This window comes from Anguilla anguilla, chromosome 16 (assembly GCF_013347855.1).
Source record: "Anguilla anguilla isolate fAngAng1 chromosome 16, fAngAng1.pri, whole genome shotgun sequence".
NCBI classification, from domain to species: domain Eukaryota; kingdom Metazoa; phylum Chordata; class Actinopteri; order Anguilliformes; family Anguillidae; genus Anguilla; species Anguilla anguilla.
In genome coordinates, this window is record NC_049216.1 from 21,174,706 (window position 1) to 21,318,884 (window position 144,179).

The window sequence follows — 144,179 nt, forward strand, 5'->3', positions numbered from 1 at the left end:
TCTTAATTTTTTTCTTCTTTAAAGGCATCAAATTCTACTCTAATCCACAAATGTGATAGTTTGTGGCTGTCTGAGAGAAATTGACAATAAAGTGACAGATAAGGGGATGCTCAAGGTATGTAGGGTGCGATTAACATGCTAAACGCTGTAACAGGCTTTCGGGTAGAGCTACTCATTTTTCATTCTAAGAAAAGATGAAAATAGTCTGATTTGTATTATGACTCTATGGCAAAGAGTATATTTCTATGTTTAGAGTAACATGCCTCTAGCGTGTTCACCTCAAAACAAAGAATCAATTTAGTGGTCCCAACAACAGAAGGATCCTGAAAGGTCGAGAAGGTTAGAGAAAAGCTTAGATCAGGTTAGATCAGGCTAGAGAAAAGCAGTCTTATTGTATCTTCATCACACAAAAGCCTCCATGGGAACATATTTCCCTGTGTTTTACACAATGTGTTATTGTTTTATACCACATGAAGCCTGCATTGTGAATTACCTAGCAATTGATTGAGCTCACAATGAAATACCAGTGTGCTCGTTGCTCCTTTTATTTATGTATTTATTTATTTATTTAGGAACGGATGTTCTGAATCTTTTAGCACAGGCTTTGTATGATGAGTCATTTATGAATAATTGAAGAAGTTGTTTAGCAGTTTTAAATCATTCCTATTTCTTGGAATCCAAGCTATTTAAGGGATCTTGTTTTCTCAAGAAATAATGAAACTTGATTGTACTGTAAATCTCAATGATGAGAATTTAGCAGGTAGTGTCACTCATATTCTTTCAGCTAATTACATTTTGTTTTCATTTTTAATTTCAAGAAATATCACAACTGTTTCATTATACAATATAATTGGTTTTACAATGTGGTCAATTTAATGTGTAGTGCGTTCTAACCTCTGAATTAATTCACTTCATGCAGTACACATTTTTAGGTACCTCCTATTATGAACAATGTGTTTTCCCACTCAGTCCATTCAAGGATGGCATTAGTCGTAACTTGCAACAAATTTCTATTTTCTGCACACAAGACCAGATATGTACCTCCGCTTTTGTTCCTTCTTGTGAGAGCAAAAGGCCTCTATATATCTGAGAAATTTTTCAATCCTTTAATATTCAAAAACCATGAGAATTGTCACACTGAATGCATAGAAAAAAAGGAAATAAACAATGCACTCAAGACTGGAGGAATAAATTACTTGTATTTTAAAAGGCACTTCTATACAACTTCCAATGCAGTATCTGCAGGGCTTGTGCAGTACTGACTGACCCAAGGGCAAAATTATTTTTTTCTGACTAAAACCTGTGGGACCACACATGGCTGTGACCGATGCTTTCTGTTTGGGTGGGGTATGGTAATGTACTTTGACGTGATGCATTTTTCACAAAATAATAACAAAAAGACCACTGATGCTCAAGACCTTCGTTATATTTAAAATTTTGAATGTCCAGACTGTCCTGCAATATAGCATCATTATAGAAGAATAGTTTCAAGAGAAAGAAAATTCACCTAAATTTGCTTAAGAGTGAATGTCCAGACTGTCCTGCAATATAGCATCATTATAGAAAAATAGTTTCAAGAGAAAGAAAATTCACCTAAATTTGCTTAAGAGTGAAAATGAGAGCCACATTTCAAAAACATGCAAAAAAAGGACATCAACAAAGAAAATGTTTTGAATTATATTTATAACCTTTCCTATACAAACTGAAATGTTTTTTTTTTTTTTTTTTTGAAGTCACACTAATTATCATTAATTATAATTAATTCTATTTTTGTGGTTGACAGCATCTAGAACTGAATTACATGTTCAGTGTCACAGCTAATTACCAAAGACCAAAACATGGCCAAAAGAATATGTGCTGTGGCAGAACTTCAGGAATTGCTTTGACAAGGACAGGACTCAAAATTAAGCGAAGGGTAGAGAATGAGGTTAAAATGTGTGCATAAACCTTTATAGCATAACTCTGTAAACAATATTTAGCCTTCTGAAAGGATAATTGTCATGGCCAACATTTTTTCTTGCCTGTCATATTATAATTTTTGACAGAAAGTCTTTTTTTAATAATGAGTAATGCAATTATTAAATGATTCTTAATATAAACAGACCCTTAAAATGCAGTCTCCATGCGTCCATATTTACAGTCTTTAAACCACCAGCCTGACTTCAGTCCTAATATTCTGTGCTTATTCCATGTATCCCCCAGTGTACTGGTCCTGGTAACACCTTTCAATGTTAATTTTGCTCAGAAGCTTCAGGGAGGCCAGGAAAGTAATAGAACCTCTTGTAATTTGATAGTCATTCTGATACATGAATGAGTTTAAGGCTAGCCTCACCATAGTTTAACACTGGCTTCTGGGGTCAGGACACAAGGAGTCCCAACAGCATCCCCAATTGCCTTGTCTTTTGAATATGAGTTGAGAACTAAAATTATCACGTGGAGTGTTTGCTGGTGAAAAAATGCATATACTCACATATGTGGTTGTTAGCTACACTTATGCTACTTAGCTAGATGTGCATATCTGATATATTCACATGTTTTTACTCAATATGTGCTTGCATCTCTGTAATTAGGAATGTTACAGGGAGCTGCATTGTGAAAATTTCAATACATGTTACATTATTTCATTTATGTGGCCTTATGTCTAGATCTTGAGGGAGAAAGAATGACTAACATGTTCATCAATGTTCATGGATTTATCTAGCAGAGGTAACTATGTGAATGCAACTGGTAAAAACTAAGTCAATTAGAAGATTCATCAGTGTCTGTAAATTAATTGTGTTGAGTGTGGTCTACAGGTTTACAACTGACTTGCAGCGGGGGATCTCGCTGTTGGATTCATCCTGCCAGGCGCCATTTTTTTGCAGCATGAGAATGCTCCAGAGATCTCACTCTGAGGCTCGCCTTCATATACATCTGCTCTTATCAATCATTTGTATCTCTGGCTGAGTAGCTTTCATTACCGTATTTAAGTGGTCCAAAACAATGAGCACGAGTCACTCTTACATACCTTTAAATAATTTAAATTATGAATTGTTAACTGAAATGGGCCTAAATTGCATTGGATATAAAAATGAGTTTTAATATACATTACATAACCTTACGTTCCATTAAATAACAATAACTCAACAGATGATCTTATCTAGAGTGACTTACAGAAGTACAAAAAAGGCTGCGTGTCATTCGTGCAGCAATGATAAGACAGGTCATGGGAGGAGATGACGGAATCAAGAAACTTAGTGCAGAGCGAGGACAGCCCCCCTACAACCCCATACAGCCTTAGAAGGAGGGGCAATTTAGGGAGGAAGCAAACTAGTTGAAAGCCTTGGTACAGATCCCTGCGGTTGTCACTGAAGACAGCAGGAGGTGGTGGCCAACTGTCAAATGCTTCTGAAAGGACAAAGAGGAAATGAATGGAGGAAAGGGAAGCTGATTTTTCAGGGGGAACGTTCGGTACTTCTGTGGGTGAGATCTTTCAAAAGAGAAAATGAGAGAGTTGGGTAAAAATATCATGTTCAAGAGTTTTGGAGTGAGAGGGAAGAAAGGAGCTGAGGCTGTAGTTCTGGATGACAGAGGGGTCAAGAGTGGGTTTCTTGAACAAGCAGTACAGGCAGTACAGTTTTAGTGCTTTCTTTTTGGCTGGACCGCAACAGCGAGGCCACCCCTATAAACGCAAATGTCTGTGACTGAGTGACTGAGTGAGTGATGAAGTTACACCGCGCATGTCTGTGACTGAGTGACTGACTGATGAAGTTACACCATTCCTTGAGTTTCATTGGCACAACTCTGGTCATCATGTTGACAAATGCCAATAAGAGTCTCCAAGGGCAATCAAAAGCCTAGAATCGAAAGTAGATCCTGAAAGCTCTCTTACATCTGTTCTTAAGAAGCAACTGAACACACCTCACAAATCAGAAACACCTGTGAAGCCATTTGGTCCTAGCATTATGGTACCCTGAAATGGGTGAACTATTTATAAAAAGGGCTGTAGTTTCTACATGGTGAAATCAAAATGTATGAAATACACTTAAATAAAAGCTAAAGATGTGCACTTTTCCTTTTTTGCTTGTTTAAAATCTAGAACTGTGGAATACACAGCTAATTCAAGAAAATATGTCTTTGTCCCAAAAATTATGGAGCACACAAAAGTCTCTTCATCTGGCTTGCTTGCAGTGGGATGAATGCTTGATGCCCTGATGGTTTATTGTTTGCGTCTGAATTCTGCATTCTTCATTTCACAAAGCTGTTGTTATTTGAAGACTGCTGCTTAAATGCACTGACCAAATAATTAAGTGTTTAAAAATTCTGTCAAACTGTTGTTGTATGGTGTGTAGTCAGCACATCATGTAGAAATGTCTGTCTTCTTTGAGTCATAGTTGGTGCTGATCCTCAGAACTTAGCTGCATCAATACTGCCATCTGCTGGTTAAATATATTTGTCATCAATTTCTATGTAGTTACTGTCATCAAAGGGGAAGGTCTTCCAAGGTGATCCACTACATTTTCAAGAAGGAACATCTTGAGGTGAAAAACATCTCCATATTGCTTGTTTTCAACAGCAGACTTCTGCACATTTACATTTGATTTACATTGCCATGCTGAATCTTCTTTGAAGAAAATACATGAAAATTGTTTGAACAGTTCCTCTGAGGGAAACACCGTGATACAGATGATAAATCATTGCATGATTTCTTGTCAGATTACAAATAATAATAATAATAATAATAATAATAATAATAATAATAATCATTCCTTATACTTAACTTTGCATTGCACTCATGTCATGTGCAAATTAGCATAATTTTATCACAGGCAAAGTAAATGCAGTAGGTTAAAAATCATTATAATCATTATACAGAATACAAAAGTGGATAATGACTGTAAAAAAATAAAAGTACTGTCTTTTAAGAGACAGAAAGTGTGCATGGGTGAGTAGAGAACATATACAGATATTCAAACTGGAAGTACTATAGATCAAAGCTCAAGTTTTCAAGTGTGTACTGTTTTCATATAAAGCAGGACCAAATGAAAACTTTGTTAAGTTATTGAAACCTTTGTAAATGATACTGATGCCATTAAAATGCCTTGTTTGTGGCCATGCTTGTTGCTATCATGTTAAAAATTGTAATGTGAAAAAAAAAAAAATGTTGTATGATGCGGGAATGATGCATTTGAGCAGAATAGAGAAGGTAGAAAGTCTAAGCTGGGACTCAGTGAAAGATTAGGAAAGACTTCTGGCAGAAAAGTATATTTGAAGTGAAGAAATACACTTTTTTCTCATGCTTTAATTGATTGAGCTGAATTTAGTACAGACTCAAAATGGGTTAATCAGGATGCTTCAAGGTTTGTACTTGCTAAAATGGACTTACATCATGCAGTAGTCTTGAGTAGTCTAGATGTTTTATGCATCCTGACAACACTGTTTGGAAGAATGGGCAGAAATGCCTTCTTGTTCATTTATAACATCCATATTCACACACCATTCTGTGTGTTGAAAAATTGAAATATAAAATTAAAAATCTTCCTTTTTAATTGTCATTTCCATTTTCATTTTTAAGCTGCGTGTAAACGAGGGGGTGTGGTCCTTCAGTTTTGAACTGGCCAAGACAGTCACCTGATTGAATTCAAATCGAGGACGTGTTAGCTTTTGATTGAACCAAAAGCACATTTTTTTCTTTATTTCCATGAAAAGCTGCACATTACATTTTCTCTCAAATAAACGTTTATTTTGCATTATTTTCAGGATTTTGACATGCCAGTTTTAAGTTCCTGATATCTGATGTTCTTATCAGTGGGCTGAGAGTTACTTAGGGTGTGGCAGCACAGGCTGATTTAGAAAGTAGACACACCTGAATTTAATTATGGGTGGGGTTTGTGGCCAGGAAGAGTATAAATTGGGACATGTGGCAGGAATCATTTTTATGTTGCTTTGGTGAGGCAGTATGCTCTCCAGCAGCATTGGGCAAACAGAAATAGTCAAACTAGGGTTGTGTGATACCAATAACCAACATTTCATTGGCGATATGGGCCAATACTGATAATTCCCAGTTTTAAATTCCAGCATAAATGCAAATTGCAACCACATTTACAAATTAATGTAAGAAGTAGTTCAGCACAGATGCAACCAATCATGATACGTTTTGTTCCATGGTCTATTCGAACAGGATTTATTTTCCTTTTCTCCAAGACACTATCAAAGATATCCATAGTATTGGAAATGCACAGTAATTTCTTCAATTTTCTAAAATAATTTTCATGTTATTTAAACCTGACAATGATCTGAAAAACCAATTGTTTTATCATTAGGTATTCCAGTTAATAGTTTTTTTTTTCTTCATTTATTTATTTATTTTTATCTCGCTCACTGCAAGACCATTTCCTCACACTCAATAGCAAGATTGGTTAGTCGGTATCATGCCAAACAGGAACAAGTGCAATTTGGCCAAAGTATAAAGAAAATGTGTTGTTCTGCTCCTTTATGCAAGTAACAACATGATGGGTTCAATATCACTGTAATCTGTTAGGCACGCTCCTCCTTATCTCTTAATTAAACCTATTCATGCTGCCTGCCCTCAGAATTGGCTGAAATCGTCTGATCAACATATAATTTCACAATATTGCAAGCAGAAATTTGAATGTAGAAGTTCCCCTGGGTAGCCTCCTTTGGATTTCTTTTAAACCACATTTTTAAAATTTTATATAGAAGTGTGTGAAGGAACGCATTGCCACACGCCAGTGCAAACTACCCACATATGCCAGGTATTTAAGCTCAGAGAACACCTGGGGAGGTGAAGGAGCAGAGCAGCATGATGCATTACTGCTCAGTAAAAACACTGGAGCTCTGACATAGGAGAAATGGTAATGTATCTCAATTCCTTCTGTGAAGCCAGCACATAAATACTGATTATTAAATCAGTAATTACAGCTCGCCACTTCAGAGTTCCAGGTCTGTTTTGCATGGTGCTTGCTCACATCGAAAGATTTGCATGTCTTTGTGGCTATAATCAATATGCTTCCATTCAAATCTGTGTATTGAAAGAATATTAATAGTGAATCCATGCTTGAAAGTAAACTGTAGGCCTCTATGTAAACTAATGACAGTATTTATTTATTTATTTATTTATTTATTCAGGAAACACTTATTCCTTTTAAAACAAGACACAGTATAGTCTTGTTTGGTATATGAGCTATTCATTTTTATTAAATATTGCTGATCCCAGGCCAGCATTGTTTGATTTCAATCTGTGTGGCAAAAGACACATTTTGGGGGGAAAATAAAAAAGGATTTGGAAATATATCAACAAAGCATTAGCATACCTTGCAGAATTTCATTAAAGCTAATATAGGAAGTATTGCATTAAGATTAATTCTGGGTTAATGGAATAAGTAACAAAAAAATAAAGTGAACTATCCTTAAATGCATGTCAATTCCTAGTACACTTTGTGTCTTTAAGCATAATTTGTCTAAATGCTGAAAATTGTTATTTTGAATTAAATGCATGTCACAGGTGCCTTTACACAGTATATGCTTCTTTCAGTAATGGCCACTAATACATATGCTTTAAATACCATAAATTATATCATACATAGCTGTTATAAATTCTAATACATTTGCATGTATTTTTATCTTATCTTATCTTATCTCAGTTGAACAGCATTTCAACTTTTTGAAAACGTTTTGAAAATTACCCTTTTCACTATTTCTATGGTGTCATTTTCAGAAAGACAGTGTCATTTTTTAGGGCAATCACTAGATGTCACTATGAGAACTAAGGATTCCATCTTGTAGCCTGCTAACACTTTAACTGGAAACAAGAACAGAAATTGTATTTAAAGGGATATACAGAAATTATTATTATTATTTTTATTTTTTATTTTTATTTTTTAATTAACCAGAACAAAAAGTTGAATTTTTTGTAAAAACAGCACAGAAATGTGTCACTAGTATCATTTATGAATATTGTATTTTTAAACAGGCTGACACACAATTGTGACAATCAGGCATGCATGTATATCATCACATGGACATCCATTATATTGAGCAACCAAGCAGTAACACACCCAGATCTACTAATCAATGTCTGCAGCAAAGACTATGGTGGTTGATTAGTAGAATCAGGATTGAATCTGCTTGGTTGGAACGAAAGCCTGCACCCACATCAACCCTTTCAGGATAAGATTGAGGACCACTGGTGTGTACAGTATTTAATAATGATGATAAATAACAATAATATATGTTTTTACAAACAAGCATACATTCTTGAAGGTTGTAGATTCCATTATTTGCTCAAAGACTATTGTGATAAAGAAATAAACGGGGAAAGCAAAAGGTGGTGTGTTACAAAGAGGAAGTTTAGGAACCAGAGGTGGAAAATCCAGGTTCAGAAAGTCCTCCCCAGTCTTTTGATTTGTTAATTTGCACAATACTTCAGCCAGGAGGTAGAACTAATTAGTGAAATCGACTGGCTGGGTTCATGATTGGAAAAACACAAAGACTTTTACTTTCTAACCCCTGGACTTTCCACCTCTGTTAGGAACCGGAGCATTTTTCCACTTGTGTGCACATGCCCAGATATACAGGCTGTCTCTATATGTGCACACAGGGCTAGGACAGTAGGCTAGCAGACTAGGTTCTGGTTTCTCATTTTCCAGGCCACTCTTACACAATCTTTATGTGTTCAATATTAGAAGTTTGCAAGAATGAAAACACAGATCACAATTTAACATTCGTAGCAGGGGTGTTTAACATATACAGCAAAGTGAATCTAGTTAGCTGTAGCTAGAAGGCTGCATGGTACTGAAGTTCAAACATGAATTCAATCAATAATAGAACCAATAACAAACATAAGTTCACTAAATTAAAGCCTGGCTTTCTGCCGCTCTTGGATGTGATCCTTCCATTTGAGTCCTTCCAGGTGGTGGGCCAGTTTTGGTATGACAAATGGGAGGCATCAAGGTATTGTGACTGTGTAGCTCCAGCATAGGTTATGTTCTCATACCATACTCCATCTCCTACATCAGCTAGCTCGTTATTTAGGTACTGTAGCTACGTACTGTATTATGTACTGTAGCTAGTCAATTGTAGGTTATGTTAACCAAATCAACAAAATTAGGCTAGAATTGAACTAGATTTCTTAAATTTAAATTATATCATTCATCATTTTGCAACAATTATATTATTGTTATAATTTTATTTCTGAATTTTATGGATCAGCACACGTCAATAAATATAGTCTGTAATAAAAATGCATTTGTTTGCAGTCAATCAACTCAAATTTGCATGAAAACACAACATGAAGCAATACTATCAAATTAATTATGTTATTGTTGAAATAGTATAATTAATTGGATAATATTGCTTCATGTTGTGTTTTCATGCTAATTTGACTTGATTAATCACAAACAAATGCATTTTTATTACAGACTATATTCATGACGTGCTGATCCATAAAATTATTTCCGACAAAAATGTTTATCTCTTCTCTCTCTCCATGAAATATCCATCAATGTTGGTCTTCGTTGAGAATGAGCAATTCTTTCTCCATCACGGAAAATTTACATTTAAAAGTATATTTGCAAATAACGGTAAAACTTACACTAAGGATACATTAATTGATATATATTATATATAACTTTCAGAGGTATCAAATGGAGTGTTGCAGGTCATGATGGTACTCTGGGCTTTGAAGTATTTGCAGGTTCTAACCTGAGGAGGTCACTGTGATCCTGTGAAAGGCACTTGACCTGAATTGTCTAAGTGACTATGTAGCCTTGTCATTTGATAATATTTCAGAATTACTTTCAAGTGCAGGCCCTTTAGTCACAGGCTTGAGCCTTGGCTATGTCCTTTATAGACTGTGACCAGGAGCAGTGCTCACAGTCCTGGACTCAGCAATGAGAGCAACGTTGGTTTGTATCCTTGTTGGAATCAACCCTAAAATGATCCTCTGTTGATGAAGGCAAGCCTTGTTCTGGCACACACAGTTTAGGCCGTGGTCCTGTTTCAGAGGAAACAAACACTGGAAATACTCCTCTGGGTGAACCCCATGGAGCTGGGTGGGGTGGAGCCAGTTCCCACATCCCACATCCCACACACTGACACTGCCCTGGATTTGTATAGAACGGCAACAAAGGGGTCAGTTCCTTTGACTCCTCTTGGTAGACATGCAGGGATATCAGCACTGCTCATACTTGATGGTTACTATGTTTTTTTAGAATTACTTAGTTAAAAAAAAAAAAACTTGTTACTTCACCATGTTGACTTTAGGCAGGGGTTCTCAAGTTCAGTCCTAGAGGACCCCTGTGAATGATGGTTTTGACCGCAACCACAATTTCAATCCCAGAATTTTAACAAGCTGTTCATTTTTAATTACACGTTTCACTTTTTTGACGGATTATTTACTTTCTTAAAGCACATTGTCAGAAATTGTGCTCTTGAATTAATGAAAATATGCTATGTTAGTGTAGAAATTGTTCAAGGTTCATGCAGGCGTAATGAGTTTATGTTGATTGAGAAGGGAGATCAAACTCCATTAATTGTTTCCTCAGTATGGTCAATGACATATGATGCCAGTGTAGAAGACATCTCTTCCCTCACATGCAGTGTGGTTGAAAACAAACAAATGCAGTCTCAGGAAGCGTACAGGAGTTTAAAAATCTGTCTGTACCAGTGCTGGATTCTCTGAAAAGCAATCAGTGGACTCTTTAATCTTCCATAAGAGGGGCTTCAGAGTCTGCATAATGAAATGCCCTCTTCCTCTCCAGCTCTGCTCAGAGGTGGAGATGTAGGACGGCTGTATGTCTGATCCACTCTGAATTATTCTGATTGGGTATCTCTGTGTGGCTCTTGCTCTTCTCTCTGTACAGCTTGTACTTGGGCTCATTAGCTGGGTAATAGTCTTTCCATCATTTACACCATTGTTATTTTAGCTACCTGTCTGCCCAGCTCTTTTCTGTTTAATTGAAAGTGCTGATCATGGAAGGGAAATGTGTTAACCATGCTTTGTAAAGGGAGATATCACTGTGGAGGAGGGGCATAGGTACAGAGTCAGCTGCAGGTAGAGGGCAGGTGAGTGGCTAAGTCTCCAGAGGCGGTCTGCCTGGGGGAATTACTCTAGCACATCTAAGCTGCAGTGGTGTGTTCTTTCCGAAAGTATTCTGATTTAAAAGGAGGAGAAAAATAGAAAGTTAATGGTGATGGCTTACAAGTGCTCATTTATTTGAAGTGGGTGAAGCTCAACTTCACTCTGTCTGAGCGATGAGAGGGGGAAGGCTAGATTAATGGCTTTTTAGCTTTTCCATTTAGCATCAACTGATCCTTTTCATATTTAATGCATTTTTAATGAGCATATCTTTCATGGTAAATCTAAAGCTAATTTCATAAGTTATACATTTTGAGCAATGCTTGGTCTGTACATGTAGACTCTTGATTACATGCCACAGATGGTTATGTTCTTTCAAGGCAATCTGGGATTTTTCTAAAGCCTTGTTCCATTGACTTAGTTATTTCTTTTTTTTTTTTTTTAAATAATGATATTATTATTGTGATTATTATTATTATTATTGTTATTATTATTATCAAATAGCTGGGTCATTTGTACTTTAAGAAACACCAGTGGAGATGCATCATGAACTTGCAAACGTATTCCTGTTTCTCCTAGCAAATTCAGGGTCCTTGGGACCTGTTTTGATCAAGCAATTGCAAAATATTGCACTTGATTCTGGATTATCTTTCATGAACATACAAATGTGCAGTTCAGTGCCATGTTTTATACATTTTGAAAAATGTACTGAATAATATCATCTGGATTAGAATGAGAAAATGACTCAGGGTAGGTCAGACATGAAGTCAGCTGGTGGGATTAGATATTAGAATCCAGCACTGAATTTGACTGCATTTCTCTCTCGAGGCTTGTTTAGGCTGATAGCTTTGTAATTGGTTTATGGTATTAAAATAAGTAAGCCTGCAGGCTATTTGAATTATGATTTCTTTATCCTCATGACTCTAACTACGCCACACAGATAGACATGGTATGCCACTGCTTTATATAAAATGCTCTCAATATATTTTATTTGTAGGACTGTGTTTTATATGGCTGTAACTGTATCTGCATTATCTGCTCGCTGATTCATCTTAATGTGATAGATTAGTGTAGATCCGTCCAAAAATCATTTAATTTAATTTCATATCTCCACAATTTATATAATAAATAAATTCCATTTAATAAAAGGAAGAGGATATTTATTTGCCTAATGCAGTGTAGGAAAAATTGAGAATCATAGCCGATTCATATAAAAGATTGTGATTTTTATTTCCATTTATTTTATGTGAACATATAATATATTAAAATGTAATTTTCTAAAGAAGAGCAACCTGACAGGTTAATTTTGAAGGAGACAAAAGAACCCTGCAGCTAGAACTCAAAACTTAGCAATTTAATTTGACATTTTAATTTGCATTACATATTTTAAAAAACGTTGGTCATTTTAATGAAGGCTCAGTTGTGCATTACAAAATTAATTACTCTTATGATTATTAAGTGCTGCTGTAGTTCTTATGGAATTTTGTGGGAACACTATAAACTGCACCTTCAGAGCAATATTTTAAAAGTAGAAGTCATCTATGCTTTTCAAACTTGTGAATTTTAACCTGAATTATCATCTCTAAATGATGGACTCTTCAAAATTACCACAATGCTCTGTCAGTATTGTTTTAGTTAAAAACAAATTAATCCCTGGAGTTAATTGTGTTGAACTTTGTTAAGGGCAAATAGCAATCCAATCTATTAAATCTGACTTTAAGTAATACCGTAACATTAAGTATTAGGTTGGAACGGATTTATATTCCAAATTCAAACAGAATACAGTGAATTAAATTGTGTGTGTGTGTCTGCATGAAATACCATTTTTGTGAATATTTCATGTGCATTCCATGGATGGCCTGCATGTGAGATTAATGGTTAAATCTAATGATGGCCTGTACATATTCTCTGCTCTGCTCTGCTCTGCTCTGTACATATTCTAGAGATACGGTGGAGATAAGTCAGTTCACTCCATTCAAAGTGAAAAAGAAAACGCAGACCTTGTTTGGAAAGGTGCAGACCAAGACCGAAACTGAAAAAGAAAGGTCACACACTCTTTTTCGTCCGATGCAGTTTTTAGTAGCCAAAGTTTTGGCAGCAAGCTGTCTTTGTCAGGACTTTTTTTCAATCCTCTCTATTTCCTGTCTCATAGGTGTGTGTTCAGCACATGATAAAACATGAAGACTGATAATCAGAGTCAAAACAATACATGGATCATCTCAACTTAAATCATTCTCACTGGCATCCTTTGCTGCAAATGGCACTGCCCCTTCCTGTCTTCAGAAACCAACTTCTCCATATCAACCAGACCTCTCCGTTTAGCACCTTCTCACCTGGCTGTCCCATCTCACTGACCACTATCACCTGTGGCCGTGCCTTCTGTGCTCTTGTCCCCTGATGGTGGAATGATCTTCCCCAATTAATCAGAAAGGCAGACGTCTTGCTCTTGCAACAAGGAAAACAATTGCACTGTGTTGATTACATAGCAAGAAAATATCTAAAAAAGCTCATGAGTAAGCATCATGATGAACAAGAAGAGCGCTGAACAAGACACGCAGGTGATGATATCATTACATAGTCTGTCCCAGTGTGGAATAAATGTGCACTGAAGCCCCAGCAGATTTGGAAAAATATCCAGAAATCTCCATCTGATTGGTTATTTAAGTTTCCACATTGATTCCCCAGGAAAAGTGAACTGAGTTATCCAATAACCTCCCAGGTTAAAAGCTGAATAAATTATTGTCTACTCATGCAATCAGCGTGTATGCATTCAGATGTAAATTTTACTGAGAGATTTGGAAGATAGAAATGCACCAAATGCCCACTTTTAACTTTAAAATGCATGTAAATAATGATACACTACTTATTCTGTGAATGAAAAAAAAACAATATTTCATCTGTGAATGGAAGCATATTAAGTTTAATTTCTAAGAATGTTTTTAATCACCTTTTGATTAACATGATTTTTAAAAGCATCTACTGTATTTATTTCATATAGAATGCATATAGTAATTTAAATGTACTCCTATGATCTTCTGACTGCAATACTTAATTTAGATCAATTATATGTATCTTCTGACAGGTCACAAAAAGCAATTAGTTCCAACCAGAAGAATCTAAGATAAGGTGTCTACTGATATATTATTAATTAGCTTCCTTTCAATCAAAAGCAAAGAGGAGACATGTTGATTTCTGTCAGAATATTGATTCATTTATTACAGTATATTCATCATTTGTCAACGATTGATTCAATATACAAGTATGTGGAGCTATTGGATACATATAAAATGTATGTATTTAATATCAACAAAGATGTTTATTTATTTATTTAGTTCATTTTCCTGATACTGTCTCCCAAAAATGTGTTTTCTCCAAACGAAGCACCGAGTCTCTGAACCACTTCCCATTTTGAAAAAAATGACCTTAATCTTTTTTTTATTTTTTAATTCTGAATCCATATGTCCTCTGAAAAACAGTGTCTTAAGTATCTTGGGATTGGGGCAAAGGGAGGTGTAAAAGTGCATCAGGATGAAAGTATCTTGCCTACTGAGATCTGACAGTGCCTCTGAGCCAGACAATAATGGTACAAGCACCACTGCGGTACAAAGGCAACCTGAGTCTTTTCTTTTCCAGATTTATCTGCTGGATGAAAGGATAATGCAAAATGTCAAATTGGTATTCATGTATATGTGTGTATGAAGATGATATGCATCAACTGTAACTTTTAATACAGCGGCAGAAACCCTTGAGATGTTTAAATCCAGGCAGACCTACCTCACTGCTAGACAATGTCTAGTCTGAACTGCTGGCGCAATGTCAAGCCTAGATGAACTTATTGCGTTCCTATACTATTTTCACTACATAAAAAGGTGCATTTACAGGGTGGGCACAAATCAGAAAATGGACACATTTCCTGCCATGTGCGGCATGTGTCAATGTCAGAAACTGACATTATTTTGTGCACGGAGGTGTTCTTCTCCAGACACTTGCCGTAAATTACCAAACATGGCTGTCCACATCTTAGGGCATGTCGTGAAATTTCAGGGCGAGCAGATTCTCATGAATTAATCAGGAATATTCAACTCTAAAAATTCCCAATCACAGTGTGGCACAGGAGTGTGCAGAAGTTTCCGTAAATGTGTTGACACAGGGAAATTATCGCTCATGACCAGCATATCCAAAATTTCACTGAAATTTAACAAGTCAGATGTCTTCCTGAAAATCATGCTCACGCTTTCCTGCAGTGTTTCGTTATTGGGTTTCTAATGTGTTCATGGCTACGAAAAACTGTCACAACTATGAGTATTGTACCTAATCAGACCTGTGGTTTGTAGTTGTTCCAATGACCTTTGGTATGAACTCCAAGGAAACAGGACTTGGTCCCTAATTTGACTACACATTTTAAAAATCATTCAGCATCACAATAATGCACGACATACACTGCTAATATAATGTTGATAGGAAGAAAGCTTTGGTGCTCTTCCTATACTTCACTATTTAAACCTCCTCATTGAAAATTTAACGAGGTAGTCTGTAGTTTCCTGGAATTAAAATGAAATTAGTCAAATAATGTGGACACCCTTTTAACCACCACCTTTCACAGATGCTTTCATGAGTGCCTTGCTGCAGTGGAAACAACAGTGTTTATACTGCTAACGGCAGGGCCATTACAAAAGCTTTCTAGAGACAAGAGAAAGCTCTCATTTATAAACAGTCAACTCACACATTTATCTCGGGTTCAAATTACCATCATCTGTTTGTTAAATCCTGTCTTCTTTGCAAGCTGTGGAAAACTAAATGGACTATTCAATCCTTCCACATTGGGCTTTGTCTCTCATCAGGAGAAAGAATGCTGAGCAAATGTGACTTTTTACATTACTTTGTTTCATTCAGCCCCTGCAAACATAAAATGCAAGAAGCTATAGTTCGTGACACGATGGTCCATCTGAGTTATACATTCACTTTTTTTCTCTCTCTTTTCTTAGCGACAAGCATGGCTTGGAAGTTATTTTATCCACGTTATTGTAGCCTATTTATTGGATATAATCTATTAAGAGGTTGGATATCAGACAAGTGACCTGAAAAAGTTCTATGGCAGCACAGAAGTCACTGCAAAAACCTACTGAAAAGGACCTTTATTGCTCCATTCTACCTTTAGGCAGTTGAGTTTCAGTTGGCATGCTTCAGCCCTCTGGTCTGCATTTATTCTATAAAAGTGTTTTTGTGTGCCAGGTTCTTGATCATTTATTTCTTCTTGTCTCAATGTAATGGATGCCGCATGCTTTGCATTAGTCAACAGTGAGAACAAAAAAAAAATGATATGATGAAAACAGACAGCAGTTGACTTGGAAAAATAACAGGTCAGTACCACATTCTCAGCAGAAGAGAAGTAATATCAGTGGATTTCTTGGGTCATTAGAAGATAAAATGAAAGGATATTGGTTTCAACTGAGAATAGTCTCTGTGTGCCATCTCTCCTTTTGTCTGGATTAGTTATAATTGAACTGCCATGCACATGGTAACGCACTTTGAGGCCATGAAAAATTCATATGAACTTTTTTTTGCTTTGTCAACTTATTCTTATTTATTTTTTACTTTTTGTTTCTGTCAGGAAATAGACTATCACTGGGTAATTGCACTGTAGAGAGCATTTTAATTGCACTCCTGTTGTTTTCTGCCTGATAAGGCATTTCAAGAGTATAACACAAATCAGATTATAAAGTATAATTAGGGGCGCCATTTTTCTCCAAATCAATTTTCTCACCTGCATTTCAGTCATCCCTCAGCATGAGGTCAGTAGAGCCTTTTTTGATTGCACATCTCATATGTCCCCAGTCACTCATATTGATAAATCAATTACCACTTAACAGTGACTGACATCAATATTGTCATATGTCGCTTTCACTGTGACGACTAGAACAATACACATTGGCATTAGGATATTTTCATCTGTGCAAAATATGAATAAATAAAAGTGGATGGTTTATATATAATATAATATAATATAATGTGCAGGAGTTTGAAAAAGCAGCGGTACTTATTGTCTAATTTACGTCAAATAATTGCAAGATTGAATCTGGCCGCTTCTGCAATCCAGAAATGTATCATTCAGCTCTTGAATCTGTTCCCACCAGCTAGTTTGCCAACTTGGAATCAAGAAATATACTATAATATAGTGACTAATATTTTTATTATTTTTGTTTAGCACTCAAAAGCTAATTTGATTAGTTATCTTGCCAATCAGATGTTTTTTTCACTGCCATAAATATAGTTTATATATATATAATTTAGTAAGCTATGTGATATCAAAAATTATATTAGGAATATGCCTCACATTCTATGCTGTCTTCCCCACACCTACAGGTAATTGAACAAGAGCCAGTCTTCTTATTACACCACTGCCATAATAAACTACTACTCGGGAGTCACAATACTTGCAATACTTGATTTTGACATTTTACTGCTGATGCTTTATCATACACTGCCAAGACTGCATAATGGCCATAAGTAGCCCATTGTGTATTTTATTGAATCCCACCTGCTGCTTTGGAAAGGCAACTGTACAATGAGCTTCTCCCATTTTACTCCTCCTTACATGCAAGTGATGAATGACTGCGCCTTGTCATAGAAATACATTGAGAGGATTATTTGGGTTTGGATGTGCAGTAAGGGCCAGTACCAATCCAGTTAGACCCAAACGTAACTCAGGCTCTAACCACTGTCCTCCTGGCTTACAGATGTGGTGTCTGCATGAAGGGACACAAAGTACTACTGAGGTGAAATTGGGAGAAAGGTTGCACATACAGAATCACCCACGAGAGGAATGCTTCAGCTGTGGGTTCCCTGCACCTTGTATTGCTCTAAAGACCCCTTTGGTACATTGGGCAGTTGTATTCTGCCTGCTTGTCTGTTAAAGAAGTGCAGTCCTCCAGGGTAGTTGCTTCACTGCACAGTTGGTCTATAGACAAAAAAGAAGCTGCGAATGTCTGCATGTGACTTGGACGATGCAGATGAACATCTTTGCGGTTCTGGTCTGACAAAAGATTCTGAAGTAATGAGACAGGTTTACATCTGTTCCTGGTCAATCTAAATTTGGAAGAAAAGAAAACCAAATGGGAGTAAGCAGGACACTCTTTCCAAAAACAATCTTTCCAATCTTGACAAGTGAAATCTGGAAAGCTTTTTTGAAATATTCAATTTTTCCTAACATTGCAAATCAACAAATAATTAGTCATGTCAGTGGAGGAGGGAAGTGTGAGGGAAGATCTTCTGGTCATCTGCAGTAAGAAGACTGTTTGACCCCATGGGGTGACTCACTGATTACAACCCGTTATCTAGAGGAAGGCGCATGCACCACTTTGACACAGGAATGATATCCCTGCTGTAAACAGAAGTTACTTCTCCACCCCCATGAGTCCTCTTCCTCCAAAGCAAAGCACCCCCATGCAACACTTGAGGGGGATGTTGATGGCAATGAACTGCATGTCTTCTAACCCAGAACAAACATGCTGGGAGATGGAAATGGCTTCCTGAATGCTTCATCGGCTTGCTGTGGGGGACACATTAAAGCACTTTTTTTCTTCCCCGGGAAAAAAAAAAAACATTGTATAGTAGCATAACTAATGGCAAACGCTCTCTAAGTGAAACAGCCAACAACAGCTTTTACTCTAATGATCTAATTGTGTTCATTTAAACAAATTCACAGATGACCCATTTACGTCCTGAACAGCACAATCCCCAGTGGATACAATTATCACTGACAGTTCTAGGATAATATATTTTAAGGCACACTTTTTAAAGTACAACAAGAAACAAGGAAGATAAGTGCTGACAAAATACTGTACATTCTGTTACAGTACTCGCAGTGTTTTGCTAATTCTGTAGTTAAATTTCTTGGCCACTTCTTCAGCTCTTTACAAGGTGACATGAGCCATACACCATACTAACATTGTTAAAAACACCCTCTGTGGCTGGATGGCTCATTTGGTTAAGGTACCATGCTTTAGTGCATGAATAATTCTCACAGTCTCAGAACAAATCTGGACCTTGCCACTGCCAACTGTGCTGGTAGCTCCATAGGGCGACACGCAATTGTCGGTTGCATTGCCCAGAGAATGGGAGTGTTCAGTTGGATAGGGTTTTGAATTCATCGCTATCTAGTGACAACTGCTGGTCGATCAGGCACCCTTGGATTGCAGTCAAAGCTGCATATGAGAGGTCTTCTTCTGACTCCACTCGATGCAAGCTTAGATCTAGTCTGCGTTGTAAAGAAGCAGCCGGGGACACCAATTCTTTTGGAGAACTATAGATGTCTACACACTCAAATCAGCAGTGGGGTTTGCAGCATAAATGTGGTTGCTGTTGCAGACAGTTAGCCATTCCAAATTTGTTTGGGAAATGGATATACTCAGCCCCACATTGACCATCAAAAAAAACAAACCCAGCCTCTTTAAGGGCTTTACGCTTGGATATAGCAGGGAGGGGAAGGACAGTAAAAATGATTGCTTGCTTCACTATAATTGCAGGAGAGGAAAAATGAAATGATAGTTCATGTTTTATGTGCAGATACAGTCACTTAAGGAAGTGGGCAGGTTTAATCACTTCGCACAAGCACATAGATACTTTAGAGCACTAAGCTATATTCTATTAATAATTCACTGAAGCTCATGTATCCACTGTGCTTATGGCAGCAAATGCACTACCCAACAAGAGAGTCATAAGGGTTCTTCTCCTAGTACATTTCACCAGTTCAATGTACTCTGAGTCTAAAATTGAATATGGTCAGTTCTGATTAGTCTGAAAGCTCAATTGGACTCTTTTAGCCAATCACGGTCTAATATCCAGATATGATAAATGCATTTAATGGAGATGAGTCATGAGCACTGGAACAAAAATGGATAATCGGTAAGGACAAAGGATGATGTATGAGGTAATTTCAAATGAGAATGTGGCCATTTCAAATGAGGATAAAAAGCTTTCAAATGAGGTGGAAGAGTTTCAAATGAAGATGAGAGGAAATGCTAACCCAGGAGGAGAAATATCCAAAGATGGATACAATGTTATAGGACATTGGGTATCAGCCATCAGCCTTTAAGCATCAGCCAAATAGATATCAACTCACGGCAATCTCCAAACGTCTCATATGCATGTGCTGCTTTTGCTTGATGACCTCCATCCTACTACCTGTACAGGCCTGAAAGTAATACCCAACCTGGGTGCAAACATTTGCTTTATAACAAATGTTATAAAGCAAATACCCTGCCATTTGCATATGCACTCATTCTCTTCTGTTACTTCAGTTTCATCAATGCAATTGCCTGCTTCTTTGCACATTTCAGGAAATATCTCACCAACAGCCCCAACACCCTCAAGGAGCAATAACAAATCACTAAATAAAGCTATGGTTAATTGTTGATATCAGAGGAAACTAGGCATTTCTTCAAATAGGAAATAATGACAACTACAAGAATCGATGAGAAGCTGACATGTGATGCCAATGGGAGCTGCTTTATCCATTGCTCATGTTTTTAATTGTAAGTGGACAGTGAAATTCTGACTGTTCTAACCAAAATGCACCTGTTTCTCTTCACTTTTGTCTTTAATAATTCCACTGCCCACACACTGGTTGAGTCATAAATATCACAGGCTGTAACCGACGGCTCAAAAAAAAATAACAGGGCCACAGCGATCTCCAGGCCATGGGACAGTCTCACAACCTTTTTTTTTTTTATGCCACTCATAGCCTGGAGGAACAAGAATAAACAGATGGCCAGGACAACCACAGGCATCCCTGGGTCACCTATACCCACATTATGAACTTGAAGAAAGCCTTACATGTATGTGCATGTAAATAACTTGGGATGAAATGCAGGAGATACGGGGTACATAGACAATCATAAGATCACACACTGCTGTACAAAGCATCTAATTACTGTCACTAGATTATGGAGGAGTATACTATGCAGTTTCTCGTCCTGGAGGTCTCTTGTTGGTCAGTGTTTCAGGCCTGTTCCTGTGTAGACCTTATTTTGAAAAAGGAAAGGAATCAGTTTGTTATTTTCTTCCTGTGAAAAAATTCAAATCCATACATAAGCAATTGTTAAAAGGTAATTGTTAAAATTAGAAGGGACCTTATTTATGCCAGGATGCACAGGAGTTGTGCAAATACAAAATTTATAATGCAGTATGGAGACATCTTACCATGATGTGTTCTGCATTTCTTTCTACACCAAACATATACCCTGTGTTATGTACATATACCACATTTTGCATTAACTGTTTAGAAATGCTGAAAGTTAATATGACACAAACCCACTGTAGCATCTTTCAGACTGTTGATGCTCTGGTATTAGTTTGTAAATCTGTCGGTGAGCTCCTTAGTAAAGTCATCTGTTGTCTTCTGTTGAAATTCCCATTAATCATTAAGATTAGGAATCTGATTATGACAAATGAGCAGCAATTCACTTAGCTGCCTGCAATTATGTCATTACTATTCAACTGATTATGAAGATGGTGATGTAGTGGGTGGGGATATTAATTATAGAAACATACTCAATCCAGTTAGAGTAATGCATTGTCAGAGGATTGTTTACTCATGCAAATTAGTTTCATTTGTTAAGCCTTCTCTGGCTCCATAAATTCCTTAATATAAAGGGGATTATGTTAGCCAGCATTAGTAAGCTCCTGTCATTAGTACAACTTTGTTTCTGTTTTTCTGTAATGTAATGTAATGTTTTACCTAACATCTTATCTGTGTTTCAGTTTGCAGTGAAGTCAATTATCCGTTATCGGACATTTCCCCATGTATGCACAACCACATAAACTTTCAAATCTTTAGCTAGTTAAACTGTTAGTATAGAGAAATTTTCATTGTAAAACTTCCATTGTCAGCCATGTGGCCAGCTACTGAGTTTTGAGCTTTACAAGTGTACCTATCTAAGCAGTTTGTGCTTTATTTTATTGTGAAGATTAATGTGTGGATTCATGTGTGCTTACCTCAATGTCTGATCGCTTTCTTCTAGATTCTGTAGATGAGAGGAAAATTTGTGCTGTCACTTCAGATGCAATTCTTGTGAGACTGCCATCAATGGAAATGGCGTACTACTGCACATGGCAGTTGAGTTCTAATTATTTGTGTCTTGTACGTTGGTAAGATGTACAACACTGCTACTGTCAGCCAAATGTATTGTATAATTGGAACTGTTAAATGCACATACTTTACCAAGACTCTACAGTAGGAATCCAAATGCATGTTTTATTGAAGTTAATGGGGGAAATATTTTCTTCCACCAACTAAATGGCATTAAAGGGGCGCTCAGACTGTCACTGGGGTTTGTTGGATGTAAGAGCAGGTGATAAGAGCCAGGTCACAGCAAATTCAGAAAGTCAGTTATATTTGCTATGTTATTTTTGTTTAGGTGTTTTTGATTTTTTTTCTGGTCTCATCTGGAAACACTGAGCACCTTCCCTGGGAACAATAAAGAGCACATGATAGCATCAGTCTGTTGTTAGTCGCATCTTCGTCTTTTGGCCTTACAACATGACTACCTGGCCAGTCCTCTCACACAGTTGATGTCAGATAGCAGCACTCTATGCAATTTTCCAAAATAATTGCAAAAATAAATACAATGATAACATGACAGGTAATCTGAACGGATATACTGAATGGTGACTGGACAGCTGTGAATATTCTCCAGTCACATAAGCTATGGAGAGTATGCTTGAAAGTTACAATTGTTGTATTTTGTAGCTTGAAATCAACATGTTGAAATTCCTTCATTTGTGTCAACAAATTTCTAAAGGGAATGTGGGGAAAATGTGTCATGTTAGGTGTTCCGAAAGTGAATCTCACTGTGATTTTGTTTTGCAGGGAAAACGCCTCCAGAGATTGTTGGAGAGAATGACAAGAACGGCATATGAATATTGAGGGTCATAACATTAAAAATAAAAAAGCAATTTCATAAAGCTAGTACACTCATAATACAGCTGTACATGAACCTAATATAACAATTGAGGGAATGAGGCAATTAACTGAATTTTTCATGATAAGAGGAAAGTTATCCAGAAATTGTATTCTTTGCTTTTACTTTTCTACTTTTTCCAAAATGACAAGTCCTGCCAGGAATGTTTAAACATGTTTCATCTCACACAACTCAACAAAGTAATTTTATTGACAACAAAATAAAGTAGCGTGAATAAAAATATTTATATTAAAAGAACAATGGCTGCTGTGCTCCATTAAGTGGTGGTGGCAATCCATTCCTTAATTAAATTCAGAATACACTTTCTGAAAATAAAAATAAAAATCTGAAACCATTTGAAATGAAGTAAGGAGTATACCAACATTGTTATTTCCAGTAGCAGGGAGAAATCCACCCCATATGGATAATGATGCAGAGGTCTCTGCAGACAGGTTTTAAAAATATATTCCTGCATTAGGTCTCCACAAAATTTCTGTTGTTTTGTGCGTGCCACAGCTGAAGAACGAATTGAAATGAGGAAAGCAGCAAAGAGATTCCACTTTAGTGAAGAAGCTAATGAAGTACAGAATTCCCCATTAAAACATTTCAATTACAAGGAGGACCTAACTAATGATTTTCCTGACTGGCATGGAAAATGAATAAAAAGAGGGTTGATGTGTGGGGCACGTGTGCATGTCTGTGTATAATGATTGTTTGATTAAGAAGAGTCTGGATCCATTTCCAGGAGGCAAAAGCAGTGTAATTTGTGTACCCTCACTAATCAGTCATCCCCAAGTTGAGGGGAGGCCATGCATTTAAAAAAAAAATGTTTTATTTTACTTCACTTTACTATTTTGCTTGGAGAGGTGTACAGATTCAATGTTATTAGGCTTTGAGTATGTTTTGCAATTGTTACTTTATCCCTAAGGTGTCTGAATATGTTCAACATCTTTGTAAGGCATGTCATATCTTATGTGTGAAATAACCAGGGATAGAAATAGACCAACTGCTCATTATACGAAAGTACTAACAGGAGCCGATTCCTTTGACATTTTAATAGTACATCATACAGCATTTTTTGTAATATATCAGTGAGACATCAGCTTTTAAAAATAGTAAAAGCTGCAAGGCTTCTGGCTTGCCCTCAAAGAGGTGCAGGGAAGTGTGTGTTAGTATATGTGCATTCTAAAAAAGTTAATCCCCATGGAAATAGATGGGGATTAAGGTTAAAGATGTTCTACAGTAAGAATAAATAGTAACCCACAATGGGGAAAAATAAACAAAAATAAAAATATACTTTACTCTGTGGGGTACTGTAACCACAGATGAAGGAGTAAAAAGTATTTCTAAAAGGATTCTGGTTTCAAAACCTTCCTACCTGCAGGCAACTCAAAATGATCCTTGGGCAGAAGCTTGAGCACCTTTTATAGCATACTCAGAGCTGGCTGCTGGCATAAACAGTTGTTTAAGGCCACAACTATCCCTGGGCCACACAAGTCAAGTCTTTCTTTTTATTTTTTATTTTTTGGAGCACTTTGGGGCCACCGAATCCCTACAGCCAGCTCTGGGCTCACTAAAATACCCAATGTTGTTTGAAGTCTTCTTGTTCTTAAACAAAATGCTTTGAGGGTAACATGATTCATGTCAAATGAGTGACAAGATTTTGGTTTCCAAGATTTCATATTTTAAATTTTGAGATGGCTATGGCTCTGAATGGAGGATTTACCATTGCTACTTGCCTCCAAGGAACATTTGTTCTTAGTACATCCGTATTTGTGTCATAAACATACAAACTCAAACTGAAATATTTCTGATAAGAAAATGAATGAGATATTATGGTTCTATCCATTCATTTTTATTATGTAATATAAAGTATCAAATGATTTTGGGTATTCATGGCATTTAAAATGGTGCCAATTGCCAGAATACTATGTAACGTATCACATTCATGACATTGTCCATGTAATAAAGTCCAGAAAAAAACATGACAGAAACTTATGGTGGGTCTTTGGAAGCCTGCCTTAAAATCCCAGACCAAACATTTTTAGACTCCCTTCAACCTTCCCTACTCTCCCTACACAGAGGGACAGTTTAATCGATAGTACATTCTGTGACTTATTACACAATGACATCTACGGGAAATAAATTCTGATCAAGTCAGCCTGTATATTTAACTATCACCTGAAGTCAACCAAGTTCAAATCGTTCTTCCTCTTCGATCACAACAGGTTGTAAAGGTGAACTCGGCAAGAATAGGTTGCTTCTGTCTGCATCCATTCCTTTCTCTGTCCACTTCATACATCAAGGCGTGCAACCTCATGCAAAGGGTGGCACTGTTGTAGGGAAATAGACCATAACTGAAAGGTCATGGGTTTCATTCCCAGCTGGAGCACTGCTAGTGTACCCTTAAACAAGACACTTAGCATAAATTGCCTCAGTACATGTCCAGCTGTATAAATGGCCTGCATGTAAATAAATAAATAAAAATAAGAAAGTATTCTGTGCAAAATCACTCAGGATAATAGTGCCTGCTAAATACCAAAGCAATGAAGATGCTAATTATGAGTCCACATTTAGATTCTGGGACTCCTGCTGGTTTTCACTCTGGCTGAGTTTAAGTGATTGGCCATTAAGGCATAGCTGTTAATTGTTTTCAAATATGAAATTAGCATTTTTCTTTCGGTTGAAATCACTTGTAAAATAATTAGGTCATTGTTGGTGTGTAAATCTAATAAGTGATTTCAACTTTTGTCATTCTTTAACAACCTAACATGTATAAAGTTCATGATTGATTAATTCTTCAATAAATTAGAACAATGTGGCAATCATAACATTATTCAAATTTTGAAAGAAAAAAAAAAATGCTTCAGGAGTACTTCTGTCCCAGAGTTGGAAAAACAGAATAACCTCTAGAGTAGTTTGTCATATGACTGAATATGTGTCATATGACTCATATGAGAAATTTGTGAGTTGCCTCTCTTCCGATGGGATTTTACCTCGTCATTTCCCTATACCAAAGCTGACTTGGTTATTTTGTCATGTTGCTGTATTAGCCATGCTAAGTTATTCAGTGCTACCACAGCGTGATATTGTCTGCCCATTGTGTTTTTCATCATCCATTAAATGCGTTTTTCTTTTTGTTTGTTTTTTTTCCTGTACCGGGGTGGGTGGCGGTGGGGTAGGGGGCTTCATGTAGGTAGTCATGATTAATAAAACAGTCAAAAGCCATGTGCAATGTTTTCAAGGTGGGAAAAAAGGAACAAAATTAACAGGTTTTTTTATTTCATTCTAACCAGTCCATAAATATTACGATACAGAAGGAACACAACAACAGAAGCGTTGAAATTCAGATTCTGTTTGGAACGAAAGGATAGGAAAAAATAGTTTTCAAGCCCTGGTTATACTTAGCACCGTATCCAATAAGGGGTCGATATGTCAAATGACAACTGAACCGTAAATGTATGGATGTCACCAGTGTCCTAGCTGCAGCCAGCACAGATGTGTTGCGGTGTCTGTGCTGTCTGTCTGTAATAGTGAAGTCTCATCGCAGCGCTAGTCCATGACAGGGTCATAGCGAGTTGCTTCAGTTTTTTGTGCATTGAAGTTTTTCATTTTGCTGTATTTTTTTAACTCATTCTTTTACTGTATTGTTTGTGGCATTTTTTTTCTTAAATGCACATGAGTGAGTTGATGTTTTCAATGGTCATTTTATTTATATTCCTTTTGTTTTCATGCGAAACAAGTGATTTATTAAAGAAAGACAATACTTTCATTTCGAGCAGAAACGTGTACTTGAAATTCAGCGTTCATACCTCAACAGATGGGGACTCCTGAAACTGGCATCTTTCACTTTATTTACAATGGCTTTTCTGTTTCCTGCAGATTGTTACTATGGCAAGACAATTTAATGTAATCACGGTGGTGATAATGAGACGAAATATGATGATAAATCCTAATATAAACTTCATGATCAGGTCTTTGCAGAAGGAAGTTTACACAAAACAAAGAAAGGGCCAAAACCAAGCATACCTGAATGGATGGTGTCACTCTTATCAATGTATTATTATTATTATTATTATTATTATTATTATTACAACTATAATGATGTGCCATAGCACCCATGTGTATTCATGGGCTGTATAAAGACAATTGCATGGTGTTAATTTCAGCTGATTCCTGAATGCTTAGTGATGGCTTCAGTAGACTGGTGTAGATCCAGACTGCTTGCTGATTTTTTAAACCCTGCAGATCTGGCTAAAAATTCTAAGAGCAAGGAGCACAGCCTCATTCATCAAATCTGGCACTCTATGACTAAGAACATGCGATCTCCTGCACTGTAAGGCAGGCCAAAATCAATTTACATTCAAAGCCATCAGATGAAAATGTGTCTTTGTCCTTCCATACCACCACCTGTGAAAAGTTCAGCACAATCATTCCTCATCACAGCCTGCCCTGATGCCCAGAGCCACCAGCAAAGAGACTTATCACTGAAAAGTTACCCTGGCAGACTCTGGGTGACAGTGAATTATTTTGTTTTTGTGAGAGGACCCATTGATTTCCAATGGCAGCTTTACTCCACCAAAGTACTTGCAAGATACCCACATTTAGCATCTATTCATTTTCAGTCAGATATATATTTAATCGAGTTAGTTTGATTAATTCATTAGATGATCATAAATAAAGTGTTTTTTTCCAGGGTTTGCAGTAATACTAGTTTAGTTAAGATCTTTACTTCAGATCCTGTAAAGTCTTCATGCGGAGGTAGATAAGAGAAACAAAGTGCACATTTCATTTTATACTCCAGAAGATGGATGCTTTCCTTTTCGTTTTTGTTATTTGGTTTGTTCAGCCTTTACAAAACCATCATCTTCTGGTTCTGCACAGTATAGGATTATGGTGAAGCAGGGAACAAAATCTGCAGTATCCTGATTAACATGCACTAATTGCTGACTGGAGGCATTGTAGACTTGAATAGCTTATGTGCAAATACTATTTATGGGGTGAGTAGATCATTCATAAAAGCCACTGAACAAATGCAATTACAAAATGGGAAAGTAAAAGGTACAAAGTTATGTTTGGCTACATCTGTGGTATAATGAGACCTCTAAAACTACACCAATAATTGTGAAAACACAATGTGATTATATAGTCCAAAGGTGGGCAATGAGTGCCAAATCTGTTTCTGGTTTTCATGCCAACTTCTGAACTTCATTACATAATCAGCCCTAAAATGATGTATTTACCAACATTTCTTGGTAACCACATGAATGACAACCAAAGACTGTTCTTGTGTCCCTTTAAAAAATGTTTTTTCTGTGATCTAATTTCAGAGTGAACCAGTTCCCCTGACTACAGTGAATGACGATATATATATATATATATGCACACACACATACACACACACACAGAGTGCCATAATGTTTGGGACAAAGACGTATTTGTTTTTTCTAGATTTGGCTCGGTACTCCATAATTGTAAAGTTGTAATCAACAATCCACAAGTGGTCAAAGTGCACATTCTCAGCTTATATTTAATGGCATGTGTGTTCAAATGCTTCCTTAGTGTAGGTATAAGAGCTTACAGTATTCCAGCCTGTGTATCTATATACACACAGTTGTGTGTGACGGCACCGCAAGCCGTCACACACAATTGTAAGTTCCCCCGACCCCCACACTCACTCCACACAGTTCTCATTCTCTGACCCTCTCCGGGGTCTGCCCGCGCGGCACAGACCGGCCCCCACTTGGCCACCCCAGGGAGGGTCAACACACACAAGGAGAGGGAGGTCACACACTCATGCACACCAACTGAACAAAAAGGGTGGGACATGACTCGGCCAGTGCCAAGAAATGGCAGGCCTCCTCCACATCCCAAAATAAAAAAAACAAAACCCAAAGAAAAACAGGCAGGGACTGCCCCCACTTCAGCTCCCTGGAACCGCTGCGGCTGGACGTCATCGTTCTCCCGGGTTACAGAATCCTCCGGACGGGGGAACGGGGCCGTACTAGAGAGAGGAGAAGGCGCAGCACCAGTTACCCCACTGTGGACTGGGCAGGACAGAGCACACTCACGCTTCACAGCGTTCCTCGGTGCACGTCCCTCACTCGGCCGGGCTCTGCCCCCGCTCGCCTCCTGCCCAGTCCGGGGCTCATGGCTCCACTTCAGGTTGCCTTCTCCTCCCGCTCGTGTTTTCCCCTATCCGCCACCACCGTTCCTCTCCTCACTCAGCCGCCAACATGGTTCCAGGTCCGCAGTCCCCGCTGCCACGTACGCACCACACACACCTAAAAAGAAATCCCCCCCACGGGATTTCTCCCAAAAGAAAATAACAAAAGAAAAACGAAAGTCAAAAAAAGCAAATCCAAAATCCTCAACGGAAAACCGGCCACAATAACTAAAGGAAAAAGAAAAAGAAAATCAAAAAAAAAAAAAAAACCCCATGTTAAAAAGGCTGCACAGAGCCTGTTCCTTCCTGGTCGCCTGAACACAAACTGCCGCAATCCCCGCTCTTTTATCCCTCTCCCTGCGTCCGAGGAAACAAGCGGAAGCTGTGTGAGCTTGTTCACTGGCGAAGCGGAGGAAACCAATTAACCCCAGTCCACATACACACGCGTGCTCCCAATTATCAATTAAAGGAGTGCTCTTACCAAGCAGCCTCACCTCCTGACGTGTGTGTGTGTGTGTGTGTGTTTATTCACTATGCACTGTACTATGTAGAAAAGATTGGTAAGGTCTAGTTGATTTAATACTGCTACTGAGTATAAGAATATCTCATTATTGGTATATATGGTTCATCTGTGAATTTTTTGAAAGCTAAATAAAACAATTTCTCTGTCATTTTTGGGTAGTTGATTGGCCAGGGGGTGGGGCTAGTGATATACTGTAGAGTTCCCCTCCTGTCATGTGACATCTATCCTCCATGCCTGGTTCAGCTATCTCCTTCATCGGTGTCTGGGCTATAAGCACTGCGCGAGCGGGGAAAAAGATATTCGTACACTATTGAATTCATATGATACAAACAGGTAGAATTCAATTATGTTGCTATCTTCCAGTATCAATACTGTTAAAAAGTATTGTAAGAAACTGTCTCATAGAAGTAACTGTCTGTTTCTCAAAACACAACCAACATTCGTTCAGGATTCTACACGGGGTGAAAGATAATACATATGTGCATCTGAAAACATCTAAGTAATGAAAGGATTCACTAAACAACTCCATCCACCCCTACACTCACTCAATCCACACACAGTGGGAGACCAGCTTCTGCAACCATGGGAAGCATGTATTTAGGCCAAGACTGCCATTCAATGTACTGTAATAGGCCATGACTTCATTCACTGGTACAATCATATCGGATTTTAGAAACACAGGAATGCAATGTTTCCATTATCCTCAGCAATCAGTGCTGATACATCATTGAACATAAAAGGATTTGTAGACCATGTTGAGATCTTAATGAATATTGACAGGGTCAGGGGACAATGGAACCTTTAGGTTCTTAATTGATTTTGAAAGCTTTCACATCACTGTGCACTGTGAAAACACCTGCAGGCTTTGCAGTTTGCGTTCATTCATCATCATGGATTGCCCCCGTAAAGCCTTATGAAATATAAGACCTGGCGATCAATACCTTTCAATGATAATAAAAACAAAGAAAAAGAGAACATGGATAAAACACTAATATTTTTTTCACCCTCTCCGACAAGATAACATTATAATTATAATTAGAATAGCATTTAATCACAAACCCTGCAACCCCAATACCGTAAGTGAATGATCATTTTAGATTATCTCATCCACAAGTCATACATACGGAATGATTTATAAGGAGCAGGTTCATACCCCCACCCTTTCCTCTCTCTGCCTGCACACCAAGCCATCCCATCACTCTTCACATTAAGTTCCTTTTGCTATTTTTCAACCACAGCGACAACACCATCTTATCCTTCCCACCAACTACACAGACTCTTTTCACTATATATCAATCTTCATTGATGTCAACCACACAAAAGGGAAAGTCTTAACAAGAAAGTGTATCATGAAAATCTTTATTATTTCATTCAGCTGAGGCCAATTACCAGCTCATTAATATGACTTGTGGCTGCCACGCTGAATTGTAATCTTTCCCTCAACTGCAGCACATTGTGTGATATTTCTATGGATCTCTTTGAAACTTTAGATATTTATCTTCTTTATAGACTTTGGTTTATTAGACAAGACCCTTAGAAATCAGTACAGTCACCATACTTTATATTTTCCACCGGGTCAACATCTTCAAACTAAGCACTAAATGATGAAGTAATTGCATTTTCTTTTGAATCACTGACTGAGGACTGACGAACAGCATCCCCACAGTCAGCAGTCACTTCCTTGCACGCTTGTGTAAATTAAAAGCACAACAAAATATTTAAGGAAATAGAGTGGGGATATGAATATTGGAAATATTTGAAATTAACCGGTTGAAATATTCAAGGTGATCATACCATTTATTTTAGTTTTAATTTGTTTATAATTAATCAGTCATGGCATAGACATAATGCACAGACTTTTCACCTTGCCTAATGGTTTGTGAATTCCAACTATACTGAATGCTTTATTAAGTTACCATGTGCATGATGATCAAGTAATTCCAATACTTTTCTATAACTACCATCAAAAGTTGACATGAATAAAAGTACATAGGTGGGAACATGCCACAACATAATTAAAGAAAGAATCTAACAAATCCCTCTGCAGTCTGAACAGTCTGGGATAACTATATAAAGATATGGCAAACTATAATGACATATGGGAACATCTGTACTAATCTAGTTAATTAATTAATTCCCTTCACTCTAGACTGACAGAGATGCAATGAAAATTGTAACTCATAGGCACAGGTGTACATTCACAGTGACAAAACAGGGCACGTCATATCGACGTGCTCAAGCAATTCATGTAGTGTGCTCGGCATCACAAACTGATGCACCTGTTCATGAATTGTTGGGCCTGGGAAGCTGCAGTCATGCAGCTGCAGTACCTACTGTAGAACAAGGCAGAGCTTTAAAAATATTTATATAAAAATAATAAAAATTAATATTCATGTTTCCCAGCTTGCTATTATCTTAGGGTGGCTTGAAAAGAAGATGAATGCTAGCAGGATAGCTGCATCAATCATTTTGTGTTCTTTTACATAATTTAAATAAAATATATACAGATTTATCAATGATGAATGCCTGGACACCCAAAAGTATTTTCCTTTTGGCCTCATTTTTTAGTCTGAATAAATGCCACAAATGCAAAATGTAGGTGAGACAATGGCAATGATGTCAATGTCTACTGTCTTAAATACTTTGGTTTGCAGTAATAGTAAAAAATCAAGCCTGTAGTAAATTTAGATTAAAAGTTTTGGTCTCTTCTCCAATTATTATTTTTATTATTTTTGTTGTTTCATTTTGGCTGGAGGACTGCAAATGTTGAGGTTGTTTGCACAACAGAAGATAATTCAGCCTCATTAAACTTCAAAGCTACACAGTAAGATTTGAGTTTGCAACAAACACAAGGCTTTGATTTCAGGTATTACTTTGTATAAATAAAAGATGAAACATATGATTTGTGACTTCAAACATGACTAGAATAAACTAAATTTCCCTACTCTACACTTCCCCTTTCCCACCCACAAGCATGCTCAAAGCCAGCTAGACAAGATCTGAACATATGGCATAGAGAACTACTAACAAGAGGGATGGCCTGAACCCAGTGCCTAATTGCATCTTCAAAGGAATTTGCACCAGTTTGGAAGGAATATTTACCACAATCAATGTCACAAACGTCACCCTTTAAAACCAATATATTAGTGCTTGTTCTTCAAGAGAATAGCAAGTTCACTTATGTTAAAACTAAAATAAACAAGAGTAGACATATTTAATACAAAGACCTAAAGTTGAGCTAAAATGTAGTTATTGTTTACATGTTAGTTAGTTAGTTACAGAACACAGTCAGTTACTCTTAAGTTAAGATGTTTCCTCATCATTGCTTTGTGAGAAGGGAGGATGTTTGAATCAGATCTGTTGGAAAATTGCAGGGCTGTGCAATATCATTTTAAACAATATATTCCCCTATTGCTGGTGGACGAGGGTAAAGATTTAGTGCTAGATTGAGGTGACCCCCTTGTCATTTATTTCTTCATTATTTCACTAAAACATTTCAAATCTCATCTTAACAATGGTCAGTATAAATAAATAAATAAATAAATAAACTTCTCAGACAACCGATTCATCAAAAGGTTTAATATTACCCAACCTGAGCTGAAATCAATAACAACTCTCAATAAGAGCTTTTAAATTGACTGATGATACTAAGTGATGGGGACATTCTGATAGAGGAACAAAATTGATTTGTTTCTCTTCTGTTATAGATTGTTGAAAACAAATGGCCAGTGCCTTAGGCTATGATGCTGACCACTGATTCAAACTGCATGTATTTCTGCTGATGAAATGAGCTTTTCACAAAATAAGAACATGTTAAGCACCTGGAGGTATAATGTAGTGTTTATACAAAAAAGAGGCAATGCAAGATTAATTTTTAAAACAGGACAGCTCAATGACTGAAGGGATGTTCCAAATGAACTTAAGGCAGTTCTGAGCAATCAGCAATCTCTATCTGGACTCAGCAGCTACTATCAAATCTTAGTGATTGTTGCCATATTGTTTATTTGCAGACTATTTCACATGCAAATTCTGGGCATCAGCTTCACTCAGCTTCACTCCTTGCAGTTTGTGGTTGTTAGTTTAATGTGACAGTGGACATTAGGGAATTTGTATGAGACAAATTGCATATGAGACCTTGCACACATACATCATTTCCTGTTATATTTGTTGCTTTAGATATTTACAGTTGAAGTATTTATAAGCTGGAGGCTCTTGAAGTTAAGTGGTCTCAGTTGACAGGTTAGAGAGATATGAAGATCGGATTATTCATGTGGTGAAGTGGGATAGGGGTTTACAGTACCACAGACATGCATGGATTGACTGGATTATAAATGATCCCCTATTGTTCTTTCTTTCTTTTGAGAAAGTAATAAATCACCTTCCACTATACATTACGGAGGTTGTGTTATTGGCTGAAATAATAATTTGTAATGGAATAGGAGTAGTTTGTGCCTGTAGATGCCATCTGACCAGTTGTATTATCTTACAGAAGTCTTTATGGTCGTGAATGTGTTCAGGAAAATGTTAGATGTTGCCTTGCTCTCTTTAACTTAATTGTCTTCAACCTTTTCCCCCTTTTAAATAAAAAGGACCTCTGGTGTTTCAAAACAAACTATAATTGTAAATGAGAATGCTATCATTCATTTATTTATGTGAACACAACACTTAGCAATACAAATCATGGTAATTTAGTCTTTTAGAAATGTATAATTTCACTTGTTGTTGTCCAATCATAAGGAGACATTTTCAGCGTGTTAGGAGAGTAGGGGAAAGTTGCCATAAATGTACCAGTTTTAAGCTTTTGGTATTGTATTCTGAAAATATTTATCCTACTATGAAATTTTACTTAAAACAGCTTTGACATATCAGTAGTAATTAGCCATTTCAATTGCATTCATAACACAATGGAGTCGGATACAATGAATACCAAGGTTCACACAGTCTGATGTTACATTCGTATCACATAGTCGATATTGTATCAGAGGTGTAGAATAATTTCAACAGTAAATGAAAATGCCTCATAATGTGGGTACGCAGGTTTTTTTCTTTTTTTTTTTTCTTTCCAGCACATACTAATGTTAATCAAGGAAACACATTTGCAATTGTAACATGCGACCAGCCTCATCCACAGAAGCATCGGGCTTAATTCATGAGAAAGACTGCACATAAATATTGGTGCACAAACAACTCCATAACGTACCGTGAGAGTTGGTAATGTCCAAATAGATAAAGAAAGCTGCTTTTGTTTGCAGAAGAGCCTTTAAAAAGAAAATAGCCGACCATACAGACCAATCTGGTGTATGCTTATCATAAATGTCTGTGACCAGCTGTTTCTTAATCACTTGGAGCATCCAGAAGATGAGGCTATGTTAATACGCAAAGCAAATTAGCTGAACACATTAAGCTTTAACATTAAGCACTGAACTAACTTAAGTCAAACACATTGATGTAATTTCTTTAATAGATATTAAATATAATTTTGGGTACCAACCCTCTTGAAAGGAGAGAATCTTTTTAAAGTTGTTTTAAAACATGACTCCTTCATCATTTGTAACATTTGCCTGTTAGAGCAGTTGAGAGATGGTCACTCTGGAGATGGACAGCTATTCTCCACAGAATTAAACTTGAAATATTAAAACTGTGTTCTTAAGTTTTTTTACTAATGAGACTTGTCAGCATTTAAAGGTGGCAATGCCCATTGCGTTCATGGATCCTGACACCTGTCCAAAACCCAGCTCAACCAGAGATAGAGTGGTAGAGCAATGTTGCATTCCTGCAATGCGTAAGATGCATTTTAAATACCGACAGTGCATTTCAATGAACTAGATGTGTCTGTGCTCGTACACAACCAGTCTTAGTAAATGCCCCTCTAAATTTAGCGACACAAAATTTTGCTGCACTGACGGCGATTTTTCAGAATGCTTAATAAATACGGCCCATTGTCTTCAAATTCTCCATGGTAACAGCTTGCAGACAGAAGAATGTTAGTTTTATGCTGTGCCAGTCAGATGTAAGTACAGCCCTCTGGAGATCCTTAATGATTCACAATGTGCATATGGGTCACCTTATCTAAGAGTAAGAAAAGGTTAACCCAGCAAATGTAGTGGCTGTGATTATCAAATTCATTGCCCCCTAATTTCTACTTGGAGTGGTACACACTTAATTAGCTGTTTAGATTTGACATTTTCATTAGTATGCCAATTTCTACTGCAAATAACCACAAAATTGCATTATGTTCTTGACTGCCACACATTAGTTATAGTCCAGGACTTTATTATGTGTAATAACTGAGATATAATTAAGCTTTCGATTTCTTTGGGCTCTCAAATTTGGAAAAGATTTTGTGCCATGTTAGTATGCAAAGTGTTGTTTTTCCTTAAATGCAAAATGGCTCATTTGTTTTACCATACCAACTTTTTGTTGGCTTCTGCAGTTCATGTGGAGAACTGCAGAAATGAATGATCTGGCATAACCAAATTGGGTAGTAAAAAGGGTACAGTTCTCTTGCACAACCCCACTGATCATAACTGTTCAGATCAGTTGGATAGCACTGCAGAGATTAGACTGAGAGCGTGCAGGCCAGCTGGATAGTTATTTGTTACAGACCAGAAACAGCACCTACAAAGGCACTGTTTGAAGTGAAAGTGAAACGCAAGTATTTGCTCTTGCTACACAAGCAGTGTAGTGATGTCTCTCAGTAAAGCACCACTGCATCCTTTTTTATCACATCCACTATTCCCTATTTTTTTCCACAACCATCCATGCATACACATTTCTCGTTAGCTTGTTTGACCTTCTAACCAACACAGAGGTACAGTATATCCAAAAAAAAGGTTGATGTCCATGGAGATTGCTGCATCTATTTTTTACCAAACAAAATAAACCTATTACATGAGCTGACTGCACTAGCTGTTTACACAAGTTTTACACAAGTATATATACGTATATTATTTACACCTCATTTACATTCTGGGTTATTTACACCTCAGCACGGTATTTCGTCATGTTTCTGTTTCATTCTGTCTCATTGTGCCCACAGTAAATTTAATTTGGGAACAAAACTGAGACTCGTTGCAACTGCTGCCCAAACGAAAATATATCAAATACAATTGCTTGCACAGGTGCTTATTTATTGGTTAAGTTACTTGTTTGATCACTAGGTTGCTGTGACACAGTTAATTCATTGGAAAAAGAGTGGAATTTGGGTTGGGAGCTGCTGTCTCTTTGGCTCTAGGGGAATGATGTCCTTGAAATGAAAATAAGGTGATTAGTGGTCTGGGTCATCCATGGGAATACCTGTCTTCATTATTGCTACTTTTTTGCGACCACTTTATAGAAATATACGATGTCTAATAGTTGGTAGTGTTTTTTAACGTTTACATTACTCAATGGACTGATCCACTTTTACCCTCCATACTCAAACACAAAAATGTTTGCTATGTGCTGTGCTGTAAATTCTTTATTATCATAGATGACCATGACCATATGTCAAAGAAACTTAGGCAGGCATATACATGCACAAATAGCATGACTTAACTGATGTGAATGTAATTTCCATTGACACTCAGGGCACTGTATGTTACTTAAAGGACTTGGGTCACTGCTACTTTGTTTGATGACAAACCTAAAATTGTTAAGCCAAATCAAGAAAAAAAACATGACTTTATCCCAAACATTACGGAGCTTACTGTATGTATTCAGGCCACTGCTTTGCCAGTGGAAAACATGCAGAATTTAATACTGTAAGTTGTGTATCAGTGGTGAACTATGAGAAATGATTGTATCTGTGTATGTATAAGAGTCTTTACATTACATTACATTTATTTAGTAGACGCTTTTATCCAGTCTTACAGACTGAATTCAAATACATCAGTAAATCTGAAAAAATAGTATATTGAATGATATGCATACATTTTAACTGTCACCCGCATCAGTGCCAATTACTGCATTTGTTATAAAATGTAATTTTCACCACTGATTTTCACCTCCGATTATTCATTTTCATGCTAAAAATATGGATGTACCATATAATTGTACCATGAGTCCTGGAAAAAATACCATCGGCACTGAAACAATAAATTACACAAAATTACATCAGAATAACCTCAGCATATGAAAAACCACAGAGATTTATTTTAAGGGCTTGAAAATGTAGATGTAGAGTTAAGTGAAAGCCACCATGACCAGGGTTCTCTGATTTTTGCATGGTAACATCAAATTAGACTTAAATATGCATGGAACAGCATCTGTCAGTTATTACAGAGCTTCCAAAGTTCCCAAAACGGTTGTCTGTATTCAGGTTCCAGAAGTTAAAAGCATGTCAATTTTACAGCATTAAATTCGGCCCTCATACACAGATCTGCATAAAAGACTTAGCTCATTGGTAATCTCCACTTCTTTCACAATTCATGCCCTCCCTGTACCAAATATTGTGTGTGTGTGTGTGTGTGTGTGTGTGTGTGTGTTTGTGTGCGCGCGTGTGTGTGTGTGCACGTGTACACATTCTTTTGTTATTTTATTTATTTATTTATTTATTTGTAGTTGTGTGTGATATAGCCAGGATATGGTTGTGTTGGTTGGAGATAAATGCTGCTTTTCGTATTGAGCAAGTCCCAATAAGGGCTGATTCTGTATTAAGTCCCATCTGTTTTATTTTAAAGCTGGGCTGGTGCTCTTATATGCAGCCAAATCCAGGGAAGCACCCTACCCATTTTGTTTTGGCATGTGGGACACTCAGGCTTGGCAGTCTTCACTGGCAGAACTCTGGGCAGTATATGGAAGAAAAAAAAAATCTGCTTTTCAATTTTTTTGTATTTTACCAGGGAAGTCACATTGAGATTTACATCTCTTTTACAAGCCCTGGCTAAGACAGCAGCATATATAACGTTACCAAACCAAATTAACATAAAATACAATCAGAAGACTTCAAAGAGCAAAATGACTGGATAAAAACCTAATTAAAAGCATATACGTTCTGTTTTCAACAAATCTAATATTGACTTGAAATGACCAACATCTGCAAAATAGTCTAGTTTCAAATCTGTTTGCAAAGTATTCCATGTTAATTATTCCGTGCATTAATTGGAAAGGAAAAGTAACAGAAAATCCAATTCATCAGAATAGAAGTCACAAAAACTATCCTATTTTTTTTTTTTTACTTTTGTGATTTTAAAGTGTAAGTGCAGTGACACATGAATTGGGCTGATGCTTTAAAAAAGCTTTGGAACTGAGCTTTATGAGTAATTTGAAAAATATGAATATTCCTGTTTAGTATTATGATGACATTGTATTATGAATGCTAATGTTATCTTCAAAGAAGCGTAATGAAATATTCCATTATAGGGTTGACATGTATTCTCTGCAAGAGAATTGGTCTGAAAGGCCAAATAATTTAATCATATCTAAAACTATTTTGCATCTCCTTCGAAGCAGGCTGGGGAGAGAAAGCAAAGACACTTTCTGTTTAAGGAAAGATTTCAGGGACTTTTGATAATCAGCAGTACAAGCAAATTGCATGGAACTGATCAGATGAGGGTTACCTTTGGACTTTCATTAGACTTACCTTCACCTCTAACATGATACTCCACACTTGCTGTTATAGCCACCCAAACAGTGAAATCATTAGCTTTATATTAATTTTTAAAGGCCTATTTTATTAAAACCTTCTCATATACACAGTACCTGTTCCTTTTTTTCCAGTTTGATCTGTAGGATTTCAATGAACAAATAAGGAATAAATGGCTGGATTCAAATTTAAAATAACATCAAAGAACTGTGTAATACTGTGCTTCAACACTGGATTCATGATTACAAATCACTTTGTTACCCGTGAGGAGAATGCTTAGCGGCACGAATATAGACATGAGGTCACAGAACCTCGTAATGGGAAACGCCGTCCACATACAGTATTCAATTTATCTGGTATCAGAAAAGAGAGGGATTGTCACACCGGTCAATTTGTTTGCATCCAGCATCGTGCTATACACACCGTTCAAGCAGCTGTCAATATTTCTTGGCTTTGTCTGTGCTCAGGCTCTCAAGTTCTGTGGACAAAGTTTGATTACCTGTACTAGCATTTAATAGTTATTTCATTTGTTTGGGGTGGCTAAGAAAATCTATGCTGGCAGATGCCTCCATTGAGTTCAGGTGTTTGATTTTTTTCTTCATGATTTTTTGTGTCTGAACTGAACCATACATTATATATAGAACTATACACTCATTGGCCACTTTTGGGTACACCTAAATAGTACTGTATAGACCACCATTTCCCACCCGAGCAGCCTGCATTCTTCACAGCATGGATTCAGCATGGTACTGCAAACATTCTTTAGGGATTTTGGTCCATGCTGGTTCGATAGCATCATGAAGTTTCTGCTGATTTTTTGGCCACACATTCATGCTGTGAATTTCCTGTTCCACCTTTCAGAAGTCGCTCTTTTGGATTGAGATCTGAGGACTGTGCAGGCCATTGGAGTAAAATGAAGTCACTGTCATGTTTGTGGAACCAACTTGAGAATAATGTGTGCTTTGTGAAACGGCACATTATCCTGCTGTAAGTATCCATTTGAAAAAGGCCATAAAGTAATGTATATGTTTAGTAACAATGCTTAGATATGTGGCATTCAAGTGATGCTCATATATCCAAAGCTCCGCTGCAAAGATGGAAATAAAAATCATAAAAAAAGAAATTTAGTAGCACCTCTAACCAGTTAGATAGCTGGGCAAACTGAAAAAATTTTAAATCACAAAGAAACAGTTTACCTTAACAACAGCGATCGAAGAGGAACATCGGATGCAGTTTTCATTTCATGGTACTTTGACAGATACAAATCAAAACATATGAAAGACATTTTATCCACATAAAATAGTTTTTTTTAGAGCAGAGGGTTATTTTTGCCATTAAGCTGCAATATATGTAAAAACAGAGGATGTTTAGAACCATGTCTAGGCAGGGACTTCATTTAGCAAAGCTAAAAGTGAAATATTTTACCCTCCTTTCCATAACAGCTAGATATATCCTCTAGCCTCATGTGGATATGACTTCTGGCTATAAATTGTGCCGGGTATTAAACTCAGAAGTTCCGTTATAAATGTATAAATTATTGATAGTCTGGGGGAAGGTACTCAGCAGCATTGTCCTGACCTTCAAAAAGCTAAAAGTGGGTTTTTAAAAAGACCTTCTCCTTTCTCTTAGCTTATTCTGTCTGATGAGATTCACCATCACTTAAACCATACAATTACTAGAATAGACTGCCCTTGCCAAAGCCTTCCCTGTAATGTTAGTTTTGATGCAAGGCTATTCATTTTGCTTTCACTTATCTTCCAACATTGTGATATATATCCTCAGGATTCCATGACATATTGTGAGCACAAAAGGAGTTACATTTCTGTCAAAAACATGCACTGTATGTGCATATGTCCTAAATACAAATTAAATAATATCTATTGTTGAAAATCTACCCCATGCACTATTGGAATACTGGAATATCTTACTGTGACTAGGTAAGACAAGAAATGCATGAAAACATTATTATGAAAGTGAGTAGTATTATAGTATTATTATTGTGAGTGCACAAAGCTTTGTACAACAAATAGTCTATGAAAAGTACAAATGGCACCAAACAACATCTACCAGTTTTCAAACAAGAAAAACAAACAATCACACTCACACACTCATACGTGATGAGGTCGTTTTCTCCTTTTGAGTGTTGTCAGGAAAAGGCAGGTCTTCAAGTCAGGAAGCATGGAATACAGATCCAAGGGAAACCAAAGTATTGCTGTTTTTACGTTTACAAAGGGGGCAATGTTGTCAATGCACTGAATGACAAAGAGGTCCTTGTTGGGATGGCAGGTATGCCATCTGCCAAGTTATGCCATACCTATACTGCACCAAGAATTTGGTCATTTTCAGGGTTAACCACACTGACTATAGACTCTGGGCTCTTTAAGAACATTAATTTCTGTAACTTCTGACCTATGTAAACACACAAAATTCAGATACAACTTCACATGTCCATACAATAAAGCCCCAAACATGCGTTGTTTTGAATTTTCTTCTTTTTTTCCTGAGTTCATCAAAAATGCTCCAGTCCCACATCAATAATTCTGCCCATTCAACATCTGCCAATAACAATATCTGATCAAAGTCATCTGATGAAGTTGAACTTTAGCAAATTATGATTAACACTGCAGTTCACTAATCTCTGCTTAGAAACGGTTGCTATGAATGACGTCCTCTGACATCCAGCTGACACTGAAACGTAACTGATCGCACAAAAACTGTCTCCCCTCTTTCTGTCGCTGCTCCCTGCTATCCTAAAATAGGGGTCATTATCAGCTAGCTTTGGGTTTAGCACAGTTGTATTGAGCAGAACAAAAGAGGCCTATAAGGGAAAGCATGTGCCTCTGGGATCCTAAACATTTCCCAAATCCTAAATAATGCATAGGACCTTCTGGACTTCTAGTTACACAGCTGCCCCTGATTGTGCATCACTAGACAAAGACTAGTGACCAGCAGGCAAATAAAAAAAGACCACCCTCCTACTTCTATCTCACATTCAAAGGTTGGTTCTGATTACAAAAGAACTTAAGAGGTAAAATAATGCATAGAAATCTGAAAGCAAAAAGGGGGTTGTTAACCACTAAGAGATTTTCCCCCTGGCTCCTTATTATCGTATGAGTCCTTCATCAGCTCCTGTCAGCGGTCCTCAATGCAGAACACAATTGGCCTGGGTGGAACAGGCCCAGGTATATTCCAAGTTTTATGCAAGTATTTAATTAGCTTGCTGCTGATATGGGTTCTTGAAAGCAAGAAGAGTAAATGACTTAAGTAAAATGTATCATGTGAGTAGTGAAGGGTGTTAAACTAAATTTCCAGGGGGGTGCAGTGTCTGTGCTTTTTCTGGGTTTCCTTTCAATCAGCTGCCAGTTATGGGGTTGAGAATAAGGTGTGTGGATTGTTAGCCAATCAATGAATCAAATAAACCACTACTGCCAAGAACACCCCGGAAACCAGCAGACACTGCGGACCTCTAAGACTGCATTTTGACACCTGTGGTTTGATCACTTAAAAATAATTTACCTTTTTATGTAATCGTATGCAATGTTGCACAATAAGCACAATCGTTTATTCTTCATGGCATGGCAGTTATTTCTGACATAATGTGGTTTTAGAGGGTAAATAATCCCTCTAAATATGAAAAGCACCTAATAAATAAAAATTAACTTGTTGACAACTTGTTAAAATTCTTGGATTGTAATTGTGGTTGGAATGAAAACCAGCATACACAGTGGTACTCCAGGACTGAGGTTGGGAACCACTTCACTAGAGAAGTGGCAGGTAACAACATAAATAAAGGAAATTCTCGGGCAGGGATACTCAAATCTGGACCTCAAATTGAAATCCGACCCTGGTTTTCTTCCCCCCCCAGGTAATTAACTGAACAATTGGTGCTGATTGGCCAGACTGTATTCACACCTGACTCCCAGGTCAAGGGAGGGTGGAAAACCAGCAGTTCTTGGACCTCGAGAGCTGTGATTTGAGTAACAGGGCTCTGGGGATTAAATGCATAATGAAAGCTGTTGCTTACACACAGGTGTGGTCCTTGAGTTAATTAAGCAATTAACATTCCAGCATCTTCACAGTTGTGCATAAAAATTCTGGGCTGGGCCAGTTTGCCATTATTTTGGCTACTGTTGGTGCTGTGACTTTGAAAGAGGGGGGTGGTTATGAGATTTTTCATTTTTATTATTATTATAAATGCATTCTTCAGTTTTTAAGACTTGAACTTGCTCAAAGTAATCCAACAACCAACAGGGCAATTGGGCTAAAAGTAGAAACACCTCAACCATAATGTCTGCACATTAGTTTGAGATCCGAGGTAAAACAGACAATGAACCCTGAATCTTAACTGCAAAATCAATCTAGAGGATGAGCAGGCCGTTTAATCAAGAACAATGTTTTGCAGAGTGTGATGAAATTTTTTGTATTTCCTTTATTTTGGTAGTTGCCTGCATTTTACACAAGGCTCCGATTTTCAGGAATAGAATTTCAAAACGAAAAAATGTTATGAAAGATTTGACAATGATGCGTATAAATGTTGAATGAAGGACAATGCCACTCTGTAGAGGACCTGTTACACACCTTATTTTTGTCATTTTACTGGACAAATACAAAAATCTATTTAAAATGAAACTATGTAATAGACTTTATAAATGTAGTTCAATGCTCATTAGGGTAGTTTGTTTCCTGTTAATATGACTTGTTCAATTGAGTAGATGACACATTGCCAATGAAGTCTGCACCTCTTGTGCTTGCAAGAAGAAAATTCACCACCCTACACACACCTGCACTGTACTTTGATCACTGATCTTTGCATTTGGAAAAGAGGGTGTGTTAAATGCTAGTAAAGCAAGATACAATGCTCCTTGTGTTTTATGTAGTGTATCTCTTCCTTGTGTACTCCTGTTAAGTTGATGTACTCAAATGAGTTTCTGATGTGAATCATAGCATGAAAATTGGGATGCTGGATGGGTCTTTCTGCTAAGATCCTGTGCCAGAGAATAGATGTGCCCAATAGCCTAGTCGTGCCAGAACTGACCATGGGAAGCATTTGTGTGTAATCATAATTTTCTTCACAAATCAGCTTTACGTTATCACAATTTTATCATAGACGTGCTAAGACAATGAACAAAAAAGAACATTCATTGTGATTAAACAAAGGAAATCCAATGTGCAGTGTTCATTTAAGAGAAGGATCTTGTGATTTGATCATAAATAGGAATTAATTGACCACTGCTACTATTTATAGTTATGTTCATGACTGGAAACCTAATTGAAATTTAGGATACAATTAAATATTGCTGCAGGAAGGCTATTGGGAGGCTAATGGGAATTGTGAAAGTTCTGGTAAGACCATGAACCCATAAAGATAGAGAAGGGACCTGTCTTGAGTTTTCATTTCTTCATGGTATTCTTAGGCAGCACAAAGGTAACTGTGAGACCTGGAAAGAAATCATCTGCATGTAAAATGAGGAGAGAAATATGCTGGTTCTCATAAACTCCCCATAAGTATGCATTCTGACTCTGTGCAGGTGGTCAGCCAAATGCACGACGGAAGGAACAAGATGAGCATAGCCTAGGACATAGTAAAGACTACCAGTTCAAGGTATATTTAATTGTAATTTTAGTAGTTTTCATACAGAATTAGCAGAATACTTTCTCATACAAAAGGGAATTTGTTTCTATATGCATATACCCTAAATTAATTTAACTACATAACAGCTTATGCTCCAGAAGTTTACATACAATGTTCTACATCTGATTGTTTAAAGGGGTTCCATTTCATCAATATTTCTGGAATTACAAAAACCTCCTCATTAGAATCATCCATTATAACCATCCTTATTTAATGCTATTTTATTTCGTTCCTTTTTATTTGGGCTGGTGTTTTTCTGTAAGCCCATATCTGCTAAAACCAAAATAAGTGTTAGGAGTTTGTAGGAAGTGCAATGAAGCAACATGTTAACAGCTTGTTCTCATGTCCAACATGGAGAGGGTTTTAGTTTAATTTGGGGAGTTACAAAGAAAACCCAAACCACTGCAACAGGAGTTTTATTTCTGAGTGTAATTTTTCACCAGTGTCACAGACTGTTATATTCACACTTAGGTGGTTGTAAAATAATAATAAAAAAACAGTAGCAATTACTGTGAGCATCCAAGAGTACAGTTCATTTTTAATGGGACAGTGAAGCAAGGCTGTAAAATGCAAGGTGTGTAAGCAGTGGCATGGCTTGCAATGCTTATACTACAAAATAATGTGTACACCTGTTCTCACTCAGCACATACAACGTCTTATTATTTTTATTCTTATTGTACATAAGCACCAGTAATAACAAAGCCCTGACGGATCAGGGAAAGTAACTTTGACAGCCATTCAAAAATCATCTGGCACAGTTAATATTGTCCCCCTGATTCTTTCAGCCAATACCTTTAATCCATGGCTGGCTGATGCCTTTTGTAATGGCAAATCAATTTACCACTGTTACCACTAAGGTACTACTGCATTTTTACAGTCAATAATGTTGCTTTGCTGCTCTACTTATGGGATCTTCACATCCCAGTCATGAATACTCATATTATAAGTTGCAACAAATTGAAATGTTCCTCAGAGCTTTCAGTGCTAATTCATATGTTTAAGTCCTGTGTCAATTTTTTATTTTTATTTTTCCTGACGAAAAAGCATGTTGTATTTGCTAGGGTAGATGTGTTGCAGGCCATATTCATGACTATCTCTGGTGAAATGATGTCTAGCAGATAAAGTTAGTCAGGATGCCTCAAATTCATCTGGCTAGCTACCTTAACAAGCAGCCAGCTAGAATTTGTGTTTGCCATAATTGTATGTTGTCGTAATGTTGGCTAGCTACATCTCTGAATATTTTCATTTGTCATTCCTCCTCACTTCAAGTTCTAACATTGTACTGGGGTTTAACATCAATATCTGCCACACTAGGAACCTCTTCTCCATGTTCTGTTGTAGGCCTACTTGTTCTCTTCAAATAGCACAACACGTTGCATGAGAAATTATTTATACACAAGGAAGTTCTTCGGAATAAATTGTGTTGACATTATTTTCATGCCTCATGTTTACTGTCTGTCAGTGTCAACTAGAGTGTCGGCTATTGGCCAGTGAAGCGGAGGTGGGTGCTCCATTTGGTTCAATCTGAGTAATCTTACAAATGAGGATGGTGGGGGAAAGAAAAAAACAAAACTTTTTTCCCTTTTCATTCCAAAGGTGTCCCATGGGTTTCTGTTTAAATGTTTTTTATTTTATTTATTTTGTATCACCCCCGGGATGTCAGGACACTGTTAGTCTCAAGCCCTGAGGTTATGCCTCTAAATTTCTACTGTAGTTGTTGGTGAAGTTTGAATGTGCAAGGAATTCACATTTAAGACCCATCATACAGGCTCACACTCCTTTTAGGCTGTACATTTTATTTGCTCATGACACATCTTGCCTGCAGCACTCACAAGGAAGACATTCCAGCTGGCAATGGTTGCTGCACGTTGAGCTTGTGGGTCAATGTGATTCTAGATTAGACTTCCTGACTCTGCTGTGTAAGAATGCTTGAGAAAATACTGGTCTGGTGGGCAGCATACCATGTCCTTTCCTCTTTTGTCAACATATGTCCTGCTGGATGTCTACCACTGTCCTCTTTACTCATTGGTTTAGAAAAGGCTGTCTGCACATAAAGGGGGGAGCGACTCAGAAACGATTTCTTGGGCCATGAAAGGCTACCAGATTTCAGTGTTTACTCAGCTGGTTTTCCCATAGTGAATGGTTGCTATTGCTGTTTTAAACTATGCTTTCTTTCCTCCGGAAGTCGAGAGGCTGTAATTTTCCCTGTCTCCAAAGTTAGCCCAAACAGCCTGTTGCCAGTACTTGTGGGCTTTTAACTTAAATGCATAGCCCTAGTAGAGATGTGAGGTCTGAAGTGCCTTTAACAAATTTATTTAATGGTCTGGGGAAACCCTATATATTGTGGAATTGTACCTTTTTAAACTACAGGTATTTTTGAAAACAACACCATCCCAAAATCATAATTGTCTTTATGGACAGCGAGGTCTGATCATAATATATTCAGTTTATAGTTGTGTCAAATGATTTGGATCTGATTTACTCAAACTTACTTACATTTAAAATGAACTAGTATATTCAATATTTGTCCATTTGTTTAAGGTCAACAATTATGCTACTTTTAAAAACAAATTGTTTTAATACCTCTTGAAATTCAAAGTTAAATACATTAATGTATTGGTCATGGCTGAATTCCTATTGCCCAGCTTTATATAAAATGTGGATAAAAACATAGAAATAAAAAATAGCACTTGAACATATTTAAATGTGTATTTCCACGAATACATATCTGTGTTAATACTTCTGTTTTGAGGAACCTATTTATGTGTAAATGTGCAAATATGCAACTATGCAAACCAATGCAAGCAAAAACTGATAAAAATGTAATAGAAATGTACCACTGCATAATTTTTTGTTTTTATTTAGTGATTTTTAAAGTGCACAGGAATATCATGGGCACACAGACAAATAAATAAACATGTATGGACCTGTCAATTAATCCCTAAATGCCAATTTAATGATTTTCTTTTTTTTCCATTTGCTTTTCAAGCAATACATTTTGTGTTTTTTTGGCAGAAGGCTTACTGTAAGAGCTAAGTCCATATGGACAACATTGTACTTTTTCCAAACTAATGAAAAAAAAAACAAAAAAAGAATAAATACCATTTGAAGATTGAAAATACAATGAAGAATTATATAATCTTGTAAGGGTCCATGTTAGACCATCTGGAGATACTGTATGTTACTGAGGAGTGTTGGGATAATGGAGAATTACACAGAAATGTTTTTTCTATGAAAATGGACTACAGAATTCATCCATCAATGGCAGTACTGAGTCTCACTGAAAATACTGTAATTCCTGAAGATGTGACCAAACTGCGGCTGATGCCCTAAAAAATGCATGCATCACTCAAAGGACAAAATAACAAAAAGATTTTCTTACTGGAATTGTACACACAAAGTATCACTTGTATCAAAGCTGAAGGTATTCTAAAATCTCCTGATGTAGATCTTATGTATATAGTAAATTCTTTATACATGTACATGTCATATAAACCACATTGGTTTAAAATACAATGTGTATGTGGGTGCATGCATGTCTATCAATAGATGCATTTACAGTAGAGTATAGCTGTTTTCCTTTATCATGTTCACAAGATCCTTAAGCTTAATTTGCTTAAAGTACATTTCATTAAAAAAAAGTATGGGGACAAAGCACATGGTGATTCCTTTCAAAACATCCAGGATGTATTGCTACCTCTCGCCCAAATGAATACTGGTATAGATAGAAGGTTAGATAATGGATGGATGATCATAAACCATCCACATTTTTGTTTGAGCTGTGCCCCTCAAAAGTTTTCGGTGCACTAAGCCCCTGATGATGCTAACACACAGAATAAGCTAACTGGCTATGTAGCTGTTTCGGCTATCTAACACTTGGACCTGGATATTTACCCAGTTAGCCAGTGTTAATTAGTATAATGGGTGAGTGAATATTTAAAATGTCTAAATATCTAAAATCTGAAAAATAATGTTCATCCCCAGTTACTATCAGTACACTGTGTGTGCCACATCTTATTGAAAATACAATACATTTTTCATGAGAACCTAACTATACCAATGTGTTGGAATTAATTGCTCAATTATTTTATATTATATTTATTTATCTACCTTTCATCACTGTAGTATAGCCCTTGAGCAGTGCCTTTTCATTTATTGTTTAATTAATTAATTTTGCTCAAAAGATAATAATAAATTAATAAATAAATAAATAAAACTGGTCCGCATTGGAAAATCAGTAACATGCATCACAAGGATATACCAGGTTCTCTTATTCCAGCAAGTATCTTCTAACCAGCAAAACTATTATAAATTTAATCAGATACCATTAGCATGCAGAACTGTCCTCCTGAAGTTACACCTTGTTATTAAGAGCTACAAGGGTATATGTTTTAATTAGCAATACCTCTAGTGAATTGGACTTGTGAGACACTGAAATTAAGTAAAGTTTCAATTAAACTGACAAAAGGCCTAATTGTTTCCTCACAAGCTCTCCTGTGTGGGTCTAAAAATAATCATGTTAAGCTTTCCTTAACCTTACATATCTGGATGTCCTACATAGGAAACCTTTTATCATCCATCGGCCACTGCATATAGGAAAACTTTCTGTATAGTAAATGTTCTGTTGCAGCAGTGTGATCCATGTATGCCACAAACATACATTTTAGAATTTCACCTGCTTGATCATTAGATGTACAGTACATCTGATTATTGAAGAAGGTTAAGTTAACATTGATGGCATCTGTATATCCAAGTGAACAGGCACAAGGTTTTTCTTCTTTTGGAGTTGCTGTAGTGCTATAGTGCCAGCAATATGGGTTTAATGTTAAATTAGCTAAGATGTGTATATATAATTTAAATCAAGAACAAAAATCTTGGCTGTCAGAGTAGACTGTTAAAGTGACAATCTCGAAGATTTCAGTTTTGTTCTCTATGGCGGTGCCAATGGCGAGAAGCGGTAATTGCAGGTGTGTTTTTGGACCTCACTTCCCATAGATCCAACCGGATCCAACCAGTGTCGCCTGTGTGACGTCAGTCAGTTGGCACGCCAACTATAACACTTACTATTTACTGAATAAAAAACGGTTGTTATAAAAGTAATGTTATGTACATACTCATTCGTTGTCTAACATTAGGCTAACTCAAGATGTCTTTACACTGCCGAGCCGGGTTAAAATGCCATAGCAAACCTGGGGTAGAATTAGTGATGATCAATTTCTGCAAACGTTCTTTATCCACCTTTTGCCCAGTATGAACATCTTTACACTGTAGAGAAGAATTTGTGGGATTCGCTGTGGCTCGTGCAATTATGTATCTCGTGCACAACAAGCAGTCTTTTTCGTGAATGATTTTTGTGTGGTATTTTTGAAACAACTGCCTTGCAAAATGTTACCCCTGGTGTTTCTGGTTTTGCTAGCTAAACTGTTCGAGAATAAAGCTGAGCTGGGTGTTAAATTAGCAATCAGAACAAGAAGAATAAAACAAAAACAAAGGAGATTTCATCAAAAAGGGCATAAAGGCTGAAGGAACATATGAGGAAGCGTAATAAAATAATAACAATGCTAATCCATACTGCCGTATTCTTTTATTTAGTTTTCTCCTGCATGACGTCTTCAGAAATCAGACCCGGCTCTGCTCCACATACCCCGGATTTGTTCCGATCATTATAATATATTGATGAACACGATGGCAATGTAAATAACGATAACGTTAAGGCCAGTTCAGATCAATGATTCGCAATGAGGCGAAGCAGTTTTAGAATGTTGCAGAGAAAATTGCAGCGGTGTGAACTGGCTAGTAGCAGAGCCGTTGCCTGCCCTGAGGTTTTAAAAGACCGTCCTTGTCAAATCGCTAATTGCAGTTTTAGAACGTTTACAATCAGACGTCTTGGAATTTTGCAAGTTGCATCCAGTCTTGTTGTGAATCATTGATCTGAACTGGCCTTAAGTTAGCTACACTGCAACGCTGCAACAAGGTAGCATTGCATTCGAGAGACGGTTTGCGAGGTTGGTACCGGTCGGTAGCGTTAGCTAGCGTTTTTTTTCTAATTGTTAGCCGACATTAGATTGTGTTAATTACATTAGCTAGCTAGCTAACGCAACGTTACCTGATATGAGAGATGGATACTGTGCGCAACGTTGTCTAAACTAATGTTGTCTTTCTTGACATGGTCCGGTAGCTAGCGTTAGCTGTGCAAATAGCTATGTAATTTAGTAAAGTTCGTCATTAAATGTAATACGAAAGCTACATTAACAAATAATATGATCTCTCATGTTACACAAAAACTTTTTAGGGTTCCATAACTCCCCCAACCCCCCCTTTCTCTGTTATTGTAACGCATGCAGACACCGGAAAAAAAGGTACGGCGCTCACACACAAGTGAGTTGAAGAGCGAGCCTGTTGCGTTAGTTCCGCCTACCCTCTCTGGCGGACCAACCACTGATGGGTGATGAAAAACGCGTCACTAACTGTGCGCCACTTGTGATTTTTTCCCGGGAATGTCACCACAGACACCAAGTTTTTTAATCATGAATTATGATAATAATAATAGTATAAATTAATATAAAAATAGGCTCAATCACCATTGTGTTACCCAATTCAGCGATAGATAGTGACTTAAAAGACATTTATTTTAATGAAAATCTTCGAGATTATTACTTTAAAGAACAGGAAACATCAATTCATTTTAGGAATTTGTAGCTGCTACTTATTTTCCTACATTGCTCTAGATATTATGTTAGGATGATTATTAAGTGATCGTTCAGTAAATGGACCTAGATCGCAAAACCAAGAAATGTCCAAAATGGCAGAAATGATACAGAAAAAGTAATATTATTGCTTAAAAATAAAAGAAAATGACAGGATATGACCACCAACTGTTGAAGCAATGAGTAGTAGGTACTGTACCTCTGGTTGAGGAAGAAAGATACCCTTTTAGGTCACAGAGTGTAACAGTATGAAAACAGAAAGACAAAAGGATAGTAAAGGCAGCAACAGTTCCTCCAGCATGATGATTATTTTTATTTTTAAAGGCTCCATTACCATTGTTGATTGTCTAATATACTGCTGAATTTTTTGTGTGTTTAGTGGGGATGCACCGATTGATCTGCCACCGGCCGATAATACTGAAATCGGCCATTGACCGATAGTTTGAAAACAACCCACGGACAGATTTGATTATGTCCTATCAATCAAAAGAAAACAGTCTATTGTTTATGTATGATTCAAGATTTGGTTTTCATTTTCCTGTCAGATACAAAATTATTGCATTTTGTTTTCCATATTCAGTGTTTCCCCCTCGGACCTAATTGGCTGCCAGGCATAAAACCTTTTCAGAATGCCGAAAATTACACCAAATTTCTTTTCATTGGGATTATTGGGATCATCAATAATCATTTGGCATTTGAAATGTGAATCAACCTCTGTGTTGTTGCCTGGGAAATTTGACGAGTGATAGCAAGAGTGCTGACTAGATAAATGTATAATGTGGTGTGCTGTTTTCCTTATGTGGTTTCACATAGTTGCCAGGTCCCTTCCAAACCGAAACTCCAGCAAATGGTAAGGAGAAGAAATGGGTGTTTCTACAATTTCAGAAATGATTCCCCTGATGTAATGCACAGTATAAATTCCATCCGCATTGCCTTAGAAGAATACAATGAGGAGAATACATCTCATATTTACATGCATGTGCGCACACACACACACACACACAGGTATCAAAACCAGCAACACAGAAATAGGAATTAGTATGTCACACAGTGGCTCTCTTCAGAGCCTTTTCTTTCTTCTTCCTGCCTCAGATGCAATGCAGACACCACAGTAAATGTCTGCAGAAAGATACTATTGATTTATGGTTCCCTGGGAAAATTCTGACACTTTTTATGGATCAGAGAGATAAGAAACAGCCAAAAGACTGCTGGAGTGCATCACCTGTTTCTCCGTGTGGAGGAGATGCAGAGGTCAGGAGCACTGTAGGAGCCAAAGGAAGAATGTGAGAACTAACCTGGGGGGGGGGGGGGTGCCGGGATAGGATACTCACAGGCATGCCTCCGCTAATAGAAATAAGGTTCAGCAAAGAGTGTTCCCTGTTGAATTGAAAACATAGACAGGGGGCCCAGGAAAGGTGCCACCAAAACGCCTGTGCTAGGAGACTGTGAGTAAGGCTTGCATTAGCTGACACCTCATTTATTTTGATGGGTCTAACAAAATGATGGATATATTCAGTTCTGCATGTGGTAGAGCGGGAGTCTATACCCTTGTCCCGGGGACCTGCAGGGTCTGCCAGTTTTTATTGCTGCTCCTATCTGATCAGTTAAAGTAGTTCATTACCTAGTGAACTTGTTGACTCACCTCCCTGCTTTTGTGTATGGAAAATGGTTGATGATTTTAAGATTAAGTCAAAAACTAGCACATCTTGTGACTCTCCTGGACCTGGAGTGATGTTTGGAGCCTTCAATTGGAACATTATTTGTATCCATAGTACTAAGTATCCCCACAAAGGGACCTTACCGACTGGTCAAAACCAGGACTGGCATTAATTTCTTAACAAGGTGCAGCCAGAGACCACCTGTTCCTGCTGAAATTATGCATTATTTTTCATTGCATCTAAATAGATAAGTCTGCAGGGACTCTAATGTTGATTAGAAATAGCAGTAAACTCTGAGGCTATTCTACAAAATTAAATCCTCATGTTAAAAACCTCATCAATCCTTTTCTTGGTAAGAAAGGGCTTTGCAGGGATTAGCAGAAGAACAGGATTGTAATGCATCAAAAGCAACGGCCAGAAGCACAAGCCTTTTCATTCCGGGAGATATCGCCGATCTGTACGCATTACAGAGGTTTGCTCCGCCTTCACTTCAGATTGTTTTCCTGTTATCGGTCATTTTGACATTGTTACAATGCTTTATGGCTTAAAACAAGCACAGCACAAGCAATATCGCTCTGACTAAATGTTTGTGCTGCTATTTTAAATGTGGATATGTTTGATTTATATTGCTATTCTTTGGTAGATAAAATGAGTCAAAGACAACATACTCTTGCACTGAATATTATCACTTATTGCCAAATGCTTAATGATAAAACAAGATATATTTATCCTAAATGACTCAGGTATTTGTGGACCTTTACAAAGGCATTGCATTGTCTTCAGGGTTAATAAAAGTGTTTGGTACAGAATATACCTGTATAGGACAGCTAACAGCTGCTAGCATTTACTGCAGGCAGGATTACATGTAAAGTTGCTCAGGACAATTTCAGTTGCATCATGTGACACATGCATATATTAACACATGTTACAAAACATCATCCAATTCTTGACTGCACATTATTATTCATGGAAAGTGTGAAAGACATGCAAGACAAGTAAGATGGATGGAAGAATCTGTGTATGTGTAAGTGAGTGTCACACTTAAGGTGTATTTTAATAGCATGACATGAGAACATGAGATGAGATGCACTGATAAGAGGAGCCAGTAGAATGTGACCAAAACCTTACGAGTACCCAAAGGGATAGCCCCACTATCCTTTTAATTAATTGTGGATTAAAATACCTATTGTACCTTTAGGGCATACCTACATGCAGGCAATAAGCCATCGCAAATTACACAAAGAAGGAGTAAAGCTGATGTGGTGGCCATTCTCACCGTGTGAAATTATGCTTTTGGGAAACATCACCCCAGTTATATGACATTAAATGCAGAAAAAGGTCCTGGTTTTCTTTTTCTTCAATAATAAAATGTATATTTTTGTGCTTTTGATCTTTAATACAGCACCATGGCTGGGACAGATTGAGAGGGAGGGAAGTATGCCCTCCCTGTTTACCTCTGCTTTCCCAAGGGAAATTGGTTGCAAGCCTCATTCAGGTGCAGTGAAGCTCAATTTTATTCTCTTCTTCTTCCCATTTTTTTCCCCAAAGTGCATTGTGACCTTTAGCATACCTTGGAGACTGAGGTTGAAAAGCTCATATATATATATATATATATATATATATATACAGTATACATGCACAGTGAGCTCCACAATGTTTTGGACAGCGCCATTTTGATTTCTTGATTTGGCTCTGTACTGCATTTTAAACTTGTAATCAAACTATTCTTGTGTAGTTAAAGTGCAGATCTCAGCTTTGATTAAAGGGTAATGTAATATATTTTGGTTTCACCATGTAAAAATAACAACACTTTATACATAGCAAACATCATTGACATGTAGTTAAATACAAAAGTACTGGGTCAGTTGTATCAAATGCATTGTTTTCCCTCCGTACTAATAAAATTTGTACTTCAGATCAAACAATGACTATGAAGCAAAACGTGTTTGCTTTTATTTATGGTGTTTTTTTTGTTGTTTGTTTTTTTTTTTTTTGTTTTTAACAGACAAACTAATAATTACATCAGTGCAATTCACTGTGTCAAGTCAGCATAAGTATTGGGACAAATGACCATCGGCTGTTTCAAATTTAATTGATTTACCATATTGCTCTATTTATAAATGCAAAGCTGTGAGTGTCAGGGCATGGGTTATATCCTTATAAAGTAGATTCTTCAAATGCTTCTAAGGTAAAAGGTAAAAGACAAGAGAACTGAATGTGCAAGCCAGAGAACTGTGTATGGCAACCAAGAAAGCTATTGTGCGGATGAAAGAAAAGATAAAAATCTAGTGCAGAATATTTATGTATTTCAACGTGAACAGTATGGAATGTCCTTAAGTAGAAACTGAAGAACCTGGGAATCACCAGCGATCAGGCTGTCTGTGGAAGACATCAGATGACAGGGTGATTATAAGAGCTGTGAAAAAAAAAATCATAAATTGTCTCCATTGGATTGGATTATTTTCCTATCTTAGTGATACATTTTTATTGTAGCAAATTAAGTCTAGCTAGATCTTCTAATTTTCTCATTTTAGATAAGATAGCTAGCATAGGTCAGAGCACCACCAAGTTATTCACAAAATGACATTAGATGGTAATGTAGCTGACGTGGTTATTTACCAAGGGATTAAATAAGATAGGAGATATCACGGAATGATCTCTGAGGCCATTGAGTTTGACCATTTTTCCATCATTTGCTCCTTGTTTCTCCTGTTTTATTTAACAGCTTTTAGGACACACCATACAACAGAATTATATAGTTTACTGCTAAAATATTGGCCTTGTTTTACAGATTTGTTAACCCCATTGATAATTTTATAAAAAGCATTTATTTAAAAGTATTCCGCTTCTTAGACTGAAGCACATATTAAAGCAACAGTACAATGTTCTTAAAATATAAATTTGATGTAACATTTTCTTACATGTTGAAATACTGGTATTTGTATGGTTAACAAAAAAAACTTAAGCATTTGTACCAATAGGTACCATCAAATTGACAGAAATTAGGCATTTGCTGAAACAAGACAAAACAAAATTTTTGCATGAGGGAGATTAACATACTGTAATAATGAAGAAAGACAATTAAACAACAATGATAATCAGTAATAGCATTATCACAAAAAAAGAATCAATGGGCACAGATCTGATCCCCAAGGGACACTGTTTTGTACATGTTATATGGATTTTACCTTGCTTTAAGATATTTTCAAGTTACAAAAAATGTACCGCGCAGCAACAGTGTCCATTATTTAAGGCGATTTGAGCTCACAGCTTGTTACTTGTGATCTGTACTTCATTTGGCGGAAGTGGGGATTTCTTTTGAATTTGACAGAAGACTGAGAAGAGTCTTCATTTTCGTTAAATCCATCATTTTGTGGTTGTTAAAAAAACTTTGTCAAAAACTGCACTGTTTGCAAGTTGGACGTGCTATACAAGTGACCATTCTGTTTACTTTTCCATTTTTTTTCATATAAGGCAACCATTTTCCCACTGTTTCAACAATTCCAAGTCATTCCATGAGCAAACCACCACTCTGCACACATTTTTGTAAAATCAGACCTGTAGCAACAAAAAATAAAAGAAAATGCTGAGCATTAAAAAAAAAAAAATCTTTCCGTAAAAACTTTCTTATCTGTCAGATTTCCACTTGCCACTCCAGACCTCAAAAGTGTCTTTATGTCTTTTGGCTTCCTCTCATCACCTGGTCAAAATTCAGTCCCCTCATAAAAATATAGTATACTATAAGTATACATAATACAAAAAAAATGAAAAGTTTACTATAAATAGATGAAATTGTGGTATACTTATAGTAAACTTCACACACTACATGTTACAGGGGCACTGAATGATATATCTGAGGTGTTAAGAGTTGTCATCATTAGAGTCTTTGGTGCCATAGAGATCTGCCAGCTTCTTGAAGCGTGGGCCCCAGCTTTGGAGGTAGTCGTAGTCCAGGTCCGAGTCTGTGGTGACTGACTCCAGTGAGCTGAGCGAGCCGGCAACAGAGCCACGCCCTTCATAACCGTAGATCTGGATCGAATCGTAAGGCGGAGCAGTGGGGTCGTCGTCCGCATCTGAGATGCGGGTCTTTATGAAGTCGTCTACGTCCACACTGCTGGCCACTGCTGGCCCTTCTAGCCGGAGAGGGTACTGCATCTCAGGCTTGATGTCCTTCCTGGGTAGGAAGCCGTTGGCACCATCAGGGTTCTGCAGTGTGGCGATGTCAAAGGCCTCCGTGTCCTCCTCGCCACCACCCTCATCATCGTAGGTGATAATGTTCTCCCGGATGTCCTCCTCCTCAAACACGATCAGGGGCTCCTTTTTCTGACGGCGCAGAGCCACAAACAGCACCACGATAGCTGCCACGGGACAGAGAGAATAAAGGTCAATTTCACACCTTTATTTATTGAAACTATTTGCAAAAAATGTACCACCAGAGGGAAAACAATCAGGTGTGAGTTGGGTGAGGTTGAAGAGGAAATACTGTTTTATTTTACAATATCAAGATCTCTGCACATATTACATTTTTTTAAGTAGGTATCCCTGTCTATTTGAGCAAGAAGATCACTAAAAGCTCCAGTGAACTTTTTTAAGGAATGTTTTTTTTTACATTATTTTTATATAGCAATATTACCTATTTACAATTTTGTACATTTAATGGTCAGCTTGTTTCCATGACTATATGTATGCACAATGCGCCTGGTGAAAGTTTTACTGGTATTTTGATGATTTGTGAATATGGAAATAAGTGTGTTTGAGTGTAGTAGCCCACATACTCCTAATAAAATACTAGCAAATGTATTTGGCAGTTTAAAAATTCTACTATTTTAGTTCAATCCCTGTTGAATTGTATTCATTTACCACTGAGTAATGTATCTGAATTAGTTCCATAAATGCTCATCTGTGTTTAATGCAAATGCATCAAGCTTGCAGTCACTCTGGAAAAGGGTGTATGGCAAACAAAGTTTATTCAGTTATACTGTAAAGCAATGAAACATCCGTCATGTAAATGCTTCATTTACCTTTACCCATAAGAATACTATCTAATGATGTGAATTGTCTAAGAAAATGAAAATATATATTGAGACAAATAAATACCAAGTCCAACTACAAAAAGTGGCCTCCTGGGCTTTTTTCTGATGTTCATCAACTGGTGTTCTTGGAGGGCTGTCATGTAAGATGATGTTTCTTATTGTATCGCAGGACACCATGAATCACATGCATATTCTATGCAGGGGTCAAACCCACTGGACCCTTATTCCAAGTTGTTTAAGTAGTAGTGCTCACCCAGAAGTATGACAATGCAGGCCAGTATGGCGATGAGGGCTCCCGTGCTGAGGCCCGCTGGCAGAATGTAGGGCTCCACGTTGCAGGAGAGCATAGTTTCCCTGCTGTCGCAGCTGCACACGCGGATGGTCAGCGTGTTGGTGCTGCTCATGGGAGGGCTTCCGCCATCGTCAATCTCTATCGGCAGCAAGTAGATGTCCTGGGCCATTCGGCTGAAACCTTTCCGAGTCACATAGATACCGGCAGTGTTGTCTGTTGAGAGTGGGGAAAATGTGTGGATTGTAATTATGTATTCAAACAGGTGAAAAACACAGTAATTATCTGTAGACTACAAGACAAAGGAGCTGTTATTTCTAGTTCGTATGGGTATAAGAGAGACAAATAAGCATATATAATGGGTGAAAAACATTAAGATTTGAATATCTTAATCTTGTAATCCTCTTTAAAATGGTTACAATTCATGAGACTATAAAAGTATCAAAATGTATCTTGGATAGTTGTATTTGTTTTATCTTAGGTTGTGAGAGGATAAATATACTTTTACTTTTATACTGATACTTTTACACTTTGGTGTACTGAAAGCATGCGTTTGAACAGCTTCTTTTGATGCTCAATACACTAAGTACATCAGAAATGTGTCAAGATTGACTGGAGAAATAAAATGATATGCTGAAATAGATTAGGTTGAAAATCCCCTACTGAATGTGAGTGAGACATGCATCTCTGTCAAATAGAGCTAAAATGAGCACCAATTTGAAATGATTGCTCCCTCCAGATAAAACCAGCGAGGCTGGACAGGCCTAATCACTCTCACTCACATTGTTGGATTTAGAAATCGCTTCCGAAAAGCCCTCATTTCCCTTCTCATTAAACAAGATCAAATGGCGGAAGAGACATCTCACAGCACAGACACCTCTGCAAACACAGTGGTACAACTTGGAACAGCCTGAATTGATTTTACTTCTGACCAGCACATCCCCTTTAATGGCAATTAGGGTGCATTCTGGGTACTCAGAAAAACACAGATACAGAGCTGGTTTTTAACTCTATTATTTAAGTTGGAAGTATTTTCAAAACAGGATTGAACCATGTATGATGAATGCACCAACATGCTTCCTTTTATAACTTTCATTTTTGTCAGGACTTCATTTTAGAAACAATTGATTGATGCACACCATTATGAGATTGCATGTAATTACCAGCCTAATGATGACGGTACATAATTACCCTCGGCAGCTGTTAAATGTCTCAATCAAAGTCAACAACAACAGAAATGCATTCATTCTAGAAACTGCTGATAGTCTGCGGAGGGGTTTAGGTAAATGCATGCAGTGCTATGCAGACGGAAGGGACTATTTTTTTAATGTATAAAGAAACATTAATCCCATCACTCAGCAGGAAATCCCTGTATCTCACAAAACCCATGTAATCCAGTTCATGATCATGCGGAGGATTCTGAACACACACGGAATGTACAATATTTATTAACTGTCATTTTTTAGTCTGACAATAAATAAATAAATAAATAAATAAATAAATAAACAGGTGCCTAATTTGAGGTTTGATATTGGTATCAACTGCAGAATGTCTTAGAACAAGGGTGTCCAATCTAATCCAAAAAGGGCAGGTGTGAGCGGAGGTGCTGGAATAAAACTAAAACCTGCACCTACACCAGCCCTTTTCAGATAGGATAGGACACGCCTGCCACAGAGCATTCAGACCTTAAAGAAGTGACTGTCATATACGATGCCAATTGTAACCTACAACTACAAAGTGTTGGACACACACCTCTGTTGTCTTTCAGAGAGAAGTTCTGGTTGTTGGCAGCTTCCAGTGCGATGCTGAAACGGAACAACTGTCTCTGAGTCATCTCATCCTTGTCCACCGCGCTGACCGTCTGAATGAGCTGAAACACAGAGTACGAGGAAGGTCTTACTAACCTTTACCATGGACACATTTTAGCTACAGATAACCCATTATCTGTTCACTGTATAATTTTGGAAATACACTAAAACAATTCAGGTGTATTGCACTGAATTATAATGGTGGAGCCCAACCTGGGAATTAAATTTAATTCTTGTAAAGTTCCTTAACCATTAATTCACACTGTGTTTGAATATAAGCATTACAGCAGACTTACTTTGCCAGGTGAAGCATTTTCACAGACAAAAACTTCATACTTGGTGGCAAATTCGGGAGCATTGTCATTCATATCTTTGACTTTGATGTTGACACGAACTTTAGCATCTTGGTGATGCCCTCCTGTACCGAACAACAAAAAACAAGAATTCCTGAATTTATACTTTTTGTCTTTCAGACACTTTTGATGGTAACCTATAGCAGTTAAACGAAGCATTTACTGAGATTATATGAAACACTTTTGTATCCTATTTTGGAACCAAACTCTCATACAGAATAATTAACGTTATTCAAAATTGATATGTGATGCTATATGCATTTTCCAAAATTGCGGCGTCTTCTTAGAGTAAACACTAACAAATTTGAGATGATTTCCTTAAACATGGATGTACTGCTTTCTTCACATCGGCTTTCTCGGAAGTGTTAGTCATAGAAGTCTGAGTCAAAAGCAAACAGCAGTGTGGGCGACACTGAAACCGCACAAGAGCCACGCGGCTGCCCAGTCAGGAGCCACAGAATGTGAGGAATGTGGGCCCAACCAAATTGCGTCCCCAACCCCCCTTTTGAAAAGCCAGACGTACCAATTTCTGTGGCGCTGACTGAGATGTTGTGCCAGGGCAGGGCCTCACGGTCCAGAAGTCTTGTTGTTCTGATGACGCCGTCCTCGGGGCCGATGCTAAAGAACTGCTCAATGTCTGTATAGCGAGGAATCATGTACCTAAACGGAGAGGCATTGCATGGAGTTGCAGGTGTGTTTGCTTAAATTTACTGTAGCAAGTTTTAGTAGTAACACACTGGCCTAGCCATCTTGGATTATTTTTTTCAAAGTTCAGTTTTTCTGTATACAATTCTACTGCTAAACACTTAGCTCATACTTTCCATTACAAATACGAAGTAAAATTATTTCCGCAAATAAATAAAACAAAGTGCAGTCAATTAAATTTACATCTTAGTCTTGCATTGATCCATAGTAAGTTCATCACAAAAAAGAAAAAAAAGTCATCCAGCCACTAAAACTAAGAGAGAATCCACAAATGGACAGAGATGATTTTTCATGTGTTAAACCATTGAAAGTACCAGGAAATTTATTTTTTTAAATCATCGTGTGATTCACAAAATGCCTGCAGTGGGTGAAAAGTGCATGCAACTTGAACTACCAGGGAATGTGGGTCATGCATATTTTAATTATGTCATCTACATGCATTTCAGCACCAAATTAACTACTTATTCTGCTAATGGGGCTCAATACAGCACACAGATTCTTAAAGATCAGAGCATGGATTTTTTAACATGACATGAAACCTTGTAGTAATGTAGATCTTTCATACAAAAGATAAAAACAGACATTATTTACCATTACAGGCTGAGTATTACAATAAAAGAATTGGTTGATGATGTTGATTTTGCCCCTTTCATTTGTATTGTTCTATGATTTACTGTAAGTAGGCTATTTTCATTGTATGGAGACATATTTTGACAGCAGTGCTACTTTAATAAATATTGTTTATTCAAATGGTCCAGTTCTATGAACAGATACAGTAGTGTTCTAATAAATATTGAAAAGGATCAACTTCCGGTTCAACCGATCTCACCTATGGCTCATGTGTTCCTTTTTAAAAAAAATAAGGACACAGTTGAACATAATTTAAATGCGTGTCATGAGATTCACGCTTTATAAAGTAGCATATGTGCCCCACTGTGTGTGTGTGTGTGTGTGTGTGTGTATTGGGGATATTGTCTGATATCAGGAATGATTAATTACCAGTGAAAAGATTAAAAAAGGCACTGATGTGTGGATGTATGGTAGGCAGCCAGTTTTTCACACCTGACAGGACTGTTGGCAACATCCGTGTCTTTAGCGTGCACCCGTCCCACCACTGTCCCATCGGGGGCATTCTCCTCCACCTCAAAGCTGTAGGCGGGTGCAGTAAAGGCAGGTGGCTCATCTGCATCCTCCACCATGATCTTCACGGTGGCTGTGTCCTTGTACGGTCCCCAAGCAATGAAGCGCGGGTCCACGTGCACGTTGGAAGCCTCCACCTTCAGGGAGTACGCTCGCTTGGTTTCAAAATCCACCAACTACAACCGAGAGACACCAGGATAAGTCAATCCGTACCATTCAGTAATTGTTTTTCTTTTTCTTTTAAACAAAAATATGGTAGAACTGCAAACTGAAATATGTACATATTCATTCATTGATTATATACTCAGTGTTTATCAATTAATATATAGGCTGAATATTGAAATATTACAGTGTCAAGCAGTTGAGTTGTCAAAAAAATAAATAAATCTGTTGATCTCAGACTTACGTGCACTTATTGGTATAAAATAAAGAGCTAGAGGGCGCTGTTGCAAAAGTAATGTGCACTCTAAAGACAAATATCCTTTGGTGTGCCTTTGGAGGCTGGATTCACATGGTCATATTTATTTATTTATTTATTTATTTTAAACTAAATAAAATAAATGTTTTTACCACTTCAAGAAAATAACATAAAAATATGTGGAGGAGAAACATCCCTCAGAAATGATTGCGCTTCTACACAGTGGACATTTTGCATGAGGAAACCTCCCTCTTCTTTCACACAACGGCTGTGGTCTCTGATTACCAATTTAAAAGAGCTTGCTTTCTCATGCAGTCTCTCACTTGCAAATTACAAAAGTGAGAATGAAAGTTGGTGTGGAGAACCATCTCCAATTTATCCATAATGATTGGTTAACAGTTGTCTACCCTCCCCTATTTTATTCACTTTTTAAATTTCTGTAATGAAATTGCCTTCACTAAAAACAAATGTGACCCAGTTCTTTCCTCCAACAGGTTTGGAGAAGCCTCTTCTGACAGCATGGGTCCCCTCTTCGATCCTTTATTTTGGCACCTAATAACTCTGACAGAAACTAATCAGCAGTAGATAATATCCACAATAATGTCTGCCCGCCTCTTAATATTCAGGCTGTGCTGCCTGCCCGCAGTTGAAAGAGAATACTTGATTAAAATCCCCGCAATTCTGTCAGTAATTTCGACTTTAATTTTCGACAAGCTTTGAAGAGCAAAAGGTGATGATTTCCCAAGAGGTATTTCAGAGAGGCATTATGTTACTGAGGAGAGCAGCCTGGTATCAGAGTGGTGGTAGCATCAGAGCGCTCTGTCTGTCACATCTCCTCCATCAGTTGAATTGGGCCCTGCTGGGATCTGGCCCTCATGTCAGAGAAAGAAAGCCTAGTGCTGTTAACAATTACCACACTTACTCATCTACCCAGTGCCCTTCTGACGTTCTGCATCAAATTATTACATCCTCCCGATACAATTATATGCCTCCTTCCTCCTGCTGTTTTTATTGCTCTGTGTACATAGCACTTATTTTTATTGTTGCAACTCTATGGACTGCGATGGACTCATCTGCTAGGTGGCACCAGCAAAATCTGCTCTTCTTTGCAATACGTTAACAGAGTCGGATGAGAGACATGCGTGAAAAGGCCATCTCTGCCCCATTCCCCTCTTGCCTTTTTCAGTTTGATGACACCCTCGCGAGTCTCGGAGTCGGTGGTGATCTCAAAGACGCCCATTCCGTCACCCTCGATGAGACGATACGTGACTAGTCCGTTCTCTCCGAGGTCGGGGTCCTTGGCCTTCAGCCTCCCTACCTCCTCGCCCACCACCTTGTCTTCTGCAACAGACATCGCATAGACACCTGGGGACAGGGAAGGACACATTTCATGCAATGAAAAACTTATTAAAGCCTATACTAAATAAAATATAACAAGAAATATCTTTTAAACAAAAATATATCTATCCAACCATCCATCATCTATACCCACTTATCCTGAGCAGGGATGCGGGGGGTGCTGGAGCCAATCCCAAAAGAATATATATAATGTTCCCAAATATTCAATGTAATTTAGGATTTTAATTTACATAGATTCTAAGCAATGTCATTTTTTAATTGAAAATGTGTAAATCTGTATAAGTACAATTTATTGTATGATGATTAAAAATTGATGGAAATATACAGTATGTTAATGTACAAGATAAATCATCTTTAGCTGTGATAAGAAAATAATTTCTCCAGTATCTAACCTTTTAATCATCCAATTTCATTTTTGTAAAGCACTTTCTCTTTGTATGTGTAGTATGACTATTTAAGCCTACAGTAAATCAGACAGTGGAGTGCTTAGACCAGAGAACCCTTCAGCTGCCTCACACATGTAAATTTCAGCCAGTGAAAATGTAGCAGGAACGCAGGTCTGCAGACACCTGCCTGCAGCATTGGCAAAGCAAGAGCACCATATGGCTCGCTACCTCCCCTCTTCTTACTGTGAAAGTGCTTGGAGCCGAAAGGCTGCAGCCTCATGTAAAAATACCTTGGATGCAGTAAAGGGGATTTTTAAATGTGGCAAGCTCAGTAAAATGTTTTCCCCTAAGATTATTACTCAAAAGTAGCAAATGCTTTTAGGCCATGTGATCAAACAAAGCACCCTCCAAGTATAATATGACCAATTAATATACTTGGACTGTTGTTGTGGTGTGAATGTCGAACAATATTGTGTAGAGGGAATTTTAATTTGAAGTTTAGCTTCAAATAAATGAATGATGCTACGGACACCGTTGAAAGCTACTTAATTTCATGCTATTGCTTTTGACAAAAAGCATTTCATTTAAATTAGTCCCTTACATGAATTAAACTAACATTGATTTGCATATAATACATCTGCGGTCCTTTTGTCTGTGGGCAAAGGGCAAGGCATAAATTTAGTCACACAGTTCCTGTTCCATAGCCAATAAGGGTCTGTTTTGTAGAGGGAGCACGCAGGCCCTCTTTATTCCCAGAAAATGACTGCAACCCTGACTGGAAATGCTTCTCCTTTTAAGATTTTTTTTTTTTTGTGAGATAATGGAAAGCGAGAGCTAACAAAACAAAAGAAGTGAGAGAAGTTGATGAGGGTGATTTTGGAAGGAAAGAGGCACAAAATATATATGCTCCTACATGCACACACACACACACACATACACACACACACACACACATGAACACACACACGCAGATGCACTAACTTGCAAGGCATGCACAAACAGACACATACATACACATGTGCATGTACAAATTGTCTCTCAGCTGTGTACAGTGAGACCCATCATAAATATTTCACTGGTTTTGTTTTGTCGGTAGTTATTTGCTGTGGAAACATGCATTAATACTAAATATGTATCCAATTAAAAATCTCAGTGTAGCACCCAGCTACACTTTGACATTTGTACAATAGTATCCCATCTATTCCCCAGAGAAGGTCTGAGAAGCAGGATTTCACCACAGGATATTTCATTCAAAAATGGGGCAAGTCACCCAACAGGTGTGTGGACTGTATGATCAGATTCAGGGGGAAGAACCACAACTCTTGGACACTTACTCTGAGGGAACTTCGGTGGATTGTCGTTGACGTCTGTCAGGGTGATCTTCACTTCTGTGGTCCCAGACAGTCCTCCCATGTGCCCCCCCATGTCTTTGGCCTGAATGACCACATCATACTCCTGCCGTGCTTCTCTGTCCATGTTAGGTAGGGCTGTCCTAATAATCCCTGTGGACAGAAGGCATGAAGTCAGAGGGACCTAGACATCTTAAACTAGCCACCATTATCAAGACCACCCTTGAGCCTTGGCTGCAGCTAAGAGGGACTGGGCAAGTATTTTTATAGTGGACCTCCCAAGAAAATACAATTGCCACTGTAAATTGTATGGGATTAACTTGTGCTTCAAGTACTTCCAGTACCAAATGCAGTAGTAAGAGCACTGTGCTGAAGGAGGTGCTGCCTTTTAAAAGAGATTTTAAGTCAGGCTCCTAAATCACTGTGGTCATTGTACTTATCAAAACAGAGGATGTGTTACTCTATCCAGACCCAACGGCCAGCCTATCCACCTAAACATCTTAGTTTAGCACTACAATTAATTGGCTATTTACTGTACCCCTTCTCATTCATTACACATTCTTTCCCTTAACCCATCGTGGTTGAATTCTATTAAATTCAGTTCAATTCAATTGTATTTGTACAGCAATTTTTACAGAGACACTGTCACACATGCTTTAGAGAAAAACAGGAAATGGGAAAATTGAGAGAGAAAAAAACTCCCCAGTGGCAATACAAAGCTCATTGGAAAGAAATCTTGGGAGGAACCCAAATATAGAGTAGGAGGCCCTCCTCCACTGGCCAGCCCAGTGTCAATAGTTAGACTGGCTAAATACTAATAGGGCAATAATGGGAAATTAAACAAAGCATATTAAAAAATAAACTTTGTGGTTGATGACCACCTGTATTTATTTATTTATTTATTTATTTAATTTTTACAGAAGTATCTGTTTAATGCACAGGGTTAGGTGTCTTTCAAGCAGTTGATTATAATTGTGTTGCCACTGGAACGGTTATTATACCCAAGCCATTCTTCCTACTAGCAGACTGACAAAACTTATAACTTAGGAGAATTTTCTGAGAACAGTTGTAGAGTGATTTTTAGCTTAGCTTTATGCTTGAATTGCAGATAAGCCCAAAACAAATTTGAATTAGAATTTTGGAGGCAATCCAGCAAAATATCTACTGTAGGATTGGTTTACTTGCAGGATTTTCCCTCTCTGAGCTCTCTCCCTTTGTCTAGCAGTTCTGGCACAAGATGCTTTTTTTGAAGTTAAATTGGTCTAGCAGTGGGCAGATACTCTCCAGCATAACATGAAAAGTATATGAGAGCATGGAAGGCCTACTCTCACACACACTCTCTCACTGTCAATCTCTAATGAGAGAGTAAAATACATTTGATACAGTTAAAAAAAAAAATCCCAATGTCCAATATGAGTAATTTGGAACCACGCGCCTGTTTGTGGCTCCACTGAGAAGTATGGTTGACCCTGCAGGATACTGTAGACCAGCCTGGCGCTGTTCCCGTATGTTGGGTCATCTGCATCTGTAGCAGTCACCTGCATCACTGAAGTACCTTGAAACCAGAAGACCACAAGATGTGATGAGAGCATGAAGGGCTGCTTGTGAGTAGCTGCCATCACTTGATGCTGGCTTCCAAAGCACCTCTTGGTGTGTGGCACACCAAGATCAATCTGAGACTCGCTACTGATTATTAACTTGTGCTGACATTACGCTCTGGGTTATGCATTGTAACAGTTGGCATTTTATCTGAGCCAAACAAGGTCAGTGGAAAAACAAGCATGTTCAAATATGAATTTATGGGCTGAGAATATGGCAGAATCATTAGACAACACTGATGCATCGTGGTTAATATTCCTCAAGTTCAGACAATGTCCTCCAGAGCATTGCACAGTTTATTGCTTATCAATGAAAGGCAGAAGAAATTACAAGGAGTGAAAATAATTCCCAAAGTCTTGATCATTTCAAATCAATTCACTAGTAGTGTTTACACCAGCCAACAGATCTAAATATATTTGAAATTGGCCTGGCCTAGAATCCTATCCTGAGTCCACAGCAGCATCATTTACATTGTCAGCCAGTGGAATCGCACGGTAACAGATCATTACTCAGCGACAGGCCTGCATTAAGGATGATGTATTGCAGGCAGTTGGGTTCGTACAGCCTGTACTCACACACACTACCACCGTGCTAGCAGCTTAGGGCTGACCAGGCCTGGCTTTTAAAGACCACAGCAATAACAGTCCTTTTTTTGCTGCAGCCTGATTTGAAAAATTCCCACTCTTAAAGGAAATTGCTGACAGCCTTCCAAAGACGCACACAAAACTTCCCAGTGTCACCTATCATCAATGTTGTCACAATCTATGGCCCAAGTTGTTTTCTAGAGTACAGTGGATTTCCCATAACTTTCATATTTGAATGAGATGTTATTACTGGCCATAAAATGGAAAGATTAGAGAATTTTTTGGTCTGGATTCACTCAGCATTTGTCCTTAACTTTGATTTGGGAATAAATTAAAGTGTTAATGTTTTTCTTCAAAATATAGTTTGGAAAGTTCAGTAACCACCAAACTGGTAGTAAAGGAAACTTTTGAGACTTGCATTTATTGACTTGAATGTCAAAATTAAGAAATCATTTTAGTTTTATCCATGCATAGGATTTTTTCATCATGGGCAAAACCATACTCACCGACATTGGACATCTCTGGAACCCTGGCATAGTAAGGGCCATGGAGGAACTCGGGTGGGTTGTCATTGATGTCCTGCACCTTGACAATAAATTCTGAGGGGGGCTCCAATGGCTTGTTGGTGTCCCGAGCCACTGCCTGCGCTGTTAGTGTGTATTGGGCCTGCTCCTCCCTGTCCAGTGTCTTTGTGGCATGGATGTTCCCAGTTTTGTCATCAATGACAAAAATGGTGCCCGCGCCTTCCCCTGAAAGAATGTATTTGATGTTCCCATCGCCAGAGTCAACATCTGAATGAAGCTGGAAAGATGGACAGCAGTCAGTATAGACAGTATTGAAACATATGCATTAGTGCTTAAAGAACGACCAATACAAGCCTGGATTCAATCAACATTCGCCTATGGCTTATAAATACAAACGTGTTACATTCTGGCCAATCAGACAGTGATCATTTCTGAACTGGGTTTGTGTGAAAAAACACTGAGCACCAAATACCAAGGTAAATGTTGAATGAATCCAGGCCATACTCAGAAGAGAGTTGCTCAAAGTACAGTACAATAAAATCAAATGGTTAGCTGAAATGCAATAACAAAGTGTAAGAAAAGTCATTTTATGTTGCATTTGAACGCCACAGTCAACAGTTTTGGAATCAATGTCCATTGCCCTAATAGTTGTAAGGCTATTGGGAGATTCTATTTATTTATGAAGTTGGAAAAAAATGGACAAAGTCAGCGTGTCTTACTCATTTCATACTGCACTTACAATAGTTTATTGATTGATTGCCAGAAGTGGCTGTGAACAATTAAAATGTAATACAACAATAGAACCTCTTGACCCTGTATAATTCTATCCAATAACTGGTTGTACCAGCTTGGCCTAGGAGGAATTAAGGAAGAAAATTCATAATCATTATTTCTTTGGGCCAATAAATCACCCTCTTTCCCAGATGGCAGTGTCTTTGGGGGGACTTTCCATTATTAAAAAGAAAATCCAATTTATGACCTTTAATCAACTAGGGCACTGATTGCTTTTGTGGAAGGAATGGAGGATACTGCAAGGACTCTGTGAGTAATGAAAGTCCCGGTGACTCTACATAAGTTAACCTGGGAAATAAAGGTTACAGTTGTGCTTACCCGTCCCACCAGGACTGGGTCCGGTCCCGTGTACTCCTCGATGACAAAGAACTGATTCCAAACCCAGCCTCTTTTGGAGCGGTGGAGGACCTGCCCTTCCTTGCCCCTCTCCCTGTGACCGTGCAATGAGAGTCTCCGTCGGTGGGCGTGCTCCGAGGGCAATGAACCGTGGCTGCACAGCGCCACACCCAAGCACGTCAGCAGCACCTGCAGTCCCAGACCCTGCCGCATCCTGCCGTCGTCCGCTGCCCACGACTTCCTGCGTGTCCTTCAGGGACCCGATTACAACCCTGGAGACTATCCAAAGACCTTCCTGACGCTCGCTGGGAAGCCGACCCTGACTTCACCCCCGAATTCCGCTGTCTGCTTTGTGAATCATCGCTGCTCCCTTTCTCACACGGTCGGCTTCCAGTTTAGATTCTGAAATGTGAAAAATGAGAGAGGTCCATCATCAATCACAGAGAACACTCTTTTTTTCCCCTCATTTTGCTGAAATCTAAATTTTAATTGATTTCACAAAATCTAAACATATTAATTTATTTTATACACTGCTATGCTTTTATAATTAATGGAGAGAGGTAGTAAGTTCAATTTACTGCAGCTTAATTAGACATCAAATCAGTGTTGTCCTGAAATATAAATTGAAGAATTCCCCACATTCTGACTGCTTAGGCAATGTCACGCATATCTAGTTCTCTAGAGAACCAGAGAACCAAAGCAGAAAAAGATACTTTTCTTTTCTAGAGATTATCCTTCCATCTTTCCCTCTCAGAAGTATATTACAGTACATCAAGATATCAGCATAAAATATCATCCCCTGAACTTTTTGCAAGGCAAGGGTAATCTCTTGAATAACTGAATTTCAACAAGAACCACGAGGATATTTTACATTTAAATCCAACAGGATATGCCTAGTGAATCTTCAATGCAGTGAGAAAGACACTTAATTCACATTTATCATAAATCATTGCAATCAATAGATATTTGTAGTTCTGTAAAGTGATGTTGGACTAATTAGTTTTATTTTACTTTTTATGATATTTTCTTTTAAACATGTACCGAGTGTGTTTCCCTACAAAGATATGGCGCTACTCCATACACAACTATCCAAATGAGGTGTCAAAATCAATTCCATAATAGGCTTTCATCAGTTTTTGGTTGACCAATCAATGATGGACTGATTACCAAATTAGTCTGTAGGGGATTTTCTTATCCAGTGAACCGCTAATAACCTTCAGCTGCACTAACTGCTATGCTCCTAGTGCTGGGAGGCAAGAGTTTTGGAAACTTAAAGACAGAGCGCTCCCAAGTCAGTAAATGGGTTGAGTGCAGAGAAGCAAACCAAATCTTCACCCTGTGTGTCACACCAATAAATACAGTGTACATAAAGTGCATCCACCAGTGAAGTAGGGTAATGGCTGTCCTAACTCAGGCTTGCTGCAATTCTGCCAGCTCCCATAATAAGGCCTGGTAATGCTTCTTGCTTTTCACAGCACCAGCTGTAAATTGGCAGGCATTCTGAAAAGAAGACATTTCTCTCTTCTTAAATTATTGACCAGCCACCAGAATGTCAGGGCTCCATGCTATGTGAAGGAATGTTTTTATTGCCTGAGGCCTGTGTCCTGGGAGGCACATTTCCTGTCAAAATACATCACAAATAACAAATGCTGCTTTCTTTGCATGTACAGCAACACATTCTCAGCCGAGGTGTTCTCAGAACAGACACTGAGTCAGAACGCCAGACAGAAAAAGGGAAAAAAGAAAACTGACACAGTTCTAAGCTCTTGTCAGCAAATCCCTGGGAAAGGCAAATTAATTTTCAATCCACGTCAAATCAAAGGACAGAGGTAGAGATTAAACGAGCCTTAGACACACAAACAGAACTTCCTTGTTTGAGGTTAACTTGACATGACTGACATCTACTGGGCTAAGAAACCCTTTGATCTGAGCAACAGTGTTTCATTCATGGCTATTCAGGGTTGACTCTCTTCACCTTCAAGTCTGTGTTTATTAAAAGATGTGTCATCCTTTTTTGTCAACCCTTTGAAAAAATAAATTAAAATAAAATAATCTGAGTGCAACCTCTCATCATATTCATTTATAATGAATTATTGGATTCTTGGATCCTGCCTATATTTTCAATGTTTGCAATGTTTGTGGTACACCCTCAACTCCCAATTTGACTCGACATCCGGTCATCACACAAGCTACAGCAACAAATAAATAGTTTATGGTTTAGCTCCATATTGATCCCAATTTGTGCTTGACTGAGACATATATAAGCAGTTTATCCCAAAGTCAGTCAGGGGTGGTAAGTGATACACCAGAAGTGCAAAGTCCCTCATCCATTACAGTTATGTAGTGATTCTGAATCATGCATGCAGTATTTCTCTGTACAGCTAGACAGCTTTGTTTAAAGGCATCTCCACTGTGATCTTAAAAAGGACACCTGAGCTTAAGCGAATGGGCTAAACATATCAACCCTCGATCGCATTTTGACAGTATCAAATTGGGGATGGATGTATGGCCTGAATATTAAGTGAAAGCATATGAGCATCACCCCAAAAAGAGCTGATTACAATACCCCTGTGGAAAACAATATTACACAGAACGATATAATGAGATATTGGAATACCAGAGGCAGTATTAGAGGCAGTAAGCATTTATACAGTCACATATCACATAATTACAAATTTAGAGATATTGTGCCATTTCCTTAGGATCCTTTGCCTTGTCAAGTGTCAGGCAAAAAGATAGTGTCAAGTATTATACCCATAATTTTAGCTTGCTCTCTCAATCTTATTTGCTGTTTTTTTTTTCTTCATCTTATGTGGCCAGAGACAGTTCAGGTAAAACACGTCTGGAGAAAAATATAGTGACCTAGTCATGCAGGACAAAGAAAATCATTCCTCTGGAAATTTAGAGTAAGGGCAAACAATGCCAAGGAACAAATAACCTTGTCAAAAATGAGGAAAAACAATGTACAAAAGTCTGATTCATTTAGCATACCACAGGACCAGGTTTTCATACAGCTAGCTATACATTTAATGTGCCAAGGAAGAATGTGTCTGGGTTCTGTATTAATTTAGTTGTCAGAGGGGAGTTCCTATTTTGGGAGTTTGGGGTTGGAGTGAAGTTTCTAGTGATAAACACCCTATCCAGCAGTAATGTCAAAAAGTTTTTTTTTTAGTTTTTTTTTTTTTAGATTTTTTTTTAAACCAGGCAAGTGAGCCCTACCATACTGCAGCCATTCTCATTTGGAAGTGGTTATAAAAATAAAAAATATATATAAATATATATATATATATTAAATAGTATATGAATAAAATATCCCAATGTGAATGTTCCAGGCTATATTTATCAATGTATGTGTACAGACATATAAACCTAACAACACTGATTTTAGATTTGTGGAAAAAAAATAACCTCTCCCTTTAATTCTGCATTTCATGAAAGAATCCTAAATTATTCTATACTTTTGCATCACAATAATAATGACAACAGTGTGGGCAAAAGCCCATAGGCCTTGCTTCTTAAGGCTGAATGATAAAAGGTGTTTATGTGTCCGTCACCATGTTACATACAGTAATGGGTAATGTGTCATTACCCATAATGGGTAATGACACATCCTTCTTCCCAAGGTTCTCCAAGAAGGTTGTTTTATTAGCTCTCACTCCATGACTGACAAGGTAGATACAGGACAGGTCTATTCTTTATCATTTTCCCCAGCATATACCCTTGTCAAAATAAAGATTTACACCAGTTTGTTTTTATGGGCGATCCGTGTTAAATAATCAAAAATGCAAACACATATTTTTTGAACACAACCACTTTGTTCTTTGGTATGCAACAGGTAATTGCATCCACTCCTACAAAAGCCAGTTCAGAGAGCAGCAATTCTGCAACTCACTGATCTGCACATGACAAATATTGTCTTTCAGATTTCAAATATTCAGGCTGGCTTGTAGCAGCCTGAATATTTTTCTGAACACCTCTTTCACATAGAACCCTGATGATCAGTATCACAAAATGGATATATGAATAAAAATCACATCCAAATAAACTTAATAATCTGTGATGGCAAGCATAATAATAAGAAATTCTAAATGGGTATTTATCAAATTTACTGGAAGCAAAGATAGGCCTTGAAGACATAATTGAATCTACTGTAAAGGACAATGTTTTTGGCTTCTCGTGGCTAAGGTCCTTCCTGTGGCCATTAATAGAAAACCTGCTAATTTTGCACATAAGAAGGAACCTGACACTCAATTAGAGAGATTAATTGGTGTGGGGGTTTGCTGATTTTTTCTCCCCTTCTCTTCCTTACTACAACAGCGCTGAAATAGATATGTACTAACAGGTGATTGATATGGGGGATTCAACTTCAGCCTGGGTTTCATAAATATGCTAATAATCTCATCCAAGTATTGTCTAGGACTGCTACAGCTGAAGGGACACTGTACAGTGGTTGCTTCTTGTTTGCTGCTCCTATAAGCAGACAGAATCACCACAGAGACTGTGGCTTCCATGGACAGCAGCTGGTAATTGGGCAACCGAGCAGTCATGAATCATTGTTCTGGGAGCAATGTTGGAGGTCTAGTTACTGGCACAACTGCAAGATGGAGATGGTGGGAGCATCACTGAGGACTAGCACTTTAAGTGATGTTATTGCAGAATAGCCCTTGGCTCAGCTCTTCCCCAGTATTTGGAAGGCAATATGTGCCCTTGGAGTTGAAAGCTTTACGGACACATATCACCTTACCATGCTAAACGAAGCTCAGCAGTCAGTTTCAGTTACCTTGAAGGATGTCTAGAAGAACAACACCAACAGTTATATCTAAGCATCTTTTCCCTAAATACCTCAATCATCAGTTTTGGTTCCACTGTATTAAATGGTTGTTACTGATCAAGCAAATAATGGTTTATTATTTCATTTCTTTAATACAACATGCATGCACATACAATACATTTATAAAAAGCCTGAAAAGGGTACAATGAGCAAGAATGAAGGGAAAGAAAGGGGCTCAAAATTACTACATTTGGTTACCACTCTATCAATGTGATTCCAATATAATGGATAATTAATACATTGTGTACTTCATTTAACCCATTTTCCAATGGTTTTGCCTCTGATGGTTTCCATAACATGGTTGCCATCAACATCATGCATATTGTTAGGATATTAAATGTTACAGTGTCACCAATTTGTCAAGAAGACTATTGTGAGTCACAAATGGCAAATAACCATTAGATAATTATCATATGTTTTGAAGAGTTTCAGCAATGTTAACGCTTTGGTCTTAAAAAACAGTCATCAGAGGCCTCTGCATTAATGTAGGTTTTAAATTACTTAAAAAACATGAGATGTATAATTAATCCTTTGAGGTTAAAAAGCCCATGTTTCTGGCTTTCTGCTGGACATAAAGGTTTGTATTTCTTTCACATACGGAGGAATAGCTGCTTCTATTTTTCCACATATTCAAAGGCTCCAACATCAATACAGTGTCTGCAGACCTAAACTTGCAAACCTTTTCATTTCCTTGTGCAAGGCCAACTAGAGGAGTGGCCTCAGTTTCAGACGATGGAGTCCCAAGGGGACACAGGGAGGAGTTAACCGCCAAGTCTGGAATCGATTTTTGGGAAAGGGGAAAATGAAATGCCTGGAATTCTGAGTCTGAGCCAGAGACGGGGCCAGAGACTGGGCTAAAGCGGTAATCACACATGTATTCATGGAGCGGAGTGAGACACATGAGAAACGAGAAATGCAAATGTAAAGCTGAGGTCAAATCCAGAGACACACACTGGGTTAACTCAGTATTCGTGTGCAGGATGGAGGAGTTTAAGACAAATATACGGCACTCTGCTGTATCAGATCTCAAATTTCTCCACACTGCCAGACATAACATATCCCAAAATGTCTCCCAGTTGAATTTCATTCTTTGCCATGTATTTTCCCCCATTAAAAAAGTTCTTCCTGCCAAGTTTTTCTGTTGATTGATGGTCTTGTTGTTTGAGATTGGCAGGAATATGGGATGTAAAATTTTCAAACGATCTGTCTTAATAAGGAGATCTACTAAATGATTAATGGCTAAATTTGTAATTGATTTTTAAAACCAAATGCTACAGTGGAGAGAGTGGTAAGTGGTAAGCGGAAATATTATGCCTTTTATTAGAATTTAGACCCTGTGACAACTGTCAGCCAACCGTGCTGTCATGTCTGAAATTCTGACGGGTATTCTAGTTCTTCAAGAGTAAAAAATAAAACTGAATACAATTTTATAGCCGCTGCACAGTTATTATTCATGGGCGAGTTCAGAATACCTGAAATAGTCTCTGCAGCTGTTAAACAAAAAAAGATGCCAAATGTATGAACAGGTAATCAGCGCATTAATTTAGTCAAAAAATGGCGAGCATTGTTGATGTTATTGTGGTAGGGGGGGCGTGGTTTGTGCGTTGGCTGCAGAGGGAGAGAGTGGGCGGGGCGGCTCTCGGACTCTGCGCCACAGCTGTTAGAGGTTGCTAATCAGCACCGCTCTTTAAATGTTTAATTGTTTAACGATGTGCTGATTACCTTGACAGTGAGCATGGGTGGTTTTAAAAGGCGTTCGCTGAGGCAGACGGGGGGACTGGTGACGGAGGAAGTACGGCGCTACAGCAAAAGTAACCAGTTAAATGAAAAGCCGGGTGTGCGGCAACAATAAAAAGAAGTGATTACTTCGAACTCGTCTCTCTCTCTCTCTTTCTCGATACACGAGCGGTGGCACGCACCTTGCTACAGTTATGTTATGTTGTTATGTTATGTTAAGAAAGTAAACCAGGGAAGGAATGTGAAATCATAGTAGAAAATACTGACACTACAGCAGGTATTCCTTTGTCTCTTTATTAATGATGAAGGTGAGATGGCTAAATCTACTATTCACATTTTGGTGGATTCCTCTGACATGTAATATCTCACATAAAAGGTAATTCCACTTTCTCCCTAATTTCCTTTTATTCCACTCCACTTATTTTCAGGCCATTCATAGTTGTGCAGTTATTGAGCCAGAGCACTGCGCAACTATGATATCGAGTTACAGACAAGCCAAAAGCCAATTCATCACCCAATGTGTTTGCTATTGCTTGTGCTGGGGAACACACTGAACAAACTTAGACTCTACTTGAGTGACAGTATGGCCAATTAACGGGAATCTATATTCAGTTTTTGACCATGGAGCACAACATTGTGTTAAGTAAAAGTATTGTTCAGAAGTGCACAGAAAATGCATTGCATAAAGATATAGTTTTGAAGTTGATAAATGATACTTTGAAGATTGGATTTGTCTGAAAAATGAAATAAACAAATGTAGTTTAGTCTGCACAACAAAACACACAAATTAATGCATTTTTACACACTGGCAGATGCATGTATTAAGTAACAGTATGAGACAATAGATAGCCACCCACCTTACAGATTAGCTGTTTGTAAGCACCCCCCCACCACTCCAGATACATATGCTGTCTCTGCACACCCCTACTGTGGGTTCTAAATGCCCAACTCGGGTTTCATCCCAGAAACATGCCAAATAACAGTAGGCATGAGAAAATGACAATGAACAGCTCATGAACAGACAAAATATTTCACTGTAAATTACTAAGGCCAGGGTGTTAACTTCGGAAAGGCAATCAGAAGCTGCTTTTGGAACATCAGACCATCAAAAGGGACAGGACAGCATCTCCCAGCAAGGCAATATCACATTTATACCTCTATTTTATTGACGCTTAAAAAAGCCTTCTGAGGTTCTTATAATAGGAAGGGATTGTTTTTACCATACTGATAGGCTGCTGAATCAGCAAAGGCACATTGTACTTCAGAAATAACATCTGTTGATGACAGCCTACCAGCAGGGAGCTCTCTGAAACAGGCTTCTGCAGTGGCTATTTGAAAATCTTTTAATATGGGCTTAGGCCTGATATGCAATTAGAGAACTGTAAGCATTTTGTATTGGAGCTACAAAGGAATGGAGCAATAGTGTCAAGCAAACAAGGAAAAGTAGAGATACTGTACGATTCACTTGTCCATCATCTTGGGTGCATTTGTTCAGGACATAGTTAGTAATGCACTTCACATCCAAGGCTAAAATGTCTTTTTGTGAATAACATAGATTGTATTGTACTGTCAGTTCTGGAGACTACAGTTATTGAGCCATATTACGGCAACTAAATCTGCTCTAAAGCTTTGGTGGTCATGGCACCTACATATCACACTACGCTGTACTGCACAATGCTGGGGAGGGGGGCTAATTGGATTCAATAATAAAGTGTACATTGTTGTGAGCCATACCTCTAAAGATTGATTTCAGCCTGAAATTCTGTTTTTATTCTCTTTAGGTACAATATTTTCCTGAGCAACAAAGTTCAATTCTTCATTAAAGATTAAGTGTGAGAATGTGTTCTTGCGCTTACAAGAAAGTTCAATTGCTTTCTTATCTAATTGATTTGAGGTGAAATCGAAAGTCCTCAATAAGCAATAAATTATGTGATTTCATAAGCTGGCTTCAAGTGTGTCTTTGAAGTCCCATAACATCAGTTACCAGTTACATTGTTCTGATTTATTTAAAAAGAAGCTGCAACTTGGTATGAAAGGGCTGCCCTGACAATGTTACTCAAGTATGCAGCCTTATTTGGCATCATGTAATTAATTTCCCTCCTATGACAGTAGTAACTAATCATGCTAGCCTATCACTGGGTCAGAGTTTCATACATATTACAATTATTTATTTATTTATTTATTTATTTATTTTCTTTTCCCCGAAAATGTGTGCTATCAATGTACCATTTAAACAGCATATGGAGGATAAGACAGGCAAGTTGCCCAAAGATTTTGTAATATGAAATCCAAATTCTAGTGTACTGTGTAATGTTTTCTCTGAATTTTCATAAAATGAATGGGATATTATTGTGACACATCACAAGGAGGTTGGGAAATCTTATTTTCTTCTGAGTGGAAAAAATTAGATTGTTAATCTTTCAAGATTTACTTTTGTTTTCTGTATCACCAAATTTGACTTTGTTGGGATTTATGGACTGTGCTAATCCAATGGACAGAGACTTCCACTGCAGGGCTTCTGACAGCATAGCTTTAAGCTGTGTCTTCATATTGCCAGGGAAATACCTGTGGGAGGATATTTTTTGAGCAAAACACTGGAGTTTCTTGAGACCCCTAGTATTAGGAAATACACTGACGGTTCCTTAATGTTGAGTCAGCCTTTCTTTTATTGAGGTGAAATACTAATTTTAAGGTTTATAGCTACACAACAGAATTGAGAGAGATAGTGTGTGTATGTGTGCAATACAATACATTGGTCCTTCGGTGCTAGCTTTGCAAACCTCACAGAACCAGATGCATTAGTGACAAAATAAACATTTTCCTGTCTTTTTCCATAGCAGCAATGCAATAAATCTAGCAATTCCATAAAATTTCTATGAGTTCATCTGCTGGGAAACAGTACATGCTGTTCTCTTGATCTATATTCCCAAAATTAAAAATGTCTGCCCTTAAAAAATTAAACAACAACAACTGGGGTTCATGTGCCACACAAAATATCATAGATTCAATTAAGGCTGCCATACCCAGTGATTATTTGAGAATAGGGTATAGGGGTGCGTATAAAATCTAGACTGTGACTATATAGTTTGTTGACAATAACAACTGGGGTTCATGTGCCACACAAAATATCATAGATTCAATTATGGCTGCCATACCCAGTGATTATTTGAGAATAGGGTATAGGGGTGCGTATAAAATCTAGACTGTGACTATATAGTTTGTTGACAATAGTTTCCAGCTGCACACTTGAGTACAAATTAGCATCACTCACTTTGTTTTTCCCATTAGTAATGAATGATGCAAATGAAATAATTTAATTTCAGTGCAGTATTGACCCCAGTGAAAACAAGAATAACCAAAGACGATATTCAGAAAAATATTACACTTAAGTAATTTGCATTTAGAGCTTTATGTGAGAACAGATTGATGAGCCTCCCAAGACAGAGCAGAGGTACCACAAACTAGAAGTCATCTCTGAATCAGTCCTTAACAAAAAGTGACTTAGATTGATTCTAAATTGCACAGAGGGAACTAGCTGCCAGACACAATTTACAGATTGTTTTATTTTACAAACACCTGGAAAGGCCCAGTTCTCCATCTTAAAGCCATTATGCACTGACAAAATATGAACTGTATGCCTATGCAAACTCAGACATTTCTTGGTTGTTCTAGAGCTATCTCTGTCTATTCATCGCATACATTAGCGGGATTTATGAGCCAATCATTCATGCTGCTACAGTATAATGAAGTCCTCAGATGCAAGTAATTCTGAACTCTGACACATTTATAAGAAATCCATATAAAAAGCACATTCCAGGTAAATGTTTGACAATAGGACTTCATAGGCTTGGTAATGCCTCCAAGCTGAGCAAATGAAGTACATATGAAGTTCCATTATTTCCTTGTCTCCCAGTGACATACTCTCTTGCACTCAGTGACACACAAAGCCATCACATGCAAGACTAATCTGTGCATGCCAACATCACTGGTGCAGTCGGTCAGTGAAACTGGATTAATTCATATCTTCTCCATTGTAGAATAGTTGTATTATTATTAGTAGTAGTAGTAGTAGTAGCAGTAGTAGCAGTAGTAGTAGTAGTAGTAGCTACAAATAATACTTCAAATTTGGAGCAAAATCGAACCAAGTTATCACTACAGATCTGCCTATAAAATAATATTTCACATGACAATGATTTAACAGTAATATGCTTTTCACTGTGCTTCAATAACACACTAAATATCAATAGAACAACATAGTAAGAGATAAAATGTGCTTTACAGTAGACTCAATTCACATTTTCAAATATACAGTCCCTTGCAGTCTGCAATTCATTTCAATTGTTTTCTTTGATTGTGAGAGACATACTTCTTGTGCAGACATACAACTCAAGAAAAGTGTTGAATTACGGGTTTTCATTTGATATTGCAGCATACTGCCTGTTTAGAAAGATCTGTAAGAAACACATACACACACTGTATATATATATATATATATATATATATATATATATATAAAATGAGAAATTATATATAGTACCCATAAATGCATGTGTTTTTATCAGATGTTCTAGTTACATTTTTTTGTAGCCTCTGATGTGTTGCAAACTGCGTAGATTGCTTTTTGGTAATGTCTTTTGCATCTGTTTTCAAGAAACTGTTCTGAACTATTCCTGTATTGTAAAATAAAGCATGAAATCTACTTACATATATGTTTGTGAAACATCCCTGAAAAGTCATTTATTTAAATGAGGAGATGTCTTTTCATGCTTCTTTACAGAATCCCCACCAACAGAACAATAGATTCTGTCTTAGGCCGTGTTAAACTCAGCGCACTTGTGTACTGTTGACTATAGTTGTTGAGTACACTGGATGAGAAAGCTGATAAGTAGGCAAAAATCTTCTCGAAACATACTTAAAAAGCATACTTAAAATACCATTATATATTATAATTATTTATGGGGTTTCACTGAGTGTATTTGGGAGCATTCTTTTCAGGAAGTAAACAACGATTTTGGTCCCATAAATATGACACCCAGCTTCACTTACAAATGAGGTGCAGGTTCACTGACGTGTTCCTTCAAAAACAACAACACGTGAGCATGGCTGTGAGGGCGGAATGTCTTACTACACTTCCACAGTATGGTTGTAAAATAATATTGATGATATTTTCTGCATACTGACCATAGCATACTAAAACGGTATGCAGTATGCTTAGTAGGCAGTACATATTTTGAGGACACAGCCCAGGAAACATCTGACCCCAAATGTCTCATCTTGGTTTCTGTAATCCATCCTTGGAGACAAATTTCAGTCTTTGCTTAAGACATTAAACAACTCCACCTTGACAATTCCATAAACAGCATTTTTGCATTTTTAACATCAGTTTCTCCACATCCAGACTGATTCCTATAACAAATGATATTCCATGCACTATACTACACATACGTTTTCTCAAGAAAAGCATGAAAGTTGTAAAAACACACCACCTTCATTGTTTGGTTTATTTACATCGGAGGCATAATTACTGAGAAATGTATATGGTTAATAGTCTGTCATGAAATATAAATGAAATTAGAAGAGCCTGTTATGAAACATTATACATACAGAATTAAAGTTCTTTATACTACTAGGGAAAAGGGCAAATTTTTTCACCTGCATAAAAACCACACACAGTACTAGACAAAGATGCAAGGTGATTTGCGAGTGGATAAATTATACAGTAGCTAAGGTGAGACTGTGAGAACACCATGAATCAAGAGTGAGGCTGCTTGATGTGATAAACCATGTCTCACATCATGTGATTCATAATTTGACACTGGTGCAGTACATGGTAATTTGAACATGCTAATTTGAAAAATCTGCTCATAAATGTATTTACCGTCAGCACTGTGCTTCACATATATACGAGTGTAATAACCTACACAGCACTGAAAATACAGCCTTGCACTAAATAAATGGCAGGATGCAATCAACATTTGCCCTCATATTTGCCATTTCTCAAATAAATTATGATTTTGTCTTTTTTTCATAAATGCAGTCCAGTGTGTTAATTTTGCTACATGTTAACATTTGCATTAATTGTGAGATGAAGGACAAATATTGAATCAATCAACAAAGGTAATAGTATCAGTGACTTTCTGTTATTGCAACTTTGAAATGATTACCTGTGCAAAATGTTTAAGTCATGTGAAGGGAAAAGACTGGTAGACAAAACTTTATTATCCTTATAATTACATATGACAGAGATCTGGGGTATGTCAGAAGTTTTAAAATCCCACTATTTATTTGATTTATGACTGCTTACTAGAGTTTCCTGCACATTCAAAGGCTTCCAAATATGCAAGGATGAAAACATAAACAGAATGTTCTCAGTCAATAAACATTCAAGGCTTAGTTGTGGTTTTCAAATGTTAAATAAGAAAAAAACACAGAAATTTCTCTCTGCAGGGAATAGCTAAAATAGCATAGAAGCAATAAACCACAATAAAACTATGACTCAGCATGACATTAATTAAGTAAGCTGTTATAGCTTCGTCCTTAACCATGAGCAGTGGATTTCAACAAAACAAAATTTGGGCACAAATGTTTCTTTTTTAAACTGTGTAACTTTTTTATAACTTGAAGGAAGAAACTTATTTATGAAGCAATGCTCTTATTTATTTGTTTATTTATCTTCTGATTTTCAGAAAAGAGGATTCCACTTTTTCCAGATAAATAAGGCCTGGTACCATGCATACGTGATGGGGAATGTAAGGGAGACATGAAACCGATGAGCCCAGATTAGAACGGCTTGCACAATGCATGAGAGCCTCAGCTGTGCGTTGCAATCTGAGTGTGGAAACAAGGGGTTTTCATCCTTCAGATTCACAGCAGACATGTCCAAACAAGGCCAAATTAAATTATAGCCAGCAGTGACAGGCACAATGTACCCATCATTCACTGGGTTCAAGTGCCATTCCACCAACACATACAAACCTCCTCCAAGACAAGCATCAGACCTCATGGGTCCATAGCTCTTCCCCTGGCTGGCCTGCATGTGTCTGTATTTGTGTCACAGTAGATTTCAATACCCTGCTCTGATGCAGTAGGACATAATCACATCTGAATTTTAAAAGTGTGACGTGTGCAAACATCATTCTTGAACTGTTCGGTCATTAGTTGCAGATATTTAACCTATTTTCCCATCATTGCCATATTTTTAAGTTATCAGGAAAAATGCAGAAATGTGGACTTAAATCAAAGTAACAGGGTCTTTACATGTTATTTACGCACACTCAAATTGTTAAAAAGTCTTCTCCAAAGATTTAATTGGAGAAAATTTGCTAACTTGGACAAAACAAATAATAAAACTATCATCAAGGCAAGATATGATTAATTAATACAATACATTGTTGCTCTAAACCACTGCACTGTAAATTAAAAGAACTGCAATTGCCCTGCCATGATTGATTTCCCCCTTGAAATAGCACGTAGAAAAGCTGAATGACGAACCATCCAAATGGCCCACCCGGTGTGTAAATACAATGAATGTAACCTACCTATTAAAATGTAGATTGATATATATTCAAATATGGACATATTTGGTTTTGTAATATATCAAAACAAATGCATTTATAATTTCTTGTGTGCAGTTTCATGCATAGTTTCATTTTATTTAAATGAATGTGAATGTTAATGTGTGTACGGTATAGAGCAAGTTATTTTTGTGATTTTTCCCTCATGATATGCCTCATCACCTCCCATGACCAATCACTTAATCCCAGCCCTAAGCTTGGGAGCCACCTCTGTTTAGTAACAGTGCATCTATCCCCTATCATTCTTCTGGTTCAACACATACCCCCCATAATATGCACCATTATCTCCCTTGCATTATAAAGAATGTAGTGACTGAGGCATGTGGTTGTTTTTCTTGAATAGCTGTCTGTATTATTGTATATCATGTTGTATATGTTGCATTTTAATATGTTGTGATTGTGTACGGCTGCTACCTTGGCCAGGTTTCTCTTGTAAAAGAAATTTTTGATCTCAATGGGACTTCATGGTAAAATAAAGGTGAAAAAAAATTGAAACAGGTTCCTTAAGAAATCTGAGTTTAAGATTTGGAAAACATTATTATTACGTTGCATAGGCACCTATTTTAATTGTTATAGTTTTTTCACTACTCTGATATGGGAGTCTACGGCAGCCAACAGAACCACATGATGGATTTTTTGAAATTTTGCACACAGATAGAGGACCGGCCATGATATCCAGTCTCCAAGTTTGGGGTCAATTCTTTCACTGCTCTAACAGCACCAACAGGAAAGATTTGATGCTCGATTGTTGCCTGTAACTTTTGAATCATTTGGCCTAGAGCCATGATGTTTTAATCTTTGATTCTTAGGTCCTGCTGAGTTGAATGTGCCCACCCCCATCAATTTCCACCATATTGGATTTTCTGCCATTTAGAATTTTTTTGAAAAACACATTTTAAACATCTCCTCCTAGATCGTTGAATGGTTCACCATAAATGAACCCATAAATTTTCAGGCAAAGATGCCAAACAGGAAGCAAGTCATATCTATGCAATGGTTTGTTGTTTTAACTCAGTACCCTTCTTTGCCAGGGGGCCTAGGGGGAACACAGCAGGTTGCATGAAATTTGAGCTCTTGTGGGTGCGATACCAGGATTTTTATTTATTTTTTATATGTGGATTTCTCTGTAATGAAAGCAGATACTTCAACCAAACTTTTTTTGTGGAACCACTGCAGTAAATGATTTTAACTGGCAAATCATATGCCCTGTGTATTGGCAATTTTGTTTTGCAGCCATCTTGGATTTTGTCAAATAATATTTATGCTCTCGTTATTGATTTACAACATTCAAACTCCCATTGATCAACTTGAACTTGAATGAAACCTGCAGACAGCAACTGCTTTACGGTTTTTTCCCCTAAATTTCTGTCACCCATTAAAAGCTTCTGCTGCCATATTTTACATGACAATAAACAGATATCGCACAATTTTCTGAAAACACCGCTTTGTTTTTTGGCCATTGATATTGACCCCAACTGTATTAAAATACAAAGTATGGCAATATAAAAGCAATTGCATACAAGAGTTCCAAATGCAAACCCCAGGAGACACAATAAAACAGACTCTAGGTGCCTGCATATGAGAGAGATTATCCAGAAACATAGAACAGAAAATACAATCAATGAAATTGCCTGCCTAAATAAAATGGATAAAGTACTCAATAATTCAATTATCACAGCAGGATTTCTGTCACCTGGATTGCTGTTTTGGAAACTTCCAAGGCCTATAAGACTCCCACACATTGGGCAACTCTTTTTTATTCAGTTTCACTGTATGGTTTTACTCAGATTCCACAATCCAGTTATAGTATATATTTGTTTCACTGAAACCGTGCATGACTAATTTTTCTTCAAGATTAACTGCCCAGGCTGATTTACAATGGGAGTCATGATCAAGCTGCAGTATAAATGGTTTATTTTAGATGTTCTGTCAAGCACCTTAATATCTGCAGCCACATTATGTCATTTAAAAGCCAGCTCTGAATATGGTGACTGGTTGTGCTTGCTGGATGTTGAAAAGAAAAACAAGACAAAATAGTTCTTGAGAGGCCTCAGTCAGCTTGATTAAACTCATTTTCAAGTTGGAGGCCAAGGCCAAGTTAGAAGTCCTCAACCAGAATATATTTTAGACAACTGTTTTGTTGAACACAATCAGGCAATTGCAACCCATGCCAACACACTCCTTGATGTGTATTTTTGAGCAGTTTTGAATGCCTTGTGAAGGTTCCATGGACTGGCTGCAAGGCAGGATTTTTGGCTAAGGAAGTAAAATACATATATTTATATATTTTTAAATTAAAGCTCATTCAAAGAAATCAAGCTATATATGGCATATATTACCATTCAAATAAACATAAGTAATAATATCTGCAGTTAATGGAATGGGATGATTTTTCTTTTCTCTTCAGAGTAAACAGTGCCATTAATTTGCATTGAAAAATGTTAACCCATAACACTGCTTATGACTGCAGTATCACTACTCAGGAGTTTAATGGGCCACCATCACCAGTGCATAAATCTGTATTTTAGTGCTCTGCTAAAATTTAGAGACTGGATATGCACCAACAAATTATCCTTTCAGCTAGCTCATCACTTGCTGCTCCATAGTCCTGTAGCCTTTTCACATTGTACTGCTCAGATTAACTTTAGGACTGCTTATCAATGGAGTAGCCACCTGGGACATTTACAGGGAGAGTCGTGGATATTTTATTACAGTTAAAAATCTCTTATTTGTTTCACTGCAAGTAGTTTCCATGGCAACCTGTCTAGCCAAAACATGAGATGGGAGCTGATATAGGTCTCCAAGGATGGGTGTACATGACATGTCAACATTCCCTCGGAGTACTACAATCTAACATAGCAAGGCACACCTTCCTTTCAAGGTTAATTGTCATGGTTTTGGCTGATACCACCATTTATTTTCCTTCTGCGCCTTTTCTTCAGTTATTACGGCCATTGGTTTTTTCATGCGTCTTTTCTTCAGTTATTACGGCCATTGAGTTCTCCATTTTGTTGATTGAATTATACACATACAAATTTCTTTTTACAATTTGCACCTGTTGGCATTCTATTTAAACCTCGAACAAGCCGATAAGCTTTGCTTTAGTGTCACTTACGTTGCATGAGAGCCGGTAATCTATCGGTAAAGGTAAAGGTAAAGGTAAAGGTAAAGGTAAAGGTAAAGGTAAAGGTAAAGGTAAAGGTAAAGGTAAAGGTAAAGGTAAAGGTAAAGGTAAAGGTAAAGGTAAAGGTAAAGGTATTGAGAGTTGCGATACTGGATTGTTGTGGCTATAAAATTAGCACAACAGTCTTTAGCTAACAGGTTGTTGGTAACAAATTAGTGCCACAACCTAAACTCAGAATTCTTTCTTTAGGGTGTTCCTTTTCAGCCTCGGATCGAGGTCTGTTTTCTTTGAGTGGCTCCGTTTTCTGCTCAGGCAGTTTTATTTTCAGAAAGTTCATACTCCTTAAGCTTTAGTTTTTTACCCATTACGTGGGTTGTTTTGAGCTTTTCTTTGGGATACCCTTCCTTAGGAGTATTGTTTTCCTTTCCGTTATTTTTCCGCTGTCCTTTTGTCTCTTGAGACTTTGTGGTTATTCTACCTTTGGTGAATAGCTTAAAGAACCTCCTGTTCAGTTGCGGTTGGTCTCCCAAAACCCCCACTCCCTCACATTGAGTCACAATTTTTAACATTTGTTGTTGGACATTTGCTTACCCCTTCTGCACAGATGCAAAATATGACCAATCCTCACCATTTAGGGGGTGTTCTACTTGAGGGTTTATAACTCCAGATGTGAGAATCACAGAAACTTGGAAAATGGGTTAAATGGGTGTAAAGAAACTTTACACCATTTACAATACTACTTAGATTAGATTTATAATTTAGGTAAAAATGCAAAAATGAAGTTGTTCTCCAGTTTTAAATGAAATCGAGAGATCACATATAAAAGTTAGCAATTAAATCAGAATGAAATGAAAGGGGAACCCAGTGTAAATAGAGAATGGGGTTTGAGAATGCTTGCCCATTTTAAGTAACAACCTCCAATTTCAATTTGCATGTTTATTTCTCAAATGGATTATTCAAGACCAGTAAATTACCACTGAATCTTGAAAGAGGCATCTTTACATGTACAACCAATGGTAAGAATGTATATTTATTCTACATTTAGCTGCAGGTATTGATAGTTGAATGACATGGCATAATTTTAAAAAAGGTTCCTCTTATTTCTCTCTTCAGTGAGCAGTTTTAGCTATTGGGACATTTATCTTGTTGCTATGAAAGAATACCAATTTTTGGTGGTGAAAGAATTTGTTTTTTTTGAACTCCCAGATAGACACTATTGTCCAATATGTCATCTTGGGGGGGGGGGGGGGTGTAGTCACAGAGGCTGCAGGGAGGGGTTGCTTGTTAAATGGACCACCTATGTGGCAATGGTGGCACTTAGAAACCTCGTATTTAGCACAGTTGTCATGTATTGTCTACTAATAAAAGCTAGAACACAGAGTTTGTGGTTTCCACACAGCTTGGCTGCTGGAGCACTGAATGTCTGAGTTGAGCAACCTCAGGACACCTGTGTACTGGCCACTAGGGGGCTTCCACAAAGGGGTTAGTCTCTCAGATCATAGAAAAGTGAAGGGGGTACAGAAGCCTTGCTGAAATTCTCCTCTCAGAACAGCACTGCTGCCCTCTGAAATTGTCAACTACTGAAGATATTCACTCCGTGACCAAACAGGTTCCAGCTGATTGAATTTGGATATCTAATTATTTTACAAGAATACAGAGTTGAATACTTGTGTTATGTCTTTTGTTTAATTCCATCATGTCTATAATCACCCCCCCCCCCCCCCCTGAAATTGAACTGGAGCATGAATAAAACAAATATTTCTGTGGACTGGAATGCAGTCCTGGTGTTCCAAATGAAGAGAAAAAAGAATAAAAGAAACTGCTGTCATCTGACCAGTACTGACACATCTGGGTCTCAAGAGAATTGTGGGTAGGCTGTCCATGTAAATAAATAAAATATGAAGAAAAGGACCGTGGGCCAAGAGGACTGCACCAGTGGGACCTGGAAGTCTGTTTATATGGCAAATGAACAGACAACAGTTTTTTCAATACGGTAAACAGAGGATGGATCCTGTTTGTTCTCTGGGGGTGGTGGACTGGGAAGAATTGCTTAGTAGGGTCAGTTCCCTGTAAAATCCTGAGGCCCCAGTTTTCCACACATTGCTGACTATCATGCTAATGAACACACTCTGAGGGGGTGGCTTTGCGACAATAGCTTCCTTGCTTTGTCACCACCACGCTCTCGTTAGGCAGTATTGCTGTTCCAGCTACAGTTGTATAACAACGGCAGCAATAAAAGAGGGAAACAGTTGGTTTCCTTAATGGCTCTACCCCATGGCCACCCAGAAAGTCAAATGTAAATGAATATTTAACCACAAAATTAGTTTAAAATTTTGTGGTATCAGAAATACAAAGGTAGCTGAAATAAAATGTAATTTAAAATTACATACACACACACACACACACATACACATACAATCTTTCGAAATGTATTTATATAACTGAAATGATCATTTGGAGTCAATTATGGATGCAATTTTAAACCATGAAGAGAGATCTCATGGTGAGAATGCTGACTTCTCAAGAAAAGTGATTCATCACAGGAGGGCAAACAGTGGCAGTCAAATCAAAATGGCGACACCGATATAAGGCAAGAGGGCTATAATAGGTACATATATCTGGGGTGTGAATGGGTTCACTGATGCAGAGCTACTCTGACAGTCTGCATCAAATTAAGCAGGCTACAATGGAGGCTATGGTAAATTCTGTAGAAGTGTATCTTTCTTTTTTTCCCCCTGTCATTTCTTCCCTTGGGTTTTACTTGCCAGCTGTCTTTCAGCATGATTGAAATGGGAACTGACAATCTGAACATTTTTCAAAGTCCTGCATGCTGACAAGGGGTAGCCTATGGTCACATAGTACCATGTCCCTCCCAATCTTGTGTGGTGAAAGGCAGGCCCTGGAGAAGCAGAGCAGGACTGAATTCTTCATTGTTGCCATCTGATAAAGAGATTAGGAGCACTGAAAAGAGGCGGGACAGAATCTCACCGCATCTGAGATTCTTGGCTGAAAGGTCTATTGTGGCACCAGTACATGTCCTGCCTACCCTAAGCACTTGACAACCAAAACAGCAGACAATAGTATTTCTGTGTCGGACAAAATGGTCCTTGTCTGGCCAAAGGTTTATCGGGCTCATTTACAAATGTATGACGTTGTAACAAATTCTGTTCGAAGCAGAACTGAATAAATTTATTCACTGATTTTCTCTAAACCATATTAGATAGTCTTAAGTTAAAAACCTTCATCCATATGCACATGGATAAAAATATTTTTGAAGTCTATTTCAAGCAAGAAATAGAAACTAAATTTGATGTATGGAAGTACAATGTAATGCCAAGAGAATGTTCTCTCTTCTGTGTTATTTTTCTTTCAGGACTTGTTTTGTTTGGAAAGAATTAGAGTAGAGTGACAAAAGGCATGGAAACAATTAGTAAGATACCAGATGTTCCAGTCCAGTGTCTTATTTAAGCAGTCTGTTGACTGATTTTCAACACCTAATCTAATTTAATTTATTAGTTAACACCTAAGAAGTTGCCGGAGCACTTACTTTCTCTTGAACATAAAAAAGTGTAAGTACATTTTCTAAATAAATACATACTGTACATACATAAATAAATGTTCAAATTTTATTATATATATATTTTTTTTTTTTAGTTGTGAGTTTGTTAAATAAAATAGATATATTTTATTTCTAATGTATTTTCACCCTAGATTGGACTGATTAAGATCAAAGGTTGTCTGCCTAGGTCTTTCTACTATCATTACTAAATCAGGATTAGAGCCATTTTTATTGAATTTTGTCGCATCCTGACAGGGCAAGCCAACCGTAATTTTCAACTCTTTTGTTATGACAGAGAAGCATTTTCCATTCAGCGTGACCGCCCCCTGACCCTTACTCTGCTCCAGCAGCGACTTTGCGGAAGGCCCCGGGAAGGAAAAGACCGTGATTATTCAAGCATGTCTGTTGGCTTCAGGAGAATTAAACATTAGTGTGTGTGACACAAGCACCCGAGCCTGTGCGAGGCACATGCACCTAATTACAGGACCTGCACAGATCACTCTCAGGCTGCGCATCTGTTTGATCGATTCAGCCTTGTGAGGCGGAGCCTAACTGGGTCTCACTGTATGGCCCGGTTTGGCCTGCTCTCACAAAGCGCTCTCTTGGATTTGGAGCAATGCCAATGCACTCTCAGTCTGATTCCAATACAGTCCCGACAGCAGACATGACAAACTCTCCTTTTTCTCCATTACTGTGAGAGAATCCATCTCTTACAGAGCACTGACGCTTCACTGGAAGTGAGGGAGTTTCCTTCCCTGGCAGAGAGTAGGAAGACTCTTGACTGAAGAGAAGAGGGAAGAGGAGGGCGTGAAAAAGGTAGCTGGAGACAGACAGGGAAAGTTCAGAATCCTTCATTACAGCCTGGCTGACATTTAGATTCTGACTCTGAGGAGAAAAGCGAGCCACAGCTCTTGACCTCACCTTCATTACAAGCGCAGCAGACCTTCCATTACATGAAATATTGAGAGCAAGAGAAGCTATGTTTATACAGACTCTTTGGGGAAAAATGCGTATCGCAAAAATTAAATATCCATTGACCTATGTGGACTGCATTGGAGGATGACTCCCATTTCATTTAATGTATATCTATGCAAGTCCTTGTATGCCGACAGTACCAAAGATTATCTGATTTTACTGATGTACTAATACGGCAGTTAGCCTTTCAAAATAAAAGATTCAGGGCTGGTTTCAAAGTGAATGCAGCTGTAGAAAGGCATGAGACAAAAGTGGAAAATGTGTCTGCTCAAAGTCACGGAAGCATGCCACAATGCCAAGCAAGCAGAAAGATCCTGATGTGGTGAAACGCTTTCCATGCTTAGTAATCTCGCTTTTTAAAATTAAGGTGATTTCACAAACCACCAAAGCTAGATAAATATTTAAAGAGGACACACCACTGAATAATTAAAATGGGCTCTTTCAGTCAAAGCAGATTTGAAAATGCATACAAAAACTGTGATAGCAAACAGGTTGTGATTTTTTTCTGTCCCCTCCTTGTCCTTTATTGTGTGCCAAGACTTAATTAGGATACTGAAAAACAAATAATGCATCCCTCTGAAAAGTTTAATTATTCTGAATTTCAAACTGGCAGTGGAACAAAGAAGTATAAATGGGAGAAAGGTGAAATAAGCTTTGGCTTATGCAAATGTATCACAATATGGTACGAGAAATTGAACAATCCTCCTGTACTAACCACTGTGATCATAGACTATGGGTAATTTGTAAATTAAAGGGATGTCAGTTCACAATTAGAGTCAGGAGGAAGGGTTTTGTAAATGCTGGCCCCATTTGATTGATTCATATGGAGAAATTAGGCCAAAAGGATTTTTCTTCTTTTTAGTTTTTACTCCTTGGGTGGTAGGGGCAAAATGATGCTTTGATGCCAGGTTGTATGTAAAATTACAGTTAGTGATTACAAATGGAAAAGGAGGGAACTGTATGTAATTGCTTATCAATTCCTACTCTTGTCCTTCACAAATCTGACAACCAATCCTGGGACGGCATTATGTATTATGTACTTTTGCTGCTACTGAAGCAACATCATCAGTTCTAAAAAAGTACAAAGTTATGGCAAGGATTACATCAATTGTCAAGATCAAGTATCATGTGTTAGCTGTATTCAGCCAACTTAGATCAAATCTTTGAAAACTTTTGAAACATCTGAAATTTTGAAATACAAGTTAATGCTGTTTTATTTCTTTGCAATACAAGGAGTTTGTCCTGGATGTTGCAGAACTGACAGATTTGTGTTTATGAATAAATATACTATTCTCACATGCTTGTGTGTGTGATATTTGGTGTATAAATGTTAATACAATCCAGGCTAGGCTTAATTTACAATAAATGAAAAGGTATATATTCACACTCTTTCAATGATCAGGTTTTCATGAACAAAGAGTGCAATGAAGTATATAAATGCTCCATTAATGAGATTCTGGGTGCACTACAATCATATAAAAGGTCAAATGTAGTATTGTATAGCTGGCTCATTCATTTTCAGCATCCTCACTTCAGTACACTGAGTTAGCACACAAGATTACCAGTGGTATTGCAGAGAGTTTTGTCTCGTTTTCTTTTTTTTTAAAGTCATTTCTACCATACCTTTTCGAGGAACAGGGTTTTTGGATTGCTTGCAGAGAAGATACCGGGGCATATAGATCACTGTCTGAGATGCATCTTATCAAGGAATTTCTATCTGACAAACATCAGCAATGAATGTAAGCATGAAAGTCCTAGATAAGCATCTAAAATATTCCTGCTATAAAAAAATAAAATAAAAAATGCCCGGCATAATTAGTTCTGGCCTAGGCATACCTAAATCAATAAAAATACAAAGATTTGTCTAGGCAGACAACCTTCTTATGATTTGTATTGTATACAAAGATACAGATGCTCCTGCAAATAATCTCCCAATTGGACATTTCGATACATCAGCTAATAAAAACATTGGATGCACACATAAAATGACATGTAAAGAAGTGCTCTCATTTAAAAGAGCAAAACTTTTCTGTTTCTATGTCTCCTTCATTAGTATCGCAACAGGTAGCGCGTCTACCTGCGACACTTTCGTTGGATGAGTGACGGTTCAAGGTTTGAATCTCCCGTCGGACTCATTAAAACCTCTCACTCATTACATTGCCTTGCTGGGTAACTAAAAATAAAACATTTCAACTATTGCTTTTGCATTTGTATAATCTTTGCAGGAAACTCATTTATAATTTCTGGAATACAAATAAAATACACCCACATTTTAGAGTTCCGCTTTCGGCATTTTGACCGAATTTAACGTTAGCTACCTTGCTAATGAGATGTAAAACCAAGTGTATAACGTTAGTAGTGCAGACGGCTGTGAAATTAATAAGTACTATAATACGCGTTGCACTTCGGTCCTGTAGGTAACGTTACTGGTCGCATAGAAACTGGTGCAAGATAATGACTTCTTCACGACAGGTATGTCTATTTTCTTAAAGTGACAATGTCAATTGGACCGCTCTGCCATTTCTACTGTTCGATTCTTTTTAACTAGGCTACTATGGCTACTCTGCAATGCCACATTTCTAAATTAATGTTAGCGAGCCCTATATATCCTCTACCAACATGCAGACAACTAGTAGGTAGCCCATTAAAAACGCTTCCATGTAAAAATCTGACATACACTTTCATTTATTTGTTATTCATGGTAAAGGAAAAATGATCGAATCCATGCCTACATGTTTCTTTTAGCTAGAATGTGTGTTAGCTAGAATGTGTGTTAGCATGTATGTGTATGTATGATGTATGTGTATGTATGTCTCTCATAGCCTACATTTATATATGAATTACCATTATCACTAACTCATAACAAACACAATACAAAAAGAAATATCTGATTAAAAACATTTTTTCAGCATACAACAATGACAAGTTACTCACACATACAAAACACTGTCTATAAGTTATTACTTCAAGATCAAGAAATATATAAAAATAGGTATTTGTCCCAAACATTATAGAGCTCACCATATATCCCACTTTATGGTAGGCGGTCAGAAGAGTTCATAATTAAAAAGCAGGCAGTTTATATGAGGCAGCTCCCACACATTGAGTGCAAACATTATCCATAATACATTAAAGGTGTCAGCAGGAAATACTGGAGAAGACAGAACTCTCTTTGAGCAGCTCTCAGTGTAGCAGTAGTTTATGATGTATGATAAGTGATTACAATTATTGTTTTTTTTTATTCTTAGGTGCACAGTATTGTCTGCCACTTCAAGCAAATGAATAATTCCAGAAAAACGTAAATAAACCACCTAGATTATACTTAATAATAATAATATTAATGATTAGTATACATAGAAGGATTAGAGCTATAAAAATAATTTTAAATCTTCATTGTCAAAGTTTTTTGAAGATGAATAGGGTCACACCAATGTTACACAATAATGACTAACTATACTGATTTCTTAAAATAAGGAAAACTATATGTTTTGTGACAAAGTATTTGTTTTTAAATTCATATGCAAGAGATAAATATATGCACCTTCCACACACTGTGTGGACTGAGGAGACATTGTAATTTAGAGGACCAGTATGATGTTCAGGTGAATCAGATTATTTCAAAGTGAAGAACAGGGATAACCATGAGAACGGAAGTCATTTAAATGAATCTCAGATTGAATTTCAGTCCTCTTCATCAAAGAAAATCAAGCCACAAAAAACCTGGCTCATGGGTCTCTCTGTTTCTGGCTTCAAACTTCTCTTCAGAAAGTTCAGCACCATTCTGTCTACAAAAGCGTTATTTATTTATTTATTTGGCATGTTCAATCCCCACCATATTTGGAATGTCGAATTAACTATTTGCATTCACGTTCATGTGGGGATCACTGCTGCTGATTGGTGAGAATGAAGATGTCCGTGGTCCCCCTCTGAAATTTATGGTCACCCGCCTGCTTCTTTTCACACTACAGCCCACAGCCAAGCTTGCACTGAGCCGAGTTTGAGTAAGACACCTCAAAGAAATCCAAACGTTTGAAATACAAACTGATTTGGCAAAGGAAAACAGGCTTTCTTGATGGGATTGATATGTCAATTTGAGTTGTTTAATTGTTTGGATAAAAATGTTTTGCCAGTTCTAGAATATTGGTAAGCATTTGTATCACGGTTTTCTTTATGGACACTGTTTTTTTTGTTTTTTTTTACAAACATGTAATTGTTAGTCATGTAATATCAACTATGGCTGTCATTGGTCTGAATTGACTAATTGCTTGGATCTGTGCTTGTTAATTATGATAATCTGTGTACTGATGGCCATCGTTTATTTGGTCTAACAGCCAATAATATACATACATTTGCTTATTGGATATGTGTGACTAACTTCATTAATTTATTGAGACTGCTCATTTTATAATTGCCAGTTTTAACCAATTATGCAATGTAGTCATCTGACACCAATTTCATTAAGACTGTATAGGACCTCGAACAGGCATTGTTTTAATTGTACTAACAACTGAAAGCTGTTAACCTGTTTGCTGATATGGTTGCCTTTCAGGGGTTTTTTTTTTTTGGGGGGGGGGGGAGGGGATTCACTTGAGGACAATGTGCACTATAGTTGATTAATAGATCATTTTGCTTGTCCTCATCTATTGCAGTGTGCCAACATCATTTTATGTGCCTAATATATGTGGGGATGTTAATGTTTGTACATATATAAAGGACAACCTGAATAAATGAGTGGAGAAACATAACAAATGCAGGTACATCCATACAGGTGTAGTGCATGATACAATTAAACAATTAACATCCTATCATGCTCTGTGGCATGTACAAAAATGCTGAGCAGGGCCAGTTGGCCTTGATTTTAGATCAAGATGGCAAGAGGAAAAGATCATGCTTTTGAAAGGGGGATCGTGGTTGGGGCACAGATGGTAGGAGCTTCAGTCCCTGAGACCGTTTAACTGGCTAGAATTTCACTAGGAACAGTGATTGCAATTGTGGTTGAAAGCTCACATTTGATGACCATTATGCTTTGTGCATTTATTTGATATGTAAGCAGAAACAGAAGAGCAACTCTTCCTCAGGTGGCTGAAAATGTCAATGCAGGGTGTGTTCAAACTGTCAGCAAAGAACAGTCTGTCAACAGCTTCTTGGAGAGATATTACAGTAGGTAATGCTGCAGTGCATAAACCCATCATTACAAAGACAAATATGCATTTGAGAGTTCATAAGTGCAAAAACCACAGGCACTGGTCTACAAAGATGTAGGAAATACGTTATATAGTCAGATTAGTCATCCTTCACCATATTTCTTGACAAGTGGGCGTGTGCATGTGAAGCGTACACCAAGATAACGGTACAGGCCTGAATGCTTGTCTCACAAAGTGAGGGGGTCTGGTGGCTCATGTTGTGGGGGGCATTTTCCTGGCACAGTTTAAGTCCACTTGTCTCCTTAGAGGGAAGAGTCACTGCAAATCAATAAAAAGTTACTCTGAGTGATCCCTTTCATTCTATAATGAAATATTTCCATCCTGATGGAAGTGGTCTCTTCCAGGATAACAATGTCCACATCCATGAAGGGTCACTGAATGGTTTAATGAGTATGAAAATAATGTGAACCATGTGTTATGGGCTTTGAAGTCACCCAGTCTCAACTCAATTGAACACCTATGGGAGATTTTGGACCAACGTGTTAGACCGCACTCTCCACCACCATCATCACCAAATGGGAGAATATCTTTTAGAAGAATGGTGTTCCATCCCCCCAGTAGAGTTCCAGAGATTTGTAGAATCTATGCCAAGGCGCAGTGTAGCTGTTCTGGTGGCTCGTGGTGGCCCAACACCTTACTAAGCCACTATGTTGGTTTTTCCTTTAATTTGTCACGTGTGTGTGTGTGTATATGTGTGTATGTATGTGTATGTATGTATGTGTATATATATATATATATATATAATTAGCATTGTCAAACATGTCCCAATCAAGCTGGTGAAATATTAAATGTCCCTTTGTTCTTGAACCAGCTCCTGTTTCTTCTTCATTGCCACCCATCCCTTATAATTCAGAATCATTCCGTACTGAAGAATAAAATGGTGCATTCCTTATTAAATCAATATGGGATACTAATTATTTGTATCCTTATTTGTCTGCATTGAAGGTGGCATCCCCAATGGTGTAATCCCAGTCAGATAACTTTTGGATGCCATGTTCACTTTTTGAGCAGGATTTGTGTGGGCAAGAGATGGGCGGGGTGCTCCTGTCATTCCTGGTCACGTAACCAATCAAGGCACAACATCTGAAAAAAAAACTTTCAACACCCAAACTAAAATAGCCCTTTCAGCTCAAAAGTAGAGATACTCAGTAGATACGTTTTTGCAATGTTTTGCAATTTTTTTCTTTAAAAAAAAAAACAAACCTTGGTATATAAAATGATTGGTAAACCTTGCGGAATAATCTAAAATTGCCTGAAATATAATTATTCAGGAGCCTTAAAATCGCACCTCAGTGGCAATGCAAATCTATACATTTCCTGGAAATTACTTAAAAAAAAAAAAATAAAAAAAAAATTAAAAAAAACTATGAACACTGTGTGGATTGTCAAGCATCAATTGTTAAGTGGTCATTTATAATATGTTGTCATGAATTTTTGAGAACAGCCCTAAAAGCCATAAACATGGCCATTTGAATATTTGCATTTATATTATTCCATATACAACCAGAAATCTAGTCCAGAAACAAGCATATTGCATCAACTTTGCCAAACTTATCTCAAGACTTTGAAAATATACAGTTATGATGTGTATTTTAATAGATATTCATTTTACCTAAATGATTCAGTACGTATTAATGTCCTGTTGGCAACCAAGCAGGCATACTTTTCAAATAAAAAGTTCATAATTAGCAGAGTAAATGTGCATTTAGTCCAGGACTGTGGCCAGTAAGCACCCTTTTGGACAAAATGTTTGTATGCCTGGAATGGAAATGAAAGCATTGAAATATAATTATCTTTGTAAATTGGGAGTGATCACATATTGCTTCCAAAGTGGCATAAGGTTGTAACTGGGAAGGCTGGAGGACTCCATCAGTTGAGTGGGCACTTTTTTTATTATTTTATTTATTCATTTTTTTGAGAAGCTGCCATGGGAAACAGCTCTGTGTAAGCACATATGTGAGAGTCTATTCCTAACCCATTTACATCCTTTTTTGATTAATTTCAAGCACAGAGTATACATTCATTACTTTCTCTGCTAAAACCACACCAGCATGCATATTTATACTGATACAGAAAATATGTTTAACAAATATGCTCAATGTCTCAGATGAGCCTTTTAAAATTGGTGGGTGCATTTTAATTGAGGCAGGTATACTTAAAATCACACACCTCCATCAGTTAAGTCTTAAGTAGCATTTCACAACAATGTTACGCTGGTCAGGGCTCTTGCACGTGCATAAATGTTCACAGACGACCATACAGAAAACTAAAGCATGTGTTTTACACTGGTTTCAGTATGATTTTCCAGAGAAGCCATTGCAAACATTCAATTAGGTCACAATTCCGCAAACATGCTCATGTATGAGTATATCCAAGTCATGCCTTTCAATATCCTCTTAATAGTTTACTGAAAACCGAGATCACTATGTTCTCCTTCAAAAGGCATGTATATTTTATAAAGCAAATTAGTTCACAAAAAATCGCAAATCTTCAATAGGCAAACTGATGACTGGCCTTTAGAATCGATTGTGCTACTCTAGTGAGCATGATCCCATGGAGATCAGAACCTGCATATAGCATTTAATTGCCTGTAAACAGAAGAAAGCAATCCTTCCATTGACTTAAACCACAGCGATTAAGGCCCCAGCATTTCTGACCCACATAAACACAATGATGAGGTAGATCAATATGTGGGAATAGGGATCGAATTGCAGCCTTAGAGGACACCTGCTATTTAATGGACAAGAAGCAATGTCATAAATTTATATGGTGGAGCACCTCCTTAAAAGACAGAGAATGAGCTATGTTTAGAATTATACAGCTCCGATCAAAGTCTGAGTGCCTCACAAAGGACATTTTCAACTGTTTACTGTCCTTGCCATTATCTTGAAGTTAATCCATTCTAATTTTGTCTGCCCTTACATATCAATCCGCTACAACAGCTTGAAAATGACTGCAGTCACAGAGAACGGAAAGGAATCAAGTTTAAAAACAATACTACTTTACAAAGAGAGAAACGCCAGAAAACTGAAGGAGACACGGGCAGCACACACACGCACACAGGCAGAGAGTCAGACAGACAGCTTTCGGAATGTGTCAGTATTACTTGGAACAATGAAAGCGACACAATCTCTCTGACACGCATGCACACACATACACACAAACAAATTAAGCATTTTTGTAGTCCCATGCTTTCAATACCCTCTGAATTGATTTTTTTTTTTTTAATGAATACCACTGCACTAGGTTTTTTTTTTTTTTTTTTGTCATGTGAAGTTGTTGTTTATTATTACTAATACTAATACTAATAATAATAATAATAATAATAATATTAGTAGAAACGACAATGGTCACTTTGACACTTTTAGTTCTATTGGTACTCAAGAGCTGAATTCGCTTAATGAAAGACCTCAAACAAAACTGGTACAGCTGAATGAGAATCACAATACACAATTGGACCTACTTCACTACGTTTTATCACACGGCAAAAAATGCCATTAATAGTTAAGGATACTAATTACCTTTCATATTGATTTCATTAAAATGAAATTATATTAATATTTGCCATTAAAATTAACTATTGACTGACTTTTTCCATTTTTATTTGTTTTTGTGGTTGTTGAGACACACACACACACACACACACACCAGAGCCAGACAGACAACTTTCAGAATGAATCAATAATATTACTTGGGACAATGAAATAGAGCATACAGTATAAGAATACACACATTCTTGCTTTCTCTCTCTCTCTCAAGCTCTCTCTTACTCACACGCATGGACACACATACAAACATACACAAATTAAGCCTTTATTGTTTTTCGCTGTCCCCGGTTTTTAATACACCCAAACTGTGAATTAGCACAGCAAAAATCATAACTCATCAGCTGCAGACTCCACAGAATAAAACTCTAATATGCACACTATTAAGGGTCCGTCTACATAAAATAAAGAATTAAACTGGTCTTTTCACATCCTGCTGCAAATCTGTAGTTCTTTGAATCGCACAATATAATCCTGAGGAAAATGAAACCTCGCTGCAACAATAAAAAGGCCTCTGTGCCTTTGAAAACTCATTTGATTTATAGAGTAATGATGTTGTATCTCCATAAATGCAATGACACCATTTTGACTAATCTTGCAAAAGCCTGACCATTGTGAAAACCTTCTTAATGTAGATTCTGTATATCACACTGTTTTGTACTGACGGCACTTGTGGCCTGTGAACAACTTTGCCTGACCTAAATCTCTAGTTGCACAAGGATACAAAAAATCAATAAAAAGATATGCAAAGACTTTGCATTAAGTGGTTCATTGACATAACACCATCGAAATAAAATTAATTGCACAAACCACCGAGCCTGTGACCTCCATCACATTCCACAGTGAATAAAATCTATGACGCTAATATTCATTGAAATATCATATACTGTGATCACAAATAGTTGGCATGTAGGCCCCTTTAGGCAAAAGCATTTCATTCCTGGTACAAGTAACCCCAAAGATAGCACATGAAAGGTGTTAAAGTAAGATAAGCACTTCAGTGGATGCACGCTGAGAAATGGATTGCTTTCTCTGACCCTGGAATAGGAAAAAGATATCACATTGCAAATAAATAAACAAATACATAAATAAATACTGTTTTTTCACCAGCTTTAAGGAATCAAGGCCCACATTACGTGAAGAAATTAACATAAGCAGGCATGGATTTAATCAATATTTGTCATTCACATGTCACATGCTCTTTATTATATTTTTTTATTTTTATTTTTTTTAAACACTCAAAGCAGATATTTACTGAATACACAATGCTGTGGCTGCTGGACCAACCTGTTCCACAATTCCTCACTCTCCTATTACTGTCAATAGCTGGCCCTTAAAAACCATTAAGGAAATTATACTAGCAATGCAGTCTAAATGTACTAGCAATCCCATACCACAATATTTTAGTCCCAGCACTAGACTTAGAACAGCTAATTTTAAACCTAAAGTTTAGCAGATGGTAAGTTGCCAGTGGACCTACATTTTCTAAAGACTATACTTTTGAGTGTACCTATTGTTACCCCGCTGAGGGAACTGAGGACACCTTAAAACCCCTAGCAGTCAAATAACAAATGACTTTATTTGTTGAAAATGATTGAGTCTCTTCCTCTATCGACCCATAGTAATAGGCACACTGGCACAGCACAGAATAGAGCAGGAAGGGTGCACTTTGTTATTTATTTATTTTCTACCCAGGACTCCAGCATGGTAATGTGACACTGAAGGTAACAGAAGCCACTGACTAGAAAGATGTTAATCCTGACAAAGTGCCACAGCATTACCCTGAGCCGCAGCTAGATTGAATTCTGTGTCCCCGGGGATCGCGGGCAACACCGGTGGTGGCGCTCCATCTTTTTGAGTGCCCCTTGAAGACAGCTGCCTAGTTACAAACTGGGCCTTGCGCTCCGAAGAACGACAGCACCCTCTGTCGAAAATCCAACACACATTTCAGGACACGTTTCAGTACGTACAATTTGCGTACGATTGGCATCTGCCTGGTTCCATAATTAAACCTGTTTATGACTAGGAAATCAATATGCATAATATTCCGATTCGATCTGTCTGCCTACCCGTTTTACTTCAATAATTAAAGAACATGTTAATTTTACAGTATGCGCATATATGGGCATTAAACGGGAAAGCAGGAAGTTTCAAAAGTACGTCCTATTGCTCGTCATTGCATTGACAACCGTTTGTTTTAAATAATCAAACACAGAACATCCCTGGGTCTATTTTCCCTTGCTTAAAACCTCAGTGTATTGGTCGTATTTGTTATTTTTATGAAAGTGGCAATACATTTAAACCCCATATTCACATTATATACATAAAATACATCATTTTCTTGTCAATTCATCAGTGATTAAAGCCGGCAACCGTTTTTGTGATAACGGCTTCCTCGAAGTCAAAAAAGAAAAGAAATTGGCAGACCAATCTCACAAGGCCTAACGCACAGGAGACATGAATATTCAGCCCGTTAGCCTGTTGCCAAAAAAAAATCATTCACCACTTTTTTTTTTGGATATTATGCAAACAATTGAAAATAAATTCGACACAATTTCGTTAAATGAAATTCAAATCACAGCGAATTTAATCACTGTAGGGTTTTCAGTCACTAAAAGTTACTGCTCTCCGAACGCTAGAAGTTATTTGCTCTGCCGTACATAGCTGTATAGCCCATCATGTAATACCATAATATGTGCAATTGCGTCGAATAAAGAACATCACTTTAAATGTGACTGACAGGACCTTCCGAAGAGCGTGTGAGGGACGGGTGATGGCTGATTTGGCGAAGCAAGGCATGCACATACTGAGCTAGTAGCCTACACGAATCTGAAATGATGGCCGAGTGGAGTCTGTGACGTGCAGTTTTGTACTAGCTGTATATCAGAGATAAATTAGCATTGTAAATATGTTTATTTTTTCTTTACCGTGCTTATTCAGGTGAACTGGGTGCAAGTTGTGCTCTATTCTATGAGTATTGCAAAGTTTAATTTGTATTTGAAGAGCACACGCAAATCAGACACGATGCTGATGGCTGCAACTCCATCCCGTTTTTCGTTTTTTTTTTTTTCTTCTTTTCCTGATTTATTCATAAACCTTGATTTCGCAAATAGCCTTGTCGAGTAGTTCCATGTGAAATTGTATCCTGAAGTTTCAGCACTTCAAACGCCCTGCTATGATATTTATACCCCCCCCCCCCCCCCCCCCCCAACTTACACCCTTACAAAAGGAGGGGATCTACCGATAAAATTTAGAATAGATTTAAATAGTGCGTGTGTGTATGTCTCGTATTATCTATAATGAGATATGGAGACGACTTGCAAGCTACGAATGAATGACTGGTGCAGATGAAAGTATCCAATCGAGTTAAAAGGTCAGGGTTTTGTCAGAGGTAAGCCGAAGCCTATTTTGACAAAAATCCTAAAACAACTCATTGAAACCGGATTCAGACGGGAATTTAACCTCCAGTATTTTCCCATTTAATCTTTTTTTTTCATTTAAGAAATGCGCCTTTTACGATGAACAGATTTTCACCCTTTGACTTTGAGGAACTGAAGTCCCATTTTCAAAGACAAAATCACTTCGGTTATGTCCCAAGTGCAAATACTTTCAAATAATTAAGGCACAAGTTCCTAATTTATAAGACTGGTATTATCAGAAGCACAACTCTAACTTTCAACTATTTCAAATGGATTAAAAGTCAAAAGCCCTTTACCTTTAGACAGTGCCAGATACGGTTCAGTCACCTCCGTGTTCCAACAAGCAGACCCATTAGCGATTACAGACTGCGACAACTTCGCTATGTCAAGAGGCGAACATCCCACACCATTAGTCTCTAAAAGAACGCTCCAGAAATAGGCTTGTCCCTTTGTAAAACAAAAAGGAAAATATTTAAAACTGCTTCAAAATGACAGGGCGTTAAAGTTGGATAACGGTATAAAATTGTAGCATCCTTCCGCGATCAATCCGGTGCAGCTGGTCTAAAGCGCACGTCCCCTCTTCATTTTCAGCGATAATAAACTGCGCTTATTGTAAAATAATGCAAGCCACTCCGTTTTGCCGTTGGTGACTGGGAAGACTCTGCCCTCCTTTTAACGTTTCCAGATGGAAGCAGTTTCTCGTCTGTCGCACAGTCTCAGTCAGAGCAAAGTAATAGCTTGAATGGTTAAACTCGGTTCAGAAACCTTTCGCCCAATCAAAATAGGCGGATGGCGGCAGAGCCCTCCCCGAGGACCAAGCTCTCTGAGGAAATAATATGACAAAATCCACATCTCTCCAAGTCGTCCGGTGGGTAGAAAAACATAGGCCTACATATGACGTTAGTGGAACGACTGACGCTTGGCTTAAAATGATTATGTTGTGTTAGTATATTACATTAATGTTCTCCATTCAGTGTAACCACATTACATGGGTCACCATTGATTTAAACACAATGTAACCACAATTCCACTGGAATGGTTTCCTATCAGAGGTTTTAAAATGTTGACAGAAAGCTGTGGTCGGGTTTTGCGGCTAGGTAGTTCAGATAGGATAATGGGCACGTCCATTGCTTAATATTTATCACAAACGACCTGCTCTTGAGAATCATGTGCTTTAACGTTGAATAACAGGTAGACACGAAAAGGAACGGTAACTTGCGAATGTGTCCTATCATCCAATTAAAAAAAGAAATAATAATAACAGCCTTATTTTTTAGGTTAGATGTCATCAGAGGCTTTCAGAAGACATGTGCGCGCGTGTTTTGTGCGCAGGTGCGTGTTTGTGCATGTGTGTTCGTGTGTATACACGCAGATATTGTGGCTTTGATATTATCATTGCATAGCCTAGCTTAATGTAATTGAAATGCAATGAGGTTAAGCCAGTAAAATAAGCGTTTGTACCCTTTTTTTCTTTTAATTCAGGTTGGTCGAATAGCATATTCAGCCAAAAATGTTCCTCGCTTCAAGCCACGTGATCTCGTATAGGATCCTCCTCCTTTTATTCACAGTTTGGCATGGGACATAACGAACAATCAATTGCGTAAGATTATTAGCCTGTCTAATAATTGAATCAGCCTGTCACTGGAGTAATGGATTCACTGATCATAGTGCAGCACCTGTCTGAAAATAAGGGGGGGGGGGGGAACTGAGGTGACAGTCCACGATGGCCCTGTAATCAATAATGTGTCGGGCGCTAATCAGCTTTCTTGAAGGCACAAATTAGATGTCAGGTAAAGACGGCATCCTCCCCCCCCCCCCCCCCCCCCCCTTCTTTTTTAAGCATTGTTTAAGCACACTCCCTGTGCAACTGCTTTATTTTCTGTGTGATTTGAACTGGAAGCACTGCAGCACAGTAACATGTTTGATCAAATGCTACTGTTTTTTTTTTTCTGTTTGTTTATTTTTGTGTCATATGAGATCAAGTTGGTGTCTAGTCGTTGTTGTTAATAATAATAATAATAATAATAATAATAATAATATTTGAAACAACAAGTCACTTTGACACTTCTAATTCTATCAGTACCCAAAGGCTGAAAATGTGTTTAGTGAAGGCCACCTCAGATCAAAACAATACACGTAAGCTTTCATGTTTATTAAAATGTTATTTTATTAATATTTGCAAATAACATTTATTAACTATTGACTGATATTTTTTCCCCATTTTTATTTGTTTTTGTGGTTGATATTAGACAGACACAGATATGCATGTGCATGTGTACACACACAAACACATGTAACTTTAAAAAACAGATGATTCCACTTCATACCCATGATAGGGCAGTATGAATCCATTTTCTCCTGCTTTATTTTTGTCATCACACAGCTTAGGCAGAAATATTTCATTTTAAGGGAGTATAGTAGTTAATGGACTAAACATTAGTTTTAAAGCTAGTGGAAGGTCAATGCAATTTGTCCCTTTGCATTGGTATCACAGTTTTCCTTCATTTGGTCATAAATGCATAATTTGGCCATTTTTGATGGCACTTAAGCATAATTGGTATGAAGATTAAAAATCATAACAAATGAGAATTATAATTTATATGTGATAATGGGTTAAGTCAACTAATTAATAAAGTCCATTAAAGGAGACATTACATTTTTTCTCCATTCTATCTTGTATACTCTGTGCATTAATAGAAACCTGTACCCCACTTGAAACTAAATTCACAAGTGAATGTGAATGTTAAAAAAGTACACAATGAGTTAATTACTAGCGAACGACTAAACAATAACAAACGAAAAGTTATTAGAATAATTTTAAAAAATCTTTACGTATGACTTTTCTTATACTTAGCTTTGTGTATGACTGCTGTAACATTTGAGTCTAAAACTGACTGATCCTAAAAGTGAATGCTGTATGACATGTATAGCACTGGAAAATTGTGTAACAAGTTAGGGCAGTTCAATGTCAGAATACACCAAGAACATAGGAGACCAAGGGAACATTGGCGAGTGCAGTTGATGTAATCAAATGAGAGTACAGATGTACTGTACCTCCTCATTGACAAAAAAAGAGGCAGTGAGGTTGAATCGTGAATCTCAAGGCCCAGATGGAGGGGACTGCTGTGCCTATGATACAAAGTAAATAGGAATGGGCCCTGCAGGGATCCATCAGCAGAGGGGGCCGTGCCTGGCACAACCTGGAAATTATCTTGTTTAAAGAGATGGATCTCGTGTTTCCCCACCCATTGGCCACGAGGGAGCAGATAATCCTGCCTAATATGATAAAAATGTTTTCTCTGTCTAATGAAGGGCACCAAAGGCTGTGACTGAACTGAGTGGAGTCATGACATGACTAATGGTAATAAAGAAATTAACAAATCTATAAATCATTTATTTATGTATTTATTTATTACACTATTATTCTGTAGAAGAATTTTAGTATCAAATTCTGGTTCAGTAAGCACATTTACAACCTAAAAGTGGGCAACAAAAAGATCAGCCATTAAGTTTCAACCATCTGTCATTACTACCTTTTGTTGAAGTGTGCAAGTTGGCTAGAACAGTATGGAAATCAATCATATGCAGGAAAGAACAATAATTCACATTCACTCAACCACATCTGAAACCTGTAGACAAAACAATAATATCATATCTGGGTTTAATTAAAGTGTCAAAGTTTCAAACCATTTTTCTTTAATCTCCCACATGAGACATGGGTTAATTCAATACACTTAAAAGTTTTAGTCATGGAAACATTTTAAGAAATGACTTGAGATATTATATGTGTGTCATTACTTTGCCAATATGTTTTCCTGTACTGAAATGCATACACATGCATGAGCAAATACTGACTATAATATTCCCTTTTTGTATCTTTTCAAGACAATAGCTACACTTTAAAGATATGTCTATATTTAATAGTATGCCAGAAATCCAGTGTTAAGTGATTTGCAATGTGTATTTAGAAAATAGTTTAACAATTCATGAGACTTCAAAATAAAGTGTAAATAGTGAGAGCTGCTGTCCAAGTGACCTAAACAGCACCCACAGTGGCTTAGCCATGATAACCACGTAATCGCTAACACATACCTCTAGTTCTGTGGCTTTTAAACCTTGCTGTTCTTAATACATTTTGGTAATGTCACCTTATCTTCATTTTATATACTTTATATTCTTCAACATAAATTAAATATTTTCCATAATAAATAACTTACCATTTTACATTGTACCTTCTTCATGTACCTTCTTTTATGAGAGTGACATATCATACAAATGAGCTAAATATTTCTTTCTTCATCTTTTCTTCATCAAACAATCTCCTAATTAGTCTGTTTTCCATCCCTGTTGGAGGGCTTGTTGCAATTATGTGGGTAAGGTTACACTGGGGCCATGCCTGTCAATCACTGTCTCAGTGTTGTGACAGTCATTTTCTCTTTCCCAGCTGGAGGCCATGAGTTGAACTACTCAAACCATGGGTTACCCCCTTGACCATTCCTGTCATTAAAATTGATATACACTATGTGCTCCATAATGTTTGGGACAAATACTTGTTTTTTTTTCTTAATGTGGGTCTATACTCCACAATTTTAGATTTATAAACAAAAATTCACCTTTGTTTAAAGTGCACATTCTCAGGTTTTGCGAGGGTGTTTTTATACACTTCATTTTCTCCATGTAGAAATTACAGCATTTTTTATTAATTGTCCCTGAATTTCAGGGGACCATGTTTGGGACAAATGGCTTCACATGTTTTTCTGATTAGTCAGATGTGTTTCATTGCTTTCTTTGTGCATGTATAATAGAGCTTTCAGTATCTAGTCTGGATTTAGGCTTTTGATTGTCTTTGGAGTCTGTAATTGGTATTTATAAACATGAGGAATAGAGTTGTGCTAATGAAAGTCAAGGAAGCCATTATGAGGTTGAAAAATAAGAAAGAAAAAAAAAACAGTCAGAGACATATGCCAAACTTTAGGCTTACCAGCATCAACTGTTTGGAACATCAAGAAGAAGAAAGAACACTGGTGAGCTCAGTAATCACAAAAGGCCTGATAGGCCAATGAAGATCAAAGAATTGTCACCATGTGAATGAGATGTTGAATGTCTGGTGTCCACATACTTTTGGCCATGTAGTGTACACTCTTATGCTGGTATGCATTCATTTGCTTTACTTTTTCTTGCTTTTGGAGCAGAAAGGGGGAAAGAACACTGCTGCCTTTCAGACAGAAAGTGCAGGCAGGGAGTCAATACATTCAACCTGAAAATAATTATTTGGGCAAAAATAATAGGCAGATACTGATGAATACAGAGCAGTGCTTTTAGTGTTTTCATCCCCACCCGCCCAGTTTAGAAAAAGAAACCCATGGATGATGAAAAACACTGTGGGCAGACAATATCACACTGTATTTGCACTGAATAACTTGGCATGGCTAATACAGCACCATGGCAAAATAACCATGTTAGAATTGCTTTCAACAGGAAATCCTGTTGGAAGAGACACAACTATCAATATTGCTCACAGCAGCACAAGCAAGTAATCTGATCAACAGGCATTTACGGTTTAAGGGTAGCACAGATGTAATTGAAATAGGGGCTTTGTAAACTGCATAAATCACATCCAACAATTGACTTGAACATAAAGGGACAGTAATGTCAATATTGTCCATGTTGAGAGATAATAATTAGCATTGTTTGCACTAACAAATCCACCAAGAAAACTACACAGTAGCCTGCAATTAAAAATGAAATGATAAGCATCACCAAAAGACAAAGCATCATCAGTAATATATTAGACTACGCAAAATACCACCACCATGATATAAATAAAATGTCTTACTCTCAAAGGTCTTCTTCCTCCTACCAAAAGCGGTCACAAAGGCTGTCCTTGAATTCCAGCTTCCTGACAAGGTCCTACTCGTCCGTCAATAAACTAAATGCATTGGAAGGAAGTCAATCTTGCCCAATCAAACTGTCTAGCAATCTAGAAGTTCAACTTGGGGAATGAAAAATGCCTGCTGCCACCACGATTTTGCAACATCATGCTGGGAAACATGATGTGCACTGGCCTACCCTACATAAGCCTTATCTGGGTCCAAAAGAAAAGGATGTTTTTTTACCATCTTGGAACCTAAGCCACAACTTGATTATTTCTGTATCAGCGCTTTCTCATAAATATCCAATGTTAGAGCATTAATACTTGTCCCAATGCTTTCTTATGAATAACTATACAGCTGAACTTTCGTTACAGTTTTTACTTGTTTATTAATAACAATGTTACAGCTTTATCATTCATTAATTGTTGTACCGATGCTTGCATAAGTTGCCAATAATAAACAGCCTTACAACTTGACCATTCAATAATATTTGTAGCCTACCAACTAACGTGGCAATTAGATGGACATAGCCAATCATAGATAAGTAAGTATGCCTATATAAAGTAGTAACGAAGTAACGTTAAAAAGATAAAGGTAGCCAACTGATCTACTTGTATTATTGCTGGCAAGCGAAGGGACTAAGAGAACTAACTAACTAGGCTAAATGACTTTTCACTGCTATATAATTTGATCCTCAGTTAAACTGCAAGCATCTCCCCTCAAAATTCAAAATCACCAGGCAACACAGAATAATACACAATGATCAACATTTCACATCTGCCATTAGACAAAACTGTTCAGAAATATGAAGCTCACCCATAATTTAGTGGTGGAGATTAGAGCAATGCATATGCTGGGGGGAAACCCAATACACTGTATGGCATTGTCTCAAGCAAAACATGTAACACATTATATACAACTGGATAATATTGCTGAGAAAATGCAGAGAAAAATGCAAATAATATATGTCCTAGAATGCAACTATTTGACAGTGCTACTGGCTTCCAATGTACACAGTTGGAATTGTCCTTATCATTGTTTATGACCATCATTTTAATAATTCAGTTTGCATGACAATAGACTGAGCATTGCAGCATTGATTGCGTACAGAGAGAAAAAGATTACTGAATGCTTTGTTTTAAAACATAGTACCCCAGAGGATATTGAGATATTTCTGGTAACTGTGATTTTTTGTTTTTAAAAAGGGCAATTTTTTAAAACAATTTTTCTGTTTGCAATGTGATGTAATGTACTGTAAAGAACATTGCCCATATTAATTGGCAGCAATTTTCCTCATATTGTGCAGAACTTGTATAGTCACAAGAAGATATTCTCTTTTTTTTTTTTGTTATTTCCCTGAAGCAACCATATGCCACATTACTGTCACAATTGCCAACATTTGCATTTTGCTTTCTTGCTAAACTGCATAGATGTGCTGATTAGAAAAATGTCAAAAAGGCAGTATGCAATGGGTTCAAATGACTCAAGATGGTTAATGACTAAATAGTACTTCATTGAAGCACATCAGTGAAACGTCATGGAGAATCCTGCAGATTCCTCCTGTACAACATCAAGAGGATTCAACCATACCTGACCACATACTCCATCCAGCTACTAGTCTAGGCCATGGTAATCTCTCCTCTAAATTACTGCAACTCCCTTCTCGCAAGCCTACCAGCCTGTGCCATACAGCATGTTACATGATTTTAGCCTACTCTAATTTACAGATCTGCATTAATTCATATAAATTGGTTAGGTTTATGAGCATGAACTGCTCGTTTCGGGTCCTGCCACAGCACCTCTATCGGGTTCAAGTCAGGACTCTGACTAGGCCTCTCTAAAACTTTAATTTTGTTTCTCTTCAGCCAGTCAGATGTGGACTTGCTTTAGTGTTTTGGATCATTGTGTTGCTGCTTAACTCAATTACACTTCAGCTTCAGCTCATGGACAGATGACCGAACATTCTCCTTTAGAATTTTCTGGTAAAGAGCAGAATTCATGGTTCCTTCAATAATGGCAATTCCTCCAGGTCCTGAGGCAGCACAGCACCCCCACACCATCACAGTTCTTACTGAGAAATGCTCTATTTGTTTTATGCCAGACATAATGGGACCTGTGTCATCCAAAAAGTTTCACTTTGGACTCATCTGTCCATAGAACATTATCCCAAAAGGCTTGGGGATCATCCAGGTGCTTTTTGCAAATGTGAGATGAGAATTGATGTTTCTCTTGGTTAGCAGTTGTTTCCACCTTGCCACTCTCCCATGAATCCAATTTTTGCCCAGTCTCTTTCTTACTGTGGAGTCATGACAACTGACATTAGCTGAGGCCTGTGGATGTTCTTCTGCGATCATTTGTGACTTTCTGGATGAGTTGTTATGCACACTTGAAGAATTTTTGGCAGGCCAGCAACTCCTGGGAAGTAGGTTGAATCAAGAAATTAACTAAATTTAATTGATAATTAGATTCAGCTGATTGAACACAGCCAGGCTCTGATTGACTGCAACCAGCAGTGTTGAATCTGAACCTTACTTATATTGAACTTTACCATCAGAGTGAAGTAGTTATGACAACATTTACAATAGTTCAGAGATTACAAAATATCATTAAAACAACAATAATAAAAAGTAACAATTTTAACAAAGTAGTGACAAGGGGGCAATGGTTATTTCACATGGGTTATAAGGGTGCTAACCTTTTTCATTGTGTTTTGTGTTCACTCAGTTTCCCTTTGTCTATTATTACATTTTATATAAAGATCAGAAACCATTGTTTGTGACAAATATGCAGTAATAAAGAAATCACGAAGGGGGCAAATACATTTTCATGGCACTGTATCTTCATATTGACGTTGTAGCTCTTTATCATATCTCTTGTAATCATGCCTCAATTCTAGTTTATGACTTAAACTAAGTCATAACTTTACTGACCCAGCCTATGCTTACCATGTGAACTAGATGGTTATTCCTGGCTGTGGATAATTGATACTTTGAGAATTGTACCTTATCTGACCTGTGTTCTGTAGTTGTTCCAGCAATTATTGTATGTTCTTTTGGATAAAAGTGTCTGCCAATAAATTGTAATGTAACATAGAACCACAGCAATACCTTAAAAACAAACTCTGACAGCAGGTTAGAGTGGGGGAAAAAATTGTGTGCCTTTTCTACTGGCAACAAGTACACATTAAGAATTTGTGAATTTCCAGATTGTATGTGGCCTCATTCAACATGAATATATGGTGTGACATTTGGTGTCAGTGGTGGGTTCACTCATTCCGCTCATTCATTCACTCAGAGGAAAGGAGCAGGGGACAAAAACAGGCAGGGAAAATATGGCAGCATTCCCTGAACCCACTGCTGCAGGCCAAGCAAGCCCCTGGAGAACTATCACAAGTAAACATATTCATCCTCTCCCAATAACTTTGATGGTTGGTATGGAGATACGCAGTTCAGAAGTGGCTGTGGTCATCAGAGTCAGGGAAGGACATAGATGTCAGGCTATTTGTGAGAGTAGCATTCAAAGCCTAATGACCTTGTGGTGAGTGAAGCAATCTGTACTCTCAGGAGAGCTTCAAACGGCCTCTAAGTCATAAAAATGAAGAGCCAAGTTGATTATGCTGTGCACTATGAATGTCACAAAAGATAGTTAGTGCATAGTTCATGGTCCTGTGTTGAACAGTGCACTGTTATATCACTAGATCTTATTAATATCTTATTTCATGCCACTAAAAGGGGGAATGATATAAGCACAGAAATAGCACAGGTGCTCTTAAAAAATGCAGCCTGTGAAAGCCAAAATATTTATTTATTTGTGCATGCTCCCCATGTATTTTACTCAGGCTGTAGGTGGGTTTTCTTTCATTGTGCCTTGTTATATATGTTCCAACCAGCAACCCTCAAAAAGGTGAAACAAAAGGTGAAAATTTTGGTAGACGTATACATCATAATAACATATGCCTCTACCCTTCCTCATTTTTGATGGAATACGTAGGCTAGGGGTTCATTGACCGAATTCACATCAATTTGGGGTAGAAACATCCTAAATCTACGGTTCAACGTCCTAAAATCTATGTTTATTGATATATATTTTTGTGTTTTTTTTTTGTTTGTTTTACTACATTTGTTTTGTATATAGTCATGTAATAAACTCTATTTTGATAACATTTGAAGTTTTTCAGCACTTTACTTTGTTTCTGGCATGGTGTGTTCTGTACACTGGTTATTATAAAGCAGATTCATTTGCGATGTAACCATTGCACATATTGCGTTGTGTAAAAAGGTTGCGCTGTTAGTCCAGATGAAAATGTAATGGGTAGCAGGGTTGTAAAAAATTGTCAAGGCTATACATTGCTAATTTGTTCTTGGGAGCTCGTGTTGACAAACACTCTGAGAAAGAAAGAAAGTTCTGCTTTAAGTTAGGGCTACTTATACAGACTGATTTCTTGGCATATGTCATTGTCTCACTGTGTCCACAGTATCCACAACACACGAGCCAGGGTGGATAACTGACATGGCAAAGGCTGATTTAGGCACATGTCTGTGAACAAACTAATGAATCACACTCTTTTCCCTTAGACTGCATGAGAGCACATTATGGTGATGGTGATCTCCACCATCTGGCTAAAAGTGAATAAAATGCTTTGAGTGCTTGATTGGTTGAAATAGGAATGTCTAATTATTGAAAAGCTATATCATAAGAAACATAGAGGGTAAGAGCGGTTGCCTGGCAGTCGGAGGGTTGCCGGTTCGATCCCCCGCCATGGGCGTGTCGAAGTGTCCCTGAGCAAGACACCTAACCCCTAATTGCTCCCAACGAGCTGATTGGTACCTTGCATGGCAGCCTTTCACTGTTGGTGTGTGAGTGTGTGTGTGAATGGGTGAATGAGAGGCATCAATTTTAGAGCGCTATGGATAAAAGCGCTATATAAATGCAGTCCATTTTACCATTTACCACTCTCTATCTCCTGCTTACAATCTAAGTCAGTTGATCTTAGCATGCTTCAGTAAATGGGAAGCATCTCTCTAATAATGTAAACTCTAAACTTCCCTGTGTGCTGCATATGCCCTGGGGGTGGGGGTCATGTGAATCTATTTAGTGATTAGGAAATAAGGGCTACTTGCGATCAAGAGAATTTAATTCAAGGTCTGCTATATTTAGGATGGAATAACAACTGTCATCCATTTATTACAACTGAAGAAGCTTGTCAGCTATTAGTCGTGCACTGAACTTGCATTTGCAGAGTTTGGGGGCCAAAAATAAATTAATCAATAAATAAATAAATAAATAATTCATTTTAAAAAAAGTAGTGGTAGTAACTGCTAAAACTCGCTTAACAATATTACAATTAATATTTACTAATTTGAACAAAATAGATTCAATCCTACCAAGGAAAATATTGAAATAAAATGTGCCTTGTATTCAGATCTAACTTAGAGAATTTCATTCAAAAATAGTGTGAATTTCAGAAGGAAGGAAAATCGGAACCATTCTCTATTTTTGGTTTATTAATAATAATAATAATAATAATAATAATAATAGCTGAAGGGGTAGAGAGCAGAGCCCCAACTAGACAGGGAATAGTCTGGCTGATTGGTATCACAGAGCAAGATAAGAAGCCACATGTCCGCATGACATTTACAAGACAGTCAAAATAAATTTTACATAAAGTCTGCCCTTCTCTTCAACAGCAACATTTGCACGTGCTCCATCACCTGTCCCCCTCACTCTTCATCTTTCTCTTTTTTAGCCATAAAGCAAACAGCAGTTGAGGCTTCAAGCCAGTGGAAGCCTCAGAACAAATGTGAGGGAATGTCAGTTCAGGGAATGAAGTGGCAGAGATGATTAGTGTAATGCTACAATCTAGTAAGGTTTGACCTTTCCTGGTCATAATAATTCCCAACTGGAGTCAGAGTGACTGAGAACCAGATGGAAACTGAATTTGCTTAAATATCTGTTGTCGTGTCTGTGCAACGTGTTTATCTGTGTTCTGCCCTTTTTCTTCTTTTAAGTCTCACCTTAAGGAAAAAAAATGATGTATGCTCTCCATTGTGACTTTAGCATATCTAAATACGGAAAACAATGTGGGACATTTTAGGGAGGAAAGCCTTTTCTGGCAGGGTAAAATAAATAAATCTTACAAAATGCAAAAATATATTTGGACAAAATATGAATGACAATCAATATCATATCAACATGGTATACTGTACTTCAGTGTAGTGCTAGAGAATTTAATAACTTTAAATTAACAGGCATATAAAAAGTGGATTAAAAAATGATTTTTTATACACAAGTATGGCTTGTACAACGAGAATGGCTTGTAGTCAAAACCCTCCTTAACTCACTCACAGACAAACACACAAACATGTAAAATAACTAGATTAAAAATGTCCTATTACTGAGCCCATTATGTGCATACTTGGAGAGCTGAGTCAGGAACGATTAATTAAAGGAAAGAGGCTGAGTGATGGAATTGTATTTGCCCATTGTGTACCCTGGCTTCCTCCGTTCTCAAACACCAGTCAGCCAAAGCCAAAGCCAAAGCCTTGGTGCTGAAAAGCTGCACATCTATCTTCTGACAGCCCCTCTGGATGTGAACATAAATAGCTACAGACAGATTACAGCTTAATTACAACCAAACATACTAAATATAAAACTACATAAAAACAGAATCCTTTGGAGTAATTAAAAATGACTGAGTAAAGAAATAAAGAAATAAATAACCCATTTCTGATGATACAAAACATAACTCCTACTTTATTAATCAATGTACAACAGATTTTATTGCTACCATATCTCTATAAAACATTCCTTTAAGTGAAAAGAGTTTGAAAGTGTAAAGATTCATGTAAATTCATTCAGTTAGCTTGCCCTTATGGTCATCCAGTTACCCTGACATTGTCATATCTGTTTGCATTTGAAAAAAATGTTGTTTTCTTGTTTATCACCATGTGTCACACATCAGACCGGGAAGGGGTCCTCACTGATAATGAAAATAAATTAAGATTCCTGGAGGAGGGCTGCTTTCTGTAGGCTAAGCCAGAGACACATGGGCTGGTGTCAGTGTCTTTCACCCCCCACAGAGCACTCTAATCACTCACCCCATGAGGGGGAAGCTTTTCTCAGCTTGTCATCAGACATGTCACAGTTTCTTGTTCAGAATTTTTATCTGTTGTTAAAAGAAGTAACTCACTCCTGAGCACCAACAAGCCATGACCAAGGGGAGTCTCCCCTGCAAGTTATTTCTTCCTTCAAAATCAAATGAAATTATTTTTGGAATCTCTCATTTGCCAAAAGGGTTAATATTTGTCACCCAGATATGTTTACTCAAAAATGTTTCAGTGGCCTTAAACTTAAGGAAAAGGTTAGGGTTATGTTTTGTTTGTTTGTTTAGTTTTTTTTTGTTTTTGTTTTTTCTTTACAATTATTTTAATAAATATTATGCTCTTATTTTGGTGTAAATTCTGGATCTACCTAAATGTGGTGCAAATATGGTACACTGTAAATTTCAGTTTAAAAAAGAGCTAACTAAATGTATATTAATCCCTCCTTGATGTCACCCTGCATCAATTTATTTATTTATTCATTCATTCATTGTGTGCATTTACATGCTAGAGCAGCTAATAATGGGATAAAATGGGCTGCAGTCAAGGGAAAAAGCCAAGGCCTATTCCTCAGAATACCAGCATTCCTAGCATTCCAAGCATTTATGAGGGACTATTTATTTTGTGCCATTAAGACAGACCACTGTAGAAGCTGCTCTTTGCTCATCACCATTTTGAACAAAACAGTGACAGCCACGTAACTGAAGAAATTCACTTTAAAAACTGTCAAACTGGAGCACTTAAGTAGTGCGGGGGTGTACGTTTAAGCAGTTTTCTCCAGCTTATAGACAGCAGTGGACTTCTTGCAGTACTTGCTGGCACCATATTTGATGGTTTTTGGGTCATAACAGATCTAATTATGTATTCCCATAGGAAGACAGAATAATACTGTTGTCTAGGGCATACATTGACAATTACATCACATTTTTCTGCATAACCAAGTCTTGAGGACTAAATCAAATTTATTTATTTATTTTTTTGATGTTAGCTCAAATCTATGAATTTATCATAATATTTTTTTGTGTTCATTAAAATAATTGTTCACTATAAGCTATGATGATGAGCCAAACTGGGGAAGAGGCGTTACTAGTCGTTACTAGTAACTGTCCAAAATTTAATATTGTAATAGTCCTAAAGAGAAGATTGTTTTCACTGATAATATTGTATTATTATTGCAGGAAGAAGAAAAAAATTTCACACATGACCACATTGAAAACTGGTTAATGTACCTGACAAGCATCAATGGACCATCAATATAAATTACTTACTTCATGGGATTAAGGTTAAGGCAATTCAACTTCAACCCACATTTGCTTTAAACAATTAAAAAGCATGTCTTTAGAATATGTTACTATGCTCTGTTGGCTTCTTAGTAGGGGCTTATATTCATTGGTTTGAGCCATTGCTCGGATCCAAGTGTCTAAGATGTAGCTGCATTGATTCCAAACCAGTACAAATTAAGAGGAAAATCAGCCAAAATGGCTGTCAAAATGAAATTGATTTGAATCAGCTGAATCAAATCATATTGAATCAGAGCTGAATTGGATTGAATTGGATTGAAACATTGCATGTGTGTCTCTCTTTGTATCGTATCATAGACTATGGATAAAATTTTATGAGAGGGAAAGATTCATACCCCTATAGTTCAGTGGATAATTCTGATTTGCTGTCTTTAAACAGCATCTGTACCCTTGGTAGATCAATTTTGTTAAATGAGTTCTCTATTGATTATGAAAGTACAAGCTCATTCTAATTCTATACAAACACACATTTGAATGATTTTCTTGATTAATTGCTTTACTTCAATGCAATCTGCATCTTTTAAAACAAAAACTGTATATCTGTGCCTTAATTAAAATAATTAATTGCATTCTGACTAGCACAAGAATTACAGACACAATAGCCACAGTGTGTCAATGGTGCATTTTTATCAGGAAGGTTTCTGGTTTGTTCATCTGTGTCAGTCAACAACTGAATGATTGCTTGTGATGACATCATGAATGACATGGCCTGACCTTTCTGAGCCCCATCTCACTACAGCACTCTTACATGTTGCAAATGAAGTCACCGCCCACCCCCATGGTAAATCAGTAGCCATTGTGTATGACTTGAGCTGCTGCTTCCTTTTCGCTTGCAATAAAGGATGTTCACATCATGCCAATGTATTTCCCTTTATGTGTATGGATGGATTCCTGAAGGAGCTGAACTCATGCCAGGCTTCCCAAGTAACTGAGAAATCCTTGATAGTGGGGAAAAATTTCCACTCATTGTGTTAACCAGGCTTCTTCTGATCTGTATCATCAGTGTTACAGGTCTAATCACATTGTGTGAGATTAAATATTTCATGATTATCATACTATCATAATTATTAATTATTCCATCATCCCACAATGATCTAAATAACACCCTCACCTACAAATAAATAATGAATTACATGAAAATAAAAAATGGATTCATGACTACACTCACTTGTATTTTAACTAACTTCATTATATTATTTTTATGCATCAAATTATCAATTCCATTACTCAAGTCTGAACATTTATTTCATATAAGTGCCATATTTATGCATCACAATATTCCCTGCATATGAAAATGTCTAATTATTGGAACAATTAAGGGTCTTACATTTTAGGCATTTAGCAGACCCCCTTATTACAACATCATGCATTGGGATTATTATAACAAATCAAACTGAAATACTATTGCAATTCCAATGTGGTAATTGTTCAGTATTATACTACATTAACAGGGCATCAACACAGTCTTGTTTAAGAACGGTCTTGTTTAACTCTAAGCAAGGGATATGTCTTGCAGCTCTCAGATGCATGTTTCTGAAAATGGATAATCTAGTGAGAAAAGGACAGGTACAAACAACACGCTGTGTCTCAGCATGCTTTTATTGGTGAAAGGCCTAAGATGGGGAGCCGTGTGGGCAGACTGAGATGGACACGGGAAGGCCAAGGCATAAGGAAGTATTTTTTTCAGTTTGAAAACAAATGGGGATTGGGGGGACACGTAGAAAGAGCATGTTGATCAGTGCTTACACTTTAAAGACTCTTACAAAATCACAACTGTTTGCAATTTTGCTAAGAAATGTACACATAAAATTCATACTGATGTATTACTGTGCTGTATGTACATGTTGTTATGATTTAGTGTGATATGTACCACATGATTAGGTGATGGTTTATATTTAGTGGATCTTCATAAAGCATAGATGACACAGCATACATGACAAAATAGCTATGTAGGATTGGCATGGCATGAATAAAGCACGTGAATAGAATGAAATAGCACTTGGCTGTTTAACAGTACACCACACATTATTTATGATCATCTGCATAAAGGATTCATAATGAAAGTAAATACTGTCAAAGCAGGAAAACCAAAAAGACCAAAAGGTTATTTACTTTTAACAAGCAATAGATTGTTTGCAAAAAAAAAAAAAAAAAAAAGCTTGACAGTAGTATGTTTGAATAGGATACACACACACTCTCACACTCACAGTCACGCATACATTGTTATAGAAGTGAAAAGTGAGTTTATGGTGTTTTGAGCTGAGTTTGGTGGGTGGAGCTACAGTACCTCCTTATTTGGAATCATTGGGCACAACCATGGTTTATCTGGGCTACCTCTGGCTAATCAGCAAATCGTAGGGTTTATATGCATGCTTTTTTCAATCTAAGACTGGTTGAGAATGATGAGCATGACTGAGGTGAGGAGCTTAGTGTCCAATTCTCTTTCCTAAAAACCACCCATCCATCCATCCATAATCTATACCTGCTTATCCTGGTCAGGGTTGCAGAGGGTGCTGGAGCCATCCCAGCTTGCATTGGTGCATTGGAGAGGCAGGAATACACCCTGGACAGGTTGCCAATCTATCAATCGCAGGGCACACACCATAAACTCACACACTCTTAGCTATGGGAAATTTAGAGTCTCCAATTAGCCTACCTGCATATCTTTCGACTGTGGGAGAAAACCGGAGTACCCATGCAGACACAGGGAGAACATGCAAACTCCACACAGAAGGTCCAGGCTGGGATATGAACCCAGGATCTTCTTGCTGTGAGGCGACAGTGCTACCCACTGCACCACCGTGCCCCCCATAGGTTCATTTAAATCGTATAGCAAAATCCCTTAACAGATGATTTAAGTTAAACGTGTGTAAAGTATTCTTGGAAACACAGTGATGTGTGTGAAATAACAGCCAGAAGTCGCAGATTAAAGAAAAGAGTTGAAAAATATTCAGTTGAATGACACATTAAAGTTAGAAGAAATGCACAGATAAGCTTTGATCTTGTTCGCCCCTCTTTTTAATTTTTGTTGAATCACCTATACTTTACATTTTATTTAGTATCGTTGCATCCTGGCCACTGAATCAGTGCCTTGTTTCTTTCTACTAAGCAAAGCTTTCATTGCAATCACATTCCCTTCATATAAATGTGCAAAAAGAAGCTTATTCTGCTTCACTTTCTCTTTAGTTCCACTACTAAAAGCAAGCAAAGGTTTAATGGAGCAATAATTCCCCAGTGTCTAAAAAGGGAAAAGGTCTGCCTAGCCATGCAATTCAACAAAATAAAAAATGCATGAAGTCTGATATAAATCATATGCTGTGTATGCAATTTAGATTCAAGGGACTTGATTGTCCAGTTGTTAACATGGCCACAATGACAAACATAATAAAGATAATAGAGCATTAATACAAAAAAGAAGAAAAAAAAAACACACAACTAAGCATCATGTAACTGTAATGCAATAACCTTACAATAACACATCAATACTCTCGTGTGTGCTACCTTTTATTCATTTAAAACCACATATTGATTAAAATGATGAACATCGTTTTAACTGAAAACACAAGATTAATTGCAGCTGTCTTGCACAGGGTTGAAATAAGTGTTGAGGTTTTTGAATGTAAAGTTGTCTTCACACCATCAAAGAACTCATTTTTACTGGTTTGCCTAGCCCTGGCTAATTGTGGGTGTGCTTACTCCAGGTTTCAACAAAAAGAGCCCTATTTTCTGAAACAGTAGCCTGTAATCCTGATTCTGTAGAACTACAGGGTTCACTGGTTATTTTATTTCAAGATGAATGAGAAAAAAATTGTCCGTTCCTATGTGTACCAAACACCACACAACCCTAGGCCCAGATGTTAAGTTCCTTAGATGACTATCATGGATATCTACCCCAGAAATTCCACCACAACAGATGTTACTGGCTGATGTTTAACAGCCAAGAGCTACTTTCTTCCTCCTGAGTCTGACTAACTAGCTTAATAAAAGACTGCATTTTTAAGCAGTTCTATGATGGAGTTGGGGGGGGGGTAGTTGACAGAGAGGGGGGGAACATGGCCACACTGATTTTGTGAGGTATAAAGTGTGGGGGAGTGGTTGCAGACAGGGACTCTCTTGTCTGAAATCTAGAAAATGTACATATTAAAGTGGCCTTATGTTGTTGGAGGCAAGGCTAAGTACTATGATATTATTGTTAAACGATTTCTGGTTTTAAGCTCTTCATAAAAAGATCAAACTTGTCTGTGTTAGGAGGTAATCCAGCTCAGCTGTCAAAGACAGTAACATGGAAGTTTTACCACTGCTCCAGACAACAAGAGGTGATTTTTTAAATGTAAATAATTATAAAATCTTGCCAGTTGTGATCTCCACCTTCAGGAAAAATATTTTCCATGTAAGAAAATCAAAATGTACCACGTCTGTTTTTACTTGAAACTGGAATTAGTTCTAAAAAATGAGATGTCAACTACCGGGCCAAATAATCATTATCTATTTAGGCATTAATATTTTCACTCAGTAATTTCAGTTTAATCTCAAATATTTCATTCAAACATTAAAAGTGTATGGGTCTTTGTGCAGCATATAGCCACGCAGGGTCTCTGACCCCCCAAAGGTATCCTGTGTCTCTTCATGCGGTGAAAACGTAGTAAAAGTTTCAAAGGAAAGACGGCTCTCCAGGACACCCCAGACTCGAGATAAGACCTCTAATGTGTTTTAATTGCTCCAAGGATGTTTCTTTTCATGATTGTGGAGCGGAGAGCAGGGAGAGGGGGCAGTGAGAGAAAACAGATAGAATCCTATGGTCCTACAAATGAAATTGTCTATTTCTCAAAGATGCTATATGAGATTATGCTCTTTTGGAAAAAAGTAAATGCAGCAACTAAAAACCTTTTTCCATATTCACAAAAAATGGACATTTGTTATGCAGTTAAATTGCAACAACAAAAACTTCTTGCTTCCATTCAGCCAGAAGAGCATTAGTCAGGTCAGGCACTGATGTTGGATGTAAGGCCTAGCTCATAGTTGGCTTTTCAATTGATCCCAAAAGCATTGGATGGGGTTGACATATGGGATCTGTGCAGGCCAGTCAAGTTCTTCCACACTGATCTCTACAAAAGCATTTCTATATCTCTCTGTATGGCCAGGGGCATTGTCATACTGAAATAGGAAAGGGCCTTCCCCAAACTGTTGCCACAATGTTGAAAATACAGAATCATGTATCATGTCGAGCCTACCACCTTAAAGAATGTATGCATGTTGTTACATCGTTGGTTATCTTGAGAGTTAATATTGGCATTTGTAATCATGATTAAATAATTAATTTTATGAGACTGATTAATTATGAGACTGGCCTATACTTTTGCAGCATTTGATCACTACATGAGGTAAAATATATTTATACCTCCTGCATTCCTTGGTGCCTACTTGTGAGGATTGTGAAAACAGACACGTTTTAATTATCTATCCTCACTATTCTACAATTCGTAGAGGTGTTTTCCCCTACAATATATATACTTTAGGCCAATCATACTCACAAAATGCTCACGCAAACACAGATGCTTTTGTGATTTGTTTCACTCCTTCCCTGTCAGTTTCCTTCATTTTTAATGGCCAGGACAAAAGTCTTACTGATTTTCAACTTCTGATATAGCATAAATTATTTATGCCAACATTTCTCCAATCTAAGCAGTTCTTCATAATTTTATTATAATGAAACTAATTCTATTCTCATTTTTTCATGGTAAATAATTAATCATTCCATCATTCTGCATCATGATCACCATATATATTACATCTGTAATCTCTTACTTTGGTTGATGCTTTTTTTCTATTTTGTGCTGAACAACACAATAGCACATACATTATGTTGTGTTCAACTCTTCAGGTTAGAAAAAAAGAAAATGTACTGAATGTGGTATATTTTTATGTTCTTTTCCATTTGTTTAGTGCCATTTCATTCTCTGTGACAGTGATTTGTTTGTTGAAAAACACCTCCTGTGGTTTAAAAAGAGATTTCACTGTTCTGTACTTTCATAAAACAAACATGTTCTTTGGTGCACAGAGATCACACTGTATTTTTATTTGACACAACTGTCTCCCATAAGGTTATCTTTGAAATGGCCATATGTTGAAAACCACTGGAAACTTTGTTTTATCAACACCAAGAAAGACGCCCATTTTCACCACGAGTGATTTGCCTCTGTAATGGAACTGGTGGATATGGCTGATGGTTGAGAACTACTTGCTGCTTTCGTGCTCCTTACATTCACTCCATTTCTTTCTGCTTTGTCAACAAGTTTGTGCCCATGATCCATTTGAAAAGACAACAGACATTAGTGCAGCATCTGTGCAGTTTTGCTCTTTCATTGCTATAATTTCCAACTTGTACAGCTGAGGGTTTTTCTTCACCCAAAAGCCTAGCAATAAATAAATACACTTAGCAAAAATAGGTTATTGCCTCTCCACTCAAATTATTGCTCCATGCAGCATCATAACATTTAGCAAAATGGATGTAAAACGAATTTCACATCTGGTTCCCTAAAATGGAGGAACTATGTATAAAAAAGGCTGTAATTCCTACACCGACCATCTGATATAGATGCAAATACAGCTGACAGCTGCACTTCATTGGCAAAAAGTGAATAATGTCAATTTGCTGTAGTGATGGACACATTTTAATTTTTCATTTTATTTTTAGTCTTTGTTTAATTTTCTAAAACTATTTATGTATGTTTTTATTTATTGTAAAATCAAAGGTGTCTAACATTTGCATCAAAACTGTTTTGACACATAAGAGAATATAGTTTTAAATCTAACTCCACAAGAAACTGTGGTGTCAGGATCATTGTTTATTCTGAAAATACACATTGTCATTACAATTTGGTAGGTGGGCATAATGGATTTTAATGTAACCCCATTCATTGAAATTTCTCGTCAAAGTCGAACATTTTGATGATATTGCTCCAAAATTCTGAACAGGGCTGTTTTCTTATTTTATTCTAAGAAGCATAAATTCAGTTGATATACTCTATGTCCTGAAGTTTTACTCATTAAATGCAGCTTGTTTTGGAGGGAAAGGGAAGTGCGGTCTGTGGAAATACTTGTCGTTAATTTGTAAACTGGTTTTTAAAGGCTTCATGCCAGATATTTTAAAATGAGGATGACCACACTTTCTGGTTTGAGATCTACTTTTTCAATGGTCAGCCCAATGTAGTCTACAAACCAGTGAAATTTCCCTTCACTTAAATGTCTTGAAATACTGCACTTGTACTGTCTTTTGGGCCTTTTGTGGTAATTTCGAATTACCACAAAGAGCCATGCTCACCAATATATTTCAATATTTAATCGTGCATTATTTTGATGATTGATACTAAATGGAGTTGTACAGTTTTTCATAGTGCACTTGGAACAGCAGCTGTTGACAAGCCTAAAAGCAGGCTTCTGTGTGATGATTTTTCAAGATGTGTTTCGATATTTTTCTTCATTGAGTATGTGCCAAAACAGTTAACAGCGGAGGCTGTTAACTTCATCTGAATTTTATCCGATTGGAGTGATCCTTCATCCTTCAGTGAAGATGGGTCCTTGTGGAATATTGACCATGTTTACATGCACATAATTAGTAGAAGAATCATCCGCACATCCGACAGCTGCTCAGGTGCAACCAAAGATAGAACCGTACAATGCAATAAAAGGCTGAGGGCACACTGAGGGTATTGCAAAGAATGTGTTTTTTAATGGCAAGCTTTCGGTACAAGACCTTCGTCGGGGCATATTGACGAATGCCCTGACGAAGGTCTTGTACCGAAAGATTGTCATTAAAAAACACATTCGTTGCAATACCCTCAGTGTGCCCTCAGCCTTTTATTGCATGCACATAATTGCCCTGATCTTCTTGGGAAAACTTATGAGAGATCCCATGTACACATGTTATTCCAAAACGCAAAACCTGGTTAAGCCCATATTCTGAATACACAAAATGCAAATAAGATAGATTGCATATGCCTCTAATAACCCAACAATGAAAACCATACAAATGGTTTATTTCATTTATAACTATTCAACACTGTTTAGAGATTTGCAAGTGTCTTGGGTGTTTAAGTCAGCCAGCCAGTTTACTGTAAAAATATTGAGGTAAACATGAAGCCCTCATTTCTGGACAGACACTGACAAAAGTCTTAATTTCTGTATTAAAATGAAAAATTGTGAAAAACATGGACCCCAGAAAATATCAAAACAGTTATTTGGTAAAGGCTGTAACAGCGAAAATGAAAGGTACCTGAGTTCATTGAAACCACTAGAACAAATTGGATGCAGTTGGATGGTTACCATTATGATGACAGCATAATGCAAGAAAGTTCTAAAGAGAAGACAGGCCACATTTCCTGTCAATCTGGTTTATTGGCCTTTCAGACTGAAGCAGGAGGGAAGAGTGATAAAATCTGAGATTGTGTGAATTTAATTGGAGCATTTAAAATATTAGACAAGATCTACCAGCATGGATGCTATGGCGCAATGGTCGATAGCGATCAACCTGGTTTAAAACAACCTCATCTTTCAACATATCACAATTAGGTAAATAAAAAATAAAAGATAAACATTTTTTTTTCTCATCCAGATTATTCCCTTGATGTTCTCTTTGCTGTTTGACCTTTTCCTTTTAGTTGAATGCAGAGCTTCCCTCTGGAGGCTTAGGGTAAAGGTATTATTTAGCGAGGATGTGATTCAGCCACCACCAGTCTGGATCCACTGGGACACTGAACTGCTGCCATGGCCATTTCTGAAGCTCTCTATATTGAGGATCAGTGGGAGGAGAGAAAAATACCAGCTTTTGGCAATTAAACTTATATTTTGAAAGCTTTTGCGTTAATAAAATATGTACCTTAGAGATGGCACTCTCTCGATATGAGATGAAAAATTAATCTGTGGTAGAAGAGCCAACAGTGAAGCACCTCCTGAAACAGAACGCGGGACCTCTGAGGCACATTAGTGGTGTTAATAATTCAAAAAAGAGCGGTTCAGCTTCGGAACGAAAGATAGCAAGTGTCATCCAAGCACTATCCTAAAATTACACCTGGCAGGTACATACATACAGAAATTGGAACCTTGTACTAATTTGAGGTACCGGAATAATATTGTGTCCATAATATTATGCCAAAATCTGTTTTTGTCACCCCAACACATTGTGGTCAGAATAAATTGTAAAGCTTAATATCAACATCTTAAGCTTTATGATGGATCAGATGATCCTTATGATAAATTGTTGAAAAATCACAATTCTAATTCTTATGTTTGAATTACAATTTGAATATTATTGATGTGCATGAATAACATAAGGTAGAAATCTAAGGAATTCACATTACCAGGCATCATATATCCTGCAGTGAATGGTTAACTCTTTGGCCTGCTTTGAAGATTTTTTTTTTCCGTTTGTAGTACAACAGAGGGCAGAAGGCTTTGGTCTGGGATGGTTGATAATGCTCTAGCAGACAATGCACATTTGTGAGATTCCTTGATGGAGCCACCATCCATGGTTGACATTAGGTCTGATTTAGCATGTAATTACGGATGCAGACTCAGTCCTAATTTAATTTCCACCATCATAATCTGTACAAATATGTCCAGGTGCCACTCAGTCGCCATAAACAGGATCTCATTGAACACAAAACAGAAATACTTGAGGTTATGGTCAGAGTTCATAGAAAGATCAAGAGCAGTGTATATTCCAGTTTAAAAATTACATATCTACAACCATTCCCTGGAATACCTTACTGAACAGTCAGTGAAGCTATATTATCATGGTACAACATGTAATTTAATTTGCATTATATTAGAGATCATTTGCCATGCTTTTAATGGAAGTTTTAAAATTAAACATCAGTTGATTCATCAGTTGCTGGCAAGTCTGAATCAAATGACTTTGGTCTTTCAAGTAAGCAATGTAAGAATGTCTCTATCTTTAACAGAAAAACATAACTCCCTTATATTTTAAGAACATTCTCAGTAGCTTCGTGTCTGAGTACTTCTCGAAAACCTTTTCCTTAAAAAAAATGCCAAATAGTCATCTGTGACTTCCTGCAGTACTTTCTAAGACTGCTCATTATTGTACCAAACGCCGATTACATAGACATAAATATAAAATACATAGTGACACAGGATTTATTTTATTTTTTATTTTTTGTATCAAGGGCTTTTTTGTTTATTTTTGAAAGAGTAATGTCTGTTGTGGTTCACACAAGAACGAAGATTAAAGAAAAAAAGCTTTATAGCATGACTTCCAGCATGGTTTGACAACCCTTGATAATTTCTTGGAATTTGGTCACATATTGTTGGACTATATTCGCAGACAGTCAAACACATGTTTGTGGATCCATTAATCACAAGTTCGCTCTTTTCACGGTAGAAGTGAACTAGACTAATACTCAATGACATTTCACCATGGTGCTGATGGGAGGTGAAATCCATGTAACAGGGTCAAAGTGCTAATGTATTTGCATGCTTTTAATTAGCTCTTTAATTATCACTATGTCAGTTAGCTTTGTCTGGATGCCATTGTTCAAGTTGATGCTCTAATTGCCTGACCAGCTGTGTAAAAGGGTTGACCACATTTTGAAGTCCATGGGATATATTAAGGTCTACAGTTAGCATTACACAATGCAACTTGCAATGTTAAATGCACAAATTCTTGCATGACATAATCACATTAAGTTTCATTGCTACATGAGAACTTAATAACAGTCTCAAAGCTGTTCAAATCACATGCAATATCCAGTAACATTAATTTCATGGATGAAATCCTATAATATTACATATTTCAACTGTAAACTCATTCACCATTGTATATTTCTGATCATTTTCTTACCAGAGCTTGCAAAGTTGGAAATGCAGAGAATGGCATTTCATGCTTAATTTTTACTCACCTTTATTGATTAAAGTAGATTAAATTAAACAAAACACAAACCGTAAGTATGAGTGTGGAATTGCTTGGTATAAAGGAAAGAGAGGGAGTTATGACACTTTTTCATAGGCTTCAGTCAAGTGATATAATAAATTACGGGTGAGTGATTCATAGTATTCTTGTGCTATTAACTGTGTTATATTAATAGAATGCCTGGTACAAAACTGTGCTTGGATGTTTTGCAATCTTATTTTAGATAAATAATTTAAATTAAATATCATATGGGATGCCGTGTACTATTCAGTATACCAGTTAAGATAAACACATTTAAAATGTTTGCACAAGGGAAACACCCTCCTACAGAACTTCATCCTCCTATAGAAGGCCAAGCATTTCTCTTGAAATGTGGGAAAGAGGATTTGTCCCACAGGTCCCACAGTGATCTATGCTGTGATAGCAAGGTCCATAAATAAACCCAATGATTAGTTCACTTGCTAGTCTATAAATCTGATTATGAACAGATAACCAGGCTAGATTAAGGTATGGCTTACACATTGAACAGTTGGATGATCAACATCAGTAATGTTGACAGATATCTAGCTAGCTAGCTACTGCCAAACTAATAGGCTATACTGCTTTCAAATTTTCACAGCAACTTAAAAATTGAGCAGGTTCTTGTGCCAACAGTTTTTTTGCTCTGTATTTGTATAGATTTTTGCCAGTCTGAAGTTAAACTGTAAATCTGAAAGCTAACATGTTTTTACAATGTTTTTTTTAAATTTTTCTATTGTAGCTACACGGTGTCGATGAATTAGAGGTTGAATATATGAAAATTCTGCGTTGATGTTATGCTGTTTATTTATGAATGGAATACAAACTTTTTCAATGAAACTATAACCATGCCCAGTTGGGCATGGAGTCGTATCACTGTTAAATTTGTATGACTAAGATGCAGATGACATGCATATTGCAGGGGGTGCTGAATGATGCAAATTATTTACAGGCAACAAAAATTGTGTTCAAGTAGCATCATGTAACACCAGACCAAGATTGCATTTCAGTTGATTTAAAGCCAAACGTAAAAAGTAACATGGCTTCAGTGTAATTTCCAGTGGGTTCAAATATACTTAACAACTTTAAGGGTGAATAAATAAAATTGAAATGACCCACAGTTCCAAGTGTCTGCATTAAAACTGAATGAATACAAATAAAAACCATGATAAAGTTTAAATATTATTGTATTTGAAAACAAGGACCTTTGGTCCAATTTGGCACCCAATTTCTGGGTTGGTACATTTCTAGTTAAGTGGCCATGAAGTTCTTTTACAGAGGCTCTAATCTTCAGCTCCCATCAGCATCTTTGAGAAGTGTAGCAAACATTATGCCTGCTCCACTAGCCCCGAGTGCTTTAATTCAGTCAGGGGAAATATACCTCCTGATTGATAGGTTCACTTTTAAAGTTTGATTTATGGCAGTGATATGCACCATTTTTGTCTTTAGTTGGAAGAACAGTGTAGTGCAGGGGTTTTCAACTGTTTCTAATCCAGAGACCCTGCAGTCAGACTCAAAGAAATCCAGGGAACCCCCATCATAAGTTAAGTAGGGTTATTATTTATTTTTTTAAAAGCTTATATAAAGATTATGAATTATTGGAGAACTTAAGTGTGGGAAAAGACTTGCTGTTAACCATAGAAAATCTCACTTCTGTCAGAATGGGTATCACATCACAACTGTAGAAATAAATATCCTCAAAGCTTTGCTTTGCTGCACTGCAAACTGAATGCTACAGAATGGAACTTTGACCTATGGAAGAAAGGTTTCTTGATTGCATTATGTATCTCATAATAAGCCATTCATATAGATTCAGGTTTCTCCTGGCACCAACAGTCCATTTTAATTGGTGTAGCAAAGTCATTACCTGTGTCATTTAGTTTAATGTTCTGTGTCTGACTGTTTTAAAGGGCTTTCATGCTTATTAAACATAAACTGCAACTGGCTAAAAATACTTCTGGCGTCTTGCCCCTGCACCACACTTTCACTTTCTGGCGTTCTCTGGTATTATTTCAGTGTTAGTATATGCTTTTGATAGACACAGGCTGTTTGTGTGTGTAATTAAATATATTTTTATATGGATAAGTTTTTGATTACCTTCTCACTATACAATTGCAGACATAGGGCATTTTATATAAACTAAAGAAATAAAATCAACTTCCAAATCTAATCCAAATCAGCCTCCAGAGGTTGTACATGTTTATTTTGGCCAGTTATTCTTCAAAAAAATATTTAATCCTTTTTCTTTTTTCTTTTTTTTCTTATTGTTGTTGTAGGAACTATGCAACCAGATGGATTAGATACTGCTGTGGCCACGAAAAGAAGTACAGCACAACATAAGACTGATATTTATGTTTATAATTGTGAATAAATTCTATAAAATCAATTTGTTCATATGTATAGCCTCGGGAAAAATAACTGTGCTCGTACAAGTGAAAGTGTATTTTCTTGTTTTACACAACACAGTCCCGAATTCTCCTTGACATTGCAAAGCCAGCTTTAGTTTGTGAAGATTTTGGAATGGACAAATCAGTAGGTTAGATGCCTCAGACAAGGACGAAGATCTAAATTAAACTTCATAAAGGGGGAACAACAAACAGGAAATGTTATTCTTCTTTTTGTGGGGAGGGGGGGGGGGGGGGGGGGGGGGGTTCTAACACTACCATGCAATCATGCAATGCAATATAATAATATTAAAGGTCAGGCTCATAGCCAGTATTAGATGCTGTTAATGGCACACATCAACTTAAAACAAGCAGTGTCGTATGCTGCAGCAAACACTAGTGAGATATGAATTGCTTCAGAGAGCAATTTTACATGTGGAACAGCTTAGCTAACTTGTTGCTGCCATTACCTTGGCTGTATCACAAGGGCAGGCTAGCTAACTAGCGATGGGTTCAGCTAGCTTTAAATTAGCCATGCTTAAACAAGTACAAAATATAAAATTATGCCATTAATATGTAGTTGGCACCCCCTTTGTTGCTGTAACAGCCTCCACTCTTCTGGGAAGGCTTTCCAGTAGATTTTGGAACTTGGCTGCGAGGATTCACTTCCATTCAGCCACAAGTGCATTAGTGAGGTTAGGCAGTGATGTTGGACATAAGGCTGGGCACATAGTCTGCATTCCAATTCATCCCAAAGGTATTTTATGGGGTTGAGGTCAGGGCTCTGTGCAGGCCAGTCAAGTTCTACCCCACCAAACTCAACAAAAAATTTTCTTTCTAGACCTTAATTTTTGCATAAGGCATTCATGCTGAAACAGGAAAGGGCCTTCCCCAAACTGTTGCCACAAATTTGGAAGCCCACAATTCTCTATAATGTCATTGTATGCTGTAACACTAAGATTTCCCATCACTGGAACTAAGGGCCCTAGCCCAAATCATGTTTTGATACATTGTCTTGAGAACCTACATTTTGCTAGGAGCTGAAAGTAAATAATTCGAGCTAGAGCCAGAGAAGAAGGAATAAAAAATAAACAGTATATTTGGTCAAGTGAGCGGTTTGTTAATGGTCTGGGTTGAGAAAATAGCTCTAAAATAACAACTCAAAAACTTTGAGTTGATTTATTTTGATGTACTGACTCAAATGTACTGATTCATTTTAAAGCATTGAACTTCCCAGCACAACTAGAACATATCACTGCTCAATAAATTTGAATGCATATTTTCCCAAAGTGACAAGTATAGATAATATAATACACCACATTATGTGCAAATAGATTGCAATAAAATAATATTCTACCCTTGGAAAATTGTTGACGATGTTCTAGCTTCACGGGAAACTGGAACCTATGAACGCTTATACTGCAGTACGTAAAATGCTTGCATTATAGAATTCCACAAACCTCTTAATTTTTTTTGTGTGGGTGAATTGTAACACAGCAGTCCGCTACGAGCCAATTAGCTAACACTGCCCAGGATACACTGACAATGACCCTATACTAACAGCTAGGCTTATCATTAGTTAGCCCAAAAAACATGTATGCTGAGAATTATTAGAAAAGTCTAGTTGTTTTACACTCAGTGCTAATATAACAATATCAAAAATATGACAAAGCGTACATAATTGCAATGTTATAAGCAGTAATAGCTACATATTCACCATGTTCGTGTTATCCTCGCTAGTCTTCATGCTTCTTCCTCCCCTTCTGACCCACTCCCCAAACCAATTTCAAACTACAACTATATATGATATTACAAGTACATTTACAAAGAGCCAGTGTATACCAACCACTGAAAAGAACAATAAGACTACAAATAACAAATAAGGCTACAAGACTATAATCCTACTGTCAGGGGACAGAGGATGAAGGAAATGCAGCCAGTTTTACAAGTGTACAGTACATAAGGGATGGTTTATCTCCACCATCACCTCTATAGCTGTTCACTATTGTCTGTTTGATAAGTCAGAGTAGCAGTTGTGGGGTCCTACTGCTCATGAGGCTGTTAATAATCTTGCTTTCTTAAGGGTTCCCTTTAGTAAGGGAAACAAAAGGACGAAGGAACTTCGATCAGGAGGCAAAAATACAGCCCCAGCAGGGGCTCAGAGGAGTGGTTTTGGAGCCTTGTTCCCACTCTCCTGGCACCATACTTTCTGAGCAACTTTGATTAAATTCTTTCATCCCAAATCTTATTTTCCGGAGTTCTACAAGATGAGGGTGGAACATAATCTCATCAGGACATAAGCAGCATCACGGTAGAGCCTGACAATGACATTAAAGGACTCTCTTTCAAATAATGTTTTTTCTATCCTCAACAATAAATATGCATAGGTGGCATATGTATATGTATATATATATATATATATGTGTGTGTGTGTGTATATATATATATATATATATATATGTTGGTTTTTTTTCAGTTGAACTGATCAGTCAAATGTTTCAAAGTCAAATGCAATGTGATATAGAGTAGTACCCAGCTGAGTTTGGTGAATATGTAATATAGGATGGCAAGTACTGAACTAATTGTACTACATTACTAGTGCTGTTTTGGGAGATTTGTACTTAAACTCCAAAATAAGTATGTATACATGCGCTCTCACTCAATTACAATTCAGAAGGGATGACCTACTACATTTTCATTCACACATTCAAACTACTTGTTACAAATTTCCAGGTCTAACTATAAACTTCAAATTTAGCGTTCATTTTCTCTGGCCAAACTATGAATCTAATCCTATGCTTGTAAAGAGCATTTTAACTCAAGTTTTTTTTTAAAACAGCTAATCAAATCCCTATTAACTGACAACATTTCCAAAAGTTAACTTTTGCAAATGCTAGGCATTTGTTCTCACGTCTTCAATACCTGGTGACTAAATTGAATGACTGGAAACAGAAGGAATTTCTGGTGAGACACATTAATGTGGATAATTAAAACTGGGGCATTTATGTAATTTCTGCCATTATTGTAGGTGACCTATGACCCCAAGAGTAACTGAACACCCATCAAACGTCTGCCTTGAACAAAACAAAAGATCCCTTTTCTAAAGAGCATTACACCCGATTTCACCAGAGAAACTCTCTACCATGTCCTCTTCCTGAAGACTTCATCTGATAACTGATTCTGACAAGCATCTGTCAAGAGTTCCTTATCAAAAAGTGCAATAAAAACCTGGAATTAACTGTGAAAATTATTATGTGCTTTATTGAACCAGCCTTATGAGTTTCAGTGAAGCAGTCATCCCAGATCCTGGATCATGATTCCAGCAGGACGTCTTTCTAGGCCAGTTAGTCACAGATTCAGTGATCCATTTCCTGGAAAGTCTCCTAACAGAGTGTGAGATTAGCATACTGTCCCCTCCAGGCAGCCATATCACCTCACAGTGCTGTGATTTGCCCAATTATCTTCCACCTCTGGCCTGTCTCCAGCTTCATATCCCCTTCCCATCATTGCCAGCCTGTCAACGGTGCCCTCCCAAATTCATTTGCCCCATGAGAAACGAGCTTCTAAAGCTCATACTGCCAGACAATCATGTTGAATACCACAAGGAGACAATGCTCATGTGTGAAAGAACAGTTATTTGTGCTTAATTTAGCATGTCGCTTTTTCAGATCACTATGCACCAAATGATTTATCACAGATATTGCACAATTTTAATGCACCATCAAATGCTGCTGCACTGTATAAGAGCTTTTGCTAAAAGATTAAATAGGTACTGAGCAGTATCATTTTGAACTCTCCTAAGTCTGAAATGAAAATTAAATTTTGATAAATTAATTCAGAATCATCTGAATTCCCTTATGTTAGTCACAACACATTAATATATTGAATATTTTTAATGTCTCATCATTCACATAAAGCATAATATCTCTGTGTATGAAATTACTTTGCAGTTGAATCTTAGTTATTAAAATATAATCCTGCCTCCATGTGGTATTTGACTGAATACAGTTCTACAACATTTTGTTTTTCACCTCCATATAATCTTCTGTTAAGATATACACATTCCTTTGCTCTTTATAGAGATTGGATTACTCCACAAACGTTGGAGTAGCAGCTAGTTTTCTTATGTGTTGATAAGTCTGATACTGCATTTAACCCCTAGGGTAGAACTGTTAACAGAACAGGCCTAGGGAATGTTATTACTACCAAATCCCCACCATGTGAAATCTGACCTCTTCACCTCCCAAATCCATCTGCCTGAATAGATAAGTAATCCTGGTTCTTTTGCCTGGCCCCTGCCACAGGATCTGGATGGTACATTGTGACAAAGCGAACATTTTATATTTGGCCTGGCTGGGTGAATGAACCCATTACCATTCCAAGGTCAAGCTCTGAGGTTTTGCAGCAATGCCTTATTGCACTTATCAAGGTGACATAGTTTGTGGCAAAAATTGAACCAGGCCCCTCTGAGCTAACACAACAGGATAATACTGGCTTTTAACGGTGGCATTTGTAGTGACACTAAAATGCTGAGTTAGAAAGTATAGCAAACCATTTATGGAACGTGATGCTTCCCAATCTTGGTTTCAAACATGAGTCTATCATTAGGCAAGATATAAATACTTTTTTTTTTTTCTTAAACATTTAAATTTTCTCAGCCTAGCGAGTTGAAAAAAATGTTCCAAAAACATGTATTGAATATTTAGCCATGGCAACTTTAGAGTAGGAAATACACATATCTGACAATATCACTAGTTAAATGATTGCTCCTTTCAAATGTAATGTAATAGAATTTTTAATTAACAAGAATAATACAGCAACACTAATTTGGGTCTATATCAGTGAACTTTAAACTATGATAAAGACAGGTTTAGCTTATATATTCTGGTCAATGCAACTAGGTTATACTATACCCTCATCTTCATTATTAAATTTGTTAAAAAAGTACCATTTGCCTTTTATTGTTTATATTGTTTCATTTTTATTAATTAGATTTGAACTTAACAAAGTATTAATTTATTTTTTAGTACATAACAATGCTTTATGTTATGTAGAACATATAGTCCCAGTCTACTCTTAAATTAAAAGCTGGATCAAAATTGCCTCTGTTTCTGTTCTGGTGGTTATAACTAAGCTCACAACACATTTCAAGACCAAATCCTTTGGGAATCACTGTTCTATCATGGAGCACAATCATCTGGATTCAGTAAAGACAGAGTTTCATAATGCTCCAAAACATAATACTCTATACTGTGCCAATTGTCCTGGGAATAGCTCCCTATTAAGCAGGCATGTGGAAAACATGCTTGAGGTGTAGGGTTTAGGGTTTTACTTTCAGGGGGAGGGTGGCCTATATCTGGCCTATCTGATATTATTGTACATTTTTGAAAAAATAAAACAAAAGGAGTGAGAAAATACTGACTGCTGAGCCATCCCAATGAGAAACGAACTGCTGAGGCATCCCAGTGAATCCCAGTTGGCTGAAGCATCTCAGTATTCATCACAGAAGAAGTGTACTGTGAAAATTCTTCATTGAGAAAGAACTGAAAAAGAACCGTAGCAAGCTGAAGTAATCAATTTAGAAGAAAATTCACTTAATTCCACAGCAGAATAAAAAGCAAAAAAAGTCAGCAAAGACCATTTACTAATCCATTTTATAAAATCATAATTCTCTGTTCATTTACTCTGATGTGTCATTATTGCCAAGCAGTGATTTGTTCCAGCCAAGAATTAGAAATGCATTACCTCAGAAAAAGTTCACCTATCATAAAAAGGACATTTTCAGATGGTGGTATTCTGCATTTAATTGAGCATTGGTCCTCCACAATAGTGGACATGAATCAGTCTGAATACAAATAACAGTTCACCAATTTAATGGCTGACTGAATACCTAAATTCTTCTTTTGAATTTCCATGGATTGTACTGCGTACTGCCTTCAGGCTTTCAAACAAGTGGTCTCAGGGCTGTGGTTTCCTTTTTATTTCCTTGTATGTAAAACTCTTTTTCATAGCTTATGACCAGGTTTCCCCTCATGCACCTAGTACATATACTCTGTGACCTGGCTAGGCTGTGTGTGGTCACTGGCCAGCAAGCAGGGGGCTAATCTTTTGGATCTACTTAGCTCTAAGTTGAACAGTGGGATTGCCCGTGGGAGTGCACACAATTCAATTGACCTGGGAACCGCTCCTTCTTTCCTCTGGTTCCGTTGCACCTCTCCCACTGTTGTAACCCTTTGAGCACTGGGGCCTTGGAAATAAGAACACAGAAACTCCAAGTCAGGGGTCACTGTAATTGTTATTCTCCCCAGTCCCTGCTAAAAAGTTGAGGGCTAGGATCATGGCACCACATTCCACTGCTGTTGAGGACACTTTCCATCAGGCTGATCACAGTCAGGTAGAAGCCAGCCGTATAGATTTGATTTGAGTGCTGATTGATGACCTTCAGCCAGAACACCTACTTTCAGCTATTCAGCTATAGTATATTAAAAATAAGAAAAAGTTCTAAAGTGAATACTTTTTCATATAAAAATAGTGCTGAGGCAGATTTTTGTTTATTGTAGTTTACTGTAACAGTATTTAACATTATGCAGGAGATTACACTAGGTATAGCAATATGGTAAGGTATGTCCTTGCAGTATTACTACTAATATATACAAATTGCATTGCCTTCACTATTCATACAAGTGTTCTGTCTTGCCACCCAAGTAAAGCAAACTGCTGACTGAGTCCTTCCTGTCTTAAGCAAGGTGCAAAGAATTGTTGTTTCAGACCATATAACTACATTAGCTGCAGTGAGGTTTCATAAGACAAGCTGTTATCCTCCTGTTATCCTTGTACATTCCCTCCCAGTCAAATTTTATTGTCTTCCATGGATCTTGTCATTGAGCTGTGATGGGTTTTGGTTGATGTAATTTAGTAATAGAGAACATTATATATTTCAAAGTACCTGTGGTTCTCCAAGCAAAGGATAAATCATTTTTGAAGCTTTGAAGGTTATATCAGTTGTCTTGCAAGATGATGATTGTCTTGCACATTCGTCTTGTGTCCATTTATTTATTTATTTATTCATTTATTCATTTATTTATTATTACCAACATGATGCTGCCACCCCCATGCTTCAGAGTTGGGATGGTGTTCTTTGGATTAAAAGCCTCACCCTTTTCCCTCTATACATAGCGCTGATCATTATGGCCAAGAAAAGAGAGGTTTGCATATGCATATAAAAAGTGAGGGTCTTTGAATGGTCTTACTCAATATCATAAATAGTCTCGACTGGAGGCCTTATGGTTCTACCTGTCAGGCGTAACACAGTCAACATGTCTGCTTTTTCTTCACATAAAAAATGTAAATGTAAATCTTCAAAAAGGCTCATGAAAACAATCCAAACCTAAACCATAACTTTAATCAGTCCTTTGGGATAGACTTTACAAACAATGTAGTAGACGCAAATTGAACAGACCTGTTGAACTGCTGAAGACCAAGTCTAATTATATGAAAGATGAAATGAAGGGTACACAGATGCATTTGTATGACTCCAGAGTAAAATCCCGGTAATAACCCCCCACCACACACACACACACACACGTTTTATGGCTATCACCATCCTGAGGATTGATCCTGTTGTCTGCAATCCCAGTCCAGCCTTCAGCTAAAGAATAAACCCATTAAAGAGGAGGAAAAGCTTAGCAACACTTTTCTTTCAGGAGAGAATACAATGTGCTATTGTACCTCAAAAGACAATTTATATGTGTTATGGGTATAGAAAGATATTAGTTCTGGGATGCTCATTTACGAGACAGATATTATAGTCTAAGTAGCTTCTCAGTCAAAACATTGCATGAACAGCCTAATTATCAAAAAGTGCTTACCTTTCCTATTTAGCCTTGGCCATGCCCATTCATTAATTTAGAAATTTTTAAATGTTGTTCTATTTAAGAATGCATTTTAAAAATTAATTTATACTTTTCTTAAGAATTACTTCAAAAATAATTTAGAAAATTATTTTTGAATTCACATGTGGCTAAAGTGCAAACTATTAGCATTTATTTAAGGGTATTTTTGTACACCTTGGTTTTGATAAGCCTAAGGTTGGACCTTAGTCTTTGACTGTTTTTTTTTTTCTGATTGTCTCATAATGGCCTTCCTTGAATTTCATTGGCACAACTCATGTTGACTAATGTCAATAACTCCAAAGGCAAACAAAAGCCTATAATCAAGACGAATACTGGAAGCGCTCTTGGATCTGCTCTAAGGAAGCAGTTGAATGGAATCAAGAACACCTGTGAAGCCATTTGTCAAAAACATAGTGTATTATAAACATTATGAGCAATTGAGGGGGCTATGCATATAAGGGCTGTAGTTTTGACATGGTGAAATCAAAGTCTATAAAAAATGTGCTTAAATTAAAGCAGATGATGTGTAATTTAACATTTTTTAAGTCGAGTGGCGCAATTTGCGTCAACAAGTACTTACTTTAATCTCTGTCAAATAACTCTTATTTCTGAACGTAGGATAATTTTCTTTCTATTTTTATCATGCAGCGGAGACTTGCAACTCTCAAATATGTTGAATCTAGTACCAACATCAAAGCCTGGGCTGCGTTTGAAAACCATGCCTACCTTTCACTATGTTTACACTGTTTCATCACCACAATTAGTAACTGCTGAAAACACACACGGATCACAGAGAAGTCACTTCCTTGTGGTTCTAATGCTAATCATTAGGAAAGGCAGTTATGGACCTTGCTTTGCACATAAAACAGAAAAGGGCCTTTCCCAAACTGTTGTCACAAAGTTGGAAGCACACAATTCTTTAGAATGTAATTGTTTTCTGTAGCAATAAGATTTCCCTTCACTGGACCTAAGGGGCCTAGCCCAAACCATGAAAAACAACCCCAAGCTATTATTGCTCCTCCACCAAACTTTACAGTTGGCGCTATGCATTCGGGCAGAGGGCATTCTCTTGACATGACCAAATTTATCCATCAGACTGCCAGATAGTGAAGCAGGATTCCAGAGTCCAATGACGGCGTGCTTTACATCACTTCAGCATACGCTTGGCATTGCACAGGGTGATTTTAGGCTTGTGTGGTGCTGCCCACAGAAACCCAGTTAGCTCTCGATGAACAGTTCTTGTGCTGATGTTGCTTCCAGAGGCAGTCTGGAACTCTGTAGTGAGTGTTGCAACTGAGGACAGACAATTGTTATGCGCTACGTGCTTCAGATTCCCATTCTGTGAGCTTGCATGGCCAACCACTTTGCAGCTGCGCTGTTGTTGCTCCAAAATGTTTTCGCTTCACAATAACATCACTTACAGCTGATCGAGGCTGCGCTCGCAGGGCAGAAATTTGAAGAACTGACTTGTTAAAAAGGTGGCATCCTATTACAGTGTCATGTTGAAGGTCACTGAGCTCTTCAGTACAACCCATTCTACTGCCAATGTTTGTCGATGGAGGTAGTCATTGATTTTATGCACGTTAGCAATAGGTGTGGCTGAAGTAGGTGAGCCCACTAATTAGAAGGGGTGTCCACATACTTTTGGTCGTGTAGTATATATATATATATATATATATATGAATATAAGTACAGGTTTGCGCAAATGTAAATGACTAAAACCTCAGCAATATGTTTTGTGCCTCCATGAGAATTTATCAGCAATATAAAAAAAGAAAGTATTTTATTTTATTTTGATGCTAGATCACTGCTGTTTCATTTTACCCAACTGAAAATGTACTCATGGTGTGAGTTTGCAAATTTCACAATGCTTAGAATATGAAGGGCTTTGATTGAGAGACAATGGCAAATGATGTGGAAAATAAGCAACTTTCAACCCTATGGGCCAGTGGTACAGTATGTGTTTATGTCAAGTGCTGACCAGGCCCAAGCAGCCCCTCCCAATCACACTTTTAGAGCCACAATCGGCATGGTGTGATAATGTCACACAGAGAAGGGTACAGATGGAATTAATATCCCAGTCATCTGTCTCCCAGTTGAACTGACATAAGTGTGATTCTCTTTAAGTTGTGTTTTTCACACTCAATGTCTCAGAGGGACAAAATCTCCAATTGGGATTAGAAGGGGCAAGAATTCAGCAGGAAAACATGACAAGCAACAACAATACAACTAGTGCAATATATTTGCTGATTGCTCAGAGTGGAAGAAGTGCAGCCATTCAGGCAAAGTGCTGTGAACCGTTTCTGTCATCCCTGCTGATTGCCTCTTCTCATCTTATAGCTTTACTGAGCCTTTTTGTCACATTATGACATATTGCAAAGCCTTGAAAACTATACATCTTTATAAAGTTAGATGTATGGCTGCTGACAGTGTAGGACATTGTTATTAGGAAATCTTTTCAGGGGAGTAAACCAACAGTAAGCTCCTATACACCAAGGAAGCTGGAGTTACTATTGCAATATGGGTAAACTATTTCCAGTGTTCCTTCTGAAGTTTAAAAAAGGACTGGGCAAATAGGTGCACAGCTTTAATTATACAGATGGAATAAGCTGATTATTGCCTAAGGCCCTGCAATTATTTTGGCTCTGGGGGTGGCTGCATAATGTAGTTATCATTCCACCAAAAATATGACCACCTAAATCATCTAATATTATTAGTCTCACACAAATTATATGTGTGAACGTGGGTTTAAATGCAAGCTGAAAACATGGTTGAATAAGAGGGAGTAGGCAATGGACTAGGATGTTTGGTAGGTTGGAGGAAAAAGTTTTCTCAGTGGAAGAAGGGAGTTAATACTGTAGGAAGTAACTTTGGAAGGTAGCCAAAGATGACCTATGTCCTAAATAAACCATTATGTGTGCCATGGTCTTTCCCTGCATTTATGCCACACCAAGTCATTACATTTCTGAAATTAGCTGATGCTCTTATCCCCAGCGACAGATTATGATTTTACATGCAATATATTTGCACAGCTGGATATTTTTATTGAAGCAATTGAGATTAAGTACCTTGCTCAAGGGTTCAACAGCAGCACCCCAGCCAGGAATCAAACCCACAATTTTTGAGTTTCAAGCCCTGTTTCCCTACCATTACACCACAAACGGTGCCCCAAACAGTGTACTGCACTGGGTATGGTCCTGGGCTCATCAACTGCACAAGGAGTTTCACACTCTACCCAGGACTGCATGACTTGCTAAATATTGGCCTGATTTGGATATTAGGCCTGATGTGCTGGCATAAGTTCATCCAGGCTGGGACAATGCTTTGCTTTCACAGAGGTGCCAACATTCCAGAAGTGAAAATAGTAGCTAAAATGGTGGGAAACCCTAGTTAACACCAAGACCATAACATATGTCATAGATTTCAATTTTCCAAAAATGTTTGGTTTAAAAATATAAAAATATTGTTGAATAGCAATTTTAAAATGTATCAGTATCACTAGGCAGCACATCCATAATGCACAGCCATAATAATGCATGAGGTTTTTATAGCTGATCTTCAGAGTGCAAGATTTGTTCTTTAATGCCTGAGTCTGATTCATTTGAGGTCTGTACACATTGTGATGCCAGGAAGGGTGGGGCAGGAGAGTGGGCTGCTCCTGTTTCATGGTGTTCATGTCTGTTCAGCACCTCCAGTGTTTTCTTTCTCACACTATGCTTTTATTTGTTACTTTTTATTTTTATTTATTTTATTTTGGTTTTATTTTGGTTTTATGAGGAAACTAATCTGAGTTGGAAAAGCATTTGGCAAGTAGCGTTCTCCAATAAAATTTGTAGAAAGTCCCTTTATATTCAGAATCTCACATTCCCAAAAGGCAAATGGGCTTGGTCTAACCCTGATCATGTTTAAATGTTTTTACATGGTCATGTATATAGTTTAACCTACTATGTTTCATATGAATGACAGATTCACACTGGGTACTGGCCGTTCACATATTTAGACAATGATCACATACTCAAACCAAATTTGCAATTTCAGTCACCTCTCACCAGCTCACAACCTCTGCCCAATCTCTTCAAGCACCCAGAGGCTGCTTCCTTTGGCCCTGGTCTTTTACTGCTCTTGCCCCCTTGTGAAATGACATTCCCCAATCAGTCAGAGAGGCAGATTAACAGATTTGGCTCTTTCTCCGAACTATTTGAAGCACATTTGCAGACTTGATTTTAGGGAAAAGAAAGAAGTTGCATGGTGCTAGATCAGGTGAATAGGGAGGGTGGTCAAGTACTTTTCCCTAAAATCAAGTCTGCACTCAAGGGAATCCATTTTGAGTCTGTTCCAGAAATGAAGAAGAAAACGATGGAGCTTCTGAAACAACTAACGGAAGAAGACCTACTACACTGCTTTGATCAGTGGAAGACCAGAATTCAGCGGTGTGTAGTTGCAGAAGGGGAATATATTAAAGGGGAAAGGAATTGAAATGTAAGTTTTGGTTTTTTTTTTTCATTAAAATTGAATTACAGCATTAGTCTCATTATTCAATAGCCACACCTTGTATTACCAACACAGTCAGTAACCCCTTTTGAGGCTATATGAATTTATATTTATATCCCCTGCATTCCTTGGTGACTATGTGTGAGAATTGTTAAAATGGACACGTTTTAATTATCTATCCTCACTATTCTGTATATAGTAGAGGTATTTCCCTTAGAGTTTACATTTGAATGTATATTGATACATTTATGTGCAAATCCATAGT

The 144,179-nt window shown here is 37.4% G+C and overlaps 1 protein-coding gene across 1 annotated transcript; it reads right to left on the reverse strand.

Annotated features, from left to right (window-relative positions):
• Nucleotides 1-55,980: 55,980 nt before the first annotated feature.
• LOC118215826 (cadherin-11-like) lies at nt 55,981-104,700 on the reverse strand. Its single transcript, XM_035396840.1, has 12 exons — nt 104,228-104,700; nt 69,946-70,365; nt 68,818-69,112; nt 67,564-67,683; nt 66,114-66,281; nt 64,212-64,399; nt 62,539-62,792; nt 61,295-61,431; nt 60,715-60,836; nt 60,363-60,480; nt 58,575-58,826; nt 55,981-57,646 (listed from the first exon to the last, which is right to left on the reverse strand). The coding sequence occupies exons 2-12, from the start codon at nt 70,174-70,176 to the stop codon at nt 57,150-57,152; spliced, it is 2,382 nt and encodes a 793-aa protein (XP_035252731.1). The 5' UTR covers nt 70,177-70,365; nt 104,228-104,700; the 3' UTR covers nt 55,981-57,149.
• Between the last annotated feature and the right edge of the window lie 39,479 nt (nt 104,701-144,179).

What these genes read in the sequence shown, in the direction of transcription:
- LOC118215826 (XM_035396840.1), bottom strand. Translation starts at nt 70,176, where the DNA reads ATGCGGCAGGGTCTGGGACTGCAGGTGCTGCTGACGTGCTTGGGTGTG. An exon ending in ACCCAGTCCTGGTGGGACGG is followed by an intron (nt 69,113 to 69,945) that starts GTAAGCACAACT and finishes CCATCTTTCCAG; the next exon opens with CTTCATTCAGATGTTGACTC. An exon ending in CTGCATTGTCATACTTCTGG is followed by an intron (nt 57,647 to 58,574) that starts GTGAGCACTACT and finishes GTCCCGTGGCAG; the next exon opens with CTATCGTGGTGCTGTTTGTG.